The sequence below is a fragment of the Strix uralensis genome, chromosome 4, assembly GCF_047716275.1.
Source record: "Strix uralensis isolate ZFMK-TIS-50842 chromosome 4, bStrUra1, whole genome shotgun sequence".
In the NCBI taxonomy this organism is placed as follows: Eukaryota; Metazoa; Chordata; class Aves; order Strigiformes; family Strigidae; genus Strix; species Strix uralensis.
The window spans coordinates 10,843,854-10,948,328 of NC_133975.1; the positions used below are offsets into that span (position 1 = coordinate 10,843,854).

The following is a 104,475-nucleotide window of genomic DNA, read 5'->3' on the forward strand; positions in this document are numbered from 1 at the left end:
GAAATTTTCGGGACGGGCTGTTTTTCATTACACGTTTACTATAATAACACTATGAATGTGAATGAAAGATTGGTCAATAGTAGCTGTAGCTCTACTTGTCATCAGCCTTATAATGCATATTAAATTTTATACCATTGCCAAAGGAAACTAACCAGACTTAACTCTCCTTGAGATAATTGATACCTTGTTGTTAGTTGGATTGGTGTTTTTTTATATCTAATACTTTTCAACAGTAGGCTGCTTGTATTTTCAACATTTTGCCCTGTTTCAGCAAAGGCTTTCACTGTAATTTTATGATGTGAGTTGAAGGGCTAAGCACTCAATTACTATACAAAACAGCTTCAAATTAAGTGACTTTAAAAATAATATAACTGTGCTATGGCATATTGCAGATTATTTGTGCATATGCTGAACTATGTGGGTCAGTAGTTTCATGAGGTCTATTGGATTATTTGAGTAGTACCAATTACCTACTGAATTGTTCGTGAAAATGCAGAAATGCTAGCCTAAGTGTGACTTCGGGACAGAGTGAAAAATATTCATTATGTGCTTGTCCAACCTGTTCTTGAAAAAACAAAATCAAGAGGTAACCTATGCCTAGGTAGCCTGTGTTTAGGAAACCTTTCCACATTCATGATCTTCATGTCTGTCTTATAAGGTAAAAGCATGTTTCTTCTTTTTTTTTTTTTCCTGCTGGAGTTTGAGATGAATTTGTCGTCATCCACTAAATTACATATAATCTTTTACGTATTCACTGTTACTCCTTGAGATTGTGATATTATTTTTCTTTGTGGTAATGGTGGCTTTACAAAAATGCCTGTTCTCTAGGCCTTCCTGTTTGTTCTTGCCCCTTGCCAGTATTACATGTTTTATTTTTGCCAGTGCAGCTGTTTGTGGGGCTGTGATTTGAACAGAATCAGTGACATCATACATGCAAAACCATGGATCAGTAAACTTAAATTGGGAGAACTTACTGATAAGCTACTTGCCAAAGAAAAACCTGATACCCCTGAGTTCTCTTCCAGTTACCCCAGCTCATGGCTAACGAGCCCTCTGGCCTGCACTGCCAATACAATTCTGAAAAACAAGAACAAGGAGCAGTGTGGTTCTGGGCAGGCACTGCCTTGGCATTCCTGCCAGTGAGTCAGCAACCCTTAGGCGACTGGCACACACTTTGATCTAAACCTTCAAAACAGAGTTTGCAAAGACTGTCTTGGTTGGTGGCTTGTTTAATCTTTGATCAGAGCTTATGCTCTTTTTAATGTGCTTAATTTATTCCAAAGTGTGGAGCGGTACATGCAGTTATCACATAGAGTATGCAGCAATCCAGCTACATTGTCATCTTTTTTCATGTATCATTTGCTAAATAAAAAATTCATGATCATGCCTATGTTCCAGAGAAAACTCTCTGCAAGGTTTATTGTCAAGTCACCAGGAAAAATATTCTTACCTTGAAAGCTCACACTTAGTGACACATTTATAATGAAATAGGGGGTTTGCTGTAAGTCGGATTTCTTTCAGTACTCAAGATAGGGTTCAAATGGTTTGTAATTTATTGACATGCTAATACAGTTCACTAGCAGAGCAGTTTTACAAAATATGTGACAAAAATTTTATGACTAGCGCGGTTCTGTCATGACTTAGGTTGGCCTGAATATCCAAAGACGTGAGCCTCGCTTTTGTCCATCCCTGCTAGCAATAAACAAGTTGTTAAGTCATTACTGGAATTTCTTGTCTTAAAAGTTCCGAGAGCTGTTTTCCTTTTCCCTTGCTGGAACCAATTTCATGTGTTTGAGATACAAGTTGATGTGCCAGTTCTTATCAACTGTCACTTAAAATGTGTATCAGCAACTGGATATATTAAAATCAGTGGTTGTAATTGGAAAGTTCACAACACTTGATTTTTTTAAGTGCTCAGTAATAGAATCAAGGATTTAAATAGTGTATAGTCTGTCTTGTATGCTGTATGTTTAATATGTGCTTTAAGAGTGCAAAAAGTATCCTCTGATAAAGCAAGGCCAGAAGCACCAGAGGAGCGCTGAAAGGCTAGCGGGTACCTTGCCAAGTTTTAAGTGTTTTGTTCCTGTAAGTGTTTCTTCATCCCTCCCTGCAGCCTAAACTGAAACTGAAACGCGGGTAGCGCCTCTGGCCAGCCCCTGTGTACTAACTGGGCTTGCTGGCAGGGTGCGGGGGGGAGCTCTAGGGGTTACCTGTTGAAGTACAGGTAGAGGGAGCGTGTGCTGTCGCCTGGTCTGGGGGTGGGGGGCGGTTGCGATGAGAACTTGGCTCCCACCTCGGCAGGTTCAGGTTCTTCCCGGGCGGGCGCTGGGCGCACCGGAGCGGCAGCGGGACCTGCCGCATCTGCTGCCGTCTCGCTCCCGGGGACCGGGGAGCGCTGGCACAGCCCCGGCCAGGTACGGAGCGGAGGGTGAGAGTGGGGCTTCCCCTCCGAGGGCCGTTTTTCGGGCCATGCCGCGCTCCGTGCGGAGACAAACCCCGCACCGACACCGCTCGGGGCACTTGCTACTTCCCCCCGCAGGGGGCGCTGCGGTGCTGCCGGCGGGCTCTAGGACCCAGCGCCCTTGGTCCTGCTCACGCGCTGGCGTCTGCCTGATCCGCATTCGGGAAGGGGTGGAGCTCTCTTTCTGATTGGACAGACAGCTTGTCGCTCTCCCTCTGCCCCGCCCCTTACCTGGGTCGCGTGCCTCTGTGTGTATGTACGTAAGGGTGCGCGTGACACCATGGCCAGAGCTCGTGCTCTGCGCATGCGCATCCGGCGTGGCTGGGCCCAGGGCCTGGACCTTGCCCCGGGGTGGGCGGGGCAGCCCGGGAAGGGGGCGGGGGCGGGGCCGCGGCGTGGGGACTGACGGGACGGATTAAAGATGGCGGCGGGGCGGCTGGGGGGTGCTCGCGGCCCCCTGCGGCGTCTCCCTCATTCATTGCGGCAGTGACGGGCGGTGCGGCGGGAGCTGGCGGCGGCGCCTCGGCCGGCTTGAGCGCGCTCGGCGAGCGGGAGAGAGCGGGTCCGGGAGGGGGGTAGAAGGAGGAGGAGGAGAGGAAGAATCGGGCCCGCGAGGAGGAAGGCGGACGCCGGCGGGCGCCTGTGAGAGGGCGGGGAGGAGTGGCGGGTCGGTGCCGCCGGCGCGGGCGGAGCGGACATGGCCACCATGGAGAAGCTGATGAAGGCCTTCGAGTCGTTGCGCTCCTTCCAGCAGCAGCAGGGTCCGGCTGCCATCCCCGAGGAGCCGCTCCAGAGACCGTGAGTGACCCGCACCCGGGGACAGGGAGGGCTCCCGGAGCGCTTCGGCAACATCCCCCCCCTGCCCCGGGGGGAGGCCGCCCCGCCAAGCCGCCGCCGCTCGGGAGCTGCTGACAGCCCGAGGCAGCTGGCAGTCCCCGGAGGAGTTAGTCCTGCGGTGCTGCCCTGTCCTTGGCAGGAGGCTGTGTCTGTGGACGTGTCTGGGAGTCTTGCCTGCTCTCTATTGAAGTTTAAGCTAGGAGTAACTTTTTAGGCAAGCATGTTTGAAAATGCAGCAGTAGGGGTAATGAACGGGAGATACAAGAATGCTATATGGGTTTCACAGGCTGGTTCTGGGAAGGAGAACCTGCTTTTCAGCTGATACGTTGCTGGAGAAGAGGCAAAAATTCCTAAACATAACTTAATGCACTAAGCCTCGTAAAGTCCGAGCTCTGATGCATCTGGCGGGAGTTGATGTGGATGTCCGTTTATGACAAACGTCATGTAAAGTCTTGTGCTGTGACCTGCTGTGTAGACAACTAAGAGGAGTTAGTTTAAATATTACTGATACCTTTTACTTTCTTAAACATTAGGGATAAATACATTACATCCATGCAATATTCAGGTTTCCCATCGAGAGGCACTACTGGAGGACAAGGGCAAGGAGCTGTTCAGTACCACAGTGCTGCCCTTTGCATTTGCATCCTCTAAAAATAACTTTTATTGACTAGATGAAAAGACACTTAAGATTTTTACGGGATAAATACATGAGTCACACTATTGCTTTTTCTCTAGCTATGGGGGACACAGAGAAGTAGAAGGATTGAGGAGCAGGTAACTTCTCAATTGGCAGTTTCATAGTATTTTGACAGAGGATGCTAAGCAGTGGAGCTGGGCTCTTGGCCACCTGCTTCCACAGTACGTTCTGATATGGATGCTAACTAAATTATCATGGTTGATGCTGTTTGGAGAGCGTCTCAATCTCAATGCATTTTCACGTGTTTGGGACATAATAGATGAAAAACTCATCATCTTCATGAGATAATTTTTTTTTTAGGTGCCTTACTAGTCTGCGGGGACTAATTGCTCTGTCATGTGTATTTTTTGTGCTAGTACTTTATGTGACATGGAGGATAGATGGCTATCTGTTTCCAGTTTTTCCTATATGTAGGTGAAAAAAAAATCTGTCTGGAAAATTACTGATGAGGTAGATTATGGCATTTCAAGAGGGAGTCCTGAAAATTATTTGTGATGCTTGCTGAGGGATGTTATGCTTGGTTTTGGAGTCTGAATTTAGGCATACCCTACTCAAAACATTAAAAAAAAAATAGTGTTGTAGTTGTCCTTGTTGACTTTGCTTTATGTTTAAAAATAGGCTGTTATGTTTTCAGAAAGCTGATGGTATTGCATGCCCCCAGGAGCTATACAAATTCAGTAACAGCACAGCCTCATAAGAGCCTATGAAAGGATATTGTGGCAGTCTTTGCCAAAGTTTCCCAAACTTTAGTAAAATACAAGGTGACATCTTGAATGTGATTCACAACACTGTCTGTGTTGGGTTTTTTTTCTTGTTTGTAATGGCCTGGAAAGGAAATTTGCCTCTGTGTTTTCCTTGTGTTTGGGGAGAGGTGTTCATCTTCATTGTGGTTCTGTCCAAATAGTGCTTAAATATTTGTAGTTCTGTGTGGTAACTTCTTATTGTTCTGTTTACTATAATAAAAGGATGCAAGCTTACCTGTCCGTAGTGAAAGACTAAATTAATTAATGAATGTCATAGCATAAATGATAGTGGTTTGCTCTTCAGTTGTTTCATTAGGTATCTATTTGACATTGTCCGTTAGATCAAAGTTGTCCTGTTGCCTAAATTAGAGAAGTGAGAAGCTGTCGTTCCTCAAGTTATAGGGTAATCTCATTATTACAGGTGGTATTAGATATTTTTTGTTGGACTTTTTTGCTGCAGTAAAAGTAAAACTAACCACCCACCTCTACTTTTTTTTTTCTCCCAAAATAAATTGCCTTAATTTACAACAACACAATCTTACCTCTACGTGATTGACAATAATAATTTAAAAAAATATTTCCTGTTGGAGTAAAGCAAAAATAGCCTTTTAAATATTTTTGGTAGAAACTGAGCATTCTATATCTGGTTAGTGAATGAGTCCTACTGTCTGTCTTCTGCTGTGAAATGTTTTAAGATCACAGAGGTTGGGGAAGACAAGACTTAATTGTTTGCACAACATGTATTGAACTTTTTCTTCACTTTATTGTAAGACAATGACTTCTGAACTCTTGATAAAACTGATATCCTGGCTTTATGTTTTTTATTAAAATATTAATTGAATTTAAGCTTTTACCAAGAAGATAAGAGCTTTTTCTGTTTTGAGAGATTTTAATCAGCATTGATCTTGTGTTATGCTTTTATTATGCATTACAGTGAGACGTCAGTTTCTGGCCCCCTCTCTTAATCTCTTGCTGTTGTTGTTTTGCTTCTATGAAAATTTAGTTTGAGCTCTCTGTCGTCATATTGCTTCTATACACATCTGCTGAGGCACCTTATTTTCTTCCATATCTATTTTTAGTTTTTTCAGACCCTTAAATTTGGTTGGAGTTGGGTGTTTTGTTTTGGATTCTAAAGCTCCCACTAACTTAAAATTTGATTAGTATGATGTAAAAATTCAGAGTTTACTCAGTGAAACTAAAAAGCAGATGGGTTGTTGCACAACTTTCTGTATTTTATGTTTTATTCATTTTTACTTCTTATCAGTGAGCTGAGAGAATGACTTGCTAATGTTTCTTCTGGAAGCGTATCTAGCTTTGATCTGATTAGTCCAAAGGTGGATTCTTCACCTTTTCTCATGTCAACTTGTTCTAATAGTTAATTATTTTAATTCTTTTTATTTGTGCCCTATTTTGATATTTATTTTTTTTTTACATTTGATTCCAACAGTTACCTTTACAGCAAAAGGTACTGCAAGAGCCAAAGCGCTCTCCAGCAATATGCATTTTTCTATACTCATTAATTTCTCAGGGTTTTTTTAATGTTTGACTGAAGCCGTGGTCATTGGTTTTCATCAGTGCTATATGTAGAACTATCATGAATTTTTTGCTTAACTGAAGATCATGTGAACTGCGTGGGTAATACCTATTGCCCTGCTTGTCAGTAGTGGTTCCTAGATTTTTTTTGGAGTTGCCATTTCTAGGGTGTAGACCTGTTCTAGTTAATTTGACTGTCATTGTCTGTGTTACTACACCTTGTTTGAAGTGTCTGCAATATTTGGGCTTAGTTTATTTCTTGATCCTCTCATATTTCTGTTTGTTACTAATAGAATCTTTGAGTTTCCCATTACTTTTCTGAAGATTAACGTCAAGCCATTTAGCTTGGTCCTTTTTCTTAATGCTGGTTCAGCTTTATAGTTTCTGCACACTTTTTACATATCCTTAATTTCCAGGTCTAATAAACATTAGGACCAGTGAGCTGCAGCTCTTTGTACCCAGCTCATCAGGACTCAGAGTGCAAAATTATCTGGGCTTGCTCATTTTCTGATACTGTTTGTTAGTCTTGGCTAGAGATTGTCTATAGAAGTATGCATGTGAGATGAAGCTTTCCCATAGAGAACTGCTACTTGCAGTATCTCCTGCCTTCTGTTATTCGTCAAACTGAAGTGACCTTACACTTGGAGCTTGCTACTTCAGCTCTCTTGTAAGGCATGGTGCTGTTGTCCCACTGGATACACACATCAGCAGTTTGTTTGAGGACTTCGTAATACTTCTGAATAGAGCTATTTTGGGGTTTTTTTAATAAAAAATCATGTGTTCTGTCTCTAGATATTGTTCTGTTATCCTTCTGCCTCTGTAGGCCCAGAAAATGTGTGCGTGCACAAGATATACATTAAGTGTTTGTCTTCCACCTTTTCTTTCATTTCTTTAATGGCTGATTTTTTGGGAGCTGAATAACCAAATGGTAGATGAGACATTCAGTACAGCAAACTCTATTGAATGTCTGTTCTTCTTTCCCTTTGGATAGTAACTGATAGTTAGTCTTCACCTCTAGTTTCTGTTATTTCAGTTTAAATGGTAACTTGTTACCCATATGCATTCCTTCTAAGTTTTCACATTAAATTTTCTCTAGTCAGGCATTTTTTAAGTTACTTATTTCAGTGGGGTGGTAGATTCAGTGTTAGGTGAGCTCTCTGTTTATCTGCTAAAGAAATGAATCTGTACTAGTCTAAATAGTATTGAACTCGTACTACTGCATGCCTTGCTCAGGCCTATATTATATGTAGAGAATAAAGAACTTTATTCTGAAATCAGCCCCAACAATATCTTGAATGCGTTTTGTATCTGAAATAGTGAGCTTATGAGCAAGTTCAGATGTGCCTGTCGTGTTCTTGGGTAGAATGTGTGCTGAAAATGGTGCTCATAAGAGATGTGGGCAATGCTAGGTAAAATTATCATAAAAGTTGAAATGATTGATTCAGTTTCTTAGGTGCCTGTTAATATCAACGGTGCCTAAGTTGCAAAATCAGTTGGGCATTTTAGGAAGTATTTGCTGTCTTGTTAGAGGTGATCTGAAAGTGCTGTTAAAGACTCTGTGGAGCTTTTTCAAGATAGAAAGACATAATGTATCTTGATTAAATTCACACTAGCCACTTGTATTCTGCCAGCTGCTTAAGTTTAAGATATCCTCTTTGAGGAACGCTGAAGCTTACCTAAACAGAATACTGCCAAACTATAATGGAAAAAATAGTTTTGTTTAGAACTATTCCTTTAAAATTTTTAAAAGGGAAAGTATTTCTGGGGTGAGATGAGAGGATCCTTGAGAGAAAAACTGAAATCTTGGGAGCAAACACTTTTCAACTCCCCATTTCCAACCTGACAGACGAAAAAGGACAGGGGTGCTTGCAAAGAATGACTTTTTTTAAAAAACTGTACTATTATTTGAGTTAAAGCTCTTTAATATTACAGCATAATTCTTCAAAGTTGTTGTCTTACAATGTATTTTGAGTTAGCTTAATTTAATGTGCTTATTAGCTACTTGCTGTTGGTCCTTAATGTTGTGTTAACTATGTTAATGTAACTCAAGGCTGCTCACATTGTTTTCCAACTTCTAGTTCAGAAACACAGTTTTGCTACTTTATGGTTTTGCTATTTTTTGTTAAGACAGAAAATTAAATGCTGAAAATACAGATGATCAGTTTTCACTTGGAAAACAAAAGGGAAGATTCTCTATGGATGTGAGTGAAAGAGCAGGTACCTCCTTGTTGTAAAACAGACGCAGATACCTTTGGGTGTGCAGCTTAGCTCCAGTATTGCTACTGGTTAATTATTTAAAAGTAACATCTGCTTTTCTGGAAGTGATTCTGTGTCAGTAAAGTTAAGAGTAGGAGTCACTGGATACAGCAAAAAAAAATTCACCATCGTAGTTATGAATCTCTTTTTTCAGTTCATTTGTTGGGGGTGCGGCAGGGAAGAAGCTTCTGTTCTAGACTCAGCTGTAAAGGGTTATAGGAGCTTATATCATGTTGAAGTGAATGTTAAACAAATTTTGCAAACTAAAAGCCTTCCATATTGTACACTTGTAGATATGTATTCTTTGATTCTGTGAATTTTATTCTCTTTGTTTTACACTCATTTGCTGTGAGTTGACTAAGCTTGGCCTTTCCTGGACTATAGCAGTGTTACTATAGGGACATTATTCTTGATGGGCATAGACTGTTGTCTAGAGCTTTGCTATTTTTATAATTACAAAGCCATTTGGAAGAATGTGGCATATGGTAGGATTGCCTCGGCATCCTTTCCAGATCAGATACAAAACGGTCAGTTTAATAGCACTCTTTAAGAACTTGCCAGACAAAAAAAGTTTAGGGTGACATTATGTGTGAGGAAGGTCTTTTAAAAAGTGGTATATTTAGGTCTGCAAGACTTGTTCTCATGGCTTACTTTTCCCAACCTTTTTCTATCAGTTTTTTAATTTCAGCTTTGTCCTAGGTCTGCTCCACTTTTTCCTTCCTTTTCCTTTACTCATCTTCATTCTTCAGTTTTGTTTCCCAAATATTTTCTCAGTGAAAGTTATGGGATTAAGATTATATTCCCTGTTAAATGGTTCATTCTTTTGTTTTTTGTATCCTTCCCTTTGCTTGTGTGCCTGTATTCTCTCAGCAGCAGTTAGTATATGAAGTCCTGGGACTATAGGTAGTTAGTATACAGCTGTTTATATAATGACCAGAAGGGTGCATCTTCTTGTATAATCATTAGACACTATCAAGAATGTTTGAATGGTCACTGCTCACTTTTGAAGTCTTATCTCAGACTCATTATAATTGTGTTGTTCTTTTAGAAAGAAAGAACTTTCAACTACCAAGAAAGATCGAGTGAATCATTGCCTAACAATATGTGAAAATATAGTTGCTCAGTCTTTAAGGTAAGACAATGACTTTAATTTATTGCATTAATATGAATATCTACTTTGGAGTGTTAGTTATTTGGAGGCTTCCTGATAATTGCAGATTTTAAATGCTCAACTTCTGTTTGAAATGGCACATTTACTTTTTTTACCAACCCAAAATCTGAGAAGTAATTTTGTTTAAACATTGGTAGAGTAGGCATTATCCTTTACTTCAGACAGAGAAACTGAGGCACAGAGATCAAATACTTTGACAGTTGATGTAGAAAAGAGCAGAGAAGCTCCTAATGAAGTGCTTTAATCCACTGAATATCTTTTCTTGTATAACTATGTATAATATATGTGTAGTTGGATTATCAAGCCCCCTCAAAAATAGCATTGGTGTTTGCTTTTGATAGTGCGCATTGTAATCTTCTAATATTCGTTTATTTAGAAATTCTCCAGAATTTCAGAAACTGCTGGGAATTGCTATGGAACTCTTTCTCCTCTGCAGTGAGGATGCAGAATCTGATGTCCGGATGGTTGCTGATGAATGCCTTAATAAAGTTATTAAAGTAAGAACTTTTATTTACTGTACTACCAGATTTTACCTCTTCTTGATGCAGTGTCCTGTATGAATTCACACTGATGTTCTTTTAGTTGCTTTTCTTATTGTTCATAATATCTCATAATGTAGGAGGTTAAGTAAGCTTCTTTATTAAATTCTGTATGTGCTCTTAGGAGAGCTTTTTATACACAGACTGAGATACTTAACTTGTCTTCTGTCATTCATTGTTCTAATAGATTCTTTTCTTCAGCCATTCATTAACTTTGTTCTCTTCAAGTTAACCAAAACAAGAATGTGGGCTTTTCTAAAATCACCTTGTTGTATGGGAGGAATACACTGTTATTGTTCTGTAAACATGAAGATATTTAACATGAGGAAAGATAAAAACGTTATTAAAAAGCTGACTGAAAGATGTAGTGGCTTTTCATTCCAAACTAGTAGTATGCTGTAATTCAGGTGGTGTGATTTACAGAGACTTGGAGGAGGAGCCTTTTAGGCAATAATTAGGATAAATATGGTGTTCTGGAGCTTGTTTATTACCCTACTGTGATCCAGAATAAAGGGCTTGTTAGAGAACAGCAGGTGGGCAAGGTCTAAATCTTGATTCAAAGTATCTTAAAACGAACCTTTTGAGTAATTGCTGTGATCTGCTGCTTCCAGGACAGGTTTACCTTCACCTGTCCTTTTTTTCTTTTTTTTCCTGTTTTCTGAAACTCTTGACCTTTGAGTCAATGCATAGTTAATCTAGTTGATACAAAGTTCAAGTGCTTTAGAAATATGCAAATAATAATTTTCTTTAGCATGAGAGTTGTATAGAAGCAAGCAAGTAACCATCCCTATTTCTGTAGGGATTTCTCTCAGTTAAGTTCTATTTGTTTGATATTTGAATGAATTAAGTTTTGTGTGTTGAGCTTGTGACTGAAAGTTGTATGGAGAAAGCTTACTGATTATGTAGTATATTCCATAATGATAGGGAATGAGGAAGTGCAAGTGTCTTTTGCTTTTTTTGTTTTGCCCTGTAGCACTTAATGCATTCTGATTTGAATGTTTTTCCATTTGCAGAAGTTTAACACTCTATGGAATGCATAGACCATTATGTAACTTAATTTGCTTTAAAAGATGTTCTGAAACAGTTCTAAAGAATGCAAACTTCCTTCTTTCCACCAAACTCTTCTATAGACTTGGTATAAAATTGACCTCTCTAATTCAGCAATCTGTTTAATATTGTTGCTTTCTGGCATGTTTCAAGGTAACTTGAAAAACTTTAATTTTTTTTCAAATATTTGTGTGGTTGTTTTGTTTTAAACATTAAAGTGGTTTGAAATGATGGAGTCTTCTATCAGTCATTAAGCTTGCCATTAGGTCACAGCTATGAAGTGGTAATAGTTGTGATAATTCCAACCACATGGATGTATCAGACTGTTATCAAAGCGGATCATGGTTTGTATTCTGTTTCTATGTTTTATGCTGTGTGGAAGCAATTTAGTCTTCAGGCAGATGTTCCCTTGTGTATAAATGCAGAGACAAAAAGATGTGCAGTTTTATTTTTGGTTGTGCAAGTAGCAGTAATGCTTGTGATGAGTGGAACAGAGGCATCAGGCCCTTAAGCTTGCATATTAGTCAATGTTCAGCTTTTTAGTACCTCAGGCGTTTTATAGACTAATTGTGTTGCTAGAAAGATCATAGAATGGTTTGGGTTGGAAGGGACCTTAAAGATCATCTAGTTCCAACCCCCCTGCCATGGGCAGGGACACCTTCCACTAGACCAGGTTGCTCAAAGCCCCGTCCAACTTGGTCTTGAACACTGCCAGGGAGGGGGCAGCCACAGTGTCTCTGGGCAACCTGGTCCAGTGTCTCAGCACCCTCACAGTAAAGAATTTCTTCCTTATATCTAAATCTACCCTTTTTTAGTTTAAAACCATTACCCCTTGTCCTATCACTACATTCCCTGGTCATGAGTCCCTCCCTGTCTTTCCTGTAGCCCCTTTAAGTACTGGAAGGCTGCTGTAAGGTCTCCCTGGAGCCTTCTCTTCTCCAGGCTGAACAACCCCAACTCTCTCAGCCTGTCCTCATAAGGGAGGTGCTCCAGCCTCCTGATGATCTTTGTGGCCTCCTCTGGACCCTCTTGAGCAGATCCATGTCCTTCCTATGTTGGTGCCCCCAGAGCTGGACACAGCACTACAGGTGGGGTCTCACAAGAGCAGAGTAGAGGGGGAGAATCCCTTCCCTCAACCTGCTGGCCACACTTCTCTTGATGCAGCCCAGGATACAGTTGGCCCACAATGGTGGGTCATAGTCAGTTTTCCATCCACTACTACTCGTCTATAAAGATACTTTAAATCCTACTGGTATAAAGATGCTTTGTATTTTCTCTCTTTAAATATAAGAATATAGATGTAAGCCTTACTTGTGTAACTGTGTGTCTGTTTGGAGTTTATGCTTATTAGCATATTTAAAATGCTAACATGTCTGTGTAGACAAGGCTGTAAACTGAAACAGCAAATAAGCTTAGATAAACACTCTGTAGGTCATCTTTAAGTATCACTGCACTTAGCTGTCAGTACCTCACAGAGAGTCTAAGTGACTCGAAGTTTAAATAGCTTTGGTGGTACCTTTATTTGAAAGAAAACTACCAAGTTGGGAGTTACCAGGTTTCTGCTGGTAAGGTGTTACCAGAGCTGTCTTGTTTCTGAAACTGATGAATGATGTTGTAGTAATCTGTGTGCTAATGATGCTGGTGGCACTGTTCACACAGATTGGAGTACAGTTGGTCTCAGTAATTGGGATTTATTATTTGTAGTAAGTTAGAGTTAACTACGCTTATAATTTTTTCTGATTGGGATGACTTTTTAGATTTTAGCCTGCTAAAAATATAGGTGGACAGTAGTAAAAAAGTTGCTCCAGTTGAGTGTATTGTAAGGACAACTTACCCTTGAAGCCAAATAGTAGCTGGTGCCTTTTTGTGTTGCTTGATATCCTTATATACAGGGGTAGTGAACTTCCCATAAAAACTAAGTTTTGTGAAGTAAGAAAGATTTATCCCTGCCTACGGTCATCTAGGCACCTGCAGTTAATAGTTGGGGTGCTTATGACAATATATAGGTACGAGTCAGGTAAGGTTTTTCTGGGGAAAGTAATACCATTTTATTATAATGACTGGTGTAACTGGGAGGAATGGAGTTTTGGGGCATACAATTTTAGACGAGGGGAACCATGCTCTGGAGGAGCACAGGCACTTCACTGACCGTGTTTAAGCAGTTGTGGCCTCTACAGCAGCATGTGCCATGTAATATTTTTGTAGTCGTGAGTAATCCTGTGAAGATGTGAGCTTAATGGTTAGTGGCCAAGAAGGCAGATAGAAAATTAGGAATTATTAAATTATTGGTCAAGGTATAAAAAATTAAATACTAGATGTTATAGCAGTGTATAAATCCACAATGTAGGCACTTGCACGTTGTATGAAGCTCTCATTTAATCTGAGAAAGTGGTGGTGGAAATGTTCATAAACAGTAGTATGCACTAGGAAAAAAATGGAGGAGAAAGGGTAATCGTGTGTATACAAAATATTCTGTAGGAAGAGATTATATGTAGCAGAACTATTTTTATATTTTTTTCTTTGCTATTTTAAAGATAGAGGGAGAATGATCAAGGTGAACAGAAAATTACTACTTCTCAGTGCTTACTTCCATTTGATGTACCCTAGTTCTTAGCCAGGCTGCAGGTTCAAACTACAGTGTATGCTCTGTCGCAGTATGCTTGATTAGATCCCGGGATGCGATACTTCTGGTGTCCAGAACGAACACCTTGTGGTAATAAATGAATGCAGAAAATAGGCTGATATATTAAAGAAGGGTTTTTCAAGGATTGTTAAAGGTAATGATACAAATGCAATCTTAATTTGAGAAATAGTAGGTGTCTACTTGACGTTGGGGATGTATAGCAGGGAATACCTCTTGCTGCTTGCGAATACTATTTTTGTGTTTTAATATTCTATTCATGAGTATCTATTCCTGGCACTTGCCAGGTTGGCTCTGCTTGTAGTCTGATCCCATATGGCCTTTTTTAGCTAGAATGGGTAAAGCAGTCAATATTAACTGCAAATAACAGAGTTGGTGGAATTTGTCCACAGTTCTGCTTTGTGTTTGTGTGAAAGATAAAGGTGTCTCTCTTCAGTATTTAGCACTTTCCTGGTTATACATCAAATATAAGGGCAGTTTAGATAGTTCTGTGCCTTTTCTGAAGCTGTTTTATTACAAGTGCAATGTTGCTTTGTAAAGTACCTCCCCTCTGATACAGTACGTTCTCAATGCATTTTATTGCAGGCTTTGATGGATTCCAATCTTCCTAGGTTACAATTAGAACTGTATAAAGAGATTAAAAAGGTGAGTTTCTTTCTTTCATGTCCTTTTGAATTGTGGTATTTAGTAGCGTTTTAGTATATTGGAATGTGGCATTAGTGTAAATAAATAGTGCATGTGTTTTAAGATCAAGGTCAAAGCTTCACTTTGGAAGGATTTGTGACTGTTTAATGCATTATTCTACCCATTTCCTCACTGTTGGCCCTATTGTTTGGATTTAAGCACTCCTGAAAGCTTATCTGGCAGAAAATGTGTGAGCATTTGGTGTGAACAGCAGTCTGAGTAAACCTTAGTGACTCTGCACCCAAATGAGTAAGACACATTCATGATGTTTGCGCCACTGGCTGAGCTGGAAAGAATAACTTCAAGTAAAAGGGTGGTGAAAAGTAGGTGGAGGACTGTGACATTCTTAATTTGACTTAACTTCTTGGAGGAATCATTTGATCAAGACCAGAAGTGACCGTGATACAAGTTTTAACTACTTTGTGAATGTGTGATGTGTACTTACAGCTTCTGTAAGAAGCATAGGTAAAAATACTGAAGCATCTCTGTTTTCCTCAAAAGTCATGATTTAATTATGTCCATGGGAAGAATTTTAGTAATAGCCTTTTTGAAGTATATAACTACAAAAGAAAAATGCTGCATTCAGGACAGTATTGCTAAAATTGTGTCTCTTACATCTATAAGCATATAGCAAGGCTTGTATAGAGAGAAAATGTAGGTGTTATTTGTCAGACAGTAATGCTATCGCTTTTCGTTATATTTCTGTGGGAATGATGGAACTCTAGAAAATAAATAACAAAAAACAATGTGGGTAGCTTTTCTTCTGTCAGATGTGGACTACTTGTAGGCCCTGTATGAATATCTTAATGTATTATTGTACCGTAATGTCATGCAAAATTTTTGAGGGTATAGAAATTGGTGTCTAGCTAACTAATAAAAAACAGCCAACATAAGCAAAAATAGCTCTGAAGTGTTTCTTTGTTGGTTGATGCCTTTCTTTGTGGTATTTTAGGCTAATGTCAGCAGAGTGGAGATCTCGGACACTTCCTTGTCTTTCTTGGTGTTCCTTATTCATTTTGAGTCACTCGGAAAATTCCGAGTACCAGCCAGAAAAATTAAGGCAGTCACGGAGGTGACTTGGCTTCCTTTTGGCTAAAGGAAATTTTTGACTTCCAGACATCTTATATTTTTATCTAAGTAAAATGGTATAAAACTGATACTACTGTATATTATAGGTATTTTTTATTTTTTACTTGATGAAATGTAACAATCATATACTCTGTCTAGAATGGTGCTTCCAGAAGTCTACGTGCTGCACTCTGGAGATTTGCTGAGCTTGCCCATCTAGTTCGGCCTCAAAAGTGCAGGTAAACACATCCTAGTAATTAACTTTCCAAAGAACATTTAATAAAATGTAGATGTTAACAAAATGTTACTGTTCTCAAGTTTTAAATATATAATTAAGAGGTTGAAAGAATTCCTATCACATTATTTTCTCTGAAGTAGCCTTATTTGTTTAGCTGGTTTTCTTCTAGTGGAGTTTTAGTTTCGTGCTATACATGACTGGGTAAAGGGAGGAAAACTTGTGAATACAAAGACTTGTATTTTTTTTAAGTGTATTCTTCTCTTTAGTTCTATCAATGTCTGCAAATTGTATTCAGAAGCCTATTGTCTTTTTTTTTTTTCCTACATAGAATGTAGCTAACAGGTACATTTTTTATGATTTAGTAATACCACAGAACTTGAGTATGAAATAAAAATGTGTAGATGGGTTCAATTGTGCTGATCTCAACTTAGTTTTTCTCCTTTGCTATACTTAGGCCGTACTTAGTGAACCTTTTGCCCTGTCTAACACGAATAAGTAAGAGACCTGAAGAATCAGTTCAAGAGACACTAGCTGCGGCAATACCAAAAATCATGGCAGCGTTTGGCAATTTTGCAAACGACAATGAGATTAAGGTATCTTTGTTTAACCTATTAGTGCTCCCTGTTACATCTTAAAGCACACAAAGCTATCAGCATCATCAATCAGATGTTACATAAAGCAGTGTTACAGCTGCATGTCTGAATCAAGACAAAAGTTGCCCTTGCTTGATGTACGTTGAGTAATGCTTTGAATAAATGAAAATTACATTTGTTGATTTCTTAATTCACTTCTGTCTCCTTTCCTTTCTCATAAAAAGTTAAGTAAGATATCTTTGTTTTTAGGTTTTATTGAAGGCTTTCATAGCTAATCTTAAATCCAGTTCCCCTACTATCCGTCGAACGGCGGCAGGATCAGCAGTAAGCATCTGTCAACATTCACGAAGAATGCAGTATTTTTATGCCTGGTTATTGAATGTACTTTTAGGTAAGATTCAGGAAAAAAAATTTAAATTTGCTTTAGGAATAAGCAACATGAAATTTTTTTTCCATGTAAGACACTTCTTGTATGTGAGAGGTTTGCAGGCAAAGCAATGATACTTAGACTACCAGTTACACTGCTAATGCTTTCTCTATTTTGTGTTAAGTTAGATGAAGGTATGACTAAAGCTATTTGTATCTGTGTGTGTGCTGCAATGTTAATTCAGTAATGTTGAAAGAAATAGCCAAAGCTAGGGAAGCAAGTAGCCTGTTGGAAGATGAGGATGTCTAGGCATTCTGGAAGAACTTGCTCAGTCTGTGAAGACTAGCTTGGTTGTTAGTGCAGCTGGTCAGAGGTGGAGAATATGATTGCTATTCTCTGGGTCATGAACACATAGCCTTTGTTGGAAGAAGTACCACGTAGATTCTTTGTTGAAAACCTAACTTACACCAGAAAGGGAGTTTTTTTATTTGAAAGCACACACCTTTGCATCAGGTATTGCTTCCATATTTCTTCAGCTGGGAAGTTTGAATGGTCTTTGGGGTGTTTTGCAACTCATGATGAGATGCTTGTCTGGATTGTAGTGAAAACTTTTGCCTCAGTTTTGTTACTGATGAGGGGTTCTTTGCTATGTAGAGTATATTGTAAAAGGAGAGGTGAGGAAGACCAACAGATTATCAAGCATTATCATGTTAGCCCTGCGTCTCTTAAGAATGGGTGAAAAATTCTGATGCCATGTAGTGACTTTCCTCACTCTGTGTGACTTGAAAATGGTGAACTTCTGTGCACAAATTTTTCTTTCCTGCCTCAAAGGTGATGTTCTGTAATGTCCTGGCAATGGTACTGATTTCAGGCAGGGACACTAATAGGAACTCTGTGAATTGATTCTGGTTTGATTTTTTTTTTAATTTTTTTTTTTTAATAGAAGGTTGTGTTTTCTTACATAATTTATATTTGTTCTTAATATGTTTTGGGTTTCATTCCCTGATCAGCAGGTAGGTATATGGAACAAGGTTCCAAATACTTGAGGGAGGAATCAAAAAGTGTAAATGTCATTCGTTAGGATAGTAGCATGTGTGTGTGTGAGGGAATTATGTTTGGCCTTAATTTAACTGCCAAGTGGATAGAGGAGGCAGGTGAGGGAAGCAAGAGAGTCTAGATGACTTGGTGAAAACATCAGGTATTATGGAAAAGAAATTTTTTTGTGTTTTTATTGAGTGAAAAGAGGTAGGGAACAGGGAAGGTGAGACGGGGTCCTCTGAGCATTCTTCCGCATTGCTTAAGTCATTGTCAGGAATATTAAATAATGCATGTTTTCAAATGCTTCTACATTTGGAAGGCATTCTTAAATCTCTGCTAGGTTTTGGTTTTGTTTTTTTAAATAAGCTATTATATGGACTAGGTGGAATAGCATTTGTATAGAAACTAACCACTGTCAGTAAGTGATTTGGCGCCTGCTTTTCTACCCCCAAGGCTTGTTGGTTCCTGTGGAAGATGATCATCCCACTCTTTTAATTCTGGGTGTTTTACTTACACTAAGGTATCTCATACCTTTATTGCAACAGCAAGTAAAGGATACCAGCCTGAAAGGCAGTTTTGGCGTAACAAGAAAAGAAACAGAAATTTCACCTTCACCAGAACAACTTATACAGGTAAAATATGAATAACCCTAGCCCGAAGAGTTCTAATTGGAAGGAAAAGAAATAAATCTTGCCTATACAGTACTAGTTTGATGTTGAACATTCTGAATTCTTTTCTCAAATTCCTGTTCATCTTGGTAAATGGTAGTTGGTCTGGTGACTGGAATTATTGATAAATAAAGACCAGAAATCCCAGGAAAATGCATCAGAAGTACTTATTAGGTGTTCCCAAAGGAGCTAAAAAACGTCGTAATTATTATAAAGTGCTTTGATGTGATTCCTCCTTCTATGAAAATAAACAGAAACAACAGACTTCTACCAAAAATGCAGTTGACAATTAATTGACATTTTTCCCTTGGAAGTGTGGTGAAGATTAGATATAGCAAACATCAGTCATTTTTAATTCACCACTGAAAGTTAATGTGGTAAATGAAAAAAAAATATAGTATGTTGTGTGTTCATAGAAGCTTATTCCAGTACTTTGTTGGGTTTTAGGTTTATGAATTGACTCTGCATTACACCCAGCATCAGGACCATAATGTTGTGACTGGAGCTTTAGAATTATTACAACAGCTCTTTAGAACGCCACCACCTGAACTTCTCCATGCCCTGACCGCCTCAGGGGGCATCGCACAGGTCAGTGTATCCAAAGATGAACCTGCCAGCAGGAACCGCAGTGGGAGCATAGTGGAACTTATAGGTAAGCTATATTTTTGGTAATTCAAGTAAAAGGAGATGAGCATACATCACCAGCTCTGTTTCTCACTGTTAGCCGAAAGTATGAAGGAAAAAATGAGATGTATAAAGTTATGCGTGACTTCTCCCCACCCCCGTACAGTAAAAGGTTATTTCCCTCTTTCCTTTAAGTGGGTATGTGTTCCTTCAGTAATGACAAACTCCAGGGTATTTTTTACAGTTTGTGCTGATGGAATTTTTTTGGTTACACAGAAGTTAACTGTGGTGACAGATTTATTTTTTTTTCCCCACAAAATTAATGTTCTTCTCACCAAGCATCTGACAACTGTGATTCATAAAAAGCTGATCTAATCAGAGTTTATATTAACTGAGAGCTCCTTGCTGAATACCAAAACCAGCATGAAATTAAAGCATGACTGAAGTTTATCCATAACTGTGAAAATCAGCTATTGGTGTTCTTGTTTGTGAAGTGCATGTTCTTAAAATTGTCTCCTAACTGCTACTTACCTGTTTTCAAATAATCAGTCTCTGATTGGATTTCTGTAAGGACTTCTGTGTTGAACTAACGGATCATTCTAATATTGCTGTTATTAGAAGGTAATTCATTAGCTGGAAGCAATCATAGCAGTGAAGTTTAAAGCATTTTTTTTAAAGCAAACTTTGCATAAGTGGCATAGAAAAATAAAAAGTCATTTGATGGTGAATGATCCAAAAATCTTGGATTTTAAAAGCAACCAGTTTGCTAGTTCTTCCTGGCTTTGGTTTTTTTTTTTTTCCCCTCCTTCACATTTGTGGCTATTAGAGTTCCTTCATGATTTCAGCAGCTCTGTCTTTGCCCTGATGTGTTACTTTCTGTGATTTGCAGCTGGAGGGGGGTCTTCATGCAGCCCTGTTCTTGCAAGAAAGCATAAAGGTGATTATTTTCAAAACCAAATCTTTAATTGCATTCCTTTCTGATTTTTCTTTTTTTTTTCTTCCCCCTCCCCACTTCATTGTCTTGCTGAACTTCAGTCTTCATTCACAATTGCCTTTGTTATCAGCTGAGCTTAATCACTGTAATTCTTAAAAGAATTCTGATGCGATTTCTGATACTGCAATCAAGATATTCTAAAATTATTCAAAGCAGTATAGTTCTTATTTTTGCTGTAGTTCACTGGCAAAATTATGGTGATGAATATTGATGCAATTTTCACTTTTACGGAGCACATGTAAAAATAATCTCTCTGAACAGAGCATTCTTCCTTTTGATGGTAATAATTAACCTTTAATATAACTCACAAAATAGTTAACCTTCCTGGTTTTGTTAGGCCTGTGGTTTTTTTCTTCTTTCACTAATGCACGTGTATGTTTGCATGCTTTGATATGACACTTTTTTATTTCTTTTCCCATTCTTGGTGATTAATTCTATTCATTGTGTCTTACTGTGTATATTTTCATTTCTTCAATAGGTAATTCATTTGGCAGGTTTTTAAATAATCCAGTTTGCTCTGAAGTATTCTTTTCCCACTTTGTGCATGAAAGTCCTTCATATCTAGTTACACGTTTACACTTGGCTTAAAACCAGTTGTATCAGTACTAGAGTCACTTTAGATACAGCTGTGCAACAGTTTCATTGCCTGTTTTAGGTGAGCAAAATGTTGCTACTGCAGTGGAAGTATGTGTGAGCGTAGTGCAGTCAGTGCAAGCATAGTAAGCAGAGATGTGCAACACTGAAAAGAAGAACTTTGAGGAAAAATAGTTTAAGACTAAGTAAGATCATACAAACTTTAAGGACTATTATAGCACCTCGCTTACACTTTTTCTAAATATGTCCTCCTGTCTTTGTGTGCAAGGAATCTCATCATGCTTTAAGAATATACCTAAATGAAATAGTGGTTAGAGCTGAATGAAATAGTGCTTACAGATGCAATGATAACTTCTAGTTTAGGAACAATGGAGTGAAAGCGTCTTCTGAAAGTAGATATTGCTGCAGCATTCAAAGGTGAGACAAAATGCAACAAATCAGAATAACAACGCATAACACTTTTAAATGAAAAATGATAAATCATCATTTTGATAGTTTGAATTGTTAGTATCTTCAGTGTAACTTTGAGGTGTTAATAATAGTGTAAATTCAATTAAAGTACTTGTTAAAACCCTAACCCTTCCTTCACTCAGTGGGAAAACAGGTATGAGTCATCAGCTTTTATCCTTTTTCAAGATCATGATATGAAGACTTTGTTGTCTAAAACAATGGCATAAATGAATTGGAAGAAATCTGTTGATGATTTTGTTCTTTGTACAGGTCTAATTTCAAATTGTGAGTTGTTCATTTCCTGCTGCCCTCCACTGTAGAGAGGAGGGAAAAATCAGGCCTATTCCCAGTTCCTACTTGAAGTCGTTCGGCAGTCTACTACTGTATAAAGTAATAGGCTTCTGCTGTTGGTGAAGCTTCTCTAGCTGTAATACTCCTTTGTGTGCAGGGGTGTAAAGTGAGGCTGATCTACAGAAATCTGTGACCCTAACAGAAGGACTCAGATATTCTATGTATCTTCAGTCTTGCTGCTTCAGACCAACTGTTGTTCTGAGCAGCTGGCCTATGTTGGTTTGCTTATGTTTCAGCTTCAGAAAATTATTCGCAAAAAAGGCTGAGAACTGATATTGAAATGAAAGCCTGTGTTCTGCATCTTAACTGATTATTTTTTTCCCAAATAGTAGAAAATTATCTTGCACCTTGTTTTATGTACTCATTTAAACATACAAAGCCTAATATGCCTAGCACGTGTTTTTCAGTGTCCTTCCTCTTTCACTTACTTTTAAAGGTGATCAGCTTTGGAAAGCAGAAGAATATCCTGGTTTCTTTCAGTGAAATGGTTGTAAATGTGAGAAAGAACAGAGAATATACTATCTTTCATGGTTTTTGTTGGGAACTCTTAGCAGGATTTTACTCATTCTTTTGTAGGAGTGTGTAGTTCTCAATTACTGTAATTTTACATACATGGAAATGTGGTTACTTTTCTGCCTTACTTACAGATTTGATTAGCATAAAACGTACTTGTTGGAGGAAGACAATTCCACAGTGTTACTGATATGCATGAAAATAGTTGTGATTGCGAAATTAATACAAAAGTCTGTTAATGCTTTTTTACTCCCTGGTAACTTAAATGAGAGGCAAAAGATTTCACCTAGAGTTATCAAAACATTGGTGTCTTACATGGTGAATCTTAGACTATCAGTGAAGCTTATTCGAAATGGCAAAATGGGCTTATCTCAAAGCAGTTATCATGAATCCCTCTACCTCAGCAAGTGACTTGTCAGATCCAGAATGATGGGCTCAGTAGCTCCCTCTGCACTCTGTATCCTGTCCCATTTACAGACTTTCCAGTGCAGTTGTGTCCCTGGTTGACTCCAAGGCAGTGTGCATCTGCAAGTACCTTTCTCTTTCCACTGCCTCTATTTTAAATAGGTATTATTCTGTGAGTAAGAGAACTCTGTGATGATTGTATTAGGCTATAAGTGGTTCTCATTTTTCCTACGGCAAAAGCCTCTCTGAAGATTTTTACCTTAGTAGTCCCTGCATCTTAATGGCTGTTGTCCATGGTTCATCACCCTGTCCTACTTATTTGTCTTGTGCTTCTAGTCTGTGCTGCTCTTCCCCCTAGGCATTTTCCATTCTGTTATCATTAGAGTTCCAAGCCCCACACTGCAAGTAGCCTTTGATAATTTTCATAGCCTTAAGGAGGAAGAGGTTATTTATTCTATTACTTCTGGTGCTTTAATGTCCTTCTGAGTTGAGGGCAGACATCCAGATGCCAGGTATCCAGTCCTTAGTAATAGGTCATAAACTTGATGAAATTAGTGGGTTCTTAAACATAGTCCAAAAAAAAAAAAACTAGAATGAATAAGATCATAGGTAGTTTCCTGAATGATTACACTGTTAAATGAAATTACTTAACTATGTGTTTCTTTGTCACTGCTGTCTCTTTCTCTCCTGATCAGATAGTGAGGGACTGGATATTCACTTCATTCCTTTCTCTTTTCCATCTGTTGCCTGTCATAGCTTTAAAAAATATTTGGATGAACGTTTTAAAAATAGATTTCACATTTAACTGACTTCAACTGTTCAGTATTTCAAGTTGGCTATAATTCTGGAGGACTGTAAAGGTTTTTCTTATATCACTTCTCAGGTAAAATACTTCTTGGTGAAGAAGAAGGTTTGGAGGACGATTCTGAAACCCGATCAGATGTCAGCACTGCATCGTTTGCAGGTAGCTGGCTTTTCCTTTAGCAGCGCAATCAACCTGTGTTACTATACATTACAAATCGATTCTTTTATTGCTCTATGTAAAATACAAAAGTGATGTCTTATGGTGACTAGGAGGTGGATGGGTGCTCAAAAGACATGCTAACAAAACTGAAACCATAAATACTTCTGGGTACAAAATTTACACTTACCTAATAAAGCTAACTGCATTTTTGTTTTTTTAATGGATATGCTGTCAAATTGAGCTACTGGTATAGATGGAATGGCATCTTACAGATGCTCATTTCCCTACCTGTAGTTTAACTGTTTAGTTATACACTTTTCTTAGCCTAGTTTAATATGTGGCTTAGTATGTGGTCTCCCTATCAAGAGTGAAACACAAGTTTAAAGACTTGACTGACTCATAAATGTCCATGTTTTCCAGCTTCTATGAAGGGTGAGATAACCAGTGAACTAGCTTCTTCATCAGGTGTGTCGACAACTGGGTCAGTAGGGAGTTCAGCTGCTGATCCTACTGGACATGATATCATTACTGAGCAGCCACGTTCTCAACATACGTTGCAGTCAGACTCTGTAGACCTAACAAGCTGTGATTTGACAAGTACAGCTACTGAAGGGGAAGAAGATGATGTGCTTAGTCGAAGCTCCAGCCAGATCAGTGCTGTCCAGTCAGATCCCACTATGGACTTGAATGATGGTACACAGGCTTCCTCGCCAATTAGTGACAGCTCTCAGACTACTACGGAAGGTCCGGACTCTGCTGTAACCCCTTCAGACAGTTCTGAAATTGTAAGTGTGCAACGGGCAGAGGGGGGATCCCCTTCTACTGAGGGGCCTGACATATCTCAGAGCTCTTCCATGGAGGGCCCAGACTTGGATTCATCTACTTACTCATCTTCTACTTTTTCATCCTCACTAGTAACAATGGAAAGGTCAGGAGCTCACACCTCTATTGGAGAGCTTGACCTCCTTTTAACACTTTCACTTCAGTAGTAATTAAAAACTACAAAGCTGTTAATCAGTGTGTTCACTGGGTAGGTCATATGAAGGCATTAACAAATTGTTACTCACTGGAAGAATGTCAGTATCGAAGGCTTGACATAAATAGATCTTCTTAGTAGCATATCCTTAATTTTGTATAGATATATTAATAACTGTTTTGGTGCAGGAGGACTAATGGAAGTGTTAAAGGCTGAACAGTATTTAGAATGATAGAGGAATACTTTTGGAACCTAATGCTTCACATTATCTTCTGCCTGTGCTTGTTCACTTGGCAACACAACTCATTTTGTTTTCTTTTTTATTCCATCTCAAGGTTTTTTCCTATACTGAGCAAATACTGCGTGATTTACTAACATAGCAGTTACATATCTAATAAACTCCTGAAATGTGTGTTCGATATAGCAATTTTAAGAAATTTGTCTCTTAGGCAAGTGTATTGTGAGGTTGTAATAAAAACAGCAAAAATACAATAACTGGGAGCAAGAGCAGAAAATGTAAAAAGGGGGAAACTTAGAATTTCTTACGTTCTTTTCTTCAAGCATCATCAAACTTTTGACTTAAGTTTGCTGATAGTAACTTTGGAAGAGTAATAGTCTCTTACCACTACATAAAAATGATAGATTTACAATTGTGATGAGCAGATACTCCTGCAAGCATGAGGATTCAAGAACCAAAGAAGTGATGATAATTGCTCTGTCTCTGAATTAAATGCAGGCAGTGCAGAGGCAAAAGTGAGCAGGCATTTATTGGCAAGATGTGTTTCTTGCAAAGTCTTGTCAGACTGTTGCATATGTCAGTTTGCATACTGTTTAAAAGCAGTAATTACAAGTAAAGTTATTTTTTCATATTTGACAGACGAAGTGGTTGTCCCGTTTACCCACACATGGGCATTCTAATGAACAATTTCGAGGTGGTTATAAAGTCAGGGAGTAACTGCAAAAGTATCTTGTCTTCGGATAAACTTACAATGAAATTTTTTTTTTACTTTCACTGTCTTTTATTATAATTATTTTTTTTTGTCTTTCATGGTTATTTTTCCATATACATACTGCATATATATTGCATTGGTACCAAGGGTCAAACTCCTTTCTAGAAGTGTCCGTTTTAGTAGCCTCTGGTTTAGAATGAAGGAATTAAAATATGTTTAAACTTATTTGTCCTTTTGTGTCCTACACAGTGTGTTCTCAGTTTGACTTTACATATCAAGGACAAGTGAGGTTATGGGAGAGTTTGACAGCAAGGGACAAGTTCAGTTTGTGACAGTAAAGGTGTTGGTTGTGATTTATAACTGCTGAGAGAGACAGTTGTGTTTGGGATAAGGGAGCAAGGAGAGCTGCAGGGGAGGCAATGCACCAAGTGTTTGACTCTCTTGCTGTTAATATCCAAGTTCATGGCTCAAGTGGGAGACTGTCGGATATCTAACTATGGCCTCTAATAGCTCAGTGCTGGAGGAGGGGAACTGCTTTGGGGGCTGCATGCAGCTGTACACTAATATTTATCAGGCTCATATTTGCTTTCAAATTATTTCTAGTTTACTAACCTGCATGTTTGAGATTTAATACTGCGTTAAGTTAGGTTATCTTAAGTCCTGTCCTTGCACTGTGTAGGTTTTGGAGGGTGCCGAAGGACAATATTCTGGAATGCAAATTGGGCAGCTACAGGATGAGGAAGATGAGGCTGCAAATATTCTCCAAGATGATTCATCGGAGTCTTTCAGAAATTCTTCTGTTGGTATGTTGATAAGTGGGGGGGACACACACAGATGCAGAACTGGTGACACCTTTAAGGCAAGTGTTACAGGTGTATCTGCTGTAACTTCCGAGGGACTGAAGAATCACGTAATGAATATGAAAAGCAAATAACTAGGTTGAAATGTAAAATAAGGAATATATTTCAACACTTCTAATGAATCACTTGTTTTGATCACTGCTAACTTATTTTTCATGTTTGTATAATTAAGTTCAATTAAAGTGCTTTTAATTTGCATCTGAAATGGTATTTCATGAATTGCCTTTTTCTAAAGCTCTTCAACAACCTCACCTGTTGAAAACCATGAGCCATAGTAGGCAGCCTTCTGATAGCAGTGTAGACAGATTTACATCAAAAGAAGATGCAGCAGATCCTGGTGATCACGAAAATAAGGTGAGAAGTAGTCACAGTGATCTGGTTTAAACATTAAAACAACTAGTGTGGAGGGTTTTTTTAAAAATTAGTTATGATTATGTAAATTAGTGGTAAATGTGGGTAGCCTGTATATATGGTGTACTTCATTATAGGTCAAAATAACTAAGGTTGAATAGTAACTGTTGAGTTATAGATTGAATTTCATTTAACATAAGGTGAATACACAAGTGTTGATACCTTGAATGCAATCATCAGCAAAACCATAACAGAACACAGACTGCTGAGAACCCAAACGCCTTTTGTCTGTGCATTAATAGGGTACACTGATACTTTATTATCCAAAATATCTTTGTGCTTGTTGGTAGCTGTGTAGGTAATCTCCTCAGAAGTTACTATGTCTACTCTTTGAGCCTCTCTCTCTGTGGAGAGGCTCATGCTATTCTAACCACAGATTACTGATTTCCTCTTAATGTTTTTTTGACTTTAACTTGTTTGGAGCTGGGGAAAAAGGAGTTTCATTTGTGGCAGGTAGAGTTAGATCAGCTTGGGCTACTGAGGGAAACAACTTGGGAATTAATTGCTTCTCAGAGTTTCCAAAGATGATTGGTGACAAAAAGTGTTTTGTTACACTCCTTCAGATGCAAACAGCAAGTTTAGGTAATTCAGAAAATCTACAGGATGATTGGTCTTCCTGTGATTAAAGTTAAACCAGTTCTGATACTGGATGGAGGCTTTCCAAAGGCATTACATTTTAAGGCCTTTTTTTGGCATATGTATTAAACACATTTTTTATTACAACCTTTATACATTTGGGGATGTGCATTATTTCTAATCTTGTTGTAATTAATATTTTATTTAAATTGAAGATTAATTTTTATCTACATAAAAATTGTGATTTACCTCCAATAGCCCTCCAGGGTAAAGGGAGACATAGGTCACTATACCGATGGAAATTCTGCTCCTTTAGTGCACTGCGTTAGACTTCTGTCAGCCTCTTTTCTACTCACTGGGGAGAAAGGAGGTAAGTTTCTGTTCAAGACTCATTGGTTCATTGTGTCTCTCAAGGTACAAAGTTGGAAATGTCATCAGTTTACTCTGATTTTTAATCTCACTTTATTGGAGATTTCAGGGGTCGGGTTTTTCTGTCACAGTCCGAATTTAAATGATCACACCAGAGTACCAAAAACCACTTAAAAATTTATGCCATTTTACAATGAATCCCATTTTGAACCATTGAGCATCTAAAGAAGTGTTATGGTAACTTAACCCGTAAGTCAAATACTTAAGAATTTACAAATTGTAAATGTAATTATGAGGCTTATCCGGTGGGGCCATGGTGGTTTATATATTGTGTGAAGCTGCAAAGACAATCTGATATCAGTATTTCTTTTCATCAGTGTGGGGTGCCCAGTTTGTCCACTATAAAAGTACCAATACCACAGTAAGGAAACAGTTTTCTGAGTTGCAGTTCATTCTGTGGAAACTTCTAATACCAAGTTCAGAAGAATATAGTTCTTTCAAGTACTTGTCTTAATAGTTTTACAACTGATTTTGTTTACATTGCCTAATTGTTTCAATTAAAACAAGATTTAAAGTATCTTTTAACTTTAACACTCAGCTGTGCTTGAATTCCATGTTAATTTTTTGAATGTATTTCAAACAGAGGAAGTGCTGTTGTACCCATTTGTGTTTGGGAAATGTAACTTCATGTTTTAAATGATTCAGCTGTAGTAAAGCAGAGAATTGACGTAAGGTTTTCAAAGACCTAGCTGAAATCTCAAGTTGAACTTTTTTCTCCACTTTTAACATTCTGGAGCATTTGCATAAGTTAGTGTGGCCGTTTTCTCATGTGTGCTTTCACATGTGATGGTTGAAGAGAAGCTTTCTGACAGTAAGTGATTGTTAGAGGAGGCTGTTGGGGCTCAAAGTTATTTACCTTTTCAGCATAGTAGTAAAATGTCAGTAGGGATTCTCTAGAAAGCCTTTGTGGCATACATCGCTGCTTTGATTTTTTTCACTGGAAAGTCCGTGTCACAGGCATGTGTGCATGTGTCATTTTAAATGCTTCCTTCAGTCATATATAATGTTTGTTCTTGTTGCCTTTTCTAAACTGTTATTTGTTCATGTGCTCTTCAAATGCAGAGTTCTTGGAAGGACAGTGTAGTAGCTATATTCTCAGCAATGAATGAAGCAAGTTGGAAGTCTGTGGGGTTATTATCTATTTATTTATTGGGGGGAAGCTATATATAACTGCTGCCTTTGATAAACTGGAACTACTTGCTCTGCTTTCATATTTTTTGTCCAGGCTAAGCTATTTCTATCATAGAGTTATTAATTAATTTAAAAACAAATCAGGAAGCTTTTAAATATGCCCCCCCCCCCTTTTTTTCCCCCCCCTTCTCCTCAGCTTTAGTTCCTGATAGAGATGTGAGAGTCAGTGTAAAAGCCCTGGCAGTAAGTTGTGTTGGAGCAGCCGTTGCACTTCACCCTGAGGCTTTCTTCAGCAAACTGTATAAAACACCCCTTGAAGCAATGGGAGAAGAGTATGGTATGTTGCAGTTCACATATTCTATTTTAATCATGTGCTTAGGTTTTCAAATAAGCAAGGCAGCATTTGTACTGAAAACTCTAAATCCAGTTTAGTATTTGCAAACAAATATTGCATCAATTGGAACAAACATGCTGTCTGCACTAGTAGTGAATGTAGTGAGATTTTTTTTTTGTAGTAAGAAGTTTCAGTGGACAAGCTTGTACAGCTTCTGACAAGCTGAAGCTGTTTCAGTACAACTGCTATATAGAAGTGGTTTGTTTACCTTATAAATGGTTTCTTCTAATTTCAGGCCATCTTACAGATGGTTTCTAAGCCATAGGTTCATTTTTGTGAATGCTACAATATGATCAGCAGGACCTGGAGTATTCAACTGGTTTGATATGGTTTGAACTGGCAAAGGTCGAGTGTTGTCCAAAACTCTTCTTAGATTTCCCCAGAGCATTTTGTGTACAATCGAGATAAATCATTAGTGTTTTTATATGTGATCATTGGCCTGGATGATATGAATGATCTGTAGATTACGTGCAAGGGATCTCTGAAAGGTAGAACTGAGGCAGACATATTGTGGGTATGCTGACATTGATTGTACAATAGTTGGTACCTCCACTAAAACATATTTAGGGATCAGTTAAGTCTAAGACTAGTATTTTTAAAATAAAGTAGTTGTAACTTACTTTCTTAGAGGAGCAGTATGTATCGGATATTCTGAACTACATTGACCATGGAGATCCCCAGATTAGAGGAGCTACTGCCATTCTGTGTGGAACAGTTGTCAACTCCATTCTAATAAAATCCCGCTTTGATGTGGAAAAATGGCTAATAAATGTCAGAAGCTCAACAGGTAACAATTCATTTTAAGGTTGTCTCTTTTATTTTTTGTAACATCACCAAAATTTTCTTCTGTTTCATTGCTATAAATTCTCTTTTTGTTAGGAAATCTCTTTTCCTTGGTAGACTGCATACCTCTGTTACAGAAAACCCTGAAAGATGAGTCCTCTGTTACATGCAAACTGGCTTGTACAGCTGTGAGGGTAAGCAGTAGTAGTAATTTATTTGCACTATGACAGATCATAAAGGCGTTATTCGTTGGTTGTTGTCCTGCTATGCTCAGGTGTATAAACTTGGAGCAAAAAAACACTTCTTCCCCAAAAGTTTTATTGTAGAAAACATGGATTCAGGCACAGAAATGGAGGAACAAACAGCTGGAAAATATGTTGGTTAGATTGTGTAGCAGTATAATCTAATCATGATATTTCCAGTCATAAATATACTGGTATGAGCTGTACTGTTACATTAACCAACAAGAGGATAAGTGCATTAGATAGAAAGCATATCTAGCCAAAACAGAGATGTGTGAACTGTATTTGGAGAGCAAAAATTAGATGTGAGAAATGACAAGTAAAATAGTGATTATTTTCTGAAATAATAATTTTTAAAGGTGAGGAAAGTCTCAGGAAAGTAAGTGTTTCAAATTTGGTGAAAGATCCATCAGGCAATTGTTAAAATAGAGATGAAAACTGAATTTGTGAGTGGAAAAGCAGAAGGGTGAAGGAGTGAGCTTTTTCCTGAGGAATTTTCCAAACAAGTACAACAACAAGGACAAATTGGAGGCCAAGGGAAATTAATTAATGGGGGAGACGCACAGGCTGGCTGACTGTGGTGCAGCTTATGGCTCAGTGAGGCAGAGTGTAGCTTTTGGGAAAATGAAGATAGTTAATGTATGGAAAGTATGATTTCATGTGCTAAGAGGAGGGGTCCGTGATGCAGTTGAGGGAAGGAAATCCAGTTAGTTAAATGTTGGTATCTTTTTAACCTTCTGTTCCGTGATCTTATTGTTTGTATATAGTGGTTTCATGAATCATTACACTTAGAATTATGGCTGTTCAGAAGACTTCAATAGAATTGTTCATTTCAGGCAACTTATACTAGTCAACTTTGACTTTTTCTTTCTTTCAGTATATAATGTAGCCTGACTTCATACCTTTCGGCAGAAATGTTCTAAAGCATTTTGGGTTGTTAATTCCCGAACAAGAAAGGACATTTTCCTGTAGTTAATTAAGGCATAGAAGTGTAGAGTTCTGTAACTTTTTCCAAAGATCACACATTGTGCGTATAGTTGAACAGTTATTAAAATTAGGAGGTATGACTTTTTGAAAAACTTTGGAAATCAGAAGCAGGTGTCTAAAAATACCCTGTGGAAATTGAGAGACAGCTTTTGAACAGATCAGAATACAGTGCTTGTGGTGTTTAAGCCCTGTGAATTTTAGACTTTACTCTTTGGAGGATTGTCCTCTGATCTCTGTGACTTGTGTTCCTCTTCATAGTCTAAATTCAGCAGTAGGTTTTAGCAATTCACATGGAGCTAGTGTCCTAGCCTTACTAAGTACCTTGCTCTGGTACTTTATTCTAGCTCTTCAGTAATAACTCTTCTAGTATTCCAAATAACATCTTTATGATCACTTACATACTTTGATTCAGAGAACCTCTTCTGTAATGTAACTGAAAGTTGTTTTTTCTTCTCAGCATTGCATCATGAGCTTATGTAGTAGCAGTTACAGTGAACTAGGGCTACAATTAATTGTCGATCTCCTTACACTGAAGAATAGCTCATATTGGCTAGTAAGGACGGAACTTCTGGAGACACTTGCAGAGGTAGATTTTCGGTAAGTGTATTTTTCCACATGTGTTGTAGCTGCGGTGTAAAGATGCTGTGTGTAGGAAACTGGAACCGTAATGGAGTAGTTTGTTCTGAAACATTTATGAGTTTCATAAAACTAATTCAGACCAATCATTCCTATAAGGAGTCTATGAATTCCTTTGTCAGGTTACCATTCACTTCACTACTAAGCCAAATCCTAGTAACGCTGTATAAGAGTTTCTAGTTTAGTGGTCTGTTTTATCAAGTTTTCTGTAAATCTGTGATCAGAGAGAGACCATTTAATCTGGAAACTAAATTGGATTTCGTGTCCAGTTGTGAGTGTTTTTGAAAGGAAAAAGTCCCTGACTTGTTCTCCATTATTGTCATCTCTCTTCTGTTGTTCAGTTTCTGTTCTACTGAAATGAATATGACTTTACTTCCTGTTCTTGCATTCCCTCATTCTCTACAGGTTCTTCCAAGCTGAAAGGCAAAAGATGTTTATATGAAAATTCTTCAAGTTATCCCCAGTCATACAAAATTAGACTCTTTCTGAATAGTGATATTTGGAATGTGTTACTGTCTTCTCAAAATAGTCTGATTTTTCCATGCATGGGGGAAAAAAATGAAGTTACGATCACAATGTGTAAATAATGTTTTTAACTAAAGAAAAGTAATTGTTCTGTTACACTAGCCAGATACTAGTTTAGTAAATAGCTTACCTTTTTAGAAAAGGTAGCAAAAAGTGTGTTTACTTCTTACATTTTCCCTGCAGTGATGTTTTTAAAAATAAGCAATGAGAACCCTCAGAGCACTGAAGGAAGAAATAACATTTAATGTTAACTAATGTACTGTAAATTCTGTTTTACCGTAGGCTAGTCAGCTTCTTGGAAGGAAAAACTGAGAGCTTGCACAGAGGTATTCATCATTATACTGGTGTAAGTAAATTATTCAATCAGTATATTGTGTTTCTGGATTAAGGCGCCAGCGCAGTTTCAGCATTTTGTGTTTAAAGTCTGTCATCACTGATCGTTGGTGTAAGTTTTGTATGTTTTGCATAAGTAGGCTCATTTTCTGAGGCTTGTTACAATTGGAAAGATACTTTACTACTGAGATTCAAATATCTTAGTGTTCTCTGGTGTGTGTATGGGGGGTTTTGTTGTGGGTTTTTTTAAACTTCAAAAAATTTTTGGCATTTATGTATTTAAAGAGTGTATTGGGCAATGTTAAGGTAAAGGTTGTCTTACGGACTTACATGACGGTTGAAATCTCACTTGTTAACTATCTTCTAACAATCTGGTCAAATGACAAAAATGTTCCGTGGACTTTACTGTGCTAACTTATTTTCTAGCTGCTAAAACTTCAGGAGAGAGTACTTGATAATGTTGTAATATGTCTGCTTGGAGATGAAGATCCAAGAGTGAGACATGTAGCTGCAGCTTCATTAATGAGGTATATATGGTTTTTTGTTTGTTTGTTTTTTTTTTTTTTAAAAAAAGGAGTTTAGAAAGATGTTTGCATATTATTGTGTACCTATAACTAAAATAATCCCTTAGTGTTTTTTTATATTTTTGTTTAAATGAGGGATGGGAGACAAATGCAGCTTTATGGTGCCTGGAACATGCATCATTCTGAATCATCAGGCAATTGTGCTTTGCTTCTTATTAGCATTATAACTACATTTAAATGTATTACATTCTGAGGGTCACTTTCAGTTTCAACTTCAAATTAGTTTTCTGCATGCTGAAATGATTTGTTCAGTATCCTGGCAGTAATAGATGAACTTAAAATGGTGCAGTTCTACCAAGTTAACCTAACTCCCAAACATTGTAGTTTCCACATCATTGTAAGTAGTGTATCTTAAAAATTTCATGCTCACTGATTATAGCTAATCCTGTTTAAAAAGCAGCTGTTTGCTCTAACCTACTGCAGTTACAATTGCTGTCCAGATAAATGCACCAAACAGTAAGGGTTAGTTGGTAGATTATTTATTAGAATTCAAGGACTTAGGTTTTATGTTTAAAGAACTTGGGAGTATCTAATACTGAATTCCTGGAATATATTATTGTTAGAGGAGTTGGAAAAGATCTAACTGCCCAAGAAAGCTCCTACGTGCTTGCAGAAGCCCCTTGAAACATCCAGTGTGGGCATTCATTGGGAGTACTGTCAGTGAAATTAGAAAAAATACGTACTGTAGTTTTTCACTGTTGTCTAAGTTAAAAATATTGTTGTGTTCAAGAAGACTGGATTTTATTGTATGTTTTAAATTCTGCTGCATAGAAATCAGATGGTGAAAAATTGTCCTTTTCAGGCAGAAATTAGTTTTCATTTGAGAGAGATATCCATGGGGAAAATATCTGGGGGTATGGGGAGGACACTGGGAGAGAAATACTCTAGTGTAGTGGTTGTTGTAGTGTGTATAGGTAGGTATTTCTATAAAAGAATTTTTTTTTCTAACTACCATATGGCTAGAGCAGTTTCTTTGTCCTGATGTGAGCTCCTTGATTATAATGAAGAGCAGTTGTATAAATATGAATTCAGCTTAACAATACGGATTTTAGTAACAGCTTTTATTTACAATCTGATATGTGTAATTAGTGTATGCAGCTTCCTGAACTGTATATTAAATGTATTTTAAATGTACTTTTCCTTTTTGACAATTAATCATTAAGGCTTGTTCCGAAGCTGTTTTATAACTGTGATCAAGGACAGGCTGATCCAGTTGTGGCAGTAGCAAGAGACCAAAGCAGCGTCTACCTGAAACTGCTAATGCATGAAACACAGCCTCCATCTCACTTTGCGGTGAGCACTATCACCAGGTATGTTATGTGTCTTGTCTTGCTTTAAAAGGAACGTGGACCCAAATTTCAATTCATAATTCCTAGAATCACAGTTTTAGGCTTCACAGAAACAGACTAGTGTTTAAAGAATAAGATGGTGTGTGAGTTACTAGTGATGTGCTCACACGTTGATCGTAGGGAGTTACTGTTCTGTGACAAACTTTATCTTCTCGTCATCCTGAGGTTACTCTGTTGGTCTATTAAATTGCACACATAAGTGCAGCTTTGCAAGCTAATCATATGTATACGTTATTGTTCTTCGGGTATCTTGATCAGGATTTGTAACTCTTCATACCCTGTTTAATGATTGTGGATGCAGAAGTCTGTACTGCCTGTATAGTTTAAAAGTAAATTCTAGTTTTGATAGTGTCACCTTGTTGCTGTATTTTTGCTGCCAACTACACTTTCCTAAGTCTTCTGTTTAAATATCTTATAGACAGTATGAGTTGTACATATTTATGGGCTCTCTGTTTCTAGAAGTTTGTAATACAAGGTTTTAATTATGTACCTTTTCCATACGTTACCTTGATGGTGTCACTCAAGATTTATATACTGTAGCATGGAAACAATAGAACTTTGTGGACACCGTGTTTATGTCAGGTACAAAATACTTACTTTTCTACAGCAATAATCCAAAGTTTGTGAACATGCAAAAATTTTAGATGGATTTGAGCAAAACTAAAGATTGATGTTAAATTGGTAGTGATCTCTAGAGCACCTGGTTAAGTATTGAGAGTTGGTCTACTGTTTGTTTGTTAAGAAAGGGATTTGATTTATAAACTAAATTGCTTTTGTTAGTACAGAAGCAAAAATATTAAAATATAATAAGGTGGTATTTAGAGTGTTCTCGGATTTTGTATTTTGTAAGCAGCCTGTAAAATATGTAGTAGTAATTTAAGCCATGTCACTTGTGATTGAGGTGTTTCTTTTTCTAAGTACATGGTTTAGAGGTATAAATATTTTTATTTCAGAACATACAGAGGTTACAATATGCTGCAAAGTCCAACAGATGTCACTATGGAAAACAACCTCTCAAGGGTTATTGCAGCAATCTCCCATGCATTGACAATATCCACTACAAGAGCACTTACGGTGAGTTTTCTTAGTTGGTGTAGTGGTTGACTTTTTTCCTTTCTGTCTTGCTTTATTTATTTCCTGGCTATATTTGTATCTGCAGTTTTGATACTGTGGCAATGGCAATGGTAATATATTTAATTCTCACTCTTAAGATACTTTGTAGCTAACTCTTCCAGTGATGAAAGGGGTTCAATTCTTGGTGTTAATTTTTCAGTTTGGCTGCTGTGAAGCTTTGTGTCTTCTCTCCACAACATTTCCAGTCTGCACCTGGAGCATGGGATGGCACTGTGGGTATGTTCCCTCATCTGTTATTCAAGCTTCTGAAAGTCATGTTTGCAAAACAGAAGTACACTTAGGTATCGGAAGTCCTGGTTTAGATATATGCTTATCTTGGCAGTTCTTTAAGAACTTTATACAGAAGAGTGTAACATGAGGTTGTCATGATAAGGACTTTATCATCTCTGGAACCACAGCATATTATCATAGGGACTAGCTGCAACTGCTGTAATAGAAAGATACATATGGTCAGCATCTATCAAAATAAGTAATAGGAGAAAATTTTCCATGCTTCGAAAGAATGTGTATGTTCTTGATATTGTGCTTGTAGTATCTCTTTAAATCAGAACATCATTATTTTCACCTTGATCTCGTGTTTATGTTGAAAAACAGTGGTTAAAGGAAGCTGGTTCGTAATTGCTTTAATAATGATAAAATTGTTAGATGCATTTAAACTGTTCCCGTTTGGCACCCTGAATGGGAATAGCAAATGAGATATCTATAATAATTGTTATGTGGGTAATATATGATTGTCCCAAAGTACTTACATTCTGAAGAGTTTCTTCAGAATGTCAGAAGAGTTTCTTCAGAATGTCACTGCAGCTCTAAAGCTTTGATCCTACCTCTGATTATCAATGTGCTGTACATGGGAGCTGTAAAACTAACTACTAGCTACCAGTATGTGCATGTGTGGAGCTGTTCGGTTTTTAAATAGATTTAACATAATTTGTGTTGATTTTCTTCATTGCTGTCATTATGTGTCTACTCTTATTTTACTTTTCTGGTATCCTGAAACCCTATTGCACAGTTGTATCTTATTTTAAAACCAAAACAAACCCCAAAAACACAAGAACAACAACAAAAAATCAACCCTTGCCTAGCTGCTTTTTTTGTTGGCATGCTCTTTCTTCCCTCGCTGGCTGTAAGTGTGAAATGTTCTGTGCATGCATTCTGTAAGATGTCTTTTTTAGCTGTAGGTCCAGTTTTAACTAATGAAGTAAATTAGGGTATGAGCAGTACTTGGCTGGAAAATAAAAGCAATGCAGAATTGCACCAATGTCTTCTGCTCTACCCAGCTTAAAAAATGCTATTTTTAAGATGCATCTAATAATCGTCAGTGATCCAATGCCATAGCCTTTGCCCTTTCCTCTAATACCTTCTTTAGAAATTTTTGGCCTATGTTCATACTAATTTTGATTGTAGCTTTATTTTTGTGGAATGATGTGAACATTTATCATTCTGGGTAATAAGAATATAACAACATGAGAACTTTGCCAAAATTCTTTTCTCTCTTAAGTATTGTAGTTCTTATGATTAAAAAGCTATTGGAACTGCTGCATTCCAAATCTGTACAACTCAACATGGATTAATTCATGGGTATCTTAACTGTATGTAAAGTAAACATCTGCATATGAAAATACTTTTTTTTTTTAAATCAAAGGCACTGTAATTACCTTTGTAGCTTTGTCAAACTAATAGCTATACTTAGTGTAAATTTTATTTTCTGAAATTGCTCTAGTTGTATTGGACCAGAGTGGCTACATTAGAAGATTTTTTTAATTAAAAAAAATCCTGAAGAAATCCCTTTATTTGTAGGTTGCATAAAGTCTTTCCCTGAAATAAAGTTAGTAGTGTTATGCAAGTCACAGAATCACAGAATCATTCAGGTTGGAAAAGACCCTTGGGATCATCGAGTCCAACCATCAGCCCTACTCTACAAAGTTCTCCCCTACACCATATCCCCCAACATCTCATCTAAACGACCCTTACACACATCCAGGGATGGTGACTCCACCCCCTCCCTGGGCAGCCTATTCCACTGTGTGATCACTCTTTCTGTGAAATTTTTTTTCCTAATGTCCAGTCTGAACCTCCCCTGTTGCAGTTTAAAGCCATTCCCTCTTGTTCTGTCACTAATTACCTGTGAGAAGAGACCAGCACCAACTTCTCTACAATGTCCTTATCCTGTGTGTAATTCACATAGTATTCTGACAAACATCTTTTGGTAATCTTTGCTTGCTCTTTTTGAAACTTGAGTTGTGTGGGGAAAATCTGATTTTAAAATTATTGTAAAGGAAAATATGGAATGCAGCAGCAAATTAAGAGTCTTGGATAGAGTCTACCCATAAATCTTTACAATTGCTTAATTCTTGTCACTTTCAAACAATATCTTGTTACATTGCAATACTACAGCTTATGTCTCCCATCTCTATCTTGCATATGTGCAAGACTTTTAACTGGAGATAGTTCAGGACCATACTGGTTAGCAATGAAACATAGAATTCTTCAGTTTATCAGTAGATGTCACTAGCAGCTTTGATATTTGCTATTTTAAAAAAAGAAAAGTAACAGGTCTTCAAGAAGACTGTCAGGTATCTGCTGCAAATTGTCTTTTTAAGTACTGCTTGAATGTTAAATGTGTATTTCTGTAGTACTGATTTTTTAATTTAGATTAGCAATCTATTTGACTGTTAATTTTCTTAAGACTTTCAACTTACCAAAAGGGGGGAAAAAAGTCATGACATTCCAAAATTAAACTTCCAGTGTTTCCCAGCCAAGTCCTTCAGATGAAGCTCAGAAGGGCTGCACCATTGGAATGGCTGGCATGGTCCTGTCTCTCCTTTCATCAGCATGGTTCCCCCTGGACCTCTCTGCACATCAGGATGCTTTGATTTTGACTGGAAACTTGCTTGCAGGTAAGGCAGAACAAAAAAAGTGTGATTGTCCTGATATTTTTTCCATTAGCATCAGAGGCCTGTATCTCACCCTATTGTGATTGCACACAATGAAATACTTGCAAGATTGAGCAAAAGAAATAAAGCAGGAACTTCTTGCACCCAGGAGGTTTGAAGAGATACTGCCTTCAGGTTGCAAATTTCCTCTAGCTGCCAAAATGAATGTGCAGTATGCTTAGCACAGACTGGGTAAAAAGAATTAACATTTATTAGTTGGTTAAAATTATGCACCTACTGCTGGTTTTGAAAATATAGGCTCTCTCTTTCTGTTTGAATTTCTGTTCGTATAGAGATGATCACCATATATGTCTCTACAATTTTCTGATACTTAATTCCAAGTTTATATCTTCTTTTTTCTTTACATAATGTGATTCCTATTGCAGCAAGTGCTCCCAAGTGCTTAAAGAATCCCTGGAGTGCTGAAGAAGATTCAAATCAAGGTGCTGCAAAGCAGGAGGAACCCTGGCCGGCTCTGGCAGATCGAACTCTTGTTACTTTAGTAGAACAGCTCTTTTCTCATCTGCTGAAGGTCATTAATATTTGTGCACATGTAATGGACGATGTTGCTCCTGGCCCAGCAGTAAAGGTATGTATTAAAAATAAATAAATAAAATTGTGTGAATTAAATACTGCTGTGATACAGACGTCTTCAAGGCTCCACATTTTAGAGTTGATACAGGTAACTAATACCTTCATAATATGACTCCACTATGGGTAGGAAAGCAAGTTACATGAAAAGAACATGCATATCATTCTTCTACATAACAGGTTTCTCTTTAGTTCTGCAGTGCTTGTAATATTACCGTAAATATTGAACCTTTTATTCCTGGTGACTTCACTTGAAATATTAATTCAGTGAGGAGTGTATATAGTAAATGGAGTATTGGATTGCATACTCTGCCAAACATCTGTTGAATTTGGGGTTGGTTGGCTGGCTGTAATGCACTCAGCTCCTTTTGGGGCTAAAAATAGCTCTTCTATCTTTTGAATATCCTGCAAAATATTTTGACTTCTGAAACGGCCCATATGAGTTACTTCTGGGTTTGGGTGTTTGTCTTTTGTTTTTTTGAGGCATCTACATTTTGAGACTGATTAGTGACTGTAAGGCAATGTTATTAGGATTAGTAATTTCTTCATATTTTAAAAATGTGAGAATATCTTTTTGACACTCCTTTGTCTGGAATCAAAAGAAACCTTAGTTATTGAGCTCTAATTCCATCTCACTGGCTTATGCTGAAGTTGAGAAGGAAATTAGGGAATGTATTAAACTTCTTCCTTTTCACCCAGGAAACTTATGTCTTGAACCTGAGAGTTGAGTCATTTTTATTTAACTGACAGTCAAATAAAGGGGAGTTTAAACAAGAGGTGAATATGCTTGTATTTGTGTAGAAGACAAAAAGCTACTTGTGCATACAAAATTAATAACGCTTCTTTTAATTCTAGGCAGCATTACCTTCTCTCACAAACCCACCTTCTCTTAGTCCAATTCGAAGGAAGGGGAAAGAGAGGGAGTCTGTTGAACAGTCATCTGTGCCAATGAGCCCTAAAAAGGGTGGTGAAACGAGTCCAGGTAGGCACACTTACTCCTATTAACCCTCCCACCTACCATTCCCACCTAAGTATGGTTATGGCATAGAGAGAAGAAATAAAACTGAGTAACTTGTTTTCTGAATTTTTAGTTCAAAAGGCTGGCAGACCTACTGTCAGAAGTTCTTTTCAGTACTGCATTGCAGGAAAGGCAGCTGTGGGTGGGGGCGGCTTTGCTGTTTTGGTTTTTATGAAAATTGACTGTACTTTTCAGAAGCAAGGTACTTCCTTTACCTCACTGTTTTTCTGAATCTACTCAGCTATTGACTAAAATTAAGAAGTAGTTTTTGTGTGTTTTTTGCTTAAAAGAAGTTTGAAATTTGCTTTGCAACTTTTGGCAGGAGTAACTTACCTTGCTCTTGGAAACAAGATTCTGAATCTTGAAGACTTTTCTTCTTAGTAATGAATGAAGGAAATGGGTGTTAATTCTGTTTAGTAAATTGTACTTGCACTTCAATAATAAGCCCTCTGGGTTAATTTCTCTTACCTCAGAGGGCTAGTTTCCTGGAATGCTAGTTCATTTTCTAGTTGTACTGCATGTGTTTTTGCAGTTTAAAATATGAATGCGGATAGAAAAAATTCATGCTGTCTAATTCAAGTATGGTATATTGAGTATGTACGTCATGAGCACCCTAGAAAAAGTATGTTGTGCTAATCTGTGATATACTTTTAAGCTACTAGGCAAACTGATGCTCCTGGGCCTGTTCCAACAAGTAAATCTTCTTCAGTAGGAAGCTTTTATCATCTTCCATCATATCTGAAGTTATACGATGTCTTGAAGGCAACCCATGCTAATTATAAGGTACTACACGATATCGTTGGATTGAATTAGAATGTGGTTGTGCAATCACTTTGTCTTTCTTTTAAGCATGGCTCTGCTTGTATCGAGACTCACTTGTTTGCCTGTGTAACAGTTTATCCACACAAAAAAACCCCACTTAAAAATCACAGCCACCGCCAATAAAAACAACAAAACAAAACCCCCTGTTAGGCATTGTCACCCTATTGCTTGTTTCTCTGCTATCACTAAAGCTGGCACCAAATGACCCTTTGCTGGCTTGGTAGTGCTGAATGGATCCCAATGTCTGTTCTTTCAGCAGTTTATTCCAGGATGAGTAAGCTTTTTTCTTATTAGTTCAGGTAGTAGAAGATGCATTCCCTAGAGGCTTGGTGATCTGATTTGTACACTTACGGGGCGTATTCTTGTTACACCTACTGTGATTCTGAGGAATACATTATCCCTTCTGCATTACTTGTCCACATCCTAGGCCCTTCCCAGGGCCTACAGGATACTGTAACTTCCTCAAGCTAGAAGATCCCTTTCATTTTCTTAGTCAAAATGAAGTCCTGCCTTTCCAGTAATTCATAAGGGAGTCTAAGCTGTCAGTGGTGTTGATTGAACTGTGCTGAAATTTTAGGTAAAAAAATTATTTTGTCTCAATACCCACTTTGTTCTGTAATTTTATCTCCATGTCAAGTAACTGTTAAGAAAATATGTTTTTATTTTCTGGGACCAGGTTACTTTGGATCTCCAGAACAGTAATGAAAAGTTTGGATGTTTCTTACGGTCTGCCTTAGATGTTCTGTCTCAAATCTTGGAACTTGCTACTCTTCAAGACATTGGAAAGGTATAATATTTTTGTATTTTTTCTTTTGTAGTTAAATTGTCCAATATCTGGTCCTTACTGGGGAAAAGCACATATCACTGATTTTAAAATCGGCACTGTTGAGAAAGACAGTAGTCCTAGAAGCGTTGTCCTGCCACAATGTTGAGTAAAGTGCTAAAGTTCTGGGTTAAACTGCTGCTGTTGAAAACTGGAGTAATTTTTTTACTGTTAAAATTTCATGTGGAGGTTTTTCTTTCCAGCAAAATGGTTTTCCTTCAGTCTTTCTTACTATACTAGTATGTTTAAATATGCTCATGTTAAATATACAAAATGTCAGAAGGCACACTCCTCTCCTTCCTTAACTGTGGTGTTAGGCATTGTGATATTTTAAGACTAGAAGGCAGATCTTGCTTTTTTATGTCTTTACATACTTCCAGGACTTCCCTTAAATTAGTATAGTTTTACTTAGTAAAAAAAACCAACCGTCCAGTTTTCATGGTAATGCTTTATATAATGAAGAAAAATGCAATTAGGTGCACTTGTTTTTCTCGTTTTCTAGTGCGTAGAAGAAATTTTGGGATACCTAAAATCATGTTTCAACAGAGAACCAACAATGGCAACAGTTTGTGTACAGCAGGTAAGGAGGTAATTTTTTGTGTGTTACTGGAAGGTTAATCCTCATGTCCTGTGGTTATCAGTTGGATACTGAGACTGGCCATTTTAAGGGAAGCAGTGTGAGGAAACTGTAGCCCAGTTGGAGCAAACAGAGTATGTTTTCTTTAATTTTCATGTCTTGTTCTGAAACTTGCTACCATCTGAATAATACAGTTTCTTCTTGAACTGCTTCCAATGCAAAGAACTATTTTAGCTAATGCTCAGAAAACAAGTTTGTTTCCTACCCTCCCTAATGTGTTCTGCAGCTAGTTAACTACATCAAAAACCTGGAAAGCGAAGAACTGCCTTACTGATGAACTTCTTGCAGGCTTCCAGTTAAACATTTGGGTTCAAGTCATCAAAGCTTAATTTTGGTGGGAGGCAAGCTTTAGTTGACTATTTTGAGTTGTCCTATAGAAATAGCTTCAGTTGCAAAACCAATCATATATTTTTGGGTGAGGTGTGGCTTGGGTTTGGGTTTTTTTGCAGCTTTTTTCTGTCATCTTGTATTTGACTACATGATCCACAGTTTGCACTTTGACCTTTCCTCTTAAGTCCTTTGGGAGGATGAGTAGTCAAGTGTGGTTTTCTTCCTGAAATGTTAACTTTTTTTTTTTCCTTCCAATTTTCTTCTCTAGTTACTGAAAACATTGTTTGGGACAAATCTGGCTTCTCAGTATGATGGTTTGTCTTCAAACCCGAACAAAGCTCAAGGCAAAGCTCAACGCCTAGGTTCTTCCAATTTGAGACCTGGTCTCTATCATTATTGCTTCATGGCACCATACACACATTTTACACAGGCCCTTGCTGATGCCAGTCTAAGGAACATGGTTCAGGCTGAGCAGGAACACGATGCTTCGGGGTAAATTTCTTCCCTTATGGTATAACGTTAACTTGAAATAGAATCTCTTTTTATTGTTTTTCATAAATGCAAGTATCTCAGGGGAGCTAAGTAACTTGAAATTACAGTATTATGTATTATTTATTTCTTGTAGACTTAAGTTTTGGTAGTGATATCCTGTATGCAACACTGTGTTGATTATCACTGATGTGTTTTCCCAATCAAAACTAAATCATTAAAATGGATATCACTTAAATTTCTTTAAAAGTATAATAGTTGTAAATGCTTGTATTCAAAACTGTTTCATTAATTTGCTAATTATAGCAAATAGTCAGTAGTCTTAAAGAAAAGGCAGAAGGATGACTAAGCAAAGACCAGAAATTCTTTTTCTACTAGATTATTTTGTCCACAAATTGATGCGATCTGATCAAAGTGTACTGTAGGTTCTCTCTGTTACTCTTTTGTTTTACTAAGATTCTTTAAACAGTCAAGTAGATAAAGAAAAGTTGGCATTGGTAGAACAGTGTGCATCTAAAGAGAGTGTGTTTGTCCCTCCATTTTTTAATGTGTATGGGGTTTTTTTGGTTTTTTCATGACAGATGGTTTGATGTGTTGCAAAAAGTTTCTACACAGCTGAAAACTAGCATTACCAGTGCAGCAAAACACCGTGCTGATAAGGTACTTGTATCTGTGTACTCCTGAAAGAGCTGTACCTTAGATTTAAAACGTTTTTCCTCCTTTCAAAACCAAATTAAGCTTTATAATCGGAGACCTGTTCAGATGTTAGATTACTTTAAAATCTCTCTATTACAGAATGCTATTCACAATCACATTCGTTTATTTGAACCCCTTGTCATAAAAGCATTGAAACAATATACTACAACAACATCAGTACAGCTGCAGAGACAAGTTCTAGACTTGCTTGCTCAACTGGTTCAGCTACGAGTTAACTACTGTCTTCTGGATTCAGATCAGGTTGGTACCTTACCATTATTGCAAATCTGTAATACAGGGATCTCACCAGCAGGCGTAATATTTGTAGCGAAAATACTTGCGACAATCCATTCTTGTACTATAGGTGAAAACAAGATTTAAAGGAGGGTGTGAGACTCAGTTCCACACCCTCAAAGAGCTTCAGATTTCTGGCTTTCTATTGCATATGAAATACTTTCTAAGCTCTGCAACAACTGCTTAAGAACAGTTCATCAGATTGACTTTAGGTATAAGAGGATGTGGACAGTACAATCAGTGTTGTTAAATAAAGTTTCACTTACAGATGGAAATATCTTCTTTCTGTATTGAGAGTATGGACTTCTATACAACTGATAGTGAGCATCATGGTTGACAACTGTTACTTGATTTTAATGGTGAGGGGAAGCTAGTGGCAAATATAGTAGCCTGTGTGGTTGTCCATATAAGCAGTAAATTTGTAACATAAAATAAAATTTAAGTGTTTTGTTTACAAGTGTCTTATTTATTAAAGTATTTTTGGGTTTATAAACTAGTATGAGTTGCATTACATAACTTTCCTGTAAGTTCATAGATAAATCTTTTCAGTGCATGAATACCTTGGATTTTATCTTGGTTTAGAGCGAGAGTTTTGGTACTTTCCTAACTTCTCGACTGTAATGCCTCAGATAGTGTGTGATACATGAGTGAGAGTGAAAGCTATACTTTAAAATATATAAACTATAGATAAATGTGGCATAAGTTCATGCAAACTGTAATAAGCCCTAATACCAGTAAGATTCTCAAGATCTTCTGTAACTGCAGAGTTAGAACTGTAGAACACTTCATAATGTATTAGAATGAACTATAACTGATTTTCAGTGCCTGTCTTTCATTTCTATTTTTCCAAAACATGCACTTCTATAACTCTGTGAAAATGATTTCAAATGGGAATTAATGTCTCTGTATCTGTTGTACACTTTGTTCTCTCTTTAGGTGTTTATTGGATTTGTGCTAAAGCAGTTTGAATACATTGAAGTAGGACAGTTCAGGTACGAAATTAGCAAAGATCCTTTGAACAGTGTCTTATACCGAAGCATGTAGTGAGTAGTTTTGCTGGTTATTTCTGCCTTATGGAAAAAGGAAGAGTTACCTTTTGGGCAATGTGCTTTTTTATTCTCTGGCTCCAGTGGTAGACCTTCCAGATGGTTTAGGTTCCATGTGTCTGAAGAAGTCAGGAAGTAGCATGCAAAAAAATAATCTTAAACTATATTGTTCAGTTTCTCCATTTGGTGTTGTAAAACCATTCCTTTGGGTCACCCCTCTCCCATTCCCTGCCCACCCACCCCAAAAGCTGTGCTTTCAGGAATCGGCCCTTCATTGCTAGCATTCAGCTGCTGAAGGGAGAGCTACTTCTTCCTGTTGTGGATTCAGTGTGAATCAGTATGTATTGTGATCACCTGGTACATTTTGTATAATACCTTATAGATCATAAGCAATGCAGTTTAATTTTTATTGTCAGCTATTTCTGGTTTTTCTCGCTCTTGAGTTTGTGTGAGGAGATAAGTGGTTGGATCTCCTACAGAAATACTCCAATGTGTGTCATGTGCATTAGGTAGTATGTTATAATATTAGCAACTGTATAATGGTCAAAGCTTCCTTTGGGGGAAAAAAAAAACAGAGTAAAGAGCAGGGCACAAAAATTGTAGTAATACTCTATGAAAGCAGAACAACACATTGCTAGAAAAATAATCTTACTGTAAAAAGATTCACTTTACTGAACAGAGTTGTGCAATTCAAACTTGACATTTTTAATTTTTTGTTTTCAGGGAGTCTGAAGCAATTATTCCTAATATATTTTTTTTCCTGGTGTTGCTGTCTTATGAGAGGTATCATTCCAAACAGATAATTGGAATTCCTAAGATCATTCAGCTGTGTGATGGTATCATGGCCAGTGGAAGGAAAGCTGTTACACATGGTAATTAAAAAAAAAAAGAGGGGAAAAAAAAAAAAGCACCAGAACTAATAGTAGTAGTTCAGCAATAAAAACAGTATTGAATACTAAGCTATAGAAAACTGTAATCATACTGAATGCTCCAGAAGTCACTAGCTTGGAAATTTTTAATACATCAAATAAGTCTCATTTAATTCTTTCAGGAAGTTTATTGTACCCTACTAACACTGCTACCCCATATTTTGCGTCGCACATAATAGCAACAAAGCTTTTATTTGAAACTTTATTAGGTAATAAGTTCACAACATAGCAGTACTTTAAAGGCTTGATTTTGATTTTTAGTCCCCTTTCCTTTCCCTTTAAGCCTTTAAGTAGAAGCATCTCTGTCATACTTGCCAGTGATTCTGCTGTGAAATACTTCATAAAAAATATCTGGTTTAGCTCTATGAGAATGGGCAAATGTGTCCATAATATAAATTTTCTACTAGAAGTAAAAAGATAGACATCATTATGTGTGATAAGTTTGGGGTCTGTTTTGGTGGTTTTTTTAGGGATGGGTAAAACCTTTAATAAACTAAAGCACAGTTTATTTTTAGTAGCTGAACTGTTGGAACAAGAAAACACTGTTCAAGAGTGGCTTGTCTCATGTTAAAACAAACAAATAAATCTCATTTCAGCAATACCAGCTCTGCAACCCATTGTTCATGATCTCTTTGTGTTAAGAGGAACAAATAAAGCTGATGCTGGAAAAGAGTTGGAGACACAAAAGGAGGTGGTAGTGTCAATGCTACTGAGACTTATTCAGTACCATCAGGTAAGAGAGGAGGACAAAGTGTCCCTGTTTACGGTCTATAAAAGGGTAGCACTGCTTTGGCTCCTAAAAATGCTTCAGGCAGTATTAATGATTTTCTGTACAAAACTTGAATAGCTGGACTCTGTGATTTTTCCTTACAGAGAGAGTATGCAAAGATTTTTGGGGGTAGGGGAAAGGGTCTGCACTACAAATCGGTATTTCAGGTCAAGTAACATATCTCTGGGATTTTATTGTCAAGCCTAGGTAACAAAGCACTGAAAAGCTCCAATTAGGATCACGATCTTGGTTGTGTTGCAGATTGAATAAACAGAAGGTTAGTATAAGAGTTGTAATAAATTAGGATTCAAGAAATTTAAAAGAACAGGGGTAAAAGTGGAAGAGAGGACAGGATTATAAGTAGGAAACATGCTGCATAGAGATGATTTAGGTGTTGCTCTACAATCGCAATACCTTCAATAACATTTTGAAATACAAATTATTTGAATAAGGTAATGAAACTAGTAGTTAGATGGTTGTTAGCACTTACTACTTTGTCCCAGACCTCATGGATTTGGAAAACATGTTTCTGCCTTGTAGGAGTATAAGAATGACTTTCTTCAATATACTTTGTTTAAAAGAAAAACATAAAAGTAATTTTCAGAGAAGTGACATAATTAACATGAGATCTTATTGCTTATTCGGGTGCTTAACAAACTTAATGTGCTTTTCCTTTCATCATGTGAAAATGCAATTCTAGTGTATGCTAATGTAAGCAATGTATTTTCTGAGAATAGTTGGAAGAAAAGGCAGTACATCTTGTCAAAATAATTTGCTAGAACTGCATGTTCAGATTAGGGTAATTTTGTGTATCCACATTTTCTTTTGAATTTGTAGTTTTATAATCATAAAATGACTAATATAACTATATGAAATGACACTCTGTAGACACATGATGTGAAATAGTGAATAACTTTGTGTTACATAAGGTACTGCAATTGCTAGCAGATCCCCTTCTGACACACTTAACCTATTAAAGACCACCCATGCACTGCTCTTCCCACGCCATCCCATTTGTAGTTCTTATTATGTCCTGTTCTGCTGGTGCAGTATGTATAAACCAACCCCTGGGCAGTTCTGTTGATCCCTGGCTGTGGCTGGGATGGATGATCTGCAGTGGTGTTCCTGTAATCTGAGAGGCTCCAGGAGCTTCAACTTCTAACTTTTTTCTGTGACAACTGTAGCCACCATCCATGGAGCCTCAGAACTCATATAATTCAGCCCATGGCTCCTGTCTGTCTCATGAGAAAACTTTTTAGGAAGAAAGTCATCTGGTGATCTCTTCTCTTTAATTGTCTGCGTTTCTGAATTTGAACTACTTGAATTTCTTTTACAAGTTGTCTGTCTAACCAGTTTTGTGAACCAGATTCTTCTGTTCTGCTTCACAGTCCATATATTAACATTCCTGCTTCCTGTGTCTTTGGCCTGTCTATCCTTGAAAGTATGGTCTCTATAACCCTCAAACCAATAACGCATTCAGCTACTAGAGTGATCCTTCCTGTTGGTGTGCTCCATTATATGCTCACCTATACACTTTTATATGGAAGTGACATATTTCAGGTGAATGAGCTCCATAAAAATGTCTATTCTGTTTCCTTGACCAAATTTAAACTTTATTTGAGTTAGAGTAAAGAAAGAGTATACATGTGGGAAATTGCTCTTTTCCTTCTTCTCCTTTATGTTGAGTATGTGATGCAGCTTTTAGATTTATTATCCCCTTTCCAGTTGTTTGAGTAGTCTTTTGACAAATGCCATTTTAAAAGGACTGAGAGAGCTTTTTTCCACCTGTTTTATAAAAGTAACTGGAAAATTCTTTTTTTTTTTAAAAAAGTCATAATTAAGAACAAGCTTTTAACCTGAAAATGGAGTTTTAAAAATATTGTATGATTTCTCATGTGGGTTTTCTTTTCCTTTTGCTTTATGGCAGGTGAATGAAACAGTAAATATTTTTCCGACTATGGTATTACTTGAATGTTTCCTGTTAGTGTGGGTGTTTACTTGCATTCTTTTTGGATTTTTTTTTCAGGTGCTAGAAATGTTCATCCTAGTATTGCAACAGTGTCATAAGGAAAATGAAGACAAATGGAAAAGATTGTCCCGGCAAATAGCTGACATTATTCTCCCAATGCTTGCAAAACAACAGGTTGTTATACAATTTTTCTTAATCTATAGCCATCTAAAATAATTGTTATAATGTATGTACCAAAATGGCTTTGGGTGTTGTGGGGTTGTTTTGGTTCTTTATGTAAAGACAGATTTTCTTAAAAGTGTGGTTGTCACATCTGGAAAAACAATTACTGTAGGGTAAACTAAGTCTTTGAAGTGATGACAGTCACATTTAAATGTATGACGTATGTGCAATATCTTCGAGACTGTTTCCAGATGATGCTCGTTCTACTTCTCTTACATACATGATTATATCAGAGCACTTATTAAATGGTGTGACGATTCTCCCACATTTGTAGAATGTCAGAATTATTTTTTCGTAACTGCAGTGTGTCTAGTTGCATTTTTTCTTAGTGAGGAAGATGAAAAGACATAGTCTGAAACTGCTGTGATAAATCACAGAATCATGGAATAATTGAGGCTGAAATGGACCTCTAGATACTGTCTTCCCCTCAAAGCAGGGTCTACTGGAGCAGGTTACTTAGGACCATGTCCGGTCAAGTTTTAACAGTCTCCAAGGATGGAGCCTCCATAACCTCTCTGGGCAACCTCTTCCAGTGTCTGAGCATCCTCACAGGTGGAAAATAAATAAATAAAAACTGTATTTAAATGGAATTTCCTGTACTTCAGCTTGTGCTTATTGCCTTTCATTCTGGTACTGGATACCACTGAAAAGATTCTGGCTCTTTTTTCTGTGCTTGTGTCATCTCCTCCCCCCACTTCTCCTGGTCAGATACTTGTACACACTGATAAAGGTCCCCCCTTGAGCCTTCTCCAGGCTGAACAATCTCAGCTGCCTCTTGCACAACAGATGCTCCAACCCTGTAACCATCTGTATGACTTTCTGCTGGATTCCTTCCAGTGTGTGCATGTCTCTTTCACTGGACTGCACACTGGGGATGGAGAGCAGGCCCTTTGTATCTGGGAAGAAAAGAAAACTCCTACTAGGAGAAAGATTTTTTTTTTTTTTTTTTTTTTTTTTTTTTCCCCCCCTCAGTGCTGCTCCCTAACCGACAGAGGACTTGTCTTTGATATAGCTTTCCTGGAATTAGAAACACTTACTTCAAGGATTAAAAGTAAAACTAGTGAAACTGTGTCCTTAATGTTCTTTACTCCATGATGGCAGATCCCCACTCCCATGAGGAGATCTCCTGGTTTGGGGGATGGTTACTGTGGTTCAGACAACAGTTTTTGAGCAAAGCTAAAATGCTGGCAAATAGAAATTGCCTTTGTTTTGTATGAGTCTGTGCACGTGCTCAACTATCAAATTATTTAGGCGAGACAGGGTCATCTAGATTTCAAGTCCAGTCCTTTGCTGTTTGCAGTTGATTGTTTTATAATTTATCTAAAAAACTGATCAAGGAAGGTGTCCTACCTCTGTTGCTGCAGTGTAATACCATTGTAGATGTTCGCTTTTCTGATGTTTAGGATGTTTTTTTCCTCCTAGTTATCTGCTTAAGTTTATTCGCGACCAGCATTACTCTGTAAATATAGCTGGTAGGATGTGCAGGGAGGAGAAAAGCTTTTGCATTTTATGACAAGTCAGTCTTTTGGTCTCATTCTGAATATGGCATATTTCTCCTAATAAAATATGTGGTATGTATATTGGATTTCATGTGGTAGATTTTTGTCTCAAAACTCCTATGTAGGAAGGCCTGCAATGAAACATCAGTTTACCTTTCATAGCTTTTTGGTTGCTTTAAACTGTGTACTGTTAAGGACAGTTTTATTACATGCAGGTTGTCACAGAAATGTTTAAAACATTTTGTGCTGCAGTTACCTTTAGTGCTTAGTTACAAATTAGGTTTGTGTGTTTCTTTTACAGATGCATATAGACTCTCATGATGCTCTGGGAGTATTGAACACTTTGTTTGAAATTTTGGCTCCTTCATCCCTCCGCCCTGTGGACATGCTTTTAAGGAGTATGTTTGTTACTCCTAAAACAATGGTAAGCAATTGTTTCCAGAGAAGAGAGAATCTGGTGTTTTTCATGCAAAACAAAAGAGCATGTGTTTCTCCTTCTTAATTTGCAATGTGGTGTTAAAGTACCTGTAGCAGATTTTAGGAAAGAATTGGCTAGAACTAATTCTATTTACCAGCTGGGAGCACTTTATACAGGAACATTCTGCTTATGGATTACTTACATTCATTTTGTATTTTGAGGATCAGGAATGTAAAGAAACATACTGTTATAGTAAATTAGAATGCAATTTAATAGGTAAATGACATTTTTCTTAGGTAAGTATTAGTACCGGTTTTATAGTTGAGAGATTGTTTAACAGAGTAAATCTAAGCTTGACAGTTACTCTAAGAATAGCATTTTGGAAAGACCTGAACATAGAAGTTATTTCCTGCTTGCTCCATTCTCAAAAGTGTCTGATTTTGTACAACAGTTAATGAAAACGTTAATTTTTTTTACTATATTCCTATGTTGTGTTGTTTAACTTCAAAAGTATTCAGTCTTCTGCATTTTTTTGTGTTTGTGTTAGGCATCAGTGAGCACCGTCCAGCTATGGATTTCTGGAATTTTAGCTATCCTTAGAGTTCTGATCTCGCAGTCAACAGAAGACATCGTTCTATCCCGTATACAAGAGCTTTCCTTCTCACCATATTTGATTTCATGTCAATCAATTAACAGACTGAGACATGGAGAAAATAACATATCCACACCAGAGGATCATACTGAGCTTAAACAGGCTAAGTATCTGCCTGAAGAGACATTTTCTAGGTATGTTGTCTTTTGAATAACTTAGGGGAAAGATTAAGATTTCTGAGAAATCACAAATATATTGTACAATATGTACACATGTATAAAACTTTTATCTGAGGAATTAAGTCTCTTAATTTGATATGGGAGGAATGTTTGTGGAGAAAGGAATAATGAGATAGTAAAACGGAGGAGATGGGCAGTTTGTAGTAGGGACTTTGGACTGTTCTGATACGTCTTGTCTAGACAAGTGAAGGACCTAATGGATTTGTTAAAATGGGTAAATCCTGGACTTACTAAAATCAGGTTCAAAAACTTAACTGGTTATCCCTTTCCTGTGCGGGGACTGGAGGATGAGCCATTCCCTTAGTAGATGCCCAGGTTCTGTACTAGAATCTTCATAGCAGATGGATTCAAATGTATTAAGGTAGTCCTGCTCTTTATTTCCTGTTTTTAAAGAGCTGGTTTTGTCTAGTTAGCTTCCCATGCTGATGTCCTCAGAGAGTGACAAACTTCAGCCAAAAAAAGCATGGAGAGATGGCAATGGTATTATGTTGATGTAATGTTTGTCATTAAGGCATTATGTTTTAGTGTGGTGGGAATTTGTTTAAGAAAATATGAACCTTTTACTCACATATTAATAAGAAACAGCATTTTATTTCTATCAGCTCACTGTGAGGGTGATGGGTAGAGGGGGAAAAAGGGCTTCTGGGCTCCCTTTATGTGACCTTATGTTCAACAGGAGTGAGTTGAGGGACCATTATGGCCAGGAGCAAGGATGCCCTTTTTGGTGTTTCTTTTGGTTTTTTATTTTTTTCCCTGGCCAGAGGTTTGATATGGAACCTGCGTGGTAGAGTACGGATAGATAAGGCTGTAAGCAGCTGGATTACTGTGACTTGCTGAGTTACTCCTCAGCTGAGTTGTGATAACTGTCATGGTGTGTTTTTAGCTCATTGCAAATTGCTATAAAGACACTATAGCATTTTGAATGTTTGCTGTGTAAGTGAGGTGGGCTGGTGTATGCATGCTATCACGACTTCAGCTGATGAGTAACTAACTCAGATCCAATATGTAATTATTGAAGTGCTTGTGATAATCTCTTCATACCTATAGCATCGTATTTGTTCTAAGTCAACCTGTTCTGTAGCATTTAACTTAGCATCCTATTTAGGATGAATGGACAAGGACTTCATATGTTATTTTTCAAACTTACTGAGTTCCATGGGTAAACCTCATCGTATTCTGAAAGATGTTGCATTGATAGTTTCTCTGTTGATTGTATACATGTTTTTTCAAGGTTTTTATTACAACTGGTTGGCATTCTATTGGAAGATATTGTCACAAAACAGTTGAAAGTGGACATGAATGAGCAGCAACATACTTTCTACTGCCAGGAGCTGGGCACACTGCTTATGTGCTTAATACATATCTTCAAATCAGGTAATACTTTAAACATTGCTTTGTGCTGTAGCATGCAGTGCCAGGGTGGTTTTTCAGTTCTGAGACAACTGTTGAATGCATTGAACTACTGAGATCCTTTAGCACCTGAAGGTGCTGAAGACATTCTATCCTACTCGGTATAAAGAACCTCCCAGACTTTGTGCTCGTGCATGCAGGGCATGTTTTTCACATTTCTTCTGTCTGTGTGGAACAAAATATAACTAGCGACTTTTCATCTCTACTATTAACTGTCTAAAATTTTCTAGTCCAAAAATGCAAAGCCTTCCAAATTCGTGACTGTATTTCTCATGGTTTTTCTCAATTTGGAGGTTGGTAGGTATGGCCAGGCTTAAAATACTGAGTTAGAGACCACTGGTTCAGACTCATGACAAGGTAGGTTCCTGTTATTTGTCATAATTAATAAAAATATTAAAAAAACCCCAAAACCACAAAACCAAAAAAATCACAAAACCAAAGCCAGAAAAGTAGGAAGGGTAGTACTGTTCCAGCTAGCTGGTCTTGAGCTCCTTTCTTCAGGTTTGGGAATTCTGCCTTAGGTATCTTCTGCTAGACACTCAGTCTCAGGCCCTTTGTTAATTCCTTAGTTCTTAGCCTGATTCCGTAGTCTTATTTTCCTAATAGTGGCTTTGTCTTCCCTTTCTTTTATTCTTTCTTTACTATGACTGTCCTTTTTGCCTTCTGATTTTCAGCCTGCAGCTGAAATCCAACCTTGGATTACAGTATTTGGCTGCAATTTAAAAGTTCTTGTCACAAGTCCCTGGTTCTTCATAGACTTCCTTACAGATATGGGACAAGGAACCCTGCATTCCATGGCCTCTTCTGTAAAATGGGAGTTACAGTACTTCACTACTTAGCAGATGTGAATAACAAAACAAGTGCACAGAGAATACTGTTGTTAGACCTTTAACATGATTCTGTGCTCTGTTGTATCCCAACAACCTCTAATCTTTTTTCTTTCTAAGCTCTTTCTCCAGAGTTCAGATGTAAAGTCCTTTCTTGAGAAAAAAAATCTTAGTTCTGTTCCTGTCATTGCTACCAGCTGCTTCTTGCAAACATAACTACTGTAGATTTAAAATAAATAAAGTGCTGATGGAAGTGTTGTGGGTCTTCAGCTGGTTCTCTATCAAAGCTCAAAGCTTCTGCATTGCCTTGATTTAACATGCAGTGGCTTTACTCCTCCTAGTCTTCAGTGACAGTAACAGGTAGAAAAGTGAATGGGAAGCCATTTTGAATTATGTTGTGAGAGTTTGAGCAGCTGTGGTTGGATGATGCTTTGTCTTTTGACTTGTCAGAAGAGAGCTTTGGTTTAAGCTATGAAGTTCTCCAAACCTAGGTTGTTGCTGCAAAGACTCCAGGACTGTGCATAAAGAGGCACAAAATATGATGATAGTTATCAGAGCCTTTCTTGATCTTTGTTTTAAGCCTGCTTTAGGGCACAGGACTCTGGATGTAGTGAGTGATAGTTCTATTTTTCCCATTTGTCTGTTACAATAATAACTAAGTGTACTATTAATTTCTGTTACGGAGAAATACTTGAAACAAATATTGTAACAAGTTACTTATCCAGGGAGATCTGGTGTAAGTGATTAAATGGTGTCAAGCCAGGACCAGTGAAATCAGAAAATCAAGCTGGTGATTGAAATCTGGGAAGTGGGTTCTTCCACAGTGGAAGCTGGGGATAATGGGAAGGGAAGGCTCAGCTAGTTCTTCTGAAGCAAGTGGCTTCTAGGCTGCACTGTGAGTCTTGCCAGGAACTGTGAGTCTTTGCCAGTCAGAGAAGGACCTGGGGGTGTTGATTGACAGCCGGCTGAACATGAGCCAGCAGTGTGCCCAGGTGGCCAAGAAGGCCAATGGCATCCTGGCTTGTATCACGAATATTGTGGCCAGCAGGGACAGGGAAGTGATCTTACCCCTGTATTCGGCACTGGTGAGGCCGCACCTTGATTACTGTGTTCAGTTTTGGGCCCCTCACTACAAAAAGGACATTGAATTACTCTAGTGTGTCCAGAGAAGGACAACGAAGCTGGTGAAGGGTCTGGAGCACATGTCGTACGAGGAGCGGCTGAGGGAACTGGGGGTGTTTAGTCTGGAGAAGAGGAGGCTGAGGGGAGACTTCATTGCCCTCTACAAGTACCTGAAAGGAGGTTGCAGAGAGCTGGGGATGAGTTTCTTTAACCAAGTAATAAGTGATAGGACAAGAGGTAATGGCCTCAAATTGCACCAGGGAAGGTTTAGGGTGGATATTAGGAAGCATTTCTTTACAGAATGTGTTGTTGGACATTGGAATGGGCTGCCCAGGGAGGTGGTGGAGTCCCCATCCCTGGAGGTGTTTAAGAGTTGTGTTGACATAGCACTGAGGGATATGGTGTAGTTGGGAACTGTTAGTGTTAGGTTAATGGTTGGACTAGATGGTCTTCAAGGTCTTTTCCAACCTAGAAGATTCTGTGATTCTGTGAACTATGTAGAAATTTTCATGTAAAATTAAAATGAAATATTAAAATACTCATGCAGAACACTGGGATATGTGTATTGCAGGATGTCTAGAAATGAATTTAATCTAAGACTACAAATCAGGTCTTAAGAACTAGTAGTAATGTGGCTACCTTATAACAGTAGAAGGAAAGTTGTTCAGACACCTGGGCTGTATTTTCATGTTGTAGCGTTTTCTTTCAGGTTTAGGCTTAAGTGCCTGGTTTTGTAATACTTTTGTTCAGTTAAAACTTCTATAATTTTTTTCTCTTTTAAGTTATATTCTCCTAACTACAGGTGCAGCTTATAGTGACTTGTCTCTGGTGACATAGACTAAGGTGTTCTGTCATTTTTAACCATTATTCTACTTGGATGTCTTGTCTTCTCACCCATTACAGTTTTTTCAAAATGTGAGCATTGCTGACTCCTATGTATTCTACTATAGGAAGCTACCAGATTAGAAATGAACATTTTCAGTGAGCTATTTTGAAGTTAGTAGATACAAAAGGTATAGACAAAGTGAAAAGATTAGCATACAGTGGCTTTCATGACAGTTGAAAGTCACTAGATGGTGCAATTACTGCAAAATGCAGGAAGCTGGAATGGTAATAGCACTGGTTTGCTAATAAGTGGAACCTGAGATTTCAGTTATTTTTCCCATTCTTTGCTATTTACATTGTGTATTTATCGGTCCTGGGGGCAGCTTAAACTGGTCCATATGGCTGTGGAATTTATAGCTTCATTTTTCTGTATATCTGGCAAGGCAAGCAAGGAACACTGCAGATCTCCTGTATTATTCTGGTTAGCTTTTGGTTTCTAAGTGGTTCTGAAGAAATCTTTTTTCCCCTGATCTTATCTTTGTATAGAAACTCAAAAAGTCCTGTACCTTTAGACAGCTTTAAGTTTGTCCATTTTCCTTGTTTTCCCACCCATCATTTTGGTGTATGAATACAGAATCAGCAAGTCAGAAAGCAAAATTCACCTTTTGTGCAGAGTGTTCAGTATGAAGAGTGATGACTTTTCTTCACGTAAAAATGTTTACCTTTGCATTTCAGAATTTGGATGGAAGGGTATCAGTTTAGTTTCAACTAAATGTATTTGGGAAACCATCATCTGAAGTAGGATACTTGTAAGCAATCTTCCTTAGTATGTAGAATAGTAGTTACAGCATGATTCTTAATTAGAATGTCAGTGTTTTACTTTATAAACAAAGCAAGCAAACAAACAAAAAAACAACCAAAATTCTGGTTGATAATTAACAATTTTAAGTTTGGTAAAGGTTTTCATGTATCATATATACTTTTTGATGCATGACAGAAAAAGTCAATAGACTAGAATTGTAACAAAACCTATCTAAAGCGTTATTTAGAGTCTGCAAGCTGGTCATTACTGATTTACACACTGCTCTTGGGCAAACTCCATGACTTGCCTTACATTTGTAAAACTACTTAGGATATATCTTTCAGGAATGGTAGTGGGTTATGAAACAGGATTTGTATTCTCAAAGTAACCTGAATAATTTTAAAACTTCAGAATTCAGACTAGAGCATAGTTACTCTAACATGCTTTTATTGTTTTCAGGGATGTTTAGAAGAATCACAGCTGCAGCCACCAGACTTTTTACAGGAGATGGATCTGATGGTAGTTTCTATACTCTTGAAAGTTTGAGTGACCTTGTTCAGTCCATGATTCCCACACATCCTTCTTTAGTTCTCCTCTGGTGTCAAATCCTGCTTCTTGTCAATTATACCAACTACAACTGGTGGTCAGAAGTGCATCAAACCCCGAAGTAAGATTTGGTTTTGATCCCTAGTAATAGTAGCAAGTCTCAATTTTATTTGCTAAAATTAAATTTTAAGAATCTAGCTTTTTTCTGCTAAGCCTGTCAGCCTGTTGAACCTATTTGGATTCTGAAATAGATAGTTCTTCATTTACTTTATGAGTATGCATATTGTCTTTCTGATATCGGTATGTCTTTCAAACTGAGGAAATATGTCCTGCACTCAGTTATTCCTCAAAAGAACTGCCAGGTAATCTCTCCACTTTTAAGGCAAGAAAGCTTCATCTGTGTACTACTTTTAATTAAAATTATGGAAATAATGATAACAAAATATTCGGTATTTCATGTTCCTGTGGAGACTTCGTATTTCACCTTCTAGCAAATAACCAGCCAGTGCAAATGATATACACTGTTGTGTTTATGAAAATACAATCTGCTCAGTATAACTATGGCTGTAACTGCAGTTGTATCTGTTCTCAGTGGGTCTATTACTAAATGCTATCAAAACATAGTATCAGCACTATGCTGATTCATTAGCATAAAGCACCATAGTAACCTCACTTAACATTAGTTGTCCGAAACTCAGATATTTGGTCTAAAAGAAGTGTTCTCTTTGTCTGAAGTTAGTTCATCCCACCTGTCAGGCATTGGAATTATTTGTGCTTTGGGGGTGGGGGTAGGGGGTGGGGGGTAGTCTAAAGAAGATACCCCCTGTGTGGGTATCCTGCTGTGTTAACTGTAGAGGAAGATTAACAACTGATTGGAGAGACATTTCTGGTGCTTCTGCAGTGAATGTTAAGGACAACTAATCTTGCTCTACAACACAAGTGGATCAATACTTGCTCAAATGTGAGATTCTCACCCCAGTTCAACCTCATGATGTGAAAAAATAATATTCTAATTTAAGGAAACATGAAATTACCAGGTTTATGAGCAAAGTAGGGCAACTAAAATAGCTAAGGTGACATCTGCTATTTGCTGCAATTATTTCGATTTACCAGTATCACCTCTATTCTTTTCTGGATTGGGCATCACTTTCAATCTGATGCTAGATTAAGTGCTCAAGAACACTGGTTTGCCTCGAGAAGAAGATACAGTATTACGTTCTGTTATCCTACCAGAGATACAATAGCTCGTGTTTTTCTTTCAAATAACCTGTTTAGTTCTTCAGAAGTTCTTCAGACTGTCCAAGGCTTCCACAGAACAAAAAAGCGGTATTACAATTGTTAGAAAGTAAAGAGCTGATGGAAAGCAAAGTGTCTCCTCAAAGCAGTGTAACGTTTGAATGAAGCTTCTAGAAAAATAAATATTATGTAAGGACATTCATAGGATATTCCAAGCAATTTGATTGTTAATGTTTCAGTAGCCATAGTAATAAAATAGTAACAAAATATAATGTGGTTCTTGCAGGAGACACAGTCTTTCTACTACTAAATTGCTTAGCCCTCAGATATCTGGAGACAGTGATGAATCGGATTCAGAATCTAAACGTGGCATGTGCAATCGAGAGATAGTGAGAAGAGGAGCACTCATTCTTTTTTGTGACTATGTTGTAAGTTTTGAACTATGAATTTTGTAACTATAGTTTTAAGTTATGCTGACAGTCTCTTATTATTGATGTGCATTAACTGAATCTCTCTGGTTCACGAGTGAAAAATGAAGACTTGTGGAACTAGTTATTTTATCTTCAAGTAGTGCTTCTGTAAAGCTTAGGTATGACCTAATTTGGCATTTTTTTCTATTCTGAGAATTCTCTTGGCTTGTAAAGGATACCTGGTGGGTAATAAATTATCTGCTGGGTATCATATCTCTTACTTGTGAGGTGCTAGGAGCACAATAAGTAGTGTCAGAATTCCTAACATCAGTAGCAGTGCAGCGTGTCTAGGAGACAACAAATTTCTGTCTCTGTACCTTAAGAGGAGAGGTTTTACGCTAACATTTAACTTGCATTTTGGTTCTTGAATGAGAGCAGTTCCTGTGGCTTTGGCCTCTTGCTGCCTCAATATTAACATTTTAGTTCATTGGGAACTTTTGAAGTTAATCTTCCCGTAATATCTAGTATTGCACTTTGATTTGCATTGCAGAGCAGTTTTGGGGCAAACTGCATTCCTTTCAGATTGAACTAAACCAAAAGCTATGTTTAAGAAGCACTTCAAGTACTAATGGACGTTCAGTCACCAGAGTCAGATTTAGAGATAGTCCAAGGTAAAACCCTACAAAACCTCTTTACTGGGGAGTGTCAGCTTCCCATCATCACCTGGTTAGCTCTACAGATCTTTTCATGTTGAATTGTACTGCTTGTTGATATACACATAGCCTCCATAGGTTTAACATTAATTATTGACAGATCTCTTTGGATTTGCTTTCCAGAAATTACGCATTTTGTGTTTAAGGCCAGTAATAATAAGAAACCTTTAAAAAGAAACCTAAATGAAAGTCACATTTGACAGGAAGACTGTGTGTGTGCATGTTTATTTCAAACAGCATTTCATTAGAAGTGGTATCTTTGAATCAACTTTTGAATCTCAATTTACTTGTTTCTAACCTGGATTTTTAGTGTTTTAAAAAAAAAATTATGAATTCGTTATAAATCTCTTAACTTGCAACAAGATCAAAAGCATTTGGAAAATTTGTTGTGTAAAAATAATGCTGGTGATACTAAAATATAGACACGCCATTATTTATGAAAACCTTCATGTTGTGTCAGATAAAGTTTCTAGTAATGAAACACTTAACATGGGTATTACTGAAACCAGATTTTAATTTTTCCCCCTTTAGTGTCAAAATCTACATGATTCAGAACACTTGACCTGGCTTATTGTAAATCATGTTCAAGACTTGATTAATCTGTCCCATGAGCCTCCAGTACAAGACTTTATTAGTGCTGTTCACAGGAATTCAGCAGCCAGTGGTCTCTTCATCCAGGCCATTCAATCACGGTGTGAGAATCTTGCAGCTGTAAGTTTAACTTCTCACTTTTTTTAAAGAATAAAGTCACTTATATTTCAGCATAACTTTAACTGATAAATATGCAAATTCTGACATTTCTGGGTCATTTATCAACTTCTAATTTTATTTTTAAAGTCACTTCTTTAAAAATGCAAAGAGCGAACCTTATAATATATTAGCAACTTCAGTATCAGATGTGTTCCAATCCATCAAATCTATGAATTCAAGTAGAGTTGGTTAAGCTGCTTTTCTTCCTTCCTGGGTATTACCCCAGCATAATAAATATCTGAAGGGTAAATTAAAGCTGTAACTTTCATCTTTGATTTCAGTGCCTTTGTAGCATAAATATCAGAACTACTAACTACAGAGGCAGGAGTAGGAACCAGTCCATCTTCATAGGCCCTAACAACATGAAAATGATTTGCAAGCTCATGCCTTCCCCATTGATCTGCCCCACAAGTTGTAGCCTCTTGGTGAGGGAAACACTACTTCAGAAATTCAGTGTGTGATTTCTGTTGATTATTTTAGTTTTCAAATTAAAAGGAGTGAATGATGTTTTATAGGGATGTAAGGTTGTATGCATCCCTCTTAATCTTGGGAACCCACTAGATGGGAAACATCATCTGCTGGGTTTCCTCTAGAGCTAATGGTGGGAGATGCTGCCACACCATGAGTAGCCTGGTAACATTTCCTGCCTCTTCCCATTGTCTCTGTGCAAATCTAGTGCAACTGCATTAGGCATGTGAGTAAAACACTTTTAGGTGAGATGAATCTGGGCTTTAGTGTCTGAGAATAGGTAGAATGAACTAAACTAAACATGCTTGAATGGAAGATGCAGTCATTCTGTGAAATGTTTGCCGATTGTCAGAAACATCAGTAAAATTAGCTGTTATTTACAGTCTACTCTAACACAAGATTGGTTCCACAAGTGTGTGTTTCTCCCTTTAGATTATTGGTGCTGAATTGGTGCTCATATTTTAAAAAAAACCTAAAAATAAAAACTTCTTTGCACCCCCTTTAATCCTGAGTAGCCATCACTGTTTCTATGATTAAACATGTGCTCAAACAATCCCTAATGCTTATCTGGATTTCTATACTGTCTCTTGTCTTGACTACGCTTATGTTCCTACCTTCTTCCAGCAAGGGTTCAAGCTTCTCACTGTTTTCACAGCTTTTTACAATTCCACTTTTGTCCCTCTAGCTTTTTTCCCTAAGTTTTATTCCCTACTTTTTGTTTACTCTTTCTAAGAGTAAGCTTTTCCAGTTAAACATCAAACAACTTAGTGTTCATATGAATTAAATAACCTAGTAACTCAAACCTATTCATATATAGGTGATTATACTGATCAGGTAGTTGTCTGCTACAGTTTTTTGTAAATGCCTTTCCCTTTAGCTTTAAGGTCTTTGTATTCCAATTGATTTTTTGTGTGTGTGTGTGTCTATTTTGCTGTTTTGTTTTGTTTTAACATCTAGCCCACAACTCTGAAGAAGACTTTACAGTGCTTAGAAGGAATACATCTCAGCCAGTCTGGGGCTGTTTTAACATTGTATGTTGATAAGCTTTTGTGTACTCCATTCCGTGTGCTTGCTCGCATGGTTGACACACTGGCTTGTCGTCGGGTAGAAATGCTTTTGGCTGCAACTTTACAGGTAAAGATAAATATATTCCTTTGTAAATAAGATTGGGTAGTGCTAGCAATATTAACAAGTGTAATGATTTAAAATACATTAAAATATGATGATGTTTAAGTGACTTAATTGGAAGGGAACTTTAATATATAGATAACATGAATGTTTGCATTTTACTTTACATGCCTATAATTTTCCTAATCTGTTCAAAGTACCTATGGGTATTTTACTTATTTCTGTCCTATCAAATTCTTGTGACTGTTTCCTATAGAACAGCATTACTCAGTTACCAGTTGAAGAACTGGATAGAATTCAGGAATACCTTCAAAACAGTGGATTAGCAACAAGGTAAATAATACCAGTATGTGTTAAAATGCCAGACTAAATAATGTTTTAGTACTAATTGTGCTAACTCTTTTCTTTTTTTCCTGCATTTGGGGTTTTTCTTAAAGATAAGATAGTAGGTCCTTTTTGGAGGTAAAACAGGAGTAACACCTCTTATGAGATGCAGGCATATTCTGGCACAAGGGCAGTCGTGTTGGCCAGGTTGAATTTGCAGTATACTTAAGAATTAAAGCAAGCTAAAGGCTTGAAGGCATCAAATTCTCTCTCCCACATCCCACTCAGTATTTAACGTCTGAAAGACAGCAACCGCAAATTAATTCCTTGACAAAAACTACATTACTGAAAACAACTTTATTTTACTCAAACTTCTGCAGAATTTTGAGTCCAGGCTGGGTGGGCTTGGTTTTTGGGGTGTGGTTTTTTTCCAGACAACTGTGTTCAAAGTTTTAACTGTTTAGTCTCCCAGCTGTTTTAAAGTAAACTGCTGTTATAAAAAGGAGCAAATTACTCGGTTTTAGAAAAAGCTTTATTTAATGTTGAAAAGAACCTAATTTACTCCTCTTGATGTCATTGCTATTTGAGGTTAATATCTGTTGACTGAAATAAGAAAGAAGTAGGGGGAATGAATCTAAATCCCAAGACTGCAGTAGACTGATAGTAATGTGCCTTCAGAGGTAATGTTACATTTGATATTTTTCTTTTTAAAAAACAGTTCTTGATAGCAGTAATAGAATCAAAAAAGCTCAACCAAACAAAAAAAGCTTGCTCCAAACAAACAAAAAAAACTAAACCCCTGGCACTGACATAAATCAACAGACTGGAATATATGTTTTTTAAAAAAAAAAAAGTTCTGTTTTAGTGGATTATTGTTTGGTATCTGTTGAATGTATTTGTCTGCAATCAAGTAACCTGTACACTAACTTCTTCTTATTAAAACCATTTACTGCATAAAGAAAACTGAACAGCTTGCATTTTGTGCTTAAGCATATGCAAATTTTAAATCTAAATTAATTTTAAATCTTTATTGTTGGTGGTGCTGAGTTCATTTGTTTTGGCTACTGATAGCTGGTGAAATTTGTAGTTTTGCATATGACTGCATATATCCAATAAAGAACTTAAGACCCTACTGCTTTTCTCTCACAGGATTAGAACTGGCTCACTGGATGTCTTTCTATTTTTAAATTATTTACAAAACTGAGTAAGTTAGCTCTCTGCTGATGTGTTCTTCTATTTTCAGACACCAAAGACTTTACTCACTCTTGGATAGGTTTCGTCTTATGGTAGCACCAGACACAACTAGTCCTTCACCTCTGGTTACCTCACATCCACTAGATGGAGAAGACCAACCAGCTTTAGAGAATGTAATTCTAGACAAAGTAAGATTATGTTTAGAAAGAGTCACTAAAAGTGCCTTGACTGTAAACAAGCTTTTGCTCATTACAAAATATTTAGATACGGCTTATTTTTACTATGCAGTTAATGTTTTCAGAATTGTCGATGAATCTCAAATATAGATCAATGAATGATTTCATATGTGCTGGCTGACAGTTGAACTTAGGATGAATAATTAGCACATGCATAGATGTTTGTTATGTTGACAGCACCATGAAAAACTATCAGGTTTTGTTTCTTTGCATAACTTTAGTGGAAAGATTTATATAAAGTTCAGTAGAGACAGATGTATACTCTTGTTTTCTTGATGTGTTTACTGCAGTGATCAGTTTTATTTGTTTGTGGAAATCTGTTGGTTGTCTCTTGGAAATTTAAGCATTACTTCTTGGTTTTCACTTCTCAGCTTTACTTTCAGAGAGCAATCTGACTATTTAACTTTTTCTGTCTTTCATGTACTTAGATGTGTTTATTTCAAAGTGGAGTGGGAGGCTAAGAGCAAGCCTTTGGGGGCATGTGTCTTCCTTTCTAGTTTGTCCCATGTGGCACAGATAATTTCTGCTTTTCATTCCTTCGTGTTCTACAGTGATACACAGTAATAGGAAACCTCTGTACCAGAGATGGCAAAAATTATTTGATTAGCTGACAGTTTGGAGGAGACTGATAAGTATTCAAGGAATCCATTGATTTAGGAGAGAGATTGAGAGCTGCTTAGACAGCAGGAGGAAACACTATTTGTATCCAGAAACCATTTACCCATAGCTTTCTGCCTCCAAATTAATCGAATCTACATTCTCTGTAACTGTAAGTCTTGCACAAAGGAAATAGGTTTTGTATGCTTCTTCCACAACCCCTGCATAGTTCCTAGAATATCTCAAGTTGGAAGGGACCCGTAAGGATCAATCCAACTCCCTGCTCCTCACAGGGCTACCTAAAACTAAACCATATGACTAAGAGCATTATCCAGATGCTCCTTGAACTCTGACAGGCTTAGCTGCATTCTAATTAATATCAGCATACTCAGGATGTCCAGTTATGAGAGAGAAAACACAGAGACTCTTTATATTCCTCAGTTAAATTAGTTATATTAACTAATTCCTGTAGGCTCATCGCTGATAACTGAAGGAGTAAGTTTGCAGTGATGTGTGGTGGCCTTCGTTTATTTCAGTGAATGTTAGAAGATAGATGTTATCTTCATCTGCTTGTTTATTTGAATCTAAAGACTTTTTCCTCCTTTGTTATAGTATTGGGTTTTTTGCTGTTACTGTTATGTTTGTGTGACTACTGAGTATTCCATGTTTTTTTCCTAGATTTCCTCAGCTTTAGGATCCTAATACATGCATCTGTGCTATATGTTAAGCTTCTTTCTTCCTTGTTTCCTGTCCAGACTCTATGGAAATAGACAACTTGCCAGTGAACATCCATTGGTCTAGTTTAAGATGGTCCATTCACCAGTTGTCTGTTTTGCCTTACTTTTTTCTTTGACTTTTTTGACATTAATGTGGCCTAGTGATCTCTTAAATGGACCACAATTCAATGCTAATGAACAATTCTCCCCCTGCCCCCATGAACGGTATTATTTTCTGAAAACTAATATGTAATAAATTTCTTTTTTTAAATTATTAAAGGACTGGTATGTGTCACTAGTGAGGTCACAGTGTTGCATGAAGTCTGACTCAGCACTGCTAGAAGGTGCAGAGCTGGTAAATAGGATTCCTCAGCCTGACCTGAACTCCTTCATGACCAGCAAGGTAACTGTCAGATGAAACAGTCAGCTGAAGAGGATGTAGTTATTTCTAATGTTGTTATTGGTAGTATTAATAGATTAGATTCTTAAATATAAACACTTCAGATTTATATAATACTCTTCTTGAATTTCATTACTTGAATTTCACTTCATTTTGGAAACTGAAATAGTAGATATGTTTCATTTCTGTGTCTAGCAATGCTGCTAATAGTAGTAGTACAGGTTGGGTGTATAGAGTGAAAATGAAGGTTACTTTATGTATTGCAATCGCAAAAATCCAGTTTTACCGTTTTACATAATCCTGTCATTTTGCTGTACAGTCTCTTACAAGGCCAGATATTTTTGTAATCTTTTAAGTATTTGTGCTAGATGACTTGCACTATGCCACTAACAGGCCACAGATAGTAAATCTGGCATAAAGGACAACTTGTATGTATTACTTTGTTTTCTAACCAAATTCTCTACATTACATTTGCTGCTGGTATGCAGAAATAATAGTGGGAAACTTTTAAAAAATATTTTTGTTTGACTGACTTGTTTGAAAGCTTATTACTTGAAGATTCCTTGTACATAGGTCATCCTTAAGCTTTATTCACATATTATTCTGAAAATTTGAAATAAGCATTTTTTTTTTTTCTAGTACAGTAGTGTTTGCAATTTAAATGTGGAACAAATATGGGCTTAATTATGGTATTGTTACAGCACGGTAGAGTAGAGGTCATAATAACTAGTTAATTAATAAACTGTTAGTTTACCACCATATTAGTATGCCAGAATAGTACTGTCAGATGCTTAGCTTCTCTTTAAAAGTAATTTCTTTTTATGTACTGTTTGATTTCAGGAATTCAACCTGAGCTTGTTAGCACCTTGTTTAAGCCTTGGCATGAATGAAATCTCGAGAGACCAGAAGAGTAGCTTCTTCGAAACAGCTCGTAGGGTAACTCTGGATCATGTGTCTGCCACTGTACAAAACCTTCCTGCCAACCACCAGGTTTTTCAACCACTATTGCCAACTGAACCATCAACCTACTGGAAAAAACTAAGCGATATCTTTGGTAATAGAAATAATGGTCTTTTTAAGTTTATTCTCTCCTCTGCAAAGGTACTTTACAGATGTCTTGTGAATACATGAACGTAGTATTTAAAAAATCAAGATACCTGGCATAAAAGTGCTTATGAAATCTGAAAAACATTTATTTAGGGGGAAGAAGTCGAACTGCTATATTTCATCCAGTCTTATTTTCTAGGAGACGAGGTGATGTATCAGTCTACGATGACACTTTGTCGTGCACTGGCTCAGTATTTGTTGTTACTCTCAAAACTACCAGCTGGTCTCCGTGTTCCTCCTGACAAAGAGGATGATATCCTGAAATTTGTAGTTACGTCAGTAGAGGTAAGAAACTACAGCATAATTAAAGATGTCATGAAATGTTGGGAGACAGAACAGCTTTGGCTTACACTGATCACCATTTTGATCTGTGCAGTTTTTTTGTCTTAACTGTAGAAATTTCTTCAGTGGTTATTTTATGTGGTCTGTGCCCATAAATCAGATGGGCTTATGGGAGAAGGGCAGCTTTTTACAAGAAGAGGTGGATTCACTGATGGAATGCATTTGGGAGAATGGCCCTGCACTGATTTTTGGGACACTGAATAAACAGTATATAATGCTTACAATTTTCATGTACTTAAAATAAATCCTGTTCTCTCAGGAAAAAAATCAATAAAATTTGATAATAAAACTTTACATATTGTTGAGTAAAAAAACCTCACCACTTTTGGTTAGAAGTTCTTCTGTGGTGAAAATTTGCTATTAATGAGAATTTTTTATTTTTGCACAGGCACTATCATGGCATTTAATGCATGACCAGATTCCATTAAGTGTAGATCTTCAAGCTGCTCTGGATTGTTGCTGTCTGACATTACAGCAGCCTAGTCTCTGGAATTTGCTGGCTTCTGCAGCTAATGTGACATATGCTTGCTCCTTAATTAATTGCATTAGATTTATCATAGAAGCAGGTGAGTCCAATTTGAGCAGCTATGAGAAAATTTTCTTAATAAATTGTCAGTCACCACTGATCAAATCCTAGGTGTCTGGAACATTTCCTCTGAGTCCTTTTTAATTATTTCTTTGACAAATTTATTTTTGCTACTTTAATTTCTCATTTAAAATTTTGTGTTTATTTTTGAACTTGGCAGATGCCTTGGAGATGTTAAATATTTGACTATTATGTGGGTTTGAGGCGAAAAATGGAATATGAGATATATAATGGCTGCATCTTTTAAATATTTTTGTCTAATTCAGTTGCTGTTGAACCTGGTAATCAACTCCTTAGCCCTGAAAGAAAGAAGAATACTTCAAAAGGCTTAAGTGAGGGTGAAGTTGATTCAAACACACAGAGTAAGTAAATGGTGAATTCCATTTTTTCTGGAAACTTTCACTGAAGAAATATTTATAGGTACCATTTCCATTACTGGTTTTTTTTAACAGTGAGAGTTCATCTAAGACCTTATTTGTATTTGATAAATGTTTATTAAATATAGGTTGACATGTTTTTAACAGGTATAGTTTTTTCTTGGAAGTTAAACATTAATGCAGATTTTTCTTTTGGGGGATTCTGTTCACTGTGCAGCACGCTGGAGACTGAACTTTTTGAAGAGTTGTGGGATTTTTAAGTTTCATGTGGGAGAGGCAGAATTTTTAGTATTCCTTCCAAAGAATGGCAGATTCAATATCTGCCCTTCTGCAGTATGGGAGCACTGCGTTGAGGTGATGGTCAAGTGTAGTCCATGAACAGCATGTCTTCCATATCCAACTGTGCTGGTACACACAGATACCACTTCGATCTATAGAAATTACCTGCTTGTCAGACTTAGCATAGAGCCAGCTGTGAGACTGTTTTCTTATAAAACAGATGAGTTTGGTCACTTTAAATTCTCACAGGTGCTCTGTTCAGTGTGGCCTGTTCTGGCTGGGGCTAGCATGTGAGCTGCTCTCCTGACAGATCTCAGGTACTGGTAATCTCCAGCACTGAGACTGACAAACAATGAAAGCCATTGCAGGGAGAGAGGTAGTAGTACTCTTCAACTAGCTGAAATATTGTAGAATATTTATTTGTATACGTCCTTATTGTGGTTTTGTCCTTTTTAATAAACAAATTGTTTCATTAAACAGCAGTGTGCCCAGGTGGCCAAGAAGGCCAATGGTATCCTGGCTTGTATCAGAAATAGTGGTGGCCAGCAGGGACAGGGAAGGGATCTCACCCCTGTACTCGGCACTGGTGAGGCCGCACCTCGATTACTGTGTTCAGTTTTGGGCCCCTCACTACAAAAAGGACATTGAATGACTCGAGCGTGTCCAGAGAAGGGCAACGAAGCTGGTGCAGGGTCTGGAGCACATGTCGTAGGAGGAGCGGCTGAGGGAACTGGGGGTGTTTAGTCTGGAGAAGAGGAGGCTGAGGGGAGACCTCATCACCCTCTACAACTACCTAAAAGGAGGTTGCAGAGAGCTGGGGATGAGTCTCTTTAACCAAGTAATAAGTGATAGGACAAGAGGGAATGGCCTCAAGTTGCACCAGGGAAGGTTTAGACTGGATATTAGGAAGCATTTCTTTACAGAACGGGTTGTTGGGCGTTGGAATGGGCTGCCCAGGGAGGTGGTGGAGTCCCCATCCCTGGAGGTGTTTAAGAGTTGTGTTGACATAGCACTGAGGGATATGGTGTAGTTGGGAACTGTCAGTGCTAGGTTAACGGTTGGACTAGATGATCTTCAAGGTCCGTTCCAACCTTGATGATTCTGTGATTAAGCATTTTTTGGTTTTCTATATCTTTTTAAATTATGTGTCTTTTGAATAGATCCATAAAACTGAATTTCTTTTTCTCCCAACAAAGAAACTAAACACATTACTGCAGCTTGTGAAATGGTAGCTGAGATGGTGGAATGCTTACAGACTGTCTTGGCACTGGGGCACAAAAGAAACAGCAGTATCCCAGCATTTCTTACTCCTGTCCTCAAGAACATCATCATCAGTTTAGCAAGGCTGCCTCTAGTGAACAGTTACACAAGAGTACCTCCTTTGGTATGTTTGTTATGCTTTTTTTTTCAGGTTTTCAAAAGCTATTGAACAACTTTTTGAAAACCAAACATGGTGTTGCATCTTATGTTTTACATCAGTAGAACTTCAACCTTTAGCTAGTTTGATTGGCCAGTTTGTCTTTTTAAGCACTGAGTAGGAAAACATTGTAAAGATGCCAAATAAGAGTTCACTTTGGAATCAGAGCTTTGATTAGAAAGGAGTGTAGTCATTCCTTACATTCTTAAGTGAAAGAATTTCCAGGTGGTAGTTTAAGAAAAGAAAAGCAAGCAGTGGCTTGGGTACTTTGTTAGGGCTAATAGTTTCTCCTGGTCAGTGGGATTGCTTTCCCTGGAAAGAATGCAAAATCTACACTACTACTTTCTTTATAACACTTGAACTGACAAATGCATTTTTTTATTATGCTAAGCACCACAGTGATGCAGTGGTGCTGAGGTGTCTGGAGTAGTGTCTGAACTAACTCAGGTATTTGTGTGAGGTACCATACCATGGTATGCCATGCAGGTACTTTTGAATTGTATATTACTGTGCTTTCCTAAATCATCTTGGATCTTTTGGACAAGGTATTTTAACCTTTTCTTTTTGGCTGATGTAACATGGATTTAATAATACCTTGTGATTATCTCCATGTGTTTTTAGTACTGTGAAATGGCTTTGTTTTGATAAACTTCAAAACTACTGTCGGAAACATTTCTAGATTCTTACTAGGTAGAGCAAAAGGAAGTTTCCTGATATGTGCAAGGCCATTTCTCTGGCCTTTCTGTTTCTTAGCACTCTGTTTTTGAGGGGATGTCAGAAGGTACTTATTTTTTTTTTTTATTGAGACTTTTTTGCCCACTTTTGGATGTATGTTCATGCTTTTTCAGGTATCAATAGTATGTGAACTGTGTTCACTGAGTTTCAGCATTGTTGCTATGCAATCTAGGAGTCACCTGGCACTTAAATTCTAAACTGAAATATATGACAGGAATGTAGTTGCTTTCAGATCCAGACTTGGACAGTAGGACTGAATAATTAATTCATAGTGAGAAATATGCAAAAAAAAAAAAAAAACCCAAACAAACTAAAATTAGAAATACCGTGTAAAAAGCATATTAGCTGTGTTAGATACTTGATCTTTCTTTAAGCTTTTTTGTATTTGGAGAACTACTTTATTTACTGATGTCCCATTCCGTTTGATTGGTGCATATATATTTAGAGCTGTCATGTTAGTACTATTTCTGTTTTGGATAAGTAGACTTTCTTCGTATTTCTTCAGGTCTGGAAATTAGGCTGGTCACCAAAACCTGCAGGTGATTTCGGCACAGTTTTTCCTGAAATCCCAGTAGAATTTCTTCAAGAAAAAGAAATCTTTAAGGAGTTCATCTATCGCATTAATACACTTGGTATGTACAAAATGAAAAATTAATGCAGTTGTCTCTTCTTGGGCATTTACCGGTGTTGTGAAGTTACTGAATAACTGAATCATTGTTTACTTCTATGGGTTATGTAAAAGACAAATAATATTTCAGAGCAGGTTAGTAATTGTGCTGCAGTAATTCTTACATGTCATTCAATGCAGAGAAAAAAATCATAGAAATAAAGCCAAAAACTATTCTAACTGAGGGAGATGATTTCAGTGTGCTTTTATAGAATGGCCACTTGTTTTTTTGAGCATACACTTGACAGTGTGTTTGAGGATATTTTGCTTCCCCCCTTTTTTTGATTCATGCATAGTATATAAATAGAATTTAGTTCCACACTCTCAGTATTTTAAATGAGATGCTGTCACTTCAAAGCTTCTGGATGTGTCAAGGTTTACTGAATGAGAGTAGTCGGGCTTAAGAGTTCAAGTCTTTGTCAACAGATGAGACTGTCAAGGGTAACGCATCAAATTTTCCGTATGCTAACGAAAGTTCTTTGGTTTGGGGGGTTTTTTGGGGTGGCTTTTTTTTTTTTCCTCTGATCTAGAGGTTAATATTTGGCTGACTTGTGGTGTAGCACTGATACCTGTTTGATCACTATAATGCCTAAGATGACATTCTCATTTTTGATTCTTTTAGATATAGTTACTATAAACTGCAAGGTATTTGTTATTTGGGAATCCTCTGCAGTTTTATAGGTGAAAATCTGTTTGGAAAAACTTTGAGAAGCGCTTGCATTTTAATGGCCTATTCCTAGGCAATTGAGTCATTTTGCTTTTAGGGCATGAAGACTTCTTGGATCATTATGGGATTCTCCACATCTTACTGTCCTGTGAGAATTGGCCCGTTTTCTGGATGATTTTCTGTGTTGCGAAAACCTGTTAGATCTCAATGCTTTGAAAGCTGGACGGTCAAAATATTTAAATGTATATAAGAAACAACCCAAACAGGACCATTTAAATAATAATGTGCAGAACCCTTCTGTAGTGTTCATCACTTCCTAAAATAGAACATTTTAAATTTAAGATGTAGTGATTACAAAAAATGCCAAATCAAATAAGAAGTGATATGGAACTAAATCTGTGGAAATGATGTACCATTTTTTTAGTGCTGTTCCATGTTTAAGCTTGTATTAAGACATCAGTGGCTATCTCTGAGTGTTTCCATAGGATGGATCAGCCGTACTCAGTTTGAAGAGACTTGGGCTACTTTGCTTGGTGTGCTAGTAACTCAGCCTATTGTAATGGACCAAGAGGAGAACCAACAAGAGGTGATGTCATTCACCAAACTTTTTTTAACTGAATTTTACTTAAAATAAGAAAAATGTTTTCATTGATAAATGTGTAAAGCAGAAAAGTAGTGACTAAAACAAAGAAATCATTTCTGGTTTATATTTCCTTGTCTTTATATCCGTATGAGTTCAGACACACCCATCTTTTGGCTTAAAGCTTCTGCAAGCATGTAAATAGTATGGAAAAATTCTAGCCAAGCTGTTTCAACTTTATTTTAGTATGTCACTCAACACACACAGTTCACAGTTTGCTTGATTAGATGTTTGGCTTTAGGCACAGTAAGAACTTTGAGAGAAACAATGTGTAAGAGAACTGTGCCTTTAGGAAATATACTAGTTAACTGTAACTAGTATGTATTACTGCAATTATCTGTGCTATCTAATAATCAAACTTCAACGGGAGTTACTTTGGTAAGTTTTTTTTGTAAGATTCCTGAGTAGAAATGAATTGACCTGGAGACACATACCCATGTTTCTCACTCCTAGTTGTAGACTGTGTATTGGATATCTGGGCTTCTAACTTGGATGCTTCAGATAAGTGTTCAGAATTCAGCGGAGGGCACTTGGGGATCAGAGCTGAAGAAATTTATCCATACCAAAACCAAAGTTGAGAGTGAACTTAGCTATCATGAAAGAGGCTTTCCCTCTTCAGATGTCTTAACCTGCTCGCGAACTGGTTTTACTAGATTCTAGCTCTTTGACCTGAAAGGTTTTTTGTCCTAGACCCATATAGTGTTCACTCCCAAATTGCGAACCATCCTGATGGTATGGGCAGAGCCTAAAGCATTTTGAAGAATTCAGAGGGTAGATGCCTACAAATAGTAGATCATGGGTAGCAGACAAAGGACTTTGCTTCCCTTGCTTCCTAGGCATCAGACTCCAAAAAGGAGTTGGGCATCGTCATCTCTCTTCGCTGGGTTAGCATTTTCTGTTAGGCTGACTTGGACATTTGTTGTGCAGCCTGCACAGTTTTTGACTTTTTTTCTACATAATGGCTGTGTTGGATCAGACTTAAGGCAACCTAGCTATTGATAGTTCCTTATTTGTCACATAGAGAATGTTTATTTGTAGAACAGGAGTAATACTGCTCCTTTACTTTCCAAGGAAGACTACTATGTTCAAAATGGCAAACATTTTAAGCGCTATTATAAATTTCAGTATGTTAATTTCTTCTGAAATAAAAACATAAGATTCTTTTTAAAAAAAAAATTGAAAATTTGTTACCATCTTATATTTTCTAAAAAGGTTCAGACTATCTTGTGGTCTGATACTTTCAAAAAGGAATCAGAATCCGTACAATGAAAGCAAAAACTGAGAAACATCCTGCCTTTTCAGAATCTGCAAGTGTTTGTGCTGCTGTTCTAATTTTAGTTTGTAAAAAACCAAACTGATTTAGTGAAAGTACTGATGATAAACAGTTCTGAGCAAAAACGTTAAATGTAGTGTGAAGATTCTTGCTACCATGAACACAGGGAGGATGAGTTACACCCACAGTGCCAGAAGTTTATTTTAAGATTTTTATTTTTTTTTAAAAAGGGAAAGAAGCAGACTATTACAGTGGTGATGATTTACAGTGGCGAAGTACTTGATGCAATGTGTATAGTTCCAAATACTCCTATTGGGGGAAAATGACAGTGCCTCAAGTATGAATAATAGATTGAATTTAACCAAATATTTTAAGAAAGTTGTGTTACAGTTTTCTCACACTTTTACAGTGGTGAGAAATACTGAATGTGTAGCATCTTGGTTTAGAGGAAACATTGGATACATTTGGATAATAATGCCCAGAAAAATGCTTCTGAAAATTCATGATGAGGTTGAGTTTTGTTCCTAAATGGGCAGTTAGTAAAAACAGTTAACATGGATCCTTCTCTGAAGAGTTTCCAACTCAGATTTGGTCTTACTTGAGGTTTTGTTTCAACAGGTAGCTACTGGGTAGGTGCAAACAAAGAAACTAAACACTTTGAAAGTTCTGAAATGGACATCTTGAGGTTTTAATGCTGTTGGGATAAGAGAGAATGCATGCAGAATGGCTGATGAGATGGGTGTGTTGCTGCTACAGTCAATGCTTTGTGCACATTGCTTATGTAATGATTTCTGGATGGGAAGAAGTCTAGATGTTAGGCTTATTAATGGTAATTTAGTGGAAGGTGACAAACTGATATTCAGGGCTTTTGGGATTTTTTTTTTTTTGACAATTCAAATTACAGTAAGTTCATTTTACAGGAAGATACAGAGAGGACCCAAATTAATGTTCTTGCGGTACAAGCCATAACTTCCTTGGTGCTGAGTGCAATGACAATACCTGTTGCAGGGAATCCAGCAGTTAGCTGTTTGGAACAGCAGCCCCGCAACAAAGCTTTAAAAGCTCTGGACACAAGGTATTTTTTCACTTGTTCTAAAATGCATAAAAATTATACTTGTGATTAATACATAATTACAGTTGGTAGCTGTAGCAAAAATATGTATAGACTATTTTCTACGCAAGAGTGTATACAGATGGATCTGTTTACACAGAAGTTACATGGACTTAGCATCGCAAACCTGCTGAGTTAAAAGACTATCTGAAAAAGATAGTGTCATATTAGAATCTAGTAAACAGTGTGCAGAATTATTTCTCACCATTTCTCAGTTTCAGCATCTCTTGATAATGAAAATAAGCATAGACCTATAACATTGTAGAGTAAGCTAATCAGACTTTCACAAAAATGTTAAAGGGAAAATCTGTTTAAATTGATTTCTGTTGGGCTTTCAGGTTTGGAAGGAAGCTAAGTGTTATCAGGGGAATTGTTGAACAGGAAATCCAAGCAATGGTATCTAAGAGAGATAATATTGCTACTCATCACTTATACCAAGCCTGGGACCCTGTTCCATCGCTTTCTCCTGCTACTACAGGTAAGTGCCTTTGTGTGGGGGGAAGGGGAGAGTGAATTTCTTTTACATTTAAAAAGTAGAAAAGATAGTCTTAAGAATTTATTTGAAATCCAGTTTGAAGGAGATGAAGCCATTTTCACATGTACTTTGTTATGCGTGTTTTAAAAACTTCTGTTTTGTTATAGGTGCTCTTATCAGCCATGAAAAACTCTTACTGCAGATCAATACTGAACGAGAAATAGGAGATATGGATTATAAACTGGGACAGGTTTGTTAAAACCTTAACTTTGAACTTGACTCTTACTACATTTCTTCCAGTTTGTGAAAATTCAGTTAAGAGGCATTGCTTAACATCAAATGTAAACTAAAAGCTCCGAGTGAAGCAGGACAGATCATAACTGGGTGCCTCCTCTCATCCAGCTGTCCCACCTCTCATGGAATTTTTGCTTGTGCGTGTGAGGTCTGCCTGTGAGCCAGCTATTGTACGTTTCAGCCTTGTGTGTTAAAGAGCCCTTGTAGTGTCAGCTTCCCCTTTAACTCTTGGATTTTAATTTGCTATTGCATTCTTGCAATTGTCCTTAGGAAATGAAAAATCACTGGACATAAAATAAGCAATGTTTGTTTAATTTTAAATGAATCCAGTGTAGGGACATAAATTTCACTGGATGATGTTAGTTAGAAAATTGGCACTACATGCAGTGAATAAAAAAATAGTCCTTATCCAGTTATTTATCTCCTTGAAAAATTAGTCTTTACATGAAGTTACATATAAGTTTTAAATGTAATATTTGCTTCACTATTTGAATAGTATGTATTAGTGAAAAAAACTTAAATACTAAACTCAGATTACATTCTTTTTCTTGAGGAATCTTTTCCATAGGGAAGACTAAATGATCACTTGTCTGTCTCTAGGCATCTGCCTGTTCTCTTGAGATTCTGAATGGCTTGAACGTTCCATATTTGCAGGTTTACAGACCCTGTGTGTTATTTACAGAAACTGTTAACTCTGTATCAATACTAGTCATTAGACATACTACTTGAAAAGTAAATAAATGTGCATATATTTTTACTTAACATGAAAAAGAATTCTATGTAAGGGTGAATTTTTGTCTAAGAAAGAAGTCTTGAGCTATGTAAGATAAGTAACTTTTAAAAGTAATACCTGTATTAAAACACAGGAAGTGAAACTTTTATTTATAGAACTTAACTTTTATTTATGGAACTTAAGTTCATCTTTTTTCTTTGTAGATAATAGTTTATCTAGTCTGAGTCAAAGGACTTTAGTCTTGCCTGGTTTCAGGAGAAAGGTTATATTGCAATCAGATATGCTGAGTTATGGTTTGAGAAGAGTTAGGAATGTGTTTTGTATCGAACTGCAGTCATTACAGTTCCTCTGAATTATTTTCTTGCTTGATACGAATTGTAAATATTTAGACTTTGCTTTAGATTTTAGATCCGGCATGTTGACTTTGGGATGATGCATGCACATTGTTAGTGTGTGCTTACAGATTAGCCAGATGCTGCTTTCAGCATCATCTGTATTGCTGTGTAGCACATGATGCTACTGTTCTTGTTGTGCCACACAGTTTAAAGTGAGTTAAACTAAAATGTTGAAAAATGTTTAAAAAAAGAATAGTGACGTGCAGTTCATGTAAACGTTATTTGAGGCTGTGTGTTGCCTGTCATTTAAATGGCAGGCGTTTTGTTTCTAAGATTTTTCTAATCTGACTTTGAGGGTGTTAAATGTTGGCTTATTTTCTATTTGTTTTTCTTTTTTTTTGTGCATGCGTTACAAGGTCTCAATACACTCCATATGGTTAGGAAATAATATCACTCCATTGAGAGAAGAAGAGTGGGGTGAGGATGAAGAAGATGAGAATGACATACCTGCTCCTTCCTCACCACCAACCTCTCCTATTAACACCAGGTGACTGACTTTTCCTCATCTCTCCTTGGACTTACCAATAACCTCTTATCTCTTCATGTTGAGTTCAATAAGCTGGGTTTATAAATTGGATGCTGGTAAATAACTGTGTTATTTCAAATCAAGTATTTTAGCAGGGCTTAAGAATAGCCATTTTAACACTTGCTTATTGTGCCTTGCAGGAAACACCGGGCTGGTGTGGATATACATTCTTGTTCTCAGTTCTTGCTTGAACTGTATAGTCAGTGGATATTGCCATCAAACCCTAGCAAGAGAACGCCAGTCATTTTGATTAGCGAAGTGGTGCGATCAGTAAGTCTGAACTATTATTCAGGGTCATAATTGAGTATATGTTACCAAATATTCAGAGCTAAGCAGCATTTGTAAAGCATCTTTTAATGTATGGGAAACACTGATTTTTCTTAGCAGTGCTATTATATGGGCAGTATAGAAATGTAATTTGAGCAACTATAAATTATACTGATTTAAACTATACAAGCATCTGAATTGTATATTCTGCTACTACATGATAAACACTATTGTTAATGATAGTATTTTACTTGACTACTTGCTAAAAGTAAATTTCAGGATTTTGTTTATCCTATCTCTTTGTAAGAAAATGAAGATTGAACAACAATGTGTTAGAGGATTAAATTGGTTATTGAAGCGTAGAAGCAAAACTAAAGAATGTGGGTGTGGAATGTGTCTTGATAGCCATTATTCACTACCATAAAAGACTTAAAATGAAACTGTCCTTGCAAGAGAGTATGTATTGTGTGTTCTGGGGTGTTTTAGTACATTGTAAATGGCAGCGTGCATTCATTTTCCAGAATTACTTACTATAGTGGATTTGGTTTTGTACACCGTTTGGAAAAAAAGGCCATTTAGAGGTAATTGTTTTCTGAGATGGATGGTGGAATTAATTCTGGACAATAGTTACTTCAGACACTTGAGTTAATGTTTACATATTTAATAGATGGATCGAGGAATCTTTTGCTGACAATTAGAAGGGAAAGTCAGGTTTTGGCTGTCTGCTAATGGGCTTTTTTATATTCATTTTTAATTTGTGTACAGCTTCTGGCAGTATCAGACTTATTTACAGAAAGGAATCAGTTTGAGATGATGTATACAACATTGACAGAATTGCGAAAGGTACATCCATCAGAAGATGAGATTCTTGTACAGTATTTGATACCAGCCACTTGTAAAGCTGCTGCTGTTCTCGGAATGGTAAGAAATTCTTATTGAAGTTTATTGCAAATTCATGAGTGTCTAGGTTAACTCATCTTTAGCTTCTGCTGCAAAATCTGATGTACTTGGCAAGAGTGGTTTGTCTCCACAAAAATCCCTTAGCTGATAAGCACAGCTATAAGAAGTAACAACATATGGATTCTGGGCTTTCAGAGGTTGCAAACATCATCTCCAGTTTCCCCATATTCAAATAGAAAGGTTGTTTGGTTTGGGTTGTTTTTTGAGGTTTGAACTTAATGTGCTTTTTGGTTTATCTGACTCAGCTGAGTGTTATCTTTGCCCTGGACTCACTTGTTACATTTCAGGCCAAAAATGAGGACTGTGAAACAGCTATTGCTAGATTTGTATCACAGGTGAATGGCTGTAATCTCATGAGAGACTGGGACAGTGCATGTGATGAATATGTAGCTTGATAGTGAGGTATCCCTTTTCTTTCCCTCACTCTTCCCTCCATTGCATCGTTCTGCACTTAGGGAAAGAACATTATTAATGCAAGTTTTTTAATTAAATGTGTTGCTGTCTTATGAATCTGTAGACGAGAGAGCAGTAGTATTTTCCAATGGATGTATCAGAGTGGGATTATTTAGGAGAAAAATTTACAAATTATTTTGGAAGAAGGTAGCATTTCTAGAAACTCTACAAGACTAATATAAAACTATATGGGTAATAGTGATAAGAAAACTTTTGAAAGGCTTTTGGCGTAGGGCTTCCAGTAGCTATTGTAGCACTAACCGTACAAGGGAAGGCTGTGAAAGTAATGCCAAACATGCAGAAGCAGTTTTAGAGATCAGCTTGTTCTGACTAGGCTGTAATTTCCCACTCAGTGAACTAATAACACCTTCTCACAAGCAAACAGCTGAATATAACAGGTTAGTGGGAGGGCAAAAAAAGAGTTGATTCCATCAAGAGTTTATTGTCCTGTCCTCAGTTATATAGAAAATCCACTTAAAAAGAGCAACTAGAGAGCACAAACTGTAAAACTGGCCTGTATCTTAGATACTTCATGAATACAGGGACAAGGTAAAACAAATCATTTCTACTAAATACTTAAAATAGGTTGTAAGAAAAGACTTTTCAAATCTAACAGTTTAGAATAAATTTTGCATATTTCAATAAGTTGCTGTACTTTAGTAACAGGGAGTGAAGTATCTGATACCAGCTTGATATCTGAAGACTAAACATAGAATCGCAGAATCATTTAGGTTGGAAAAGACCCTTAAAATTGAGTCCAACCATTAACCTAACACTGCCAAGTCCACCACTTAAACCATTTTCCTAGTGCCATGTCTACACGTCTTTTAAATGCCTCCAGGGTTGGTGACTCAGCCACTTCCCTGGGCAGCCTGTTCCAATGCTTGACAATCATTTCGGTGAAAGAATTTTTCCTAATATCCAGTCTAAACCTCCCCTGGCACAACTTGAGGCCATTTCCTCTCTTCCTATCGCTTGTTACTTGGGAAAAGAGACTGACACTCACCTTGCTACAACCTCCTTTCAGGTGGTTGTAGAGAGTGATAAGGTCCCCCCTCAGCCTCCTTTTCTCCAGACTAAACAACCCCAGTTCCCTCTACTGCTCCTCATAAGACTTGTGCTCTAGACCCTTCACCAGCTTCATTGCTCTTTTTTGGGCACGCTCCAGCACCTCAATGTCTTTCTCATAGTGAGGGGCCCAAAACTGAACACTGTATTCGAGGTGAGGCCTCACCAGTGCTGAGTACAGGGGTAAGATCACTTCCCTAGTCCTGCTGGCCACACTATTTCTGATACAAGCCAGGATGCCATTGGCCTTCTTGGCCACCTGGACGCACTGCTGGATCATACTCCCCATGGTCCTTTTCCACCAGCAGCTTTCCAACCACTCTTCCCCAAGCCTGTAGCATTGCATGGGGGTTGTTGTGACCCAAGTGCAGGACCCAGCACTTGGCCTTGTTGAACCTCATACAATTGGCTTTGTCCCATCGCTCCAGCCTGTCCAAATCCCTCTGTAGAGCCTTTCTGCACTCAGGGAGATCAACACTCCACCCAGCTTGGTGTCATCTGCAAATTTACTGAGGGTGCACTCGATCCCCTCGTCTGGATCCATGGGAGTGGTAGAGAAAGATGTGTAGGTCTGAGTGCCAGTGGTCTCAGAGAACAAATAAATGGAACACTGTACTATGAGCTGAGTGGATGGCAGACTGTTCTTTTGGATTCAGACTATAGGCATCTACCAGCCAGTTTCAGTCAGAAATGTCCTTTGTGATTAGCTGGAAGGCCATAAAATTTCAACCATCCAAGTCCTATATGTAGAGGATTCTTAGTAGCACATATTATTTACTGAACTAATTCTTATTTTGCTTTTCTTGGCTTTAAATCATGAGAACTTTTTACAGGTAAAACAAAATAGCATCAGTTTGCTAATTAATCAAGTCATCTCTTATCGGATTATATTAATCTTGTGATATTTGATTCAAAGTGGTTTTAAGCTGAGCTCTGGTTTGTGCCATATTTTCTGCTCTTTGATTTGTTCCAAGTATTTCCAAATGACAGGAGTCACCAGTACTGAACCAGTGCTGACTTCTAATGAATACTCTCATTGGATGTATTAGGATAAAGCTGTGGCTGAACCAGTAAGTCGACTGCTGGAATCAACCCTAAGAAGCACCCATATGCCAAGTCGGATTGGAGCTCTACATGGAATTCTTTATATCCTTGAGTGTGACTTGCTTGATGAGACAGCGAAGCAACTCATTCCAATTATCAGCGAGTATCTGCTCTCCAATTTGAGAGGAGTCGCACAGTAAGACTCTTCCCCCCTTTGTCCCCTCGCCCCAAAGTGTTGCATGCTTAGGTGTGAATGAAAGGACTCTTTATGGTTTGCTGTTGTCAGTACATTTTAGAGCAGGCTGTTGTATCAAGCAGGCTTTGGCATTTTCACTGAAAATATCAGCCAATTTTAGGTTTGATTTACAGAAGTGAAAGGATATTTGAGGGTGAGAAAACTGATAGCTCAGACTTTTGTCTCTCTGGTAAATTGTGTTCCCTAAACCTTGTTTTTCTGTCAAAAGGTATACTTCTTGAAATTAGACTTGCGGGATCAGTAGTGAAGCTTATTTCTCCTAAACAAGTCAGACAATGATAGCTCGTAATTATATTGCTGAAAAATTTCTTGTGTTGCACTGGATTTCTGTGGTAACTAGTGCTGTCCTATGGCATCTCGGTGATACTTTGAGTTTAAAAATTGCATAAATTTAATGTGAAAAAATACTTAGTGTTTCTAAGGATTGTTTATATTGTCTGTATTTGTGACCTAGACAGCTTTGATGTAAATGACCACTAGTGTTTTTGTTTATTTACAGTTGTGTGAATATCCATAACCAACAGCACATCTTGGTAATGTGTGCAGCTGCTTTCTATTTGATTGAGAATTACCCACTTGATGTAGGGCCTGAATTCTCTGCAGGAATTATACAGGTATGTTGTGATGCCTTCAGTCACAGGTGGTCATGTAACGTGGGATCACCGCATATCAAGTGAAGTGTTAAAGATAGCTTATTGTGGTGTAGGTATGCTTTTGGGTTTAATTTCATCAGGTTTTCTTAATACCTGATGCAGGTCCATACTAGCTGCAATGGTATGGTGCTAGAAGATGACCTTAAATACACCTCAAAAAAAGGTAGTTGGCTTCTTTCTTTTTCAGATGTGTGGAGTCATGGTGTCTGGAAGTGATGAATCAACACCATCCATTATTTATCATTGTGTCCTGAGAGGATTAGAACGACTCCTTCTTTCAGAGCAACTTTCTAGGCTGGATAGTGAATCATTGGTTAAACTGAGTGTTGACAGAGTGAATGTGCAGAGCCCCCATAGAGCAATGGCAGCACTTGGATTAATGCTGACTTGCATGTACACAGGTATTTACTTTTTTTTATACCTTTGATGTATTGAGAGACTAGCTTACTAACAGTGCTAACTTTCTTCATTATTTTTGTTACCAAGGATAAAAAGGTCTTATTTTAGCATTCACGGTAAACTTGTAACAAATGTTTTTGGTTTATTTAGGAAAGGAAAAAATCAGCCCCAGTCGTACCACAGATGCAAATCCTGCTGCTCCTGACAGTGAATCTGTGATTGTAGCTATGGAACGAGTATCTGTCCTTTTTGACAGGTAAGAGGATAAAACATGTATAATAGGGCACTGAGAAGGAAATTATTCTGTTTGGCACTGTGTGGTCACTTCTTTTATTTGACAGTTCTAATACTTAATTAATGATGTTTCTCTGCTTACCGTTGCTTAAAATTGATACTTCTAGTATATACAGTAACACTGATGGAATTGCTGAAGGCAGCACAAATGTACAGGAATGTAAATGGAAAACAGACATGTCCTAACTGATACTGTGTGTTGCACAAACCATAATACTTTCTAAATGTATATCCAGCTCCCTTCAGGTCAAACTCTTAAGTGCTTTTCAGGATGTCTTCTGCATAATCAAGGATATAAATCCAATTTACGGGAAGTAATCTTTCAAGCCACCCTAAGAGTTTAAAACCTTTTTCCTCTTCCCCCACCCAAGCGTTGCTCTTTCCAAGGCTGTTAAGTAATTGCAGAGAAAGGGTACAGTAAAACTTCTGTATTCGCATGGAACTCATTTAATGGAAACATTTCAAAACCCCTGTTTTGATCTGACAATCTCAAGCTGTCTTAAGTGAGCATAGCATGTTAGATTTTGCATAGTAGTTTGTGGGATAATGGTTTACATTTTTTAAAGTGTTCAGTGGTTTTTCTGTAAAACTGGATGAGGGTTTCACTTCTGTACTCAGTGAGAACAGAACTAGAGCAGTGTTCGAGTGCTTTTGAAAATATCACCTCTAAGAGTTAGCAAAACAAACGTGAATACTGCAAGCAGAAAATAACTCTTGCAGGGAATAATCATACGATGGTAACTTGATCTTGACACATCAACAGATGCAGACATTATTAGGAAGATTTTCCAATCAGTGTTATTTAAGTAAGACTGTCTTTAAGTTGAAGTATCTTTTCCCCTCCTTACAGTGCAGTGCAGCTTGCTTTTCCTGTTCAATGTATTGGTCATACTGGTCTTGAATAAAAAACACAAGTATGTTATGAGTGGAAATGAGTGTTCTGCTTATAAATGGTCTTTGCTCTGGTAACTAGGAGTTATCTGCCTGTCCTTGTTTATTGTTTATTTTTTTCAGTATTCCTATTATTAAATCTTGTCTTTGCAATTCCAGAGCTTCAAAAAATGTTGACTATTTTTTAAAAAAAGGGCAGCAGGGGGAGGACATGTCATCTGTAACAACTTCTAATAGTTTTGATAGTAGACCTCTTTGGGTAGACTGTTAGAGTAAGATTACATGAAGATTTGGATTTCTCAGTGTTGAAGACTTCTTTGCCTATCTAGAGATGAAAGTAAAATGTTCTTTCTGTTGCCAATTAAATTGGAAAAGAATGAGATATTTACTGGAATTCAATCATAAAATATATTCTTTTTTCTTATTTTCAGGATCAGAAAGGGATTTCCTTTTGAAGCTAGAGTAGTGGCTCGGATCCTTCCACAATTCCTCGATGATTTTTTCCCCCCACAAGATGTAATGAATAAAGTTATTGGAGAATTTTTATCCAATCAGCAGCCTTACCCACAATTCATGGCAACAGTAGTTTATAAGGTAGTGTTTATATTTATTTTTTTTCTTAAATGTTTCAGAAGATTTCTAAATAATTGACAGCTCAATCGGAGGGGCAAATATCAATTTTGTTAGATCTAAGAAACCAGTTACAGTGATTGCGCTGTATTACTGTGAGTTTTGTCTTCTGGGTGACATGGAGGGCTAGAATCACCATGTCACCCGGAAGACAAAACTCACAGCGGTACAGTTCAATTGCTGATAATGGGAAAATAAATAGAAAATTAAGAGTTGTGATCCTGGTGCTCAGACTCTTTGGATCTCAAGGAGCCAGCGTGGGTCATCTGGCCTTGTGAACTCTATAGTCAAGCCCCTGTGGACTCAGTTGGGCTTCTGGGTATTTTGCTATTCAGCACCTACTTACTGGACTCGTGCATCACTTGGGAGTGCATATGCACGCCACATTTGATATATAAAAATAGAGACATCAGACAAGTCTTGTATTTCTCTATACTTACTCCAGTTTGGCACAGATGTTGAGTCCAGTTGGATCCCGGCTGACTTTTGCAGAATCTCTTTGTCTAGGCGTTGTGTTCATTAATTCTTTAGACCCAGAGTTGTCTCCAGGAATCTGGTTTGTGAACTTCAGGGCTTTGTTGCCGGAGAGAACCTTTACAAGGGAAACTAAATTCTTTCCCGTGTTCATCTACCATGTCTTTATTCCTGTGTAAAATATTTTTGCAGGTATTCCAGACACTACATAGCACTGGACAGTCTTCAATGGTCCGTGACTGGGTGATGCTGTCTCTCTCTAATTTCACACAAAGAACACCCGTGGCAATGGCAATGTGGAGTCTTTCCTGTTTTTTTGTCAGTGCTTCGACCAGTCAATGGATTTCAGCAATGTATCCTAAAAAAACTGAATGTGTGCCATTTCTGGGTAAATATAGTGTTTCTGTAAAGCACGTTGATAGTCTTGAAAGACAAGAGTACAAGTTTAATACAAAAAAAAAAAGCAGATTTACTGCAGTTAGTGGTATATATCATTTTGTGCTATTGGTGCCTCAGGTTTGAGTAGAAAAAAGAGAACTTCTGAACAGGTTATAAGGACAAAGTTATCTAGGACTACTCTTTTAAGATCTGTTGCTTGTGACTATGCAAGATGATTGGGAAGGTCCTTACTTTGAGGGACTTTTTAAAAGCTTCGTCGGATAGCTTTGCAGTGACCTTTAGAAGCTTTGTTCTATATTCCTTCTGCAAGATAAAATATATTTTAAAAAAAGAAAAACAAACACCAAAAATCTCAAATTAAAGAAAATTATTCTGTACATAAAAACTGTATTTTGCAAGTGTGCCCCTGGAGGTGTCCTGCAGTAGTAGTGAGCTGTGGCAATGGAATGACGTCAGCCAAATCAGTTGGAACAGTCAAAAGACATAGGTGGTATCAGTGCTGGGTTTGTTTAAAAACAAACAAAACCCCAGACAAACCAACAGAAAAATAACTGTTGCATTTCATGACCAGGCAAAAAAGTGGCCATATGTCATGTTTGAAACTTCCTAATGACTCTTAATCTCAGCAGTGCTCTTTGGCTGTTAGCAGTTGTGACTGTGGTGTTGATTTCACTGTTTGCTCCAGTGGATAAAGAAAACTACTGCTAGATTAAAAATAGTTTCTGGGGATAAGAAACTGCATGAAGTTAATGAAGAAAGAGGATTTCTGTAGTAGCAGTTGAATTGCAACATAACAGTATTTTGCACTTTTAACGTTGGTGGTGAACTCAAAAATACACCATTTTATTGGAGAATGGTGTTTAAACTGCTATACCAAAAGATAAGTATCTTCTATCATGTTATGACCTTAACTTTTATATTTCAGTCTTCCACATATTATCAGCAGAATGGGAAAATCAGAGCAAGTGGATGTTAACATCTTCTGTTTGGTGGCCATAGACTTCTACCGACATCAGATAGATGAAGAATTAGATCGGAGGGCCTTTCAGTCGGTGTTTGAGGTGGTAGCATCTCCAGGAACCCCATATCATCGCTTACTAACTTGTTTGCAAAATGTCCACAAGGTCACAGCATGTTGAACATCTTGATGTGTAATGGAACTGCATGACTAGTGTTGGAATCTGGTATGAATTATGGGGAACGCAAGATCAAGAAAGTATCTGGGGTTGCATTTATGGTAAATACGGATCTGTCAGTTTTACTTCCAGAATGCATGGACAAGTGCTCTGCAGCACTGGAAATCATCTGAAAAGTCTAGTGTAGTTCTTCTTGTTGACACCAGGCACCTGTAACTGGAAAGAAATATGTCAGTGTTTTTCAAGTGGTGTTTGGAACTAACCTGAGACACGCTAACTGTAAAATATAAGCAAGTACTCCATGCAAGGTGACTGGTATTACTCTTCTTCCTAATGTTCAGCTGAAGCCACTGTGGTGCAGCCGGTAAGAAACTGACAGAAAGACTGTTATTGCAAGCTGCAGTCACTAGAAAACTTCATAGTTTTATGTACCTGTATATACTGTTGTGTAGTACAGAATAGAAATTGTTTCCTAATGTCTCTCCCAAACAAGGAAAAGAGAAAATGGCTTTCATGATTTACACTTCCAGCATGTAATTCTTCTCTCTGGACTTTCTGATATTCTGTGGTGTATGTGTTGGTGATATCGGAGACATAGTGCACATACGTAACCACACATTTTTCTTTTTTCTTCTCAGGATTTAAAATTTGAGTACAGTTATATCAGTAAAAGAAATTTTAACTTAAATATTTCTATATCATGTACAGTATGTAAAATTGTAAGATGTGTGGTGCATGAGCTGTGCTGTAATTTGAGATGAACAGAAGCCACGCTACTGAATGTCTTGACATCTGTATTGTCCTCATTTTTTTTTTTTTCCTTGTGCTTGAATTCATGTTCCTTTTGGAAATCCATCTTAATGTACAGATTACATCTTGTTTTGCATCTCACTTTTTCTTAAAGTGCTTTAAAATTGGAATATGTTGATTAATTTGTCTTGAGAGACTGTACTAAGGAGGCATTCTTGTGATCCACTTTACTGTAGCTTCTTTTGAATTCCTTTATTTTGAGACATAATGGTAAGAGAGGACTAGTTACTCTGGATCAGCATTTTGTATACTTAAGAAACTTCTCTTATTTGCTGCAGAGCATTTTAAGGGACAAAATGGTGCAAGCTCCCCAGTAGTCAATAACCATTTGACCTTTCCTAACTGAGACCATGGAGTCATCTGGATTCAAACCATTTTCAAGTAAACAAATCTATGCTAGCAGTTAAGAATCAGAAGGCTGCAGTGGTCTACTTTTGGACTGGCTAAGGTGTTAGATTACACAACCTCTTTTATTACCTGTTGTATACATAATGCTTTAGACACAAGCACATTACAAATATCCATGAATTTCAGGACACTACACAGGGCCAGATTTAGCTTTTACTCACCACCCAGGGAACCCCTCTGATTCGTAAGCATACATGGGGAAATCTAGCGCAGCATTTGTCTTTAGTTGTAGTTGTTATAATTTGTTAATTATAGAGGAATGATACCTTGGTTCTCAGTCACATCCTGTATTTAACCTCTCTTCATTTTCTTATCACACCTTTTGGTGACACTTGGAAAAATGAGGTAGTGTTGTCAGGAGGAGCGTGTACTGTATGTATTTCTGTATATAATGTATATGTTGAAATTATACACATGTGACAACATTTAATGTATACAGATGTGTATATTTGTATTTATTAAACCCATGTATTTAAACTAATTCCAATCTAGACCAAAAATTGTTGCTTCTGCCCATAAATTGATTACAAAGGAATTGTCCACTGGTGTCACTTCCTTGTAGAAACTGATAGAGGAAACTGATAGTATGGGCAGTAGAAACAACTGTAGATGTTGCTGTATTTAGCTCTCTACAGATCTTACTATCTAGAGCAATTATTTCTGCCTTTAGTTGGGTTACTCTTCTTTCTTGGGCCACAGCACTGTGGTAATTTTTAGAAGAAACTGAACAGGAGTTCAGAAAAAGGTTTAATAAAATAGATACTGTTTGAAAGTTTTTGAGTTATATTCAAATTATCTTAATTCTGATAAGAGACGAATTCAAGACAGTGAGATATAATGCCCTGCGTTTTCATTAAGGGTAGTATAGATCACTCTTCCCTTTTGTAATCACCAATAATCGTTTTGTACTGTAAACCCACACACCAGTCAGTTTTTGTATGGTATATAGTTTAAGTGAAGATATTTTTGTAAGCTATTTTCCAAAATTAAAACAGATTTTAATATATTTTTTAAGCATCAGGTTAATCATATTCTCACCATATAACAGTATATGTTGTGTTACAAACTGTTAAATTCTTCATCATTTTAAGCTCCTCATGATTAACACAGAATAGCTGGTTACTTTACCTTGGGTTAACAGGAGCCAGACCCTTCAAGAAACTTTCCAAACCAATTTGGGACTTACCACAGAATCTTTCCAACCGGTGACGGAATACATTGAGTTAAGCAGTCAGCACGGCTGGATGAAAAACATCAGGTGTGACAGACCCCCTTTCCTCAAATGCCTGTTGCTGGCCTTCAAGCAAGTATTTGCATTACCCGTTTCAAGTCGAGTTTTAGAGCCGATGCAGTCAGTTCTAACTTCACACAGATTCACTGGTAGTAATAACTCCATCTGTTTTAACCTCTCTTGGAGATTTCTCATAGTATACCTCCTGAAACCTGTCCTAAGTGTCTAAAGAAGGGCACCTCCTCTTAGGAAATTCTCAGTGACCTGAAGGGAACGTAACTTAAGGGTCTTCCTAGTGCGGAAACATACACCGGTAGTGCTTCAAATCTAACATTTCACCTGCAGCACACTTTCCTGTCTACTTCCTAGACATGCTTTCCCCACCCTCACTTCTTTTGGAGTGAAATCATATTTAAAATCAGTCCTGCCTGCTTCTAGTGACAAGAGCCAAGAGGTATGCAATGGGGACAGTAGTAGCAAAACAATGGCCATGAAGGAATACCAATGTTGGATTTAAAGCAAAAAAATAAATCACTTGTCCGTTGAGATTGTCTTAAGGCAAATTTTTATTTCACAGAATGTTTTTAATGTGCTAATTCTGAAAATCAGGCTGTTCAGTCTTTCACTGAGAACAGGGTAGAAATGTGTTTGGGCTTAAGACTTACATTTGGTGTCCTGGCTAACCAAAGCGAACAGTTTCTTTAATGTGCTTTGCAGTGGAACTGGCTTCTTTACAACCTTGCAAGATTAGAGGTATGGCATGATTGGGAGCATACTTAAGACAGATTAATGTTTAAAACTTCATTTACAATTCAGTTGTCAAAGAACCTGCTTTACTAAATCTGTAATGTGGCCGTCCTTTAAGAACACTGTATGCTAGCCAACTTTTTATAAACAGTTTTTGGGCCAGCTACCCACTGGCCTATTAAAGTTTGATTACATTTCATTTCAGCATGCCCCCTCCCTTGCACTGAGTGCAAGAGTGAGGAGTTAGAAATTACAACCCATTGTAATCTAGTTCATATTTGCAGATTTCAAAGTATTTTCTTTACTATTTATGCTCTTTGCCAGTTGAAATTGAATGCGAGTTCATTTAAATCTTCTCTAAAGTGTATATTCAGATGTCATTTCTTGCCTAAAGCATCTGTAGATGATTGTGTATTACTTTTGCTTTGGTAGGAATGCCTTCTCAGCACCAAGACATTGCTTGTTTCTTAACCACCAGCAGCATTCCTAAAGCACTGAGTAATGGATGAACAGATTTAGATCAAACGAAGTGGGTAACAAGTGGAACCTTTTGGGTTAAAAGTAATTTGTTGATATTTAGTAGATATGCCTTAAGAGCATTCTGTCTCGCTATTCTCCTTTGTAAATGGCTGTTAACTTTATATAGCAGATAAGGAGGTTGTGTGAAAAACACTGCAAGGACAGTTCTCCAAGAGCAGCAGACCTGGTTTGTCTTAAGATTTTTGTGGAGCTGTCATGGCTAAGCATTTATGCTTCCTAAATAAAAGAAATTTTAGGGTATAATGAGCAATAAATATAGCAATAAGCAGTTTAAATAAATTTGGTCATTCAGGATCTTACCTGGTGATTGAAAGGGATGGGGTGGGAGAAAAAGGGGAACTGATTCAAGTACATTCATTGCATAAAGCAGACTTTTTCCATGAACAATCCCAACTAAACTTTCTACTAAAGGTAGAAATCAACTAAGTGACAATGGTAGGTGCTTTGCTCTTGTGCTTTTAAAACAGTTTTGGTTATAAGGATACAATCGATGGAAGTTATAAAAGAGCAAAGTACTTTGGTAGTTTTTGGTAATTTAAGTATTTTAAAGTGAAAGCAAGCTGCTGTAAGAACTAGAGTAAGCAATGTAGCAAAATTTTGGGGAAGTCCAATATGCTAATTTTACTTAATACTGAGATTTCAGGTGAACTCTTTGTGCATGCTACCTTAAAGTATCCATTGAAAATCTTGAGAATCCCACAGTCATACCCAGGAGAGCTTCTATCGTAAGTCAAGTTTAAGCTGTATTCAAGTTAACTGGGTATAAATGCTGCAGAGCATTTGTGAAGCATGCGCTGCTTTTTGTCATGTGCATTTTGTGTGAGCTTCTCATTCCCATCAGTGTGTGTATACATACCATCAAGCTGGATCAACCTGACGAAGGATAAGGTAACACACCCTGTGGTGTTGTCTTGTACAGTATGAGGGCAATGATGAGCAAAAGCTTGGAGCCCCAACCCCAAAAGCAATTGTACTCAAAGGAAAAGGAGAGCATATAATTTTAGATGTATGTTTAAGTTTAAAAAAAAAAAAAGCTGAAAATACTGCACATTGAAACTAAAAGAGAAAATAAAATATAACTATTACTGTGATTTTTTTTTTTCTCTGTTTTTTAAAAAAAAAGGTCTTGATGCATTTTTACTATAGTTTTTTTCTCAGTATCTCTTCTTAACAGCAACTATCAAATATGGAGTGTTTTAAAAATATGCGAGAATACTTGAACTCTCTGCAAATATAGGTACAGTTCACAATCACAGTGCTGTTTGCAATTAACAAAGAAGTATCACAGTTGAGCTTTTAATTGTATCTAATAGTCATGCTCGCCAAAATGTCTCTGGGATTCTAGATGAGATCAGAAAACAAAAAAATTTAAGTGTACAGCTGTATTTGTGAATGAGGGTGTATTTATCTGCAGCAGTCCTGGGGGGGGGATAATGTTACACAGGAGAAGAAATGGTTTAACTTGCCTAAGCTTAGTTTCCCAGCTGTTAGGCTTGCATCTTAAAAGAAATTTCTGGGTGGTCCTGCTGCTGAACACTGGAGGATGTCTTGCAGTACTTGACTGCTCAGAGACATCTTGTTTTGATTAACTTTGCAGCACTTGGCTGTTCTCTGGAAATTCTGGAGTAAGCTTTAAAGTATTAGCTTAACGCAGAAAGCACGTGCTGGTTTCATTCTCAGTCAAAATAATTTTTTTACGTTTTGTTTATCCTCGCCAGTGTTAGTAGCAAATGATCAGCCACTCTTGTCACCTTTTAGTTTAGCCGTGGAGCCAAGGAACAGAACTGCACTGTGGTAAGTTTCTTTGTCTTCAGAGTTGAAGACTTCTATGAATAATAAAGTCTTCATCTTTTTGTCACTCAGAATACCCATTTGATTTTTGGAAAGATTATCCCTAAAGATGAATTGCCAGCCACGGGGAGATGAAACATTGCATTTAGAAGACTTTAAACTTTCTAAAAAAAAAGATGAAAACTTTTTTGACTTTTTAACTTTTCTACTTTCCCCACTGCCTCTCCTGTCCCATATAGGTATTGTTTTGTTTGTTCTTTCTAGTTAGGGCAGCTGTAAGAGTATTATAGCGATCATTTTGGAATTGGCTTCGTTCCACCCCAGTTACAAGACAAAAAGCTTTGATTGCTTGTAGAATTACACCGTAATTATACCATAAGTTTTGCATAACTGTTTGAAGAGATGAAAAGATTTGTAACTTGCAGGTTTGTTAAAAAGTTGGAAGTAGGAACATGAAAAAGTTTATACAGTATATAGAATGATATCTTCTGAGCCAAACCTCCTGCTCTTCTATTGCAGCCATAATTCTGCCTTAATTTTGTTTCTGTTCTTTCCCATGGCTATACATCCAAGTATGGCAGAGTAATCCTCACCCCAGGTGCTGTTTTCATATCCTTCAAACTGCAAATGTCGTGGGTAGATTTTGATCAAGTGCAACCTGATTGTTTTACCTCATTATTTACATTTTGGAGTACTTTCAGCTAGGCTGCAGTGTTTGGGCTCCAAGCAAAATGTGTCCCTGAGGGTTGGGTTTGACCATGCCCCAGATGTCTGCAGAGTTGTGAGCCAGGTTAAGTCAGACCATTTAAACAGTATGTTTTTGCTAATCGAGCTCATCTTGAATTACGTGCACTGTAAAACTTCAAGTCAGTGTTCCCCAAACTTGAAATAATGTCCCCAAATGAGAATCTTAAATATGTATCTTCTACCCCTTTCCCACCTTGAGGAAGAAACACTAAGTGTGTTTTCATCTCTATCTTGCTGTTAAATGGCTCTAGGATTGAAGTTATCTGTCTTGTCATCCAATTGGAAATGCAAGTGTAAAGCTTCCTAACTTCACTTTTCTTGATATGTCTTGTTAATGTTGACATTTCAAATACCACCTTTGGCATTTGATTTAACATCTATGAAAATAATACAGCTCATCTTTTAATTTTTGTTTCAGGCAAGTTTGGGCAGATATTACTTCAATTATACTTTGTTCGTACTCATTTTTCTTTGCCTTCATAACTGCTTCAAACTAACGCTTTTAAACGAACACTGGATACTGGAGAGCTGGGAGGTATTTTTAAGTGCTTTCGAGGCATCTGATCCTTGCATCTCTCAGCAATGTGGTTTAAGCTCATTCCTTCTCCTCCTGCCTTCACTCTGCTCTGATCCCTAGAATAAATATTTTACCTGCCTAATGCTTTAAAATGAAAGTTGCATGTCATCAATAGATTGGTACGTGGCTAATTAACAGAAGATGAGACTGAGGGATCTGAAGTACCTGGAGTTTATGAATGAATTGTGGGTCCTGAAGAAGTGAATGTTAAGGGGACTGAATAAATCTGCAACTTTTTAATACTTAAACAATCTTCTGAACAATCGTTTTAGGTTATCTTCATCAGTACCAAAATCAACTGCTTTCACAAATGACATTTCTGTCTGTACTTTTGCTTCTTTACTGCTTTTGTGGTTCTACCTATGCTCACTTAAGCAACATATTTATATACTGCAGAGTTACTTAAATGTGAGCTTTTGGATAATACCTGTTTCCATTGCAGTGTGATCTGATAATATTAAAAAATGTGAGAAACATGATCTGGCAGCTGGGAAACCTGCAGGCAGCATTAACAGTAAAAGTGAAAGAAACCTGCTGCTTCAGAAAACATTATCTGGGACCAAGTTACATTATCAAAGGTAAAACAGAGGCTTATATTATGCTGACAGGTTGATTTTCCAATTCTACCACTGGCCTACTGTGGGGTTTAAGAGTATCCCTACATAGGAAATATACAGCAAACTTGGTCTGATTTGAGTTGTCTTAGATGACTGGATTAAGCAAATCTTTGTTTCTTAGATCCATAAAAATCCAAACTGCGTATTATACCTTTGAAATGAATGATGAATCTAGTGATGATGATGGAGTGTTGTAAGAAGTCATGTTGAGTTTTACTGTGTTGCACTTGAAAAGATTGCTAGACCATATGTACTGGTGAAAGTATGAGGAACTCAGTTGCAGTGAGATTTATAGTGCTTAAAGTTCCTTTGCGTTTTGCTGATGGGTTAAATATCATGAAAGTGGTTATTAATTATTAACTTCTTAGTGAGGTCTGATTCTGTATATACTGCTTTTGTTCTTGCTTTGACTGCATTAACTCTAGCTGAAACATAAATGCCAATCCCAAATTAATGATGATTAAACTGCATTGTTCTCTGTAGCTTGATTACATGAAAAAAAAATCTCAGAACAGGAGAGGAGATTTGATAATTATTTCACATGTGCTCAGTCATGCTTTACTGGCTATAAAATCTCATGTAGACAGAATAACTTTGGAAGCCGAGTGCCATAAACAAGAATTTACCACTAAATTACATATTTTGAAGAGTTTCAAAGCCTGTCACAAAAGGTGGGCATTCATTCAAAAGAAAATGATCAAGAGTTGACATTTTAGCAGGAGCTAAAAAGAGTTAGTGATGAGGGTTGTCTGACACGCGTTTTTTTTTTTTTTCCTTGTGCTTTTCTGCTCTAAAGCTCCTGGACATGATGCAGGAAGCAACGATAGGATTCTGTGCAGCAGCCCCATGTGCTATGTATGAGTAAAGGAACTTTTTTTTCTGTTGATGGCCAGTTATGGACAGAGAAAAGTATCAATGTTCATTTAAAAAAAAAAAAATCAAAAAATAATCCCAACCCCAAGCAATTGGATGGTTCATTGCTGTCTGTTGCATGTCATTACTTTTTCTTTGTGCAGCCTTCACATGGATATATATGGTCAAGGCAGTTTGTGAGCCGTGAAGATATCTTATCCCTTGAGACCAAACAGCTGGGGTACACCCAGGGACAGAGAGCCACCTATGACACTTTCAAGGACATTGTAGGACCGCTTCTGAGAAAGAGACCGAGAGCCTTTGAGGTGCAGAGAGGGCAGCAAATGGCTTCATATAATGTGGCTGCAAGGTACAGCCCAGGGACAAAGGAATGATAGGAAGCATTATCTTCTTATTCTTCATCTTCAGTGGCTGTGTCCACTTCACATTATGCCTGAAAATGTTTCCTGCCTGTTGTTAAAGGTTTGAGAGGATTTTTCCAGTTTGCTTCCAGATTTTTGCATTTTCTCTGTCTCCATGGGTGTTCACAGAACAGCAAGGAAAGGAAACACATTTTTAGTGAGCTGTGATGACAAGATGAAGGAAGGTTGCAGAACTTGAAACTGCTTCTTAGTAGTGTTTTTCACCCTCATAATTAGACTTTAACTTGAGTGTTCCTTTATATTTGATTATAAAAAGAATAAATACTTTGTTTGTTCTTTGAACTACCATTTTCCCTGAAAATTACTACTCCAGAGTCAGCCAGAACTATCTTTCTTCTTTATATACTTTTAATCTAGCTGAGGAACACAAGTATGGGTTGTTTTTCTCTTCTGACAATCAGAAAAGTAAAAATTTTTCTGCTTTTTCTATTTACAGTTGCACCTCCTCATATTGTACATTTTTCTCTAGTGACAACCTGATGTTTAAAATTTTCACAGGTAATATTCTTGCATTATTTTGATTCCTGATCACATCCCAGAAAGTACCAGTGTTCAACATATGCAACATTAAGATTTATCATACACCAGTTGTTTCTGCTTTTGTAAACTGACCTCTTGATACAATGATTTTAAAAAGCAAACAAAAAACCCCAAACAAAAACAGAGCTTGATGGGAGATCAGTTGTAAAAACTTAGTATTGCACATCTTATTCCTAAATATTTAAATGTTGGGTAGTGCTTAGCAGTCCTGGTGTCAGGGAAATCATTAGGAAAACGGTTTTGGCAGGATGAAAGTGGCTCCTGCCCAAAATGCTTTTTGGGAAAGGAATAGTTTCTTATTTCTGTGGTATGTGATTTGGTCTTGTCCAATTGTTGAGCTTTTAATATTTCAGCCCTATGTACATACAGTCATACTAGGGCTGAATACAGCCCTGAGAATTGCCTTATCCATTCAGCGCTGTCTCTTTGCTCTTCCCTTGCAGCATGCATGTCATTTAGGCTCACGTTTCATTTGTTCACCAGATCCCCCAGGTCTTTTTCTGCAGAACTGCTTTCCAGCCAGTCAGCCCCAGCATGTACCAGTGCATGGGATTATTCCTGCTCAGACACAAAACTTCCACTTGTTTAACTTCAGGAGGTACCTGTTGACCCATTTCTCCAGCCTGTTGAGGTCCTACTGGATGGCATCACACTCATCTGGTGCATCAGCCAGCCTTCCAGTTTTGCATCCTCTGCAAACTTACTGAGGTGCATTCTGCCCCATCATCCAGGTCATTAATGAAGATGTTGAGCAGTACTGGGCACAGTATTAACCCCTGGGTTATTCCCTGTGTGACTGCAGTCCACTTCGTGCCTCTGATCACAACCCTTGGTGCCCAACAGTTTAGCCAGTTTCCAATGCACCTCATCACTGCCCCTACTCGATCAGTTTGTCTGTGAGGCTTTTGTGGGGGGCAGTGTCTCAAGTCTTGATAAAGTCAAGATAAACAAGTTGCACTTCCCTCCTTTCATCCACTGACCTAGTCATTTCATCAAAGAAAGCTCTTGGGTCCGTCAGGTATGATTACCCTTTTCTAAATCCATACTGATTACTGCCAATTACCTTCTTGTCCTTAATATGTTTGGAAACGGTTTCCAGAATTATTTGCTCCATCACCTTCCCAGGGATCAAGGTAAGGCTAAGCCTGTAGTTCCCCAGACCCTCCTCCTTGAAGATAGAAGTGATGCTTGCTCCCAGTCCTCAGGAACCCTCCTCTGATTGCCACAGCCTCTCAATGACATCAGCCAGTTCCCTCAGCACCTGTGAATGCATCCCATCACATCCCGTGGACTGTTGTATGTCCATTTGGTTTAAATGTTCCCCAATTTGATCCTCGTGCATTGAGGGTGAGCCTTTATTGCTCTAGACCTTCCCACGGGTGGGACTGGGATTCCTGGAAGCAAGTGATGGGAAAGCTGGTGAAGGCATAGAATACCAGAGCCATTTTCATGTCCTTTGTCACATCACCCCATTCCTTTGATCCCTCACCCCATTCAGCAGTGAGTCCACATTTTTCCTTTGTCTGCCTTTTGCTGCTGATATACTTCTAGAAGCCCTTCTTGCCCTTCATGTCCCTCACCAGGTTCAACTCCAGGTGGGAATTAGCTTTCCTAAGCCCAGCCCTGCATGCTTGGACAGGATGGCTACAACTGGCATCTAAAACAATGTTTGTGAATCTGTATGATACAAATTTAGGGCGAACCATGCTGAAAGCAAGCAAAAGGAGATGTTTTTTCACTTAGCAACTAGTTAAACTGAAGAACTTGCCAAAATTGTGGATATTTGGACGCTAAAGGTTTAGATGTCTTCAAAAGGGACTAGACAAGATCAGAGAGTGCAGTATTAAGGATTATTAAACACACAGGAAGCACATCTGCCTTGAGAAGTCCCTGAGCAACACCAGGCTACAGCATTAGTGAAAGTGAATTTAAAGAATAATTTTTTCAGGAGAATGTTCTGGTGTAAGGCTTTTTCTGGAACTTGTATAAAGGAAAATAGATGAAATTTTTATGGCTATACCTGGATTCATGCCTAAGTTGAAAATCTGCTGTTTGTCCCATGACCAAAAGCTATCAAGGATCCAGAAGGCAATGTAAATGTTCCACATATGTGCTGACCTAGCACTCCTGGACAATGCGATGAGACATCTTTTTCTTCTGGTCACAATCCTCTGATCATCCATCATGTGAGAACTTCGGATTCTGGAGATTCCAGAGACCAAGGGCAATGCAAATTAACATATGTCAAAACAAATACATTTTTCAAAAAAAAGAGCTATTATCACGAACCTTCAAATATATTCAAAATAGGGCTATTATCATGAACCTTCAAATATATTCTGTCAACTGAACAGTGATGTTTAAATAATTTTGCAAAGTCATTCTTTCTCCACCAAATTTGATGCTTTATTGGACATGAGCTTTGGTTCTCATTTTTCTTTCAAAAGTGTGCTTTTATTATAATTTTAGTACCTAACAAGGATGCTGAAACCAGACCTTTTTCTATAGTAACTTGAAATGAAATCCAGCTCCCCAGCACAGTCCAGGCACAGCCCTCTTGGTAAACGTGAGCTGTATGTCCTGCTGCTACCCACGGTGCCCACCAGCCACACGGACTTCCCATCCGAGAAGAGGTCTGCTCCGCGCTGGGGCTCGAGCAAGCCGGCGCAGCCGCTGCCTTTCAGGCGTGGGGAGGGAGAGGCTGTTGGGGGACTATTGGTGGCAGATAAAAACCTGAATTCACAGCCAGGTGCTGAAGTGATCTCTTCCCGAGGCAAAGGCTTTTGTAGCTTTTTCACTTAACTTTGAGCACTCCTGCCTTTCCTCTCGCATGGTTTAGCTTTGACTTTCTTCTCCTTATCTGTCACTAGAGAGTAATTGTCCCTTTCATAAGGACCTTGCTTTAACCTTGAACAGCAGTTCCTGTGGCACCCGATGTGCATTATGAACTATATATACTGATGAAAGAGTGAGGTACAGTCCTAATGTCTTCCTTGATGTTTTCGTTTTTAATCTGTTTCAAGGAGTCCTTTCAGACAGGACATGAAAGCTTTCCCAATTATTACAAAACTCCTTGTGAAATGTTTTTATTTGAAATATAGACCTATATTTAGCATAGTAGGGAAAAAACACAGTCTTAGCTGGCTGAAGCAGCAATATCCGAGCTGTTACCAGTTGCTGTTGTCTGTCCTTTCGTCTGGATCTAAACACGAAATGAGTATTTCATTATTAAATGTGTACAGAGCCTTTAATTCTGGGGGATACCCACATACATACTTCACTGGGGTTTTTGCAATATGTGGTATCTTGCAGGCATTTTTATGACAATACTCTGACATGGAGTGCTGCAACAGGATTATATACTGGAGAGGAAGTTAACTCTCATTTCAGGACATGGTTGAGGAGAGTCAAAGGAATAAAACTGAGGAGTTGTTCCGCAGCAGGTACCCTCCTGTGCTTGCACCCAGTGGCAGATGAGCGGGTTGTGGCAAGTGGATGCAACCAGAAATTAAGAACTGCTCTGTGAATGGAGGGCATGGTGAGGGCTCCTAGGCTTTCTGTCTCAGCTGGACTTGTAGGAAAAGAAACTGTGCAGAAACTGAGCTTTATTCAGCTCACAGGAGGACAGCTACAAAACTGCCAGACATGCAGAAAAAGGAAAAGCTAAAAAAGAGTAAATGTGTTACTAAGAGTAATGAGCAACGCACATTCTCTAGCAGGATTAGGATGGGAACAGGAACAGACCTGCCAAGCTAAGGTAAAATCCTATTTCTGAAAAATGAAGGGAAAAAAAAAAATTCCTCTAATGAGGTTTGATAGGAAAAGTATTGACAAGTGTTACCAAGAATCAGGAAACATAAGTTATATGGCCAAGCTGTGCCACATGGCTGATGTTCACAAACCTTCAAAGATTAACTCAGCAGTGATTAACAGGAATAAAAACTTGCACAAAAATGCTGGAGGGTACTTGAACTTCTTGTTAGCTCACTAGTGTCTGTGATCGTTGCTGATGGTGTTTGTACAAGCATAACCTGGGCAGATGTGAGCCCAGTGATCACGGCAAGTGCTGCCCTTGTAGGATCAAGGCCAGGGTAGGAAGTCCCAGTGTGGAGCAGGGTGTGTTAGCTCTGCCCCAGCATTGTACTAATGCAGTTGTTTGCTGTTTTGGTGGGCTATGGGCACAGTAAACTTTCTTCTGCCCAGAATATCATAGAGTCATAGAATGGTTTGGGTTGGAAGGGACCTTAAAGACCATCTAGTTCCAACCCCCCTGCCATGGGCAGGGACACCTTCCACTAGACCAGGTTGCTCAAAGCCCCGTCCAACCTGGCCTTGAACACTGCCAGGGAGGGGGCAGCCACAGCTTCTCTGGGCAACCTGCTCCAGTGTCTCACCACCCTCACAGTAAAGAACTTCCTCCTTATATCTAATCTAAATCTACGCTTTTTCAGATTAAAACCATTACCCCTCGTCCTATCACTACATTCCCTGGTAAAGAGTCCCTCCCCATCTTTCCTGTAGCCCCTTTTAAGTACTGGAAGGCTGCTATAAGGTCTCCCCGGAGCCTTCTCTTCTCCAGGCTCAACAACCCCAACTCTCTCAGCCTGTTTTCACAGGGGAGGTGCTCCAGCCCCCTGACCATCTTCATGGCCTCCTCAGGACCCGCTCCACTGTAGATGCTCCTGTCCATCTCCCACAGCCTGCAGGACATATGTGAAACTTCTGGAAAGGAAGTATGCAAGCAAAGAAAATTTATGAGCTAGCTCAGAGACATAATGGAAAGCACTTTGAAAATTGCACCTATGTTTGTGCAAGGGCAAGACACAAAGATGCTAAGAGGAAGAGATAAAATGCAATGAGAAAAGTCAGGAGACAAACACAGGGAGATGGAAAGCACTGCGCTGAGACACAAGTGGTGACTCAGAGAATGAGATTTTACTGGTATGACTAGCGCAAAGCAGCAAAAATTATTTGTGAAGTGCAGAGCAGCACTATGTGCTGGGGTAAAGAAGCACTGTTCCCACAAACAGCAGTTGGCAGGGATGCAGTGATGAGCATGTGGGGCTGCAGAGAGTTCCTCAACCTGATGTGAGAGAAGAGAATCTTGCAGCAAGCCAAGCCAAATGAAAATCGAATGACAGAGTGATTGTAGTATGGTAAGGACAAAGTAAACGGCATACAGGCTGTTCTGGAAATCAAGTGTGCTAAGCTTGCAGCTCATGCAGAAAACACAGGGCTACCTAACGCAAGTAAAAGTAGAAACCTACCCATATTAAACTGTGGGCAAATTGTGTTAATAATACATATCCAAACAAAACAAATAATTCATAGAACAGGGAAAATAGCATCATGGATTCACTAGTTTCATGGCTGAACTTCCTTCAGTCATCTCCCACGGGATGCAATAGCTGTACTTGGTTACCAAAAAATAAATGCAAAGGGAAGGAAGCAGCACAGGAAAACCGAAATACAGCCACTGCATTTGGAGGGCACAGAGGTGAAGGTAGCAATAGAGAATGGGGTTTTATGCAAGTTCTCCAGGGAACCTAAGAGCTTTCCCATGAAAAGCCTTCTTGACCTGAGGCCAAAGGCTTCAACAAAGAAGAGACTTCTGCTCCTGATACTACCCTTTTTTTTTTTTTTTTTTTCTTTTCTTCCCTGAAGAAAAAAAGGACTGGTGAGTGATCTAAGATTAAAGGTGCAGTGTTGCAATTTTGGGGCATTATGTCAGTTGTGAGAGATCAGACTGCGAATTAGAAAACAAAAAAGTAAATTCAGAGGCATTACTAGAAACCCCATTATTAGAAAGCCCAGAAATAATCTTTGATAAACCCATGAATATTTGCCAAGCAAAGGAAATTCCCCAGTGCATATGAAAACTTAAGAGACAGCAGGCAGTGCTCTGAGCATGATAAAAAATTAAAACCATTACAAGACAGAGACCTGGGGTAGTATGTCATGCAGAGCTAAAATGCTGATCCCCAGGGAGCTGCAATGCAAGCTAAGCAGCAGCCTAATTCTGGGGGGGAGAAAAAGAGGTAAAATGTGCAACAGATTGTGTTATTTTGCTGCAGGTGTGCAGTGTGGGCCAGGAGAGGAGGGCTGGCGTGGAGGATTCCTTTGCAGGGGAAGCTGATGCTGCTGCAGCAGGAGATCATCAGCCTGAAAGGAAAATTGGGTTCTTGTGGATTTGGATGCTGTGTGCAAGCCAGTGTGAAGCTAGAAATACTGAAATGAGATTCACAGTCAGGAGAAGGTAAACAGATGAAATTCAGGGTTAGAGTTGTACATTTATCCCTGCAGAGGGAAGATGGGAACCAAGCACACATAATGAGGAAAGTTACAGTTTGTAGCATATGCTTGCCTAGGGTGTTAAAAGACTGTATGTCACCCTCCTGAATTGATGGGAGCAAAATTATGTTTGAGGGAGATGTCTGAGGAGAAAGGAGATCGCTCAGCAAGGCAGCAAAAAGTCTTGAGAGATCCCAGTTTTGCTATAGTTTTCCCAGAGGCTGAAAGACATGGTCAGAAGACTCCCTGTTCTGGGAAGTGCTCAGAGCTGAGAGAGTATGACCTGAGCACAGTGGGGCAAATACAGCACTTCGGTCTGTGGTTCCAGCCAGAAGAGTTTCTGATTATATATATATATATAACTATTTTTTATATATTTTTAATATATATAGATATGTAAAAAAGCCTCACTGCCATTGGATTATCGCTATAGGCATCCCTATAGGGATGCTACCATTGGCTCATGCCTATATATGCGTTGACATAAGCCATTGATAATTTTAGTCCAACATCTTTTTTTTTTTTTCCAAAATAAATACAATACAGTGAAATGTCAGCACAGCATGTTAAAGGTGCTTACCACAACGCCTCACCAAAGTGCCTGTCTGGGAGACAGAAGGGATAGAGAAACTGGCATGCTGAGCTACGTTGGGAATTGCTTGCCTAGTTTAACTTGTGCCGTGGCCAACTGCAGAGCTCTGCTGGCCAAGTATGTCTATTGGGCATGAGGCACTGGACCTGATAAAGAGCTTGAGAAACTGAAGAAGAGCTTGAGGAAAGTGCACAAACCACAGGCCAAAGGTAATCTGGTGAAAGCCAAGTTTAGTGAGCATTTTCAGGTACCTTTTGTTTCACAGAAAGAGGTGACCCTTGTGTTCCCTTACAGATGCTGCATACAATGAGCCAATATGCAGCGGTAGATAGAAAGGCTCGAGTGGCACTCAAGATGGATGAACTCAGCCCCTAGCAGCACAGATGGGTGCCTTCTGGTCTGGGTTTTAGGGCTGACTATGCCCAGGCTGATAAGGCTTTGGGGTCAGGGTACGTTTGCCCCATTGCAGCACTGAAAGGGCAGCCACTGCTGTGGTCCTCTGCTATCAGTAAAGGCACTATCACTGGTGCGAATCAAGCTAAGCATCAATATGTTCAAGCAGAGAAAAACCAATATGGCCTACTAAATGTGAGAAAGGCTCAGTCTTAGCTAAACTGAGCTTTTAAGTACAGGTACATACTTTTCATTGTCAATTTAGGCACTGGAATTACTGTCCAGCACTCCTTGGAGATACCACATCCTGCAGACAACGCTGTGTCCAGTGTCCCACACCCTTCCACTCCAGGCACTGGGACAGTCATGGAGGGAGAACAGACACAAACATGTCTATGGCCAAATCTGCCCACTTGGGCCTATGGCTGTACCTGCTTGCTGTCAGCAATGCAAACTCTGGAAACATCTAGAGCCTTGCCCTGGTTTGCTTCCAGTTGGGGCTGCAGTTCTGGGAAGGTTGCTTCCCCGAAAGTCTTTGATATGGGGAAAATCTACCAGAAGTACTAAGCTCTCATTTCTGTGCTGTGCTGGCTAGATTGCGTGTAGGACCTGTGCCAGCTTGAGAACATTTTGCTAGGACTGTCTGAGAGTTACTGCTATCTATACCCTTAGTTCCCCACTAGTAAATCTTCCCTGCAGCATTAATACAAGTTACTTGCATTTAAATCTTTTCTGTTTCTTTTATGCAGCTTGGTTTGAGTTGCCAAGCGGCTTATTACACTTTGCAGAGTGGCTGTGCAAGCTGCTGAGCGAGGGGACCCCAAGCCGGTGATTCTAGCCAGCTCAGGAATCACAGGCACTAGCCACAGGTGAGTTTGGATTTGTGAAATGGCTTTGCCAAACCCACGGTCCTGTCCTGGTCACCAGTGGGCAGCCATCTGTTGAGCCAAGGCATATGGCTTGTGGCTGGGACAACTCTCTAGTGAGCTGAAGCCTGGTCAAGCCCAGAGCTACATCACTTTGGTGTTTGGGGAATTTTGCCTCTAGCTTCAGTCAGCATTTACCAGTCCTGTTAAACCTGAATAACCACAATCCAGGACTCTTGCTTCAAAAACATCAGGTGAAAACGATGGTTCCCAAAGCTTTAGTGAAATAAATTTGTTTCTTCAGAATACTGCTTACGCACTGGGAATTTTTTTTGCTTTAAGAAACAGATGGATTTATGGATTATAGTTGCCAGTGTTAGTCTCTACTCTTAATTCTTTGTACTTTCACACGCTTTCCACTGCAGATACTGGAAAGCTTGTGTGAAGGGTATATTTACCCATATTCACTCCCAGGAGTCTTGCAGGGAGGTTTCACTATGCGAAGTTCCCCATCCCCTCACTCCATCAGCCAGTGACTCCTACGTCACATCTGCATTAAAAGTCACATTTGTTTAGCTAAAGTTAAACTTTGAAATCTATTTAATTACACTTGGTGTAAAACCATTTGTGGGTGTTCTTCTGTGTGCTTTAATTGAAATGTGCATCGCATTGGTTTTTCTTTTGGA

The 104,475-nt window shown here is 37.9% G+C and overlaps 1 protein-coding gene across 2 annotated transcripts; it reads left to right on the forward strand.

The window, feature by feature from the left end:
• The first annotated feature begins 2,858 nt into the window (after positions 1-2,858).
• HTT (huntingtin) lies at positions 2,859-91,171 on the forward strand. 2 transcript variants are annotated; one of them, XM_074865653.1, is made up of 67 exons: positions 2,859-3,259; positions 9,576-9,659; positions 10,075-10,195; positions 14,511-14,570; positions 15,837-15,916; positions 16,370-16,508; positions 16,758-16,899; positions 18,367-18,545; positions 19,029-19,233; positions 20,095-20,142; positions 23,396-23,476; positions 23,897-24,261; positions 26,082-26,205; positions 26,498-26,616; positions 27,508-27,619; positions 29,006-29,146; positions 29,832-29,990; positions 30,083-30,180; positions 31,673-31,812; positions 32,659-32,722; positions 33,136-33,236; positions 34,457-34,603; positions 35,596-35,716; positions 35,916-35,992; positions 38,522-38,673; positions 39,096-39,298; positions 40,156-40,282; positions 40,974-41,101; positions 41,817-41,927; positions 42,466-42,543; positions 43,199-43,422; positions 44,001-44,079; positions 44,215-44,376; positions 45,346-45,401; positions 46,179-46,327; positions 46,981-47,117; positions 49,180-49,296; positions 51,145-51,267; positions 51,809-52,047; positions 53,324-53,466; positions 57,538-57,745; positions 59,147-59,288; positions 60,515-60,694; positions 62,159-62,335; positions 62,586-62,662; positions 63,897-64,035; positions 65,677-65,799; positions 66,637-66,850; positions 67,043-67,188; positions 67,634-67,811; positions 68,098-68,193; positions 69,684-69,871; positions 71,145-71,271; positions 72,459-72,559; positions 74,807-74,961; positions 75,336-75,475; positions 75,640-75,722; positions 77,251-77,381; positions 77,561-77,690; positions 78,453-78,608; positions 81,218-81,408; positions 81,968-82,082; positions 82,309-82,522; positions 82,671-82,776; positions 84,137-84,299; positions 85,002-85,162; positions 86,134-91,171. In XM_074865653.1, exons 1-67 carry the CDS (start codon positions 3,159-3,161, stop codon positions 86,345-86,347), a joined length of 9,291 nt encoding a protein of 3,096 aa, XP_074721754.1. In that variant the 5' UTR covers positions 2,859-3,158; the 3' UTR covers positions 86,348-91,171. The 2 variants fall into 2 exon arrangements, with proteins under 2 accessions (XP_074721754.1, XP_074721755.1); XM_074865654.1 differs by lacking the exon at positions 20,095-20,142.
• The last annotated feature ends 13,304 nt before the right edge of the window (positions 91,172-104,475 follow it).

Coding starts and splice junctions, on each gene's coding strand:
- HTT (XM_074865653.1), top strand. CDS start 3,159: ATGGCCACCATGGAGAAGCTGATGAAGGCCTTCGAGTCGTTGCGCTCC. Junction 52,048..53,323: donor CCTGAAGAGACATTTTCTAG/GTATGTTGTCTT, acceptor TGTTTTTTCAAG/GTTTTTATTACAACTGGTTG. Junction 84,300..85,001: donor TGGCAACAGTAGTTTATAAG/GTAGTGTTTATA, acceptor ATATTTTTGCAG/GTATTCCAGACACTACATAG.